The sequence below is a fragment of the Maylandia zebra genome, linkage group LG10 (genome assembly GCF_041146795.1).
Source record: "Maylandia zebra isolate NMK-2024a linkage group LG10, Mzebra_GT3a, whole genome shotgun sequence".
Lineage (NCBI taxonomy): Eukaryota > Metazoa > Chordata > Actinopteri > Cichliformes > Cichlidae > Maylandia > Maylandia zebra.
In genome coordinates this window covers 11,027,301-11,171,479 of record NC_135176.1, presented here as the reverse complement: position 1 = coordinate 11,171,479, position 144,179 = coordinate 11,027,301, and the positions used below count along the sequence as shown (strand labels likewise).

The 144,179-nt window shown below is 40.5% G+C and overlaps 6 protein-coding genes across 10 annotated transcripts in view; 5 read left to right on the top strand and 1 right to left on the bottom strand.

The window, feature by feature from the left end:
* The window catches only part of lhfpl7 (LHFPL tetraspan subfamily member 7), a 121,974-nt gene extending 107,684 nt beyond the window's left edge, over positions 1 to 14,290 (top strand). Inside the window, exon 3 of the mRNA XM_004557288.5 lies at positions 13,720 to 14,290. Coding sequence (XP_004557345.1) covers positions 13,720 to 13,946 — 227 coding nt within the window. The 3' untranslated portion in view covers positions 13,947 to 14,290. The remainder of the gene's footprint in view (positions 1 to 13,719) is intronic.
* Positions 14,291 to 16,275: 1,985 nt separating this feature from the next.
* On the bottom strand, positions 16,276 to 19,769 carry spata22 (spermatogenesis associated 22). 2 transcript variants are annotated; one of them, XM_023152792.2, is made up of 8 exons: positions 19,700 to 19,769; positions 19,323 to 19,400; positions 18,924 to 19,061; positions 18,518 to 18,707; positions 17,848 to 18,217; positions 17,617 to 17,737; positions 17,420 to 17,517; positions 16,276 to 16,733 (listed from the first exon to the last, which is right to left on the bottom strand). In XM_023152792.2, exons 2-8 carry the CDS (start codon positions 19,360 to 19,362, stop codon positions 16,542 to 16,544), a joined length of 1,149 nt encoding a protein of 382 aa, XP_023008560.1. In that variant the 5' UTR covers positions 19,363 to 19,400; positions 19,700 to 19,769; the 3' UTR covers positions 16,276 to 16,541. The 2 variants fall into 2 exon arrangements, with proteins under 2 accessions (XP_023008560.1, XP_023008559.1); XM_023152791.2 differs by having other exon boundaries at positions 19,597 to 19,762.
* Positions 19,770 to 22,890: 3,121 nt separating this feature from the next.
* stip1 (stress-induced phosphoprotein 1) lies at positions 22,891 to 30,918 on the top strand. Its single transcript, XM_004557289.6, has 14 exons — positions 22,891 to 23,038; positions 25,624 to 25,833; positions 25,931 to 26,072; positions 26,391 to 26,532; positions 26,730 to 26,895; positions 27,013 to 27,139; positions 27,424 to 27,526; positions 27,890 to 28,010; positions 28,218 to 28,314; positions 28,409 to 28,533; positions 28,646 to 28,682; positions 28,796 to 28,899; positions 29,203 to 29,375; positions 29,463 to 30,918. The coding sequence occupies exons 1-14, from the start codon at positions 23,030 to 23,032 to the stop codon at positions 29,533 to 29,535; spliced, it is 1,629 nt and encodes a 542-aa protein (XP_004557346.1). The 5' UTR covers positions 22,891 to 23,029; the 3' UTR covers positions 29,536 to 30,918.
* A 295-nt stretch (positions 30,919 to 31,213) lies between these two features.
* rps6ka4 (ribosomal protein S6 kinase, polypeptide 4) lies at positions 31,214 to 45,231 on the top strand. Its single transcript, XM_004557292.4, has 18 exons — positions 31,214 to 32,297; positions 33,588 to 33,659; positions 34,158 to 34,225; positions 34,634 to 34,784; positions 35,003 to 35,118; positions 36,333 to 36,440; positions 36,574 to 36,654; positions 36,990 to 37,093; positions 38,117 to 38,267; positions 38,367 to 38,528; positions 38,707 to 38,832; positions 40,465 to 40,598; positions 40,735 to 40,828; positions 40,936 to 41,106; positions 42,207 to 42,398; positions 42,479 to 42,638; positions 42,738 to 42,901; positions 42,997 to 45,231. The coding sequence occupies exons 1-18, from the start codon at positions 32,210 to 32,212 to the stop codon at positions 43,207 to 43,209; spliced, it is 2,355 nt and encodes a 784-aa protein (XP_004557349.1). The 5' UTR covers positions 31,214 to 32,209; the 3' UTR covers positions 43,210 to 45,231.
* Positions 45,232 to 76,438: 31,207 nt separating this feature from the next.
* On the top strand, positions 76,439 to 122,321 carry flrt1a (fibronectin leucine rich transmembrane protein 1a). 3 transcript variants are annotated; one of them, XM_004557293.3, is made up of 3 exons: positions 76,439 to 76,983; positions 104,861 to 105,120; positions 116,468 to 122,321. In XM_004557293.3, exon 3 carries the CDS (start codon positions 116,545 to 116,547, stop codon positions 118,597 to 118,599), a length of 2,055 nt encoding a protein of 684 aa, XP_004557350.1. In that variant the 5' UTR covers positions 76,439 to 76,983; positions 104,861 to 105,120; positions 116,468 to 116,544; the 3' UTR covers positions 118,600 to 122,321. The 3 variants fall into 3 exon arrangements, with proteins under 3 accessions (XP_004557350.1, XP_004557352.1, XP_004557351.1); XM_004557294.3 differs by lacking the exon at positions 76,439 to 76,983 and adding an exon at positions 101,367 to 101,476; XM_004557295.3 differs by lacking the exon at positions 104,861 to 105,120.
* A 14,017-nt stretch (positions 122,322 to 136,338) lies between these two features.
* Positions 136,339 to 141,196, top strand: zfpl1 (zinc finger protein-like 1). 2 transcript variants are annotated; one of them, XM_004557297.6, is made up of 8 exons: positions 136,339 to 136,507; positions 137,733 to 137,850; positions 137,942 to 138,053; positions 138,219 to 138,412; positions 138,578 to 138,656; positions 138,776 to 138,961; positions 139,735 to 139,858; positions 139,949 to 141,196. In XM_004557297.6, the coding sequence occupies exons 2-8, from the start codon at positions 137,749 to 137,751 to the stop codon at positions 140,133 to 140,135; spliced, it is 984 nt and encodes a 327-aa protein (XP_004557354.3). In that variant the 5' UTR covers positions 136,339 to 136,507; positions 137,733 to 137,748; the 3' UTR covers positions 140,136 to 141,196. The 2 variants fall into 2 exon arrangements, with proteins under 2 accessions (XP_004557354.3, XP_004557353.3); XM_004557296.6 differs by having other exon boundaries at positions 136,340 to 136,507; positions 137,736 to 137,850.
* The last annotated feature ends 2,983 nt before the right edge of the window (positions 141,197 to 144,179 follow it).

The following is a 144,179-nucleotide window of genomic DNA, read 5'->3' as shown; positions in this document are numbered from 1 at the left end:
TCCAATGACTGTTTGTAACTTTGCTAACAATAGATATACATCCTTTTTTTTAAAATATGTGGTTGTTTTTAAATCTCTTTGTGGTGATTTTTGTCGATATATGATGGTTTTGCATCTCTTATATTATTTTACCTTTCTATGCATGTATTTATCTCGTTGCTCTATGAGGTTGTTTTGCATCACTCCGACACTTCCTGTGCCTTTGCTTTCTCTTTCTTTTTCTTGGTTTTGCATCACTTTATATCAAGCTGTTTTGTTTTTTAACTTTTGACCCTCTTTTGGTTGTTTTGCATCTCTCTGTTGTCATTTTCTGTCTTTGTAGTTTTGTTTCTTTGTAGTCATTTTGTCTTCATCAGTTTGTTTTACTTCTCTTTGTTGTTGTTTTGTCTCTCTGTGAGCGTTTTCTTCTCTCTGATGTTTTCTCTGTCTTTTTAGTTGTCTTCCTTTTTGTTTTTTTGCATCACTTTTAGGGCTGCCACGATTAGTCGGCTAGTCACGATTACGTCGACTATCAAAATCGTCGACGACTAATTTATTAGTCGACGCGTCGTTTGAAGCTTTGTAAGATCACAAAAGACGCAGCAATAAGTAGTAGGATTTAAGAGTGTAATAACGGACTGAAACAGAAGATGGCAGCACTGCATGTACAAGGATGCCAGCTGCCGTTAAACCCCGAAGAAGAAGAAGCTATGTCCCAGACACCGCTATGTGTCATAGCGGGGCCCAGCTCATTTTCTAACAATGGGGGCAGCTAGTTAGTTTTACTCTTATTATTCTTTCTGGGTCACAAAATAAACGTTTAACATATTTTCAGGCGAGAATGTAGCTGTGTAAACCTCAAATATCTGCTCAGTTTATCAAGACACCACATATTTTCAAAAGCGCTCCGACGTTTTCGGAGACGTCTGTTACCCACCAGCTCGATAGCTAGCCGGGGGCAAGGCTCACTAGAGCCGGTGAGAACACCGGACTCCCGGCAAATCATTTTCAAACCCACCGCTGTCTTTCGCTACTCAGGTTAAACATGATATATAAGTCACTTAGATAACTTAAAAATTTTATTGTTTGGCTTTTTGTTTTAGTATTTTATTTGTTACTGAGTAAATCGGTTTGGCTGAGATTAAAGTTATAGTTTTTACACAGCTGAATAAACGTCAAGCAGACAGCTGATTATCAGAAGTGTGAGATGCTCGAGAATTTACTCCGGTGTCCTGTTATATTTTAGATAGCAAGCAGCAGACGGCTGAGTTTATTAAACTTCACCGAAACAATCTGCAGATTTCATTAAAATTTAATAAACTATCATCTTGTCTTTATTTTTAGTTAGCACAGACCTTAAACATACGCCTGTAGAAGTTAACAGTTATGGAAAAGCATCCTTTTCTTTGGTTTTAACTTTTCAATAGTTTGTCAAATTTTCAGCTGTATTTTTATGAATCCTGTCTGATGTGGATCCCCTGTTGTGTCTCGTCTATGCCTTAGCTGTTTGTTATTCCTGACCGACAAACATGCACGAATACACAGACACATCTAAGCCTGCTCCAGGTCCTCCCACTTGGTACACTGTGGTGAAGGCTGAAGGTAATGGTTTCCATTTTTCCTTAATGCCAGTGTGTCAGGGAGGGATGGCAGGCCAGCGCTTCATTACAGCAGCACAGCAGGGCCCCCGTGTCTCCTGTAGGGATTCATTATGTTGCTGCCGCCCCATCAAACACACCCAGCTGTATCCTGCACTCTTCATAAAGGTTTCTATATATCGTCAGATAATGATCACCCAGGACGGTGCCCTGTTATATTTTAGATAGCAAGCAGCAGACGGCTGAGTTTATTAAACTTCACCGAAACAATCTGCAGATTTCATTAAAATTTAATAAACTATCATCTTGTCTTTATTTTTAGTTAGCACAGACCTTAAACACTTAAAGCTGTAAGCTAATGATAGTTATATAAGAGCAGATGCTGCTGGTGCAATAAGCTGTACGTTTTACGTCCAATGGATGATGATCTGATTAGTCGACTAATCGCAAAAAAAAAATCGTTGAACCCCTCAACCCCTCCCTGAACCTGGTTCTGTCAGAGGTTTCTTCCTGTTAAAAGAGAGTTTTCCCTCCCCACTGTTGCCAAATGCTTACTCATAGGGAGATTGCTGGGGTTTTCTCTGTATGGTTGTAGGGTCTTTATCTTACAGTATAAACTGCTTTGAGGCCACTGTTGTTGTGATTTGGTGAGATATAAAATTCTATTGAATTTTCTGTCTGCATCTGCTTGCTTTACCTCTCTTTCTAGTTGTTTTGTCTATCTGTGAGTCTTTCGCATATCTGATAGTTTTCTGTGTCTTTTGTCTTTCTTTTTGTTGTTTTGCATCTTTACATTTAGCTGTTTTGGATGTTTTGCTTCTCTCTGTTCTCATGTTGTGTCTCTTTATAACTAATTTGTTTCCATGTGTTTGTTGAGTCTCTCTATGTGATTGTTTTGCATCTCTCTGCTGACATTTTCTATGTCTTTGTAGTTCTTCTCTGTGCATCTAGCTGTTTAGTTTCTTTGTTATTTTGTCTCTGTGGTTGTTTTGTGTGTCTCATCTGTTTTGTTCTTTTGCGGTCATGTAAAGTTGACCCGGTTTCACAGTTAGTAACCGAAAACTTTATTTTTACAAATGGCATTCAAGTCATTGTGGTGTGTTGTGTTCAACCTTTCATTTTATCACCGTGGCCCACAGACGTGAACTGTGGCTTGACAGCTGAGCTGGCTATGCAGTGTACCTCCTAATGTCACAGGGTCATTCTAGCATTCACCGCTGACATTCACTGTTGAACCTGAGGCAGTTACTGAGCCCAGGAGACGTCTCGCTTAGGGCTTAGAGACTGTCAACACAATCACTGGGCTAATGTCAGACACACAGGCATATACATACGCGCGCACACATACAGACATCACCTTTAACAGCCTAGCGCAGGGACATAGCTTCAGGTTTCGTTAGATAGTCCATTGTTTCTTAAATGACTTATTCCTCCTGTTAAACACAACCTTTCATAGTTGATTAATGTCTTCAATCCAATCACCACTTTATCTCTTGCATTATTATTATTTATTTTCCCCACCACACTCTTGAGGTACTTTGTCTCCTGTGCATACCCAATCTGCAAGGTGGCATGGATGGATTGAGCGACGGATTACGTTTGGTTAGCTCATCCGCTGACATGGCCCCATGTGCGCCATGGGTTGCCACATAACTGATAAGCAAGTCAAGGACAAGCAATTTGTCTGACGTATAAATTCATTTGCCACATAAAAAAATAGATGGCAATATGGAAATGGAAGTAATTAAGATGATAGATTGGGTGCAGTGTGTGAGATTCGTGTGTCATCGCTACAGTGCTCCCAGGATGAAGATTTGCAGTCATAAGCATGAGTTCAAATGGTTCGGCATGCACTGGGAGCTCAGAGACACATGCTGGAAATGGTCTTTGTTTGGAGGCTGTGGAAGAAATTGCTGCCCGGCTGTCAGGTTTTTTTTTTGTTCGTATGTTTGTTTGTTTGTGGGTTTTTTTTTTAAGCATTTGATTCTTTCTTTCTTGGCTTTAATTTACTTTATCTTTGTTTTGCAAAACTTAACAGTAATGGTGCTTTTTCCCTCCAGTTATTCGGCCACTAATATGTTTTTAGCAGATATTTGATTCATCTTTACTACTAAGACGTTGATTCGTCTTAGTAGTAAAGATGTGTGTCAAAAAAATTGTTCTTTGTTTTCAGAAGTATGTCTATTTGCTTTCTCAAGGAACAGATAATTATAGTTCTGTCCTGAATACCATTTACCGGGCTCAGGGGGGTTTGGTGGTAATCAACAGCAAATTTTCTAACCACCAGATTGGCTGACAAATGCTTTATTTTGAATGTTCGCTCAGAGAGAAAGATGTAAGACACATATATCCTCCTTTTTGTCTCACTGCTGGTTCAGAGGAAGAAATAAAAACCACAACAATGTTTTTTGACAAGTTTGTACACAAACAAGGAAATTGTGTGAGATGTCCTTTTGAGAGTTCAGTTGTAAAGCAGCACTGTCCAGATTTTTTTTTTTTTTTTTTTTGCTATTCTTCTTTTAATAAAAATACAAATGGCTAAGTGGCTATGAAATTTATCATACTTGTGACAAAGTTGGCAACAGTGAGGTGATTACTGCTGTGAGTGAGAGGAATGTGAGACACCCACACTGAATTATATTTTCACATTCAAAACAACAACAACAAATTTCTACAGCAATCCCAAAATTGAAAACAAAATACAACAAAAAGAAAAAATACCTGAAAAGATGCAATATTTGACACTACCCCCATAAATGCACGTGTGTACAACTAACCCTCCTGATCTAAAAGCTCAGACTTCAGATCACTCTCACTTGATTTCAGACAGCTTTGTCCTACTATTGGCCTGTAGGATGTCAGCAAGACGGGGCCTCGTGTGCTTATCTCAGGCACACACCTGCTGTTTAGACCTTCTGTTTGTGATGGGCAACCAATCACAAACAGAGGAGGGGTTCTAAAGTAGCTTTCAGAGGATTAACTGAAGGGCTGCACCAAGGCCCAGTATAAGATAAGAAATGTTAATACAGATTATGAATAACAGTTCATGGGGTTAGGTTAAGTTGTGATTCTGAATTGACCATAGGTGTGAATGTGAGTCTGAATGGTTGCCTGTCTTTCTATGTTAGCTCTGACAGACTGGCGGCCTGTTCAGGGTGTACCCCGACTCTTGCCCTATCACAGCTGCGATAGGTTCCAGCCCCTTTGCAACCCTGAATTAGATAAGTGAAGAAAGTAGATGGATGGATGGAAATACACATAATGCCCACCTTTAAGCCAGAGTGAGCAGATGGAGCAACCCGTGACCCTAAGTTAGGTAACCTCTTAAGAAAATGGATGGATAGAATGTAGTATCAGTACAAAGCAGTGATGTCTTATATTTAATGCGATGCACAGTATCCCACAGATATTGAAAGCGTCACCTAATCATCTAACATTATCTCCAAGTTGCATAATGCTTGAACATGTCAGAATCTTTAAGTCTCTATGAGTTCCAACAAAATATTTACATGCCCAGATACATTGCGGTTAGAGGGCTTGAACCACCTCTGCAGTCTCGAGCTCGCAGCAGAGACTGAATGGCTCAGTGATAAAGAGCCCCATTACCAGTACACAGGCAGGCCTGCTCACTCTAAAGATAGCAGAAGCTATTTTATTGCCCAGCTAATCTCTCCCAACTCCCTGTATTTTATTTCCTCGTCTGCTTTCTCTGCCTTTGCGCTCCCACTGTTTTTTCTTTTTGTGCAGCTCTCAAGGTCAACAGGTTTTTGCCTCCAGTGACAATTGTAGACAATTTCCAGTAAAAATGGTTTAGTTTGCTCTTTAAAAACTCTCTTTCACACGTACTCTGACAGGTATATCTCCTCAAGACATTCAAAGAGAGATTTGTCTCACCTCTGTGTGGCAACTAAAAATCAAGCTGTACCAAGCGAACCGATTCCCTTCCCTTACTTATGTTTTAATCATTTTTTGTGAAAAGTGGCAGCTTTTGGTTTTAAAGGTACCATTTGCTTTCTTCTTGCTTCACTTTGTTCTGGGTGTTGCCTCTGAGTAAATCACAGGTCTAGCTGAAAATGTCCTTTCCACCACTGCATCCCTTTATTTCTTCCCCTTCTTTGTGAACTATAATTCTTTTCTGCTTAAACAAAATAAAGTCTTAAACAAAATGGCAACCGCTCATCTCATCTTCTGTCACTGCCCTCTTTTCCTCTCTGTCTCAACCTGTTTCAGAAACATTTATTAGAGAGTTGCGTTTTTTTTACTCGCCGCTCTGATCACCTTAAGCCAAACATTTCAAGATATGTAGGTAGTTGGAGGAACATCATTAGCATAATTTCCCAGAGGCTCACTGAGCTTAATTATCAACGTGGCTGTGTTCAGACTAGAGCACAGCTCATCACATTAGGATGGAGTCCCTGCTGTTTATGCCCACGCTTCGCCAGGTCCCAGCTGACTACCTGGAGATTCATTGCTGGCACAGTTCGACTTCCAACAACTCCCAAACTTTCATCTTCCTCGCTACAATTCGTCACCTTGAGCTCACCGAGGGGGCAAAATAATGGAGAAGACTTCATGCACGTTTAGATAGTGTACGTAACGCTGTGGTGGAGCATCTGTGTTAGTCTGTATACGCTTCCAAATATCAACTCAAAGTGCAATGAGACAAAAGACCCAAGTGCAGATAAAATGGAAATTGATTGGCAGAGAGGTTAAGTGGGGAAAAGGGTACTTTATTTACTCACAGAAAGAAAATAAAGACAATTTCTCAAAGAGTATTTGTACATTCCCCCACTATTATTGTACAATACTAAATTATTCATATAGTTTAGGCAATCATCTTCCAGGAATGAGTCCATTTAGAAGTCCCCATATTGATACTATGGTTATTATTCTGAATATTGAGGTAATAAAGTGTATAATTCTCTCACGGATAAATGAATAAACTGTGGAAATGCACAGGAAGAATCTGCATTACTGCAAACAGACCAATCAGTTGCAGCCTGCGTCAACAACACATGTAGTTACAGTTCTAGGAAGGCGCACATGTTATGTCGTAGGCCTTCAGAGGGTTTGTGGCTATGTTGTAGATTTCCCAGCTGAGAAAAAGAATCTTGTGCTGATTGGTAGCAGATTATGTTGCGAGTTTTGGTTTAAAATTGTTTGGAAGAGCCACATTTTCACAGATTCTTTTATTAACAGCAGAGTTTAAGTGTGATAAAGATCCTGTGCTAGGGGAATATGTTTTATATGTGCAGGCTGTTATGCTGTACCTTACTAGAACTGCATTGTCAGGGGAATGCGTGTGTATTAATCTAGTGATTTAGGAAATGTATCAAATGTTGTTATACTTGATTCTAATCTGCTGCTAAATATCTTTTACACTGCTGGAATTGCAGTTACTAGAAAACAGAGCACATGTAAAGAATACCCATTTAATAAATCTAATTAATTTCACTTTGAGCTGCTGACAAATTAAACCGTTTTCCACGTCTCCTTTATTGATGAAATAGGAGATGCGGGCTATGGCTGTGGGACAGTTACATGTTACAATGTATCCAGTGTAAAGTTTCAGATCTGTAACGTGCACGCCACCTTAGAAAGAAGCAGCAGCACTGAGAGCACACTCAGTGATAAAACAGTTTACTTGAAATCTTAATTTTACCGCTCTGTGCCATTTTCTGCAGCATTGATCTCTCATCGTTTTTGCTACAGTGTTGCATTTCAAATTTGTTTTTGATGTTCTTTATACCTTTTTATCATCATCATCATCATCAGCCAATAACATCTCTGATTGGAGCCAGCGTCACTTATGGGGATCAATGCATGCAAAAGAGGAGCAAAGCACCCATTTTTATGTCAGCGCGCACACGACCTGAAGCAGAAATCGCAGCTTAACAGAGAAAGTTGTTAACTGTCGCTGTAAGACCAGCTAATGCCAGCTAATGCAATGAAAGCCTCACTGTGGTGAACTTGTTTGGTAGTACAGCTCTAAGAAGTAAGGATTACAATAAACACAGATCAACAGGAAGGCCATGACACACCACACACTCGACTCTCTGTGGTTTCTCTTTAATGCACAGTCACATCCATGTGTTCGACAGCCTTCTACTTCCTTTTGGGAGAGGAAAAGTGTGTCCTCTGTGTGTGAGAGAGAATAGAAATTATCTATCTCCATCTCTATTCTCTGTAAATAGGAGGGGAAATGGAAATACTCCTTGTGTGCAGCTAGTGAAAAGGCAATTTCCTAGAGATGCGCAACACTTCTGCACTGCCCTTTGTTAAGCTTTTATTGTGGGCCACACATTTCCAGCCAATACAAACTGTGCCTACATTATCCCGCTTAAACTAATATTTTCGTACATGCTAACATCTATACATAATAGTATATACTCTGCGTAAGGGTGTGTATGTGGGTCACAGTGTTTACTGGTCTGGGCTGTTGCTTGTATATCAGTACGGTATTTCATTTACATCGGTATGCCTGATCACATCTGGGCTGCTGTTTCTACATGGGACCAGACAGAGATCAGCTCATTCTTTCTAATGATGGAAAACTGTGTAAGAAGAAAAGAGGGAGAAATACGATGACCACCACAGCAGGGGAAGTTACTACAGCAACAGTTCTAATCTTTTTCTGCCACTAGGCAAACAAATGAGCCGTGTGTCAGCAAATCAAGATTCTTTTTCCCGCAACTTTACTTGGAAAAAAAATTCAGAACATGACAAAAATGAAAAATGTCTCCTTTTCACCCTCTTTTCTCCTCTTTTCTTGCAAGTTAATGTGACATCAAACAGGCCTGTGGGCATGCGAGGCCACACTCTTAATGTGTGACTTCTTTCATGTGTCTTTTGAAGTGAACGGTAGCGCCAGATAACGTCCCGGTTTGGACAGCAGCTAGATAAGAAGTTTCTTTAGGGAAGCGGGAGAGGAAGAGGAAGCAGCGGGTGCTGGTGACACCCAAAGGTGCCTGCGTGACTCTGTGCTGCCTCTGTTAATGCTTTTGTATTTACACGTCTGACTGCCCTCGTCCCGCTGGAGCGGGTGGTCTCCACCTGACTGCCTGTCCCGCTTGTAGGTCAGAGAAGATAAGGAGGACATTAGTCTATTCTAATGTATTCCATTTCCTCTTTACTGGCTGAGAGGCTTGAATCCACATTGCATAGCCTGGCCTAGCCTTCTTTTTTAACTGTGTCTTGTTCTTCCTCATTTCTTTTTAGAAAACAATTTAAAGCGCCTGACTTCTGGAGAAGTGCACGCTAAGACAGCATGTTAATGAACTAAGCTGATGACTGCACATATCCCCTTTGATCTTAAGGTAATTGCAACAATTCCATGTATATAGACAGTGAATCACAGCTTCAGTACAATGCTACTGCTGACCAGGTTTTACTGGACTCCTACTGTAGACAGACGTCTCTCCGCCTGGGCCCGGGTGAAAACAATCACTGCACTTAATATATTCTATTTTATGTCGTTTTTTGCCAGAGGGAACACGCACGTGACACCACAGCAAAGCTTGAGCGCTCCATCCACAGTAGAGCCACCCATTTCCTGTTGTGTTTAATTCAGCCCTTCCCATTGCTAATAAAGTTATGAAAGTAAGCAAACAGTGGCAATGCAGTTTGATCCAAAGCACAGACCTTTTGTATTGTAATGAAAAGGAGTTTGAAGTCACAGAGCTGGATTTTTATTAGCTGTATCTTGGGAAGAATAAAATTGAATAATGCTACATTAGATGCAGTGTGTATGAATGTCTGGGACTACGGCATATTGGATTTTTCTGACATTTTCTGACAATAGTAGATTTCGTATTTCATCTGCTGAACTCAGGCATCCACGCGTAAATATGGCATATGAACTAAGCCAGTGATTTCTGTGTTAGGGGTCTGTGATGAAACTGATTCAGTGTCACGCTTGGGTGCCAGGTTATCACACACCTTCCTGCCCCACAATCCCATTCAATCTCTTTCTCTCATTCGCACCGCTGTGAACCTGTTTCACCGTCCCTGGGAGCAGCTTTCCATTTCTCGCTACACCACTGAGAAAGAGATTCAAGGTTAATTTAGTTCATTTAGTTGGTAGAAGCTATACCGAATCTTTGTATGGCAGTACAATACGTTCTGATCTGTTTTATTTAATTTTGTTTCCCTCATCTACAGCTACCTTTGCTGTAGACACACACACACAAACCTTCATAGGGAAAAAAAGAAGAATGCACATAAAGGTATTTGCTGTTTATTAGTCTACACAAAGGCCTCCGCAGCCTTGTAGCTACCTGTGAAACCAGGCCAGATTTCAGGAACAATGAAGTGTAGTGCTCTGCGATGCTTCTGGCTGCTTTGGCTTCTCCTAATCGTTATTTTACTCCCTCTGTCTGAATTCTGCACCCACTTCAAAGCTAATGAAGTGAAGAGTCAGGCAAGTTGGCAGTCATGAGAAACAGAACGCACGGAGTTTTCCAAGGACACTTTTTCCTTTCGTTCTTCTTCTTCTTCTTTTTTTTTTTTTTTAAAGAAAAGACAAATATGAGTGCAAGTATTCTGAAGGGCAGCATTATGAATGGGACAATAATAAGCACTGGTTTGTTGCGAAGTACCTGCTTCTAACCAAATATCAGATTTGAGTGTTTGGGGTTTTTTTTCGTTACTTTGAAATAAGACAAAGGTCTAATTGGTTAAAGTGAATGCAGCGAGTGGGAGTTTTGCCATCTTACCCTTTAAAGTTTGTCGTGGTCTTCTTTTGAGTCTCTCTGGAACGTTTGCAATGAAACTGGGACACATTAGTGACTTGAAGCCCTTCCACGATTCACTGTCTCATCATCTCTGAGTTATTATGATAGCCTCGCATACTCAGCAGCACTCATCTGATTGGGACTGACACACTCTCTCTACGCCTCTTCACTCTTATTCCTCTCCCTGGGAAAGAAGGCCTGGCTAAGCCGGTCTTTCCATGCCATCTTCTGCTCCGACAAATGCTGACTATGGGTTGATTGTAAACAGTCTGCTACTTGGGGGTACAAGGAGGTGAATGAAGTTGGCCTTTTACAGCTCAAGGGCAACATTGCACAGCTCATTAAAATCCCTGTATCTGAGCTAAATAACAAGAGAGTTTTCAGTTTTCTGCTTTTATGCGATTGCTTTTTGTTACTTCATTATACCAGCAGCTCAGATGTGTTCAGTTTGCCACGTTAAGGAGGCTTCCTAGTTGTGCATGCAATGAAAATGTTCAGCCTCTTTGCAAGCCATCATGGTGTCATGTCAGGTTCTTATATCACACTGTCCATTCCTCATAGGATTAGACCACTGAGGCGTGTAAGACCCCTTTGAAATTAAGCTCTTCCACGCTGCAGTGCAATCTAAAAGATTGTGTAATTTTTCTTACACAGACATGATTAGTCCACATTATTCACCCTGCAGAGAGTTCAGTCTGTGCAGTTGGGTTAGAAATGAATTAAAACAAAGAATTAAACAGTGACGCTGCTTTCAATGCATCCCATTCTTCTTCACTGACAAAAACCTGCTGCCTTTAATACCCACAATGCAACTGGTGGGGTGAGAGATTTTGGTGTGTGTTGGCAGCAAATTTGGCTCTAAGCCTCTAGAGCTCTAAGAAGCTCACTTATGTCCAAGGTACGAGTTGAGGAGGCTTTGTATCCTCTCAGTTTCCAGCTTTTCCCAGCTCTTGTTTTTACATATGGAGTCGTAAAGTTGTACACAGACTTTGATGTGTAAAATTGCTGGAAGCCCTTCTTAAGATGTTCTCTTTGCTTTAGATTTAAAAGACAAATTGATTCATTTTTAGTTATTCTCTGAATTAAGTTGCTTTTTTCTTTTGGCAGATTTTTTCCTCATCCCTCATTAAAAACTTGCAGAGATGGAGTCAGCCCAGGCTGCAGCTTATCTGATCCAGACACTTAGCCGCATTCTGTCCTGGTCTTATTGATAAAATCCAGCCCTCATTCTGCTCACCTGATACTTACTCGACGCTGCTTCCTGGATTTCATTCCTTTGAAATGCAGGCAGTGCTGTAGTTCGCGTACCCACCCTGGCTTTGTGTCCAGGTTTGCTCTGAATGCCATCATTTTCAGCGCTGTAGAGAAGCAGCCTTGGGTTGCAAACACACACGTGTGTGTCTTTGTGTTTCTTCCACAAAAGCTGAGAATACTTTGATAAAGAAGGTCATTAAAGTGTCATTAGCTTTGAGGTGTCGAGCCCCCACAGATAACACATGGGGAGCTGGGACGGCTGAGCTCCGAGAGAGAGGGACAACGGGATGCTTGACAAACCACACTCAGGAGATAGCTCGCCTTGACCTGTTCATGCTCCCTTCTTTGTGATTCCTTCTCATCGTTCTGATGTTTTTTTTCCCCTCCACAACAGTCATTCCCAGAGTCCCCAGTGTGCAACTAAAGCATCACTGCAAGCTTCCTCCCTCCTCATCCTTGTTGATGGCAACTGTTTGCTGCCCACACAAAGCATCGATTTGATACTCATACAGCTCCTGCATTGTAGCTCTCGTATGAGCATTGTTTCCCGCTGACCATGAAACTGCTGCCCTTGAAAGCAGAAAAACTGACATCTCCTAAAATCAATTTGGCGTAATAAAAGAAATGTTTGCTGTAGCTTTCTAGAAAGCTACCCACTTTGAGAAATCCAAGCTTTTCCTGTAACCCAGTGCTCCAAACCTGAAACAACTATGACACCTGGAATTGTAATGGAAATGCAGTGGGCACTCAGAATGACTAAGAGCAGCAGTGATAGCCCATAGCACAGTCGATAACTGCTTGGCAGCACGAGCTAGGAGACTTGACTCAATTTGTAAAAGTGAGCCACTCTCTGGCTGCATTGCTGCCGAGGATAGTGTCGCCGGAAAGCTGACCATCACAAAAGTGCAGAAGGGGACAGTTTTGTTTATTAAGGAGCGCCACAGCTTTACAGCGAGGAGTGCAAACTGATCTAAGGACACATGAATCATTTCTCACTGGAAGGTTTGGTCAATTACAGGTCATCTGTGCTTTTGTTGTTCAATACATTAAAAGCTCTGTTCTGCCACTGTTGGACTTTTAAAGCTGTCCAAGCTCATGATTCAGTTTTATATATGCAGCATATGGCAACAAATCAAAAATCTTACTGCAAATGGAGGCACTTCAGCACTGATGAAGTAGCTAAATTGCACACTTGAATCACAGAGAGACTGTTTCTGTAAAATCTCTACTGCCACCAAGTGGTTCCCATTTGGCATACAAGTGCACAAACAATACAATGCCATGTGCAGCCATCGGGATGTCAGAAACAAACAGCTATTCTCTCCATCCATTTTAACCAGTTTAGGGTTGAACAGAGCCATAGAGTGAAAGGTGTTGTACACCCTGGACAGGTTGCCAGTCTGTTGCAGGGCTACATCTTTTTCTTAGTGAGATTTTATATATAAAATATTTCCTACATTTTTATACTTTTGAGTCTGTAGTTTTGCATGACTAACAGTTCAAAATCATCCTCAATGTTAAAATAATCAAAATAATCTGACTAAGAGGGACTGTAGTTAGTCTGAGTCGGACCGCAGTTGAAGACCGGTTGCCTCCTAACAGGTGAAATATACAGTCGCTTGCAATCAAAAGTGATCATCACCCAGAGGTTGAGGGTGTTGTGGCATCTGGACACTTAATAAACTCCAATTTTACATAGTTGCAAGGACGATTCTGGTGTGTCTGAGCCAAAAGTGGGCCATGCAGTAAAACGTTTGCAAATCGCTGCTCTGAACTGAAGGTTTGAACAGCAGGTGGGTGGGGCTTCTGCGTGCACCTGAACCGACCATGTTGGCGACATGCATACTTGCCGACTCCACACAAAGCCAAGAGTGGGAAAACCATCTGAAACAAAGAGTTTAGAGCAGTCTGAAGCCTGAGCTTTCAGCTAACAGAGATTAAATGTACATATGCTGACCTCATTATTTGAATCTGCATTTACCAACAGTGTGTGCATGACAGAAAATAAGGAAAAGCACAGCAGGTCCCCTTTAAAATTGAAAACATTCATAAATCGGCATGCTTTTCATATGCATTTGTGTTAAATCTTTGCTCCACAAGTCTTCATAAGGCAGTGTACACCGTCTCACGCGTTTTGTCCTGTATCTTCTTTGCAGTGTTCATCATGGCGACCGGACTGCTGGTGTACCCTTTCGGCCTGAACTCCACACTGGTCCGGTCCTTCTGCGGAGACTCTGACATCTACTACGCTGGCGAGTGCCAGATCGGCTGGGGCTACATGCTGGCTATAGTGGGAGTCATGCTCACCGTCTTCTTGCCCTTTTTTGCTAAATATGCACCGAAGGAGCAGCTGTCCCCTACCCCGCTGCCCACGCTCTTATAGTTATGTCTTGTTTTTCTTCTCCTCTTCCTGACGATCCTCTCTAATCTGGGCTTAATGTCACACGAAGACACCTGCATCGTGTTTTTTTGTTGTTGTTTTTTTTGTTTTAAAGACGATGCTGCTTGGGAAGCCCCCTCTGAGCAAGAACTAAAGCTGACGGCAGAAACAAGAAAACAAACCGTCTTCCTGCATCTCTTCGTTATTAATCCAGTCAATTTAAACGGGAAGTTTTCTGCTGTAACAATACTCTGCGGTTACGATTAGTGTTTTCCACTTCGACACATCTGTTTTCTTCCCGGCAGGTTTGGAGATGAAGCAGTCAGAAGATGCAAAGACTGATGAAACTGAGAAAATGACTGCAAACATAACAAATATGAAAAATATTAGGATTTCCTTTCCTTTCTTTTTTTTATGGTAAGAAACAAGTCAGCGTACAGTATGTAACATTCCAATGCAGACTGGAAGCATGAAAATAAGGGGCGGTATAACTCAAGCAATCGAATAATATTTCACTAAGAGGTTTTCAGAAACATTACATTTTGAAAACAGAGCCAACATGATCAATCAAGTGAAAAAAATCCACACGTCAGGACCTGCGTGTCTGGGTGTTTAGACTGTAAATACGTTGTGGATTTAACCGAGCTGATGTTTGAGCTTTCAGAACAACACTTTAATGAGAGAACGCTGAGGCTTTGAAGGATTTTTTTTTCTCCTCAGACTTTTTCTGCCTCCCGGTTTTTATGACCAGGCTAGCGAACCAGTGGGTGACGAGGAGACGTCACAGCTTTCGAAGACATCGCTTTTTAGTAGCTGCTGCAAAGAACAGGACAAAACACACAGCACCAGACCTGCTGTGAGGACGAATGGAAAACTGTCTCTTCAAAGAGGCGACTCGTGATGACTAACGAGTAGCTGTTTCAGAATGGTGTTGTGATTAAAAAAAAAAAAGATAAGATACTGCATCCCTTTTTGTTAATGTTTTTCCCCTCAGATCTATTTCGTGTAATGTAACTCGCTCGTTTTGTTCCGTCTTACAACACACAAAAACGAAAACATTTTAATTCAGGAACAAAATTATTGCAAAAGGCAAGGCCGTGCAGGAATTGTCTCTAAAGATGCATGATAAGATGGGCTTCGTCAACGGTGGGACTGATCTAGATTTTAAACATGATCTGACCAACTTGTGCCTTTTAACATAACCAAGACAAGTGTTTAATACGATTATCAGGTAATCATCTTTTTTCTGCTGAAAAATGTTGGATCCTGTTGTCTGATGTTATTTCTTATTCTAATTTTTTCCCCCCTCACAGCGTTACTCCTGTACTTGATGCAGTATGATCTCATTAACTTGAGAAAATGTTCTGGTGGAAAAAAAAGATGTCACTGAATCCTTGGAGATAATAAGAGAGAGAAGAGGGAGGGGAGGAAAAAAAAGGAAAAGCAGTGTACTTATGCCCTGAGACGTTTTTGCCAATTATCTGGAAGCGATAAATCACTTGAATTGCTGTATTAAGAGGTTGTGACATGCAGCTAACAGATTAATTCCTGGCATCCTTGTATTATGTGATTTAAAATAAATTTTGAGTGGTGGAGGAGGGAGCTGTACAAACTGAACTTTGGTTATCTCTGCAGAGCTCATGTGAAAACGTGGCTTAAAATAATTCCCTCCCTTAAATAAGCTAATGTGTTGGTGTGTTTTTATCAATCCATTCCTCCTTTTAAGCGTTGGCACCATTTCTGTCATGTTGCAAGGACAACATTTCTCCGCATCCTGTCCCCGTACACTGCCAGCTTCATCAAGCTAGACTCCCTTTTCTAGTGGGTGTTTGTGCGTATTCGTGTTTAATATTGGGTTGGAGTTTGATAATGGATTCAACTTTTGAAATAATTCCCAAATTTGGGTTCCCGTAAAGACATGAAGAAAATTACTGTGATTTTGTTGCCATATTCAAAAGATCAGGAGCCATCTGTTGGTATTGTATTGGACCTTATACTGTGCTCGACTGTGTGGGAATGACTGGCGTGACTGCACTGGACTTATTCCCCTCTTTGTTGAACCGTTGTGTGTAAAGTCTCGGCACTGGTGAAACTGTTTTTGCTAGAGTAGAATTTCTTGTTTTTTTCCATTGTGATGTTTGACTGTAAATAAACTAACTGTACTTGATATCACATGTTATTCCTAACTGCCCCGTTTTTCAAAGATATATTTTGAGATATTACCTCATCATGTCTGCTTTTACCTGAATTAACCTCTAAACAATGTTCTGCTGTTTTGTGAATTTTCTTTGTAATAAAAATATTTCGTAAGTTATAAAAAAAAAAATAAGAGAGGTTTTACTTTCCGGTTAGGTTTTGGTTAAATTATTATTTTTTTATTTAGGGATAAACGCAAAACAACATGAACACAAGCATGAGCTCAGCTGTTATAAAATACAAGTGAATGGAAACAGCACCCTCTACAGGTCAAAAACTTCAACAGTTTAAGTGTTAAAACTACTTGGGCTTGCAGCTAAAACCAATTAGAGAACACAGCACTGAGCTTGGCTCCTGCGTACACCCGAACACTGGTATGCTCTGCAGCTGCTGCTTTTCTGCTCAGACTTCACTGAGTGATTTGACCAGCGCCCGCATTTCTGCATCACAGGTTTTGACAGCTTCCTGAGCATTTCTCAGCTCTGAAGGCAGAGCCGGCCTCACAGACACACACATCAGGACATCTTTACTGCGGTCATAGTTACCCACACACCGATGGACCTGACCTCGGATCAGGCGGGGCAGTACCTGCTCCTGTTGGACCAGAGTCAAAAATGAGTCAGTGCTGTTTCATTTTTGGCAACAGTTTAAACATTTCAAACTGGTTTCAGCACATGTAAAAGCCTTTGTAAAGATTATGTACTTGTATGCACTTTTTTGAAAAAGAAAGTACAACCTCTTTCATTTCTAAGATTTTTATATATATCTGATCTCTATTAGATCCTAAAATCAGATAAATCCAACCCCAGATAAAAAGTAACACTTGACATATTACACTTTTTGATGAAGACTAAGATAAAATGCAGGAGTAGTTTGTGGAAAGTGCACCAATACTGTTTCAAAGGAATTAAGAGTGCAAGTAGCAGCCAGTGCTGATAATCAAATGGATTTGATCAATGGATCATCAGTATGTGAGAGCAGACGTTTTGGCAGTTTGCAGGTTTGTCCATTCAGATGTGTGTTGCCACACAGCAGTGATTTTAGAGAAACAATTGTTGCTGCCCATCAATCTGTGGAGGGTCATAAGGTCATTTCCAGACAGTCCACCATCACATAGTGAGAAAGACTCAGTTAGTATGTTAAATTTTAAAGTTGCAGTAAGTTGCAACTGACCATGAAAGAGGCTTTACTTTCCTTTTCTGTATTGTGAACCATACTGTCCCTGTAAAACTCATTTTACATTCAAGCCACATTTGTTTGAATTTTTTTCCCCGACTCACATTTTCATAAAAGACACACTGCACAACCTCCTTCCCATCTCTCAGGAGGAAGTTCTTTGCTCCGTAGCGACCAACTGTGACCGCAGAGTCTAGAGTAGCTGAGGGGGAAGTGAAGCCTGTCAGATTAATGGTGTTTTTCTTCAAAAAAATAAAAATAAAACCAGTGAGAGCACAGCTGGGATAACAAATCAGCTCACCGAATATCTCAAATAAATAAGGCACTTTGTCTTTAAACTGACTCCAGTGCCTCATGCCATCAATAACTGCAGTCAGGATCCTCAGTGAGTGCTCGGTGGCTGGTTTCACTGGAAATGCTGCCTGCTCAACACACACAAATGTTGCATGGTTCAGCAAAAGTGCATTAAACATTAATTGAAACTTGTGGCTACCTGTCATAAACATATCATTTTTTTTGTATAAATTTCTACCTGAGTTGGAGTTGGTCGCAGAGTGTTTTGTGGATTTGAGCTCATTTTAACCTCAAAAGGGGATCTCAGTGGCTCAAAGCTGTTTGTAAATTTCCAGGCGTTCTTCTGTGGCTCCGGAGCATTAGCAGACTGCCTCCTGGGTGGTGGAACTGGAGGAGGAAGAGCTCTAGACTGCTGGGAATACTGATGCGTGAAACTGGGTGTTCCATAAGATGACTTCCGGCCCATCTGAGATAACCCTGTATGGGGCACTGGCTGGCTTTGTCCACTCTCGCTACTGCGAGGGCCCTGATATGTGCTCTGTCTGAAATTGATGACAGAGCTGGAATCCTGCTGTCCCAGTGCGTTGCTGGATTGTCCCATCACTGAGCTGAAATGAAAGCCCAGCATTCAACAAACAGTAGTCCCGTGACATGCTTTAAACTTTTAAAAAGATAACATTTGAATTTCTTTGGTCTCTGTCATCTAGGCACTAATTTAAGTGCCTATAAAATCACAGCTTAAACAAGAACCTTGAAGTGCAATGATAATATCCATGGTTCTGAAAACTTTTCCACATGTCATTATCACAGACCAATTCATCCAGTTAAATACCATGTGGGTATATTTTAGCAGTCTACATACATGAGCTATAAGAAAAGAGAGACGCTACATGATCAGTTAACGACACCTTTTCTCTTTAGCTTTGTATGGATGAGGTATGGGTCCATAGGCTCTAGTTGAAGGGGCAGGTCCAGGGGCAGGTCTGTTGCTGCCATACTGCTGGGCTGGAGCAGACTGTGAGTTGCTTTGTCTGTTCCACTGTTGGCTTTGAGAGACACCAGAAGGGGAACCTGAGACCTGGTAACACCCAAAGGCACCTAAACAAAAGGTCAATTCTCATAGGTAAACTATCACAACAAACAACAGCTTCTGTCTGTAGATGTGAAGGGTTATATAAATGACTTTACAATGCTAACCAATGTTCTAAAAACATGTAAACTCAAGCATACCTAAAAGCATGTTTAATTTTTCTGTGGATACACTGACATCTAGTGTCAGAAATAAAGCAGAAGCTTAGAGAATGAACAGTTCACCTGCTGGATTGTGAGATATGGCTGAGCTGGTGTTTGGTGTGTACTCGCTGTGGGAAAAGAATTCATTCTCAGAGGGAAGAGCTGTCAAAGGAACCCTGTTTCGTTTCTTCTGGTTAAAGAGCGGCACAGAGAGGCAGCCTGGAGAAAACGGCAGAGGAAAGACAAGTGAACGAACCACAGCGAATCATGATGCTTAATGACACCACATACTCACTGACTGTTCATTATTTAACCTATTTAACTGTGTACAGATAAACTCCACAGCTTGCTACACTTATCCATACACAAACGCTCTATCACACAACCTGGCTGGAGTCAAAGAAATCAATGACTATGAGGTGGAGGTGAATACACTGGTGTGCAGACTGTGAAGTTATTATTTATTTATTTTTTACCAACCTGATGTAGGCCTGGCCGCCTGGTTTTCCTGTCTCTTCATTGTACTTGCTTAGATTGAAGTTTATTTAACTGGCAGGACTTTTTAAGCAGGGAAAACAAAGGTAAAAGAAAAAGACCTTAAGCTTGGTTTTCTGTGTAGCGCTGGAGGTTAACTAACTTGGAAAGTAGTAAGCTAAGCTAATTTATCTTGCTCTGGCTCACTAGCTAATAAGCTAAGCTAGTCATACAGTTACTGCCTGAAAGTTCAAAGTGTCGTGCTTTTACAGAACCAAACCGTTTTCTGTGAAGATTCTACATAAATGACCAGGTCTTTGTTGGCGAAAACTTGACAAAGTATTACAAAAAAAAGGAAGACAACAGAAGTGAAAATTCAGCACCTCTGAAAGCGCCAAAACTCTACGGTGACAGGTGATGCCTTCACGGTCTATACGCAAGCTTGGACTTTGTAAACAGCCTGAAATAACGGAAAACACAGCTGGTCAAAAATAATTACCGTGACATCTATATTATTTGTGAGCTATTACCTTTTGTTTGTGATGTTTTTTGATCATCTGCTTTTGGCTGTTCTCTTATACACAAGAGGTCGCCACAGTGGATGGATCCACATATTTCATATCAGATATTTTTATTTTACACCGAATGTCATTTCCGATGCAACCCTCCCAGGGGGTTTGTATTCCTCCTTAAACCGGGAATCTTTCTTGTGTTAAGCACTGTAGCCCTTTTTTGGTAATATTGTATTCAAAATGATTATACATGTATTAGCTGTGGTCAGAATTTTAGATGCAATCAGGAAAGGTCATGAATGTCATGGTAATTTGTGGTTTTTAATCCTTTCTTTGAACTGTTCTTTTTCCAGCATCCCTTTTTTAATGACTTTAAAAAGTTTTAAGTTCTAATTTTTTGGGGGATTTTTTTCTAATACACACTGGTTCAAATGTGTACATACAGGCTCAAATACAAGAATACACCCACCCTGATATGGGTGAAAGGTTTGATAGCTGTCATCAACCATCTGTCATAATTCTGACTGAATTTTTAACCATAATTCTTGGCAAAATTGGTAGAATTTGTTAAATTAATTAAATTTAAAGTCATTAAAGATGTATGTAGTGGAATAATTCCACTCTGGAAAAACAGTTCTAAGAAATCATTAAACGTGCAAAGCTATTATCACATTCATGAGTGTATCTTCTGACCACAACTGCACGTGACATAATTTTTAAATTCCAGGTTAAAAATAATTCTAATAAAAACAGGTGATATTTTAATAGTTATTTGGCCGTCACCTGGTGCACATGTTATGTGTTATTATACCCATAATGATAAATAATAATATAATGATAAATTAGAATATTTGCAGCAATGATTAAAAAGCAAAGTTTTTCTGTTATGTTTTGCTTCAGAAGCTTCAAACGTTCACATTTATGCACTATAATTGTTGTCAATCATTAACAATAAATAGGAATCAAAGTTTAATTTGACCTAGATAAAAACTGACCTTTAGGCTGTCAGGCTGGCCTTTATTTAACCAACTTGTATTACCTCTACAGACATAAATTACATTACTGCACATTCATTAGGAAACTATAACAGCAATATGATGACTGCAGGTGTTTTGTCCTTTAAGCAAAGTGAAATTTTACATTCATGTTGTTAAGATCACAATAGTTGCAACATTATTATCCTCACAACAAAAGATGAATATGACTGAATTCTGGATGTGCAGAACATGACTGCAGTGGAATATAAAGCAAGTCACGACTCAGTGAAGGGAAATAAACATGCAGATTATAACATGATTAGCATTTCACACAAGCGGAGACAGAAACAGTAGGATGTGTGTGTATTTGTGTGATAACAGCAATCTGTTTACCCCTGTCTTCCAGTAGATGGGGGAGTGAGACAAAGAGCAAACTAACAGCCAGCGGGCTTCCTGTGTTACTTTTTAAACCTACTTCCACACACAGCTGTCATTCATTTCTCTTAGTGTGCTGTTTACCACAGGAAAACATGGATTTCTCATCCTTACCCAAATCCAAAGAACTGGAATGTAAAATTTGCGTTATAAGCTTCGCCTCATTTGCTAAAGTCTTTGTCATGGTGAAATGTGGATGCTATCAGTCCTGGTGGTGTTTCAGGAGATGAAAATCAAATGAAAATGAGGCCATCTTGGGGTGAGTGCAGAAGAAAAGACGCGGGCAAAGGTTTAAAGCAGTGCCATCTCTGCTCTTGGTTTTGTGTAGTGCCTGAGGCTCAATGTGCTGTGAGTTCGAAGACCACCTTTTGATCTTGGCTTCTATGTTTTGACTTTTCTGGCTTTGTGAATCCATAGCAACAGCAGCACCGATGGTCTATTCAGAATGTCTTCCACGTCCTCTTGATCCATTGAGAAACTCTTTGATCAACAGATAATTTGTGAAGTTGAGACTTTATTCCAGGTGAGAAAAAAAAATCCTAATCATTTCAGCAGAGCTGAAATGATTTTTTCTGGGATTCCATAGAGACAGTGACAGTGCAAATGTTTAAAAGCAATTGGAAATGAAATATTTACTGGGATTTGTTCATACATGTTTACTAGGATAATATAATACTGTTGCTGATGAATTCAGAATCCCACAGTTTATAATGAATAAGGGCAAAAAACCTCTATCTAGTTCCCTATTGTAAAATCCTGTTTCTAAAAGGTTATCGATTAAAAAAAAACACAGAGCAACAAATTAAACAAGAAAGAAAGAAATAGGTTTTGGCCTCTTTATGGAAGAGCTTACAACTAGTCTTTCTGAATAAAAATGGGGATGGTTTATTACCCTGCAAAAGTCCACTGGTCCAAATAGTTAAACGATTTAAGAGTAAAATGGCAAAAGAGATTTCATCAGTAGCAGGAATGTCAAACATAAAGCCAAGGTGACCAGTTTTGGCCCAGCAATGGGTGTGCCATAAATTTTGAGCTTTTAAAACTGTGTGTTTCAAAAATGTTACACCTTGTCCAGCTGATAAAGAGCTCCCCCACACAGACCTGTCAGGCACTGAAAACATAGGGCGGAGGGGAGCAGGCCCCAAAGTGTAAAGATAAAGATCCCAAATAGAATGTTAAAAGAAGAGGCAATTACAACATAACAAATCCCAGCTTCACTGTAGTCATGTTGATTGCATGCACATTTTTTCTTGACCTTTTCCATAGCACCCCAGCTTTTTTTTCTTTCTTGGAAACAGGGATCTCACACAGTCCAACCTAATCACTAAACAGCAGACTCATTAACTCGTAGCCTAGTGCAACTGTGGGTCAGTAACCCTGAGATTTTGTCTTGGACATTGTCTGCATGTGGTGTTTATCTGTTTTAGTGTGCCAAAGATAAATAGATACAAACATCACAGGCTTTAAATAAGTTGCTGGTCTAAATAATATTTTTGAATGAATGTTAATTCATGTTAATATGTTTATGCCCTCACTTCCAACCACTTCCTCATCTCTGTGCTGCACAGAGAGCCAGTAACACATCTTGTGTAACGTAGCACCGGGTTTTCGCTCATCTTCTGGAAGTTTCAGCTACGGTGCTATATATGTTCCTCAGATTCCCCTCACGGGTACACTCATCTGGAAGCTGATTACGGATTTTCTACCTCCCAAACTGGCAACCTGCATGTTGTTGAGGGGGAGGCGCTAGTTCACAGTAGTTTCTGGAAAGGAACCTCATGCTTACACCATGGAGAAAGTGAGTGTCCTGCTACTTATTTAATAACTATGACTTTCTAATTGGCATATGTAAGACATATTTGTGTATTCATTTGAGTTGCTTTAGGCTAACATTTCTTTACAATAATTTGGAGGTCGGAGAGGTTAGTCAGCTCTTTACACTGACCGTTCACTGTTTGCTAGTTAGCTTAGCGTAATCTCTTTAGTAAGGTGTTGTAGTCATTTGGGCTTGCCGTTTTCACCCGTCACGGAACATTTTGACGGTACTAAACTGTAGTGTTGCTTAACTTAACTTGAATTTATTGAGAAATTAACTTGAATGTTTATTTGCGCAAGGTTGTGTCTCACTTGTGATAGCACACGACAAGGTTAGCTAACTGTTAAGCTAACGTGCGGCAACTTAATTTGTCACACTTGCTTTTTACGTAAAATTATCCCTGTAAGGTTTGCCTGCCGCTGTTGCCAATGGATAGTGTAGGCTCGGTCTTGTAAACCAGCCTTCTAGCCTTCTGCAAACATGGGCAAAATACAACTTACCAAATCTCAGTCAAACGGCTATCTTTGGCTCACAACATGAACATTATCAGTATGTCAGGATAAGAAAAAACAGAGAGCCTTTATTTTATTAAGAAACAAACAAACCAATCCTCTGTAACCCATTTATAAAACGAAAGCAGACGACTGTTAGCTTAAATTGCAGCATTCGGTCTGTAAGCACATGCTGCAGGAGTATTTTTGGATTAGCTTCAGTGGTGCCATCGGCAGTCTGCACTCACACCGGAGGATCATTCTAGATGCACACACAGGCGAAGCTGTCATGGCTACAGCCGCATGTTGTCGTCAGCTGCCGCGTCCTCTCGAACGTTCTGCATAACAGCTCAGATATGAAATCCATTCATATCTGAGCTGTTTTATTACTTAAAAACTACTGTTGCGCTCAGACTCGGTAACCTATTTGTCCAGCATAAAATCAATAAGTGTGGTGCACGTTAGAAGTCAAAAGAGGGCACTGCCTAGTTAGAAATGTGCTGATGTTGCGAGGAATTCGTCCATGAGTTTAATTATTTTATTATTATTTTTTTTTAATTTAACCTTTTTGTATTTTCTGGATAACGCTAAAATAAGAATTATTACATTAAGGATTTGACACATTGTGAAAGTAAGACTTGATGCATGCCTCAAGTTTCTTGATCAGCATTCACCATGGTGCAACACATCTACAGGTTTCATTTTCATTTTGGACCGACTTAGTAAAGATTATATGTGGATTCTTACAACTATATGCACATTGTTTACACCCTAACTAAAATGACTAGACTGTGATTACTTGATGCTTCACACGATGTATCCAAGTGAAGTGTTTGGTCAACAACTGGACCTTGGTGATATAATCAGCTGTCCCTTGCTTAAAGCTCCATAATATTTACTGATTATTCACCTTTTTTAATTTTTTGACAAAACCAAACCCTACAGCACTGCAGGGGATTGTGGTGTAGCTATGTTATTTCAGACTGGATTAGGTCTAATGACTGCTAGGGAGAAAGTTGTGCCACATAACACTTGAAAGTTGTTTTTTTTTTTTCATTTTTTTTTTTACCGTGGCTAGTTGTTAGTGGACTTGAGTTTTATCAGACAGTTTTCAAGAGGAGCCAGCAGGGAGTGAGAAAACCTTTTTGGAGTAGCGTGGTGCTCCTTTCTTCTTGGCATGTCATTGATTCTGTTAGATTCAGAGGAGGTGCAGCGGGGTTACTTCTCAAACTGTAACAAGCAGCTTTAATTGACAAAGGGTGTACAGTATATTGACAACCTTTTTTTCTTTAGCATTGTCAGTAGGGCTGTGCAATATGACCAAAATCTCATATCCCGATATAAGAATTCTATCGTCCCGATAACGATATAAATCACACAAATGTAACATATTCTGTGAATCTCGGGCAGCTCGACTTGCGGGAAGTGTTTCCAGCTGCGCCTCATGTAGCTGGAGTCGAGTGTTTTAGCAGATGCATGAAACTATACATTTTTAGACATAAGTTGTAACTGCCGCCGTTTTCTTTGTATTTATTACACGGCGTGCTGCGGGGAAAAGCCTGTTCTAACGTTTGAGCCACTACAGTGACCATCAAAACGATGAAAAAATATTGCCATAAACAGTTTATTTTGTGACACCACGAAACAAACGATAGCATAAAATGAAACGATCGTCATCTGATATATCGTTATATGAACAGCCCTAATTGTCAGTATGCTTTGCTTTTGTATTCACTCTGGCTTCCTGCAGAGAAAACTTTTAGAATAATATACTTCTAGCTATCTAACCTCTGTTTTAGTTTTAAAAGAAAAAAAAATCATTATTTGTAACTGAAACAAAAGTGGGTTTACACCTGCTTGCTGTGAGGCAGGCCTCATTTTCAGGTTAATGTGGTAACAAAATAAAAACACATTTTCTCTCTGCAAGACTTCTGCACCTGTTTGACCCGAACAGCTGAATGATTGTCAATTCCTTTTTCACTTCTGCCAGTAGCAGCTGTGAAGGATTTATTCTTGGAGCAGCAGAGCTGCAAAACAGAGGTTTTGTAAACATGTCTGTCTGTCTGTACTTCATAGGCTTCAGCATTGAAAGACCAGGGAAACAAGGCGCTGAGTGCTGGAAATGTCGATGAGGCCATACGTTGCTACACCGAAGCCTTGAGTCTTGACCCATCCAACCATGTCCTGTTCAGTAACCGCTCAGCTGCCTATGCCAAGAAAGGCAACTATGAGAATGCTCTCCAGGATGCCTGTCAGACTATCAAGATCAAGCCTGATTGGGGGAAGGTGAGATGTCCTTTTTTATGCCGTTGATTTGTTGACAGAATATATAGTTATTAAAATTGAGGAGACAGTCTAAAATATTTGAAATGTGATCAACCAGGGCTACTCCCGTAAAGCTGCTGCATTGGAATTTCTTGGCCGATTGGATGATGCTAGAGTAACTTACCAAGAGGGACTCAGACAGGAGCCAAGCAATCAGCAACTAAAGGATGGGCTGCAGAACATTGAGGCCAAGCTTGCAGGTAAAGACTGGATTGTGTTTTTGTTTAGAGCTACACAGAAATGAGGCATGTGAGTCACTTTTTGTTTCTGTGTGGGTAGAGGATTTTGTGATGGCTGCTGACAGCATCACTGAAGTGAAAATGCATTTTTTGAGCTTAGGTTTTCAAAATGAAGGAGACAGTCCACTTGCGTTTGGAGTGTTTTTAATCAGACTGTGGGTAAATACTACAAGTTACAGAAAGATAAAAGCTAGTGAATTTAATCCCATAACAGTTTGAATATTTGTGAAAAAAAAAATCTTTGTGACCACCAATCAACACAGACTTTTTCTTCACCAGAGAAAACAATGATGAATCCCTTTGCCATGCCCAACTTGTATCAGAAGCTGGAGAGTGATCCTCGGACTCGTGAGCTGCTGGCAGATCCCAGCTACAGAGCACTGCTAGAGCAGCTCAAGAGCAAACCATCTGAGCTTGGAACGTATGTGCATTTTCAAAAACAATCTGCAGATTTAACTCAAGTTTTAAGTAATCTGGGTTACTTTTATTATATTTAGAATTTGTCAAAAGTTCTGGAATAGTAATGAAAAGTGTATAATGGGAGCACAAAGTTATGAAGGTTATTTAAGATTTATTTCCAAAATGTGAATCGGCTCTTATTCCTCTTGTCATCGTCAGGAAGCTGCAGGATCCCAGAGTGATGACTACTCTCTCTGTGCTTCTTGGACTAAACCTCTCTGAGATGGAGGAGGATGAAGAGCCAACTCCTCCTCCTCCCGCAAAACCCAAAGAGACTCAGCCGCCACCTCCCAAAGAGGAAGACCTCCCTGAAAACAAGAGAAAGGTAAATAATCTAATGTTGTTGCATTTTGTTTTTGTTTGTTTTTTAAAACATCCAACCTTCTGATTAGTCCATAGTCTGAGTTTTGTTCATCCTTAATTTCATATTTTTTTTAAACAGGCCTTAAAGGAAAAGGAGCTTGGGAATGCTGCATATAAGAATAAAGACTTTGAAACGGCACTGAAACATTATGAAGAAGCGATTAAACACGACCCAACAAACATGACTTACATATCTAATCAAGCAGGTATATTTTCTCAGATATTAAACATTTACTAACCTCATACAAACTTTTCATCTATATTTTACAGTCCCTGCATTATCAGGGGCTGTAACATCTAGCCCTTTTAACTGAATCTGGGAATATCCTCCAGAATGTGGCTGTGTGACTGTAACATAAACAGTTATGATATAAACTATAAATGAATACACAGTAATATAAATACAGTTTTTAGTTTATCTAACATGACGTAAAATGGTTAATGTATTCTATTTGTGTTTAACATGTGCTTGTATTTGTTGTCATTTCAGCTGTGTACTTTGAGAAGGGAGATTTTGACAAGTGCAGAGAGCTGTGTGAGAAAGCCATTGATGTTGGCAGAGAGAACAGAGAAGACTACAGACAAATTGCTAAGTGAGTTCTTTTATTTTACTGGTGATACATTTCTGGTGGAACAAAGATAGCCTTTTACATTTTCACGATTGTTTTGAGATCTTACGGAAATTATGAAACAGGTTTTAGCCTACAGAAAATGTTTAGTCTGATAGGAATGAAAACCACATACATCTGTGTGGGTGTACTTCCCACATCAGAAATCAAAAACAACACTGAATGGGGCCACTTAGTGACCAGTAGAGAAACACTGTGAATTGTAGTGTCAAGGAAGCAGTGTTGTACTGACTAACTTTCCACCTGAGTGGCTTTTATTAAAGTTGCGTAAACAAATGATCTTGACTATCTGTAATAACATGCTTGCTATAATCTGTCTCCTCATAGGGCCCTGGCTCGAATTGGCAACTCGTACTTCAAGCAGGAAAAGTACAAAGAAGCAATTCAGTATTTCAACAAGAGTTTGACAGAGCACCGAACTCCTGACGTGTTGAAGAAGTGTCAACAGGTGCAGTAGTCCAGATAGTTAATAAATGGATTAGCTAATGTTGTCAAGAGTTGGCACAGTAAAAAATAATAATACCACATTAGCAAAATGATTTTTAATGTCTATAATTAACTGAAATTTTGAATGTAAAGAAAAACATAGCGTATACTTGGTATACAGTACCTGAACTGAAGTTCACTTACCATGACTTTGTAATTGGTTTTGCAGGCAGAGAAGATTTTGAAGGAACAGGAGAAACTAGCCTATATCAACCCAGAGTTGGCCCTGGAAGAGAAGAGCAAGGGCAACGATGCCTTCCAGAAAGGTTTGTAATAGTTGCAGTGCTTTCTGCTCGACTGCCATTTCTTCTTTTTTCTTCGAACTTGCACAAAGATGAGCTTGTCTTTTCTTTTTCACAGGAGACTACCCCTTAGCCATGAAACATTACACTGAGGCCATCAAGAGAAACCCTAATGATGCCAAACTCTTCAGTAACAGAGCTGCCTGCTACACAAAGCTGCTGGAGTTTCAGCTTGCCCTGAAGGTATAGCACATCCTTTCCAAGTAGGAGTTCATGTGAATCTAATGTAATTTATGCATACCTCTGCATTTATTGTGCATTTAAGACTAACCATGAGAATCTTTTATCTTGTCAGGATTGTGAAGAGTGCATCAAACTAGAGCCCACCTTCAGTGAGTAATAACTTTTATATTAATTACATTTTTGCCTTTTGCCTGAACTGTATCATCTAGAATTATGTCAGTTTATTGTAATTTTACAAATAGTTTATGACATTTGTTCACAGTAAAGGGCTACACACGTAAAGGAGCTGCTCTGGAGGCCATGAAAGACTATTCCAAAGCTATGGATGCATACCAGAAGGCTCTAGAGCTTGACTCTTCCTCAAAGGTATTTTACAGGATATTATACGCTTCAAAAAATGTGGACTTGAGTAGAAAAGATATCTCAGAAAAGAGAATTTTTTTTTCTCTATACTTCTGCTACATGTTTGCTGGTTGACACAGTAGTTAGTTGTCCAATCACTTTTGAATCAAAAAGAATTGATTACATTTTTAACTAAACAGATTTGTGTGTTGGAAATGTGAAGAGAGCAGACTGATGAATGAAATGTGGTAATGTCAGATATAACTGTATTTCTAATGCGTGAACAGTGAGCGACAAAAGACTGAATTGAATTCTTTCCACTTTCAGGAAGCCTCAGAAGGCATTCAGCGCTGCATGGTAAGTCAGGCCATGAGGAATGACAGCCCTGAGGAAGTGAAGAAAAGGGCCATGGCTGATCCAGAGGTGCAGCAAATTATGTCTGACCCAGCCATGCGTATGATCCTTGAGCAGATGCAGAAGGACCCACAGGCCCTTAGCGAGTAAGTTTGACAGCTTTACCTCCAATGCAGTTTGCATTTTAACTGTATAGTACAGATTTGTAGTAATTTTGTTTGTTTGTTTTTCAGCCACTTAAAGAATCCAGTTATTGCTCAGAAGATACAGAAACTCATCGATGTTGGACTGATAGCCATTCGTTAATGGGAGACATGAGCCACAGCTGTTAAACCCTCCAAAATGAAACTTCTTTTACTTATTCATTCTTTCTTTTTTTTTTTTTTTTTTTTTTTTTCTCTTTCTTTTTCTTTGCCTTCAAATCCAACATATTATCTTCCTGTTCTCACTAAGACTGTATGTGTTTGGTTTATTATTATTTTTTTATATATATATTTTTTTTTATAAAGTTTCACAAGTTTAAAATTGTTTTGATCAAAGCAAGTTTCATCTGGAAAGCTTCAGACTCCAGATAACTTTAAGAAAAGAAATTGGATTCATGTGTACGGGTGTTTTTAATACATCTAAAAATAATAATAAAACGATGCAGTACACCGTCATGTTCGGTGTTTAAAGGGCAAATCCATCCTCAGGCTTTTCTCATTTTCCTAGTGGTTCATGATTTAAAGACAGCAGAAAAGAGAAGAGTAAAAATCACTCCAAATAATGATTATAATGTGCAGCACATCTCAAATTGAAGTTGTCCCTGACCTTTGTATTGTCAACTTTAAGGTTTAATTAAATACGGTGCTTTTATGTTGAAACGCCGAATTCGCATTCCTTGGCGCTTCCTCTTCTGGTCATTTCCTACACCTCAAGTGCAAAGTTTAATCCAATCCCTTTTAACACCTAAATGCACGTGTGAGACTCTTAAAAACATATTAAACGTTATTATGATTTGGACGCGTATCATCTACAGCTGTCTCTAAGCAACAGCACAATTTAGTCATTAGATTGGAACAGATGGTGATTAAGTGTAAATGGATTTTAAAGATGGTCTGAATGTGATAGTTAAAGGGTGGATTTACCTTTCAGTGCTAGCACATGCTGGATGAGTGTGTTGACTTGTGCGTTAACTTAGATTAACCCCATTGCACCCTGTCACAACTTGCTAATGTGCATCACACCCAGCAAAGTCGTTTTGCTTTATCTTTGCACATACTGCTGTTACATGTCCTCTCTGTGACAGCTCAGCTTTTTTTTTTTTTTTTTTTTTTTTTTTTTTTTTTTCTTGTCTTTCCTCTGAAAAGAAAAGTTATACTTCTAACTAACATTCTGCCACAATTTTGCCAATTTGTGGCTTCAGATACCTCAAAGTTACAACATTGTCATAGTATCTTTGTGCTACGGTTTCCAAGAGGGACTCAAATATTCTATTGTAATGCCTTTTGTTTCCACACATACACAGTAGAATAATAAAATGTAGTTATTTGTGCAGCACAGCAACGAAATAGGGCATTTCTATCATTCAAGTCCCCATTGTAATCATAAAGTACACACATCTCACATGATGTAAACAGAATTGTCCATGGAAGTGTAATGTACTAATGGAAACCAGTTGTACTGTGAAATATACAGTATCTGAATGTATCTTGAAAGGAAGTGGTGGCCTTTTTTCATGACGCTGAGTCGGCAGATGGGTAGACCTACAGTTTCAATACCTTGCACTACTTGCATACCAGTGATAGATAAAATGACTGATCTAGACCCCTGTGAATTTAGGTATAAAATAAGATTTAAACGTACAGAGACATAGGCATTAGTAGCATGCTGGAAAATGTTAGTTTATTTTTTTTTCTAAAGGAAGACACAGTGTGGCAGAACAAATGAAAAGCATAAACATTAGTAGATTTTTTTTTTTTAATTAATGGAGAGAAAACATTTGACATTTGTTGTAACTACTGGGCAAAACTTGAGCTAGTGTTTGTGGCACAGAATTGCCAGATTTCGTTGAGCTCTTGAGCAATCTCGCTCCGCCCACTCCAGTAGTTCACGTGACTGACCGTCGCCCAGGTTGTGTCGGAAGCATCCTGGTGTTAGCAGTTTGCTAGGCGCTGACAAAAATTATAAAGTGAGATGTAAAAATTTTTATAATGGACGAATATATTAGTTTGTGACTACTGGTGACAAAGAAGACAAGGAACTACACAAACTGGCCTTTTCCAACATGGTCAGTTCGCTGGTAGTTGAAGAGGCCAGTTAACACTGCTAACAAAACACCAGCGGTTAGCTAACGTTCAAACTTTGACGGACAAATGCAGTCATTTGCTAGTTAGCTGCTACCGCTACCCTGCCAATTTACTACCACACCAGCTGGCTAGGTAACACGTCTTGTTATTATACGGTAGTTAGCGTTGAAGCTGTTTACACACCGACTATAACGCGTTGTTTTGACCAGTCGCTTATATAACCGAAGGTTTAACGTTATTACCAATTAACGTCAGCTAACTTATGAATAATGACTAGTTATTTAGCTAATGCTAACATTAGCAACTTAAACTGTTAGTTAAATTTCAACTGCAGATAACACATACAGTTACTCAGACTACGTAATTAATACCGACGATCATTGACACAGTAACGGGAAAAAACATCTTCTAAGTAGCAGGAATATGAATCTTCTTTCTGATTGATTTCGACCAATCACATGAGATAAATAATGCCAAACACCAGGATGCCAAACGAGTGGGGATTAAGGTTTGGGCAACAGCATTGTCTGGAATACAGCTGTCCGCTCATTTTGATAATCCTTGTCTCCTTCACAATGCAGCCACAGTAGATTGTTTTAACTGCTGAGTGTAAAACGCAAAATCTCGTAAATAAGAAAACACCAGACAAACCAATTTCATCGCAAAGTCTGTAGTCCACTTTTCTTTAAAATATGTCTGGGGACGCATCTGATAGTAGTGAAGACTCTGATGGAAAAACAAATGAAAGGGCCTGTACTGTCAAGCACCAAATCACCAATGGTAAGTCAGTCATATTGTCTGTTATCACTGTATGTAATCATAATAATAACCATAGCCACAAAGGAAACATCTGTGTACTGTAATTCATCTCATCATTTAAATAACACCGCACGAATGCAGTTTGTTCCTTTTTTGATGTGCTGATTCAACCCCACAGCTAACATCACCACATCAGTTTTTTTTTCTGTAAAACGTTTATCCGATTTTAAAATACTTTTCCTTTTCCATATATATGTGTATATATATGTGGGCTGTACAGTATATTCACACACTGGAGTTCCATTATATTAAAGTTATAAAGCAGCGAAATATAATGTAACCAAAAAATGTTTCTCTAAACATACTCCATTTAAATGGGAAAAAAAATCAGTTTTCTTTGATATTACTTTGTTACATTTCTTTCAGATTTTTCTTTGATTTGTGTAACATTGCTTTGTGATCTGGTTTAGCTATTTGCTAAGCTTTTGTGTGAATGTGTGTTTGTTTTGAGGCTGAGGGGCATGTGAAAAGTCTATAGTGTACAGAAACAATAAAATCATCTTAGACTTTAATAAACTTAAAATAGATTGTTTGGGGGGCATTAGAAATTAACGAGCCAATATTTTTCAAGATTGTAATGGATTATCAGTATTTTTGCTTTAATATGAAAAATATTTTTTGTTCTGTAAAGACTCTGTCGTGTTACTTGCTTTTAATCAATCTAGGTCACCTAGCTTGCATTAGAGACTAAAGAACAGAATTTGTCATAAGTTTTTAATGGACAATGCATCTGTCATTGAATTGATTTTAGAGTGTAAATTTACAAAGAAAAATCCTCACAGATAAAATCAAGTAAATCAGAGAATTGCTGTTGTACTCTCCCTCCAAGAGTAGTAAAGTCAAGCTGTAAATGTGGCTGTAGTGTAATAAACAGTGTGAGTGGATGTTTTTCACCAGCTGTCACAGGTGAAGTGAAGTGATCTGCTTAGTGGCTCACTGGATAGATTGTAGATTTTAAGTAGAGCAACCTTTTAATCTATAGAGAGGGTACATCAAAGTGCATTCATGGATTATAACACAAGAAAAGGCACATTGGTAAAGCATTTGCTAATATCAAGACATATGGTATGTCTTTTTGTATTTTAATATACTCGGGAAAAACCAGCCAGAAAAGTACACCACTTTATTTGTGTAGAAAGCTTCCCTTAAAAGATAGAGCTCAGTGTGGCTTGTCTTTTTTAAAACAAAAACTTGAACAGAAATAGAAATGTAAACACTGTTCTTGTCTTTTATTTTTCTTTCTACTACTAGCTAACTTCACAGGTCACACTGAAAGAGTCGGCATGGAGAACTTTGAGCTGCTGAAGGTCTTGGGCACTGGAGGTAAGGATCTGCATGTAGCACTGAATAGAATGAAATGAAGATGAAGCTGTTGTCAAAGGTCAAGTACTGGTATGAGATATACTTAAAGCAGACTTGGTTGATTCCCCTGGCTTGGATAGTATTTTGAAGGCAAAGTGTTTATAATTGATATTTGTAGTTTGTAAGTTAAAATGTTTCATGTCATTTATATTCTCATTTAAATGTTACAGCATGAAAAATATCTGATGATTAACAGAGAATCCATATGCTGTTGATGTTACTGATTAGCTACAGGAGATCCTGGTGGCTATTTCCATCAACAATTGAACACCTAATTAAATTTAATGAGTGAGAATGATTCAGATTTCTGCAGATTTGATTAATCTTGCTGCCTGTTCACCGAGTATTTATGTCTTGAAGTGGAAACCATCTCTTTTAGGCACAATCCGATGGTGTATCTGTGTTTGCTCTGTTTGCTTGTTTACCATCAGCAGTAATTTTCAATATTTGTTTGTCTAGCTTACGGGAAAGTGTTTTTGGTCAGGAAGAACAGCGGCCATGATGTGAGCCAGCTCTATGCTATGAAGGTAATTTTATTAGTGTTGTAATTCAATGAATGTACATTTTAAAGCAGGTTTTTTAGCTAAAAATGTAAATTACTAGTCTGTGCTTTAAAATAAGTCATTAATTATGATTTTATTAACATTTTATAACCATTTTGTGTAAAATGTAAATGAGTTGGCTAATTATCTAAAGCCAATATTAGATTAAACATGGTACAGTGACAGCACATCAGATGTTAAAACCAAGAAATGATCTTTTTTTTTTCCATTTTATTTGCTCGTTTTGGATTTGATGCAAGCCGTTGGGTTGTATAATGTCCTTCTCTTGGACATGATTGCAGCATGTTGCAACATACCCCAAAGCGAAGTGCCATTCACTGAAAGTTCACGGAAGGAATGGAGAAGTTTAATTTATTTTGGTCACTGCCCTAGGTGTTAAAGAAAGCAGCTATCGTTCAGAAGGCAAAGACAACAGAACATACTCGCACTGAGAGACAAGTCCTGGAGCACATCCGCCAGTCTCCCTTCCTGGTTACTCTTCACTATGCCTTTCAGACTCAGAGCAAACTACATCTCATCCTGGGTGAGACACCGGGGTGGGACACTGGGAAAAATGTACCAAATATAGAGAACTCTTCTCTCTTGAAACACTGAAGGTCTTCTTTATGTTTCTGTCTTATACTGTATGTGTTTTTGTTGGCATTTCTTTTTTTTTCTTTTTTGGACAATGTGTGTTTGTGTAGTTCTTTGTATTATGTCTATTCAAGCTCCCTGTGTATTTGTTTGTGTGTGTGAGTACAGACTATGTGAGCGGTGGGGAGATGTTCACTCATTTGTACCAGCGGGATCACTTTCCAGAAGAGGCAGTACAGATTTATATTGGAGAAATAATTCTGGCTCTAGAACACTTGCACAAGGTGAGGATTATTGTTTCCAGTTTTTACACATGCTAGAGTTATTTCTTTAATTTTGGCTAGAGCCTGCTGCTTACACAAACTAAGCATTTTAGCGATATGATACTTTTCATAGAATTGGGGTTGTGAGGCCAGAGACGCAACCCCAACTTACTCCTATTTTAAGCTCTAGGTTGTGGTCTTTTAGCTCTGGTTTCATCAAAACAAGCTGATGGTTAAAGAAGTAAGCCTTTCTGTTAAGCATTTAACTTTATTCACCAGATTAATGTTACGTTAGCTCCATAAACACTAGGTTGCGTTCACATTGTTGTATACAGATTGATAAAGTCAGCAGTATTGTGTTTCTGTGTATACATGACACATGCTGCTTTCTCTGCTCAGATAATACTGCTTTTAAAGTGAATGACATCAGTAAATTTTCATTGTGTAAACGGTCTGTTGAAGCCAGCAATATTATGCACCCCATGTCTGAAAAGAGCTTTTGTCATTTAGTGTTGAACAGGAAGTCTGAGTTTCTTTATTGTGAGAAATACTCTGAAGCTCATAGAAGTGGTTTCCTAATGATGTTTCACAGCTACTTTAGTTTTAGATTTATCTTTAAAGTAGGTGTGCACCAGTGGCCTTAAATGATACTCATGACTTCTTTGAGTAGTTACACAAACCACTACATGGAGGGTGATTGGGTGCATTTTCAAGGTCCTTTTTAAAACATAACGAGTGTGTTCTTGAGGGTTTTATTTGGAAGCATTTCAGCCATCTCTTTGTAAATTATGACCTTCACTAGGTATCCTAAGATCACATTGCAGCACTTAAGTTATGAGATAGTCGATTTGTGTTTAAATTAGTGTCCAAAGAAATTGTCCAGCCACATTGGCTGAAAATCCTGCAGACTTTCATGAGTCGTTCCTTTTATAAATAATATCAAATAAAAGCATTTTAACAACAGCAACTTTGGGGACTAGTATTTCCTGCATTATAGGCTTGCTGTTGTTTGGACAGTTATTTGTTTTGACACATTTTGGGATTAGGACCCCTAGCTGGGATTAGAAAATGCTGTGATTACTAAAAAATAACAGATACATACCGTAAGTGGCCACTTTTTCCTTTTTGGTTGTAAAAATGTTTTTAGGGTTTCTCTGTTTGCACTGCCTGCTGTCTCTGTTCACAAATTACAGCTTTTAACATGAATGCCACTGGTAAATTTTCATTGTGTACAGCTTGGGATTGTGTACCGAGACATCAAATTGGAAAACATTCTTCTAGACAGTGATGGCCATGTGGTATTGACAGATTTTGGGCTCAGCAAAGAGTTTCTGGAAGAAGATGTAAGTAAATCTAAAACTACAGTGTGAGCATAGCAATGTGTACATGTAAATAATACCTGGGGTGTTTAATTGTTACCACAATCCAAACTGAAATACATTTTTTTTAAGTATGCTTGTTTTCTGATCATCACAGAAGGGGAGGACCTACTCTTTCTGTGGCACCATTGAGTACATGGCTCCTGAAATCATCAGAGGGAAATCAGGACATGGCAAGGTAAAAAAAAAAAAGAATAACAAGGGAGCAAATGCAGGTTTTGGTGTTAAGATCATCGGTTATTTGAAAGATTTTGAATGGTCACATATTGTGCACAAAATAATATTTAAATTAATGTTTATATTTACATGTATCAGTGTACGGGGAAGGCTTAAACATTTAACACTACAGATGCTTTAAGACTCATGACTTTGGGCCAGTGTGGTGAATCAAAGATGACTTTAATATCTTTGTTATGGAAGGCAGTACCGCCTCAAAAAACCCACCTTTAAATAATTCACAGTGAAAATTCCTTGTCCTCTTTATTGTGCTTTTCAAGCTGTATTCTGCTTCAGTCAGTAGATTGGTGGAGTCTTGGGATCCTGATGTTTGAGTTGCTGACAGGTGCGTCTCCTTTTACCCTGGAGGGAGAGAGGAACTCCCAAAGCGAGGTGTCAAAGTGAGTACTGTGCAATCCCATCTCCATAAATCATCTGCCTGGCCCTTCTTAACTCATTCAAATTGTCTCTGTTATTAGCTGTGTTTTACTAATAAATGAACCTATCGGCTGATGCTGATTTTTATGGGAGTGAAAAAGAATTAATGAACCTAAAAAACTGAGAAAATGTACCATTTTAAGAAAAATTTGAATTTAGTGTAGTTGCACATCTTAAAAAGTTGAACAGGGGCAACAAAAGACACTGAAAAGAGACAGTTAGAGCAGGGGTCCCCAACTCCAGGCCTCCTCCAGGTGTCCTGCAGGTTTTAGATCTCACCCTGGGTCAACACACCTGAATCAAATGATTAGTTCATTACCAGGCCTCTGGAGAACTGCCAGACATGTTGAGGAGATAATTTAACCATTTGAATTAGCTGTGTTGGATCACGGACACATCTAAAAACTGCAGGACACCGGCCCACGAGGCCTGGAGTTGGGGACCCCTGAGTTAGAGGAACATAGGATCCTATATCAGATAAGAATGGGATAATATTCATCTCTTCTATGTGCTATTGTGAATAAAATATGGGTTTATGAAATTCAGCATTTATATTTAGCTCATCCCAAGTTTTTCTAAATTTGCGTTGTGTATTATTGACTGACATTCTTTACATTGTAAAGAATGTATATAGAAAAGGAAAACATGAAGGTCATTGCTGATGAAGTTTCCACAACAGCAGTTCAGAAACTAGTTGGCTCAGAAACTAGTTGCTCAAACTGTGATGTGTTTTCTGTTTGCGACACTTTCAGTGCTGCTGAAACAGTACTGAGAGTGTTGTAAACAATAGAGTTAGTGGCAGCTTTGCTGGGCAAAGTATGTGATGCCACAATTTCTGCATGATCCCAAGAATAATTTTGTGCCTCATGTTGTGTAAAAAATCTTATCGGCCATTATTGGAGGAGCATGAATGTTGACACAGTTGTATTCTTGTCCATTGTTTCTGTATGTTAGCAAAATGTTTATATCTTCCCTTTGCCCTTCAGACGTATTTTGCGCTGTGACCCGCCGTTTCCCTCTATGATTGGACCCATTGCTCAGGATCTGCTGAAAAAGTTGTTGGTGAAAGATCCCCACAAGAGGCTGGGATCTGGACCGCGGGGGGCTGAAGATATCAAGGCACATCCTTTCTTCAAGGTCCGATGTCCCTTAACTGTCTATCACTTAAACATCTTTTCCCCTGTAACCTCAGTTCATTCATCTGTAACTCTTTCATTCTCCTTTTCTGCCTCACAGGGACTGAACTGGGATGACTTAGCACAAAAGAAGGTTGCAAGTCCATTCAAGCCAGAGCTGAAGAGCGAACTCGATGTGGGGAACTTTGCAGAGGAATTCACTGGGATGGATCCTGTTTATTCTCCAGCCAGCACACCCCCGAGCACAGATCGTCTGTTCCAGGTCAGTCATCATCACCTCCACACTGATTCTATCAAATGTTTCTACAAACATGACCTGTAAGCATTATTTAACTTTACAATCTGAAAAGTGCAACAAGTGCTTGTTAATAAGTAAAGGCTGTAATAATTCTTCAGTGAGCTACATCATAGTTACACCTAACACATCTCCTCTGTTTTAGGGCTATTCTTTCATTGCACCCTCCATCTTGTTCAATAAGAACGCAGTCATGGGAGACTTTGTTGAAACCCAAATTGGTGCTGACCGACCAGCTTCTGCTTCTGTCCAACGCAGCGCAATGTTACAGGTATGATCTGTATGGGTGTTTTCAAATAATTCTGTGATATGTTTGGTTTCAGGACTGTTTGTTAACAGAAAAGAAGGAAAAGAGCAGGAGAAGCTAAATTATTAACTGAAGTTGGTTTGTTTTATCTGACAGGATGCTTTGTATTATTAAATAATATTCAAGACACTTTGTACTGATCTCGGTAAACAGCACAAAAATCTATTTGGAACAGAAAAAGTTTGTCAGGCTGTCTAGTTGACATTTATCACCTGCGTGTGAAAGGTGTCAGACTCAACTCAGCAATATTTTTAGCTCGTCTTTTAAAAAAATGTTCCAAAATCTTCCAGAAGTCAAAGAAATTCGCAGCTATTACTTTATGTTATTAGATTTATAAAAGATGTAAGCTGGAATTTTAAAATACTGTTGTCATCCAGATTCTAATTACAGTGATAAACAATAAATTATGTTTATATGCAAAAGTAAAATTTCTGTGTAGGTTCTCAGTATTCCGGGTCATGGTAGTCTGTGAAGCTGGGAAAGAGAGTGAATTTAAATAGGTCGAGTCGCTTTCTTTCCAAGCTCCTTAGGCAAATGTGAAATGTATTTTTAGATCAATCCAGAATTGTTACTTCATAGTAATTCCTTCCCTGATAATAGCAGTGTAAGATATAAGGTTTATTTTTTTGTAAAGCACTACATATAAAATACTAATTAAAGCAAAACTATTATCCAAGTTATATAGTTGGGGAATTAAAAATAAAAGTATCTCTTTATATAGAGAGTGTACCCAGCTAGTGATAAATTTATACATATTACTTATTAATATATTCATGTAAGAGGCACAATTTAAAGTGGATCTACTGTGCTCCTGCTCAATGATCGGACTCTCAGACTGTACTAGAGTAGCTTTGCATATTCATATTTCGAAATAATCCTGTGTAACCTTATACTGAGCCAAGATGAGGCCCCTGAGTTTACCCACAATCTGAATAAAGCCCTTCAGTCATCTGATTGGGTTCCCGTCATAAACAGGAAGTTTGAACAGCAGATTGGTGAGCGTTCTGTGCTCACAGTCAGAGTCATGTGTTTGTCTAAGATGATGATATAAGAGATAATCTACGGATGACAATGAGTGAGCAGAAAATGCTGCCTGAAACTGAAAATTTGGAGCTATCTGAAGGCTGAGCTTTGTTCTCAAAGAAATTACTTGCACAAACGCTGACTTCATGATTTATTTAAAATTTTTGTTCTGTTTAAAATAGAATACAGTGTTGTAAAGGTTTATATACAGATATGACAGAAAATTGGCAAAAACATATTATGTGGACTTTGAGGAAAGCTTACAAACAGTGCTTAACAAGCATTCCTGTTTTAGGCCAAAATGTCTTAACCAGTTTGACCTGTCTTAGGACGCAGAGTTTGATGACATGTTGTACTTTGTAAAACTTTGTGTTTTACAAAGTACAACATGTTTTATCTTTCCAAATTACTTTTTCAGTTTTAAGGTATTTCTCTTTACAAATGTGGGAGCTGAATTTCAAGGTTGCTTCATGTAAAGGTCAAAATATCCCTTTAGCTTTGCTGGGGCCATGTCTATTGCCTGAAGTATAATAATCTCCTTTGATGGCTCAATGCTATGTTTTTTTTGTTCAGGAATCCCAGTTTTTTCAGCACTATGAGCTGTGTTTTCAAGGACCACCTCTAGGCGAGGGTAGTTTCTCTGTGTGCAGGAAATGCAAACACAAGCAAACTGGCCATGAGTACGCCGTCAAGATCGTCAGCCGTAGGTGAGCAGAGATGAAATACTTCTTAGTACAGTGCTCTTTAACAGATCTGTGTCCATGTGTCAATACTTTACTGTATCACAGTACCGCTGGAACGTAAAGGTGACTGAATGCCCTTAATGTTGTCTTTCTTTGTTAGAATGGAGGCAAACACTCATAGAGAGATTGCTGCCTTGAGGCAGTGTGAGTCTCACCCCAACATCGTCAAGTTGTATGACATCTTTACTGATCAGGTAGAATGGACAATACATAGGATAAAGATAAAAATGATGTATTGGTCAATATTAAGCTACACATAAAAACATCAGCCCTCATGGCCTTCTCTGCATGTCTCTGTCAGTATCACACATATTTAGTGATGGAGCTTCTGCGAGGTGGGGAGTTGTTGGAAAGGATCAAGAGGAAGAAACTGTTTGGCGAGGCAGAGGCCAGTCAGCTGTTACAGAGCCTGGTCTCAGCTGTCAGCTTCATGCACGAGGCTGGAGTCGTACACAGAGACCTCAAACCAGAGGTGGGTGGAGATTTGATAACTTTATCATTCCTGACAATATATATATATATAACACGCATGTTTAAAAAGGTAGAAAAAAAGAGTCTTGTAACTGGGGATCTGCTGTCTCATATGTGAGAGATGTGTGTGACGTTATTATTTTTTCAGCATGACTTTTACATGATGTAATCCGGGTTAAAAAGGGTTTTTTTTAAAAAGAGAGAGCGACAATCACTGATTGTCCAAAACATGGACGTTGCCATCATGATGTCACTCACTGGTTTTTGGACTGCATTTTGAAGCTTCTCCATAAATTTAATGTTTTCAAATGACAGACTGGTGTATCAACTACCAAACGTGAGCAATGAACAGACACAGATATCTGCTAATTAGCCTTACGTACGAGAGGTAACACACTAAAAACAAATGAATTCACCAAAACTGAAGCACAAATATTATTTGTCTAATAATTCTATTTAAAATGCTCTTGAAGGCCCCAGCAGCACACACATGTAGGAGGGAGCAAGTTCAGTGACTTTAAGTGGTGCACGTGAAGCCTAGCAGACACTGATTGGCTGCTCCTTTTGTTGGACCCAAAGCAGCTGTGCCAGTAACTTCAACATTTAAATGAATAAGTTTGAAAAAAATTACAAAAATAAAATTGGAAACTGTCCACAGACGTCAAAACCACTTTTGTACCAGGCTATAAACATGTTTTCATTTAATGCTGTTTAGTTGTTTTTTTTAATGGAAGTCTGTCAAGGCTGAATTGTTTTAGGAGCCAGCCTCAAATTTCCGATTTAGGAACAGCAGTTTTTGGCACTTCTATGTTGGCTTAATTTTTCACCTCTGCAGGCTACTGCTCGACAACAGCACATGATGTGACTTTTGTGGTGCTTTTCAAAATGAAAGCAGAAGATTTCACACACACACACACACACACACACACACACACACACACACACACACACACACACACACACACACACACACACACACAACCGGTGGTGGCTGTCATACTCGTATTTACTAATAGTCTTTACTCTGTCAGGAAAATTGAATCTTAATGTGTAAGTAAAATAAGAGCTGATCCTCATGGCTTTTGTTTGTTTACCTTACAGAACGTGCTGTTTGCAGATGAGGGGGAGGACTCTGTGCTGAAAGTAATAGATTTTGGATTTGCTCGCCTGTGCCCTGCAGGCAGTGCCCCCCTGCAGACTCCCTGCTTCACGCTGCAGTATGCAGCACCAGAGCTTTTCGAGAGTGCAGGATATGATAAAGCCTGTGACCTCTGGAGTCTCGGGGTCATCCTGGTAATTGAATCTGAATATGTTGATTTTTATCATAGCTCGGCTGACTGAATACTAATGACCCTTGTGTGCGTCTTTCTCAGTACACCATGCTCTCAGGCCAGGTGCCATTTCAGAGTGAGCAGCGTGGAATGACCTCATCATATGCTGCTGACATCATGCAAAAAATAAAAGAGGGGGATTTCTCATTGGATGGGGAGCCCTGGAAGGGTGTGTCAGAGGATGCCAAAGAGCTTGTTAAAGGTACTGAATATGTTTGTTCTTAGTTTGCTTTAGTTGAGATAAATGCCTGTTGAATTTCCTCTATTGCTTGCTTGTTTGTGTCTCTTTTCCTGTTTTAAGGCCTGCTAACAGTGGATCCAGAGAGCCGTCTCAAACTCTCTGATCTGAAAGAGAACAGCTGGCTTCAGGGTGGAGCATCCATGTCCACCACTCCTTTGTGCACGCCAGATGTGCTCGAGTCCAGTGGGCCCACTGTCCGCACTTATGTCAATGCTACCTACAAGGTAATAGATTGGTGTGAAAAACTTCTAAAAGGTCTCAGAAAGAATCTTAAATAAATGTATTTTATCTCACTTTTGTCGCCTTCCACTCTCACCAGGCTTTCAACCGAGGTAAGCGAGAAGGCTTCTTTCTGAAAAGTGTCGACAATGCTCCCCTTGCGAAACGACGAAAGATGAAGATGACCAGCACAGGAGTAGAGACCCGATGGAGTTCATCCTCTTCTTCTTCGTCTTCTTCCACTTCATCCACTGCCTCTGCAACAGCATCCAAAACACAGCCAAAGCAAGCCGTGATCCCAAAGCAGAGCTAGCCTGGCAACAGAACAGGGAGAAAGTGTTATGTGCTTGTACAGTAGCACAACGTCCTCCAGCAGTCAGTTAAAAAAGCAAAAGCATACTGACAAATGAGAACACTGTCTTCACTTCATGTAAAATATAATTCCACTTTAACAGCTGCAGGTTTTCATTCCTAACGCTGTATTCTTTAAAAAACAAAACATGTATTTTCTGTGGTGGAAGAGGAGGCCTGACTGTCAGAAACTTTTAATACTTATTCAGTATTCACTCACTTTATTTTGGTGAGATCGCACACTAAAAGTTAAAAATGAGACATTTACCTGGTTTCACTGTGGGTAAGAAACAGTGCCTGGCTACATAGGGAAAAGGGAAAAAAGGAGCCATAAATAAGCAGAAGCCATATACAAAGCAAAAGAAGTGAATACATCCATTAAGTCATTGTGAAGAGGCACACATTTGTACACGGCAAATGAACAGTCCTTCCAGTAATTTGCAGGTTTAATTCTTTGATTGTACTGCTGAGTTTTTTGCCACAAATATAATGATTAACACAAAAACTGCAGAAGTCGACACTGTGCTCTGTTAAGAGCGAGCAAGATTCAGGTGTTTGCAGAGAATGTCAAATGATCAAATGGTTTAAAAAAAAAAAAAAAAAAAAAGCAGCAAATTTCTGGAAGGATGGAGCACAGAGAGAGATTACTGTGGGGTGCAAAACCTTAAGGATTCTATAGGATGATTAATGCTGTCGGTCTTTGCAAAGAAGCTGCACCTGCAGTACACTACTCACTGTACGGATCCCACTGAACACTTTGAGGAGCTGGGATTATGTGGCTCTGAAGAAGTGTTTTGATTGTGTGTCAAGATGTGTCCAACAGTAGCAGCTGTTTAAAACAAAAAAAAGACATGGAGACACAGAAGCAGACATGCAGTGGAGTGCGATTTTCATCATACTTGCTGTATATTACTCGCGCTATTGTGCCTGTCTGAAAATTTCTAGCATGCTAATCTGTTGTGATGATGGACTGTAAGAACTTTTTCTATTTTTGGTATCTTTGAGTCATTGAAAAAAAAGTTACTTGGAGTATTTTCTGTTTTTCTACGCTACCAAGTGCAGCTCAAGTGTTTGCACGTAGATGGAAGCCGAATGTGGCTGGTGATTTTGAACGCACATCGCCTTTGTGAACTTTGAATGATTATTACAGTTTTTATTCCTGATGGTATCAAATGCGGGCGGTAGTCTGATTGCAAGGTTGATGCTCAACGATTAAGCTCATCCAGGCTGGCTTTCGTCTTTATTTTTCCACAGAAGTGATTTTAAAACATTTGATGGCTTTGAACTTCAAATTACGTTTCAGAATGAGACACCTAATTGTGACTTTTTTGGTTGTTTTTTTAAGGATGGGGCCACCATCCTATGAGAGCTTTGTATATAATCATCATGCTTTAGAGAAAAAATAATGTATGTAATGATTTGAAATTGATCAGCTGTTTGGGTGGTATATTGTAATGTTTTTTAATGGACTTGCCTCTTTTTTTTCTTTTTTACATGTTGCACAGTCAGTTGATCAGTTAACACACATTTCAGCTTTAAAGGTGCTTTCACTGATATTTATTACATGTAATTGATTTTAATGCTGTGGTAATGGGATTATCATAATTTGGCTCTTGTTGTGTACCAGCCCGGCGTGAATGTTGCTGTATGATAACTGAGTGGCGATGGGAGATTGGTTGTATTGATATTTCTGAACCAGATGAAGCATAATTGCAAGTTACTGTAATATTTTCCTGTTGTTGTTTGAAGCCGTTGTCTGTTTGAAGGTAACCGGTTGTTTGTTTGGTATTTTTACTTAAGAAACTGCTTTTATTGATATTGGTATTATTTGGTTGCCATAGATATTCTCTCTTCTCTTTTCCCGAGCATTATTTTACTGAGTTGCACTGTCTCTGGTGTTGTTGCTGGGATTTGTCTTTTTGCACCGCAATGTTTTTATTTTATTTTTTTGGCTGGTGCAAAATAAACATTACTTTTCAATAGATTACTGTGTGGTTTGTCTTCTCGGTGTTGTAATTGTGCTGTAATGCTTGAAATCGCAGTGCTCAGAGGGTTGGAGACCCCAAATGAGAATTTGTTCAAACATACTTCATTGTGCACGAGCCCTGATAGCACTTCTATTTGATTAAGGCTATTTTATGAATGTACCTTTTTTTTTGACAGAGGGAGGGAAGTGGCCAACATTCCCTCATACATCTGTGATTTAACCTCCTAGGACCTGGCGTCCACATATGTGGACATCACATTTTGGGTTATTTAGACTAAAATACTCAATTTTGCTCTACAAGGGCCTGATATCCACTTACGAGGACATTATACTGCTACTGTTCTATCAAAATTTTAAACGAATATCCTCATATGTGGATCTCATTTTTCTTAAAAACAAAAATAAGGTTAAAAGAATCTGGTAATTCTTTGTTTTTACATTCATTGGGCCCCAATATGCCCAAATATCAAAGAGAAATTAAAAATGCATGCTGTGGAAGAGTTCGGGTCTTAGGAAGTTAAAATAGTTTCTTGTGTAGAATTTCTTTTGATACACATTTTTAGTTTTTGCAAAACAAGAGCTTGCATGTATTTAAGATACAGAGCACTGATTCTTCTAGGGTGAAATGACATTTCACACGCTTAAATCGTATTGCTGATATCCTGTTATAGAAGTAATTAAGTAAAGATAGTCACAAATTGAATTAGGACAGTCACAAAGTGCTGAACACAGTCCACAGAGTCAACTATCCATAGTTGTAGTGGTGGACTTTTCTGCAGCCTTGGTGCCACAAACTGAAAGGCTCTGTACACCACTAGTCTTTAGACGTGTACAGTGAACGCCTCGCAAATTCTTGTCACAGCGAGCAGTAATGTATTTTGTAAGAAGCTGGGATATATAATCTGCAGCTTGGCTGCTTAGTTCTCTGTGTGTTAGCACAAGAATTTAAAATGAATCCTAAAATCTACTGGGAGCTGATATAAAGAATATAAAATAGGAGTGATGTGAGGGTACTCACTGTGGTGTTAATAGTCGCAGCATTTTGTAAAGCTTGGAGGTGTGAAAGAGATGATTTGTCCAAGTTGGTTAGCAGAACATTAAAATAATCTAAATGCAGTGACACAAATACATGAATACTTTGTGTCATCCAATTAAAAGGAAAGTTATATTTAAGCATTAGCTTGTATTGCACTCTATAATACACGTTTCACAGTTTATTTTCATTATATTCATTGTGCGTTGCACATAGCAATGAAAGGATGCCACATCGCTCAGTGCGAATTAAAGTCATCAACCTACAGAAGGGCTAAACTCAAAGACACCATAAAAATCAATGTGAAAAAATGATAAGGCAGGCTAGTCCATTTTTGTTGAAATTTCATTGCAGCAACCCAAAATGGTACTCGAGAGTTTCTATGGTCTCCATGTACTTGTATGATCTTATCTGTGAAAAGCACACGGCAGCAGTGGGGGACCTGGCAGTGCTTATCCTGCTCTTCCTTGCACAAAGGAGCAGATTCACCTCCTGTTGATGTTAAACACCTTCTACGGCCATGATTAACAACCCCCTCTACTACTTTACTAACAAGGTCAATATCAATGTAGTTTTACTCACCTGATGCTACACTTTGATTAAAAAGTGTTTGTTTAATTTCTTTTTAGCAATACATGTTTAAAAAAACAGAATTCTTAATAAAAGAAAGAAAAATGGAAAAACTCAGTTTTCTGTGTCTCTTAACAGAGTCTCAAATGTGTGGAGGAGATACCAGGAGACAGGTAGTTACTCTACGAGAGCTGCACAGGGCTTTAGAGAGCCATCGACTCAGCAGCAGGATTGGTACCTGCTCCTGTCAGAGCGTTATGATGTGACCTCCAGTCAGCTACTCTTGCAGTTTCTGACAAAACTATCAGAAATGGACTGCATGAGGGTGGCATGTAAGCCTGATGTGTCTTAGTGGGCTCACAGTCTTGCAATGTGCAATTTAATTATGGTTCACCAGAGAATACTAGAACTTTCAGATCTGCCACTAGCACCCCATTCTCTTCACAGATGAGAGCAGGTTACAACATGAAAGAATCTGGAGACGATGTGCGATGCTGCCTGGAACATCATCTGGTAAGACAGGTTTGGAAGTTAGTCAGTGACGGTCTGGAGAAGTAAGGCTTTTGAGGATCGTACAGACCCCTATGTGCTGACTGCTGTTGGATACCAGAGTGTGAAGGCAGTTCTTGGATGATAAAGATGAATCTATCACTGATGTGAGAATAATGTGTGATTTCAGTATTCCCTTGTTTTTCTGAGCAGTGTATATTCTCTACAATCAATTTCACCTTCATATAAAATTCTGGGAAACATACAACATGCCTATTATATTGTTAAGGCAATAATTACTTACTGTATGAGAAGTGCATTTGTTAAACTAGAATACCTGTTTTTGCGTGCAAACAAATGAAAATGTGCTATCTGGATTTGGATTGTGTGGGCAGCAGTCTAAGGAGAGAAGCCAAGACTCCCCTGGCCACCTCCTCCAGCTCATCCGGGGGGTTGGGAGGTGGGGATGAGTCCTGGGTCTGCCCCGGGGCTTCCGAACATTAGGACATGCCTGGAACACCTCACCTAGGTGATTTCCAAACAAACTCAACTGGGTCATATCAATGTGGAGGAGCAGCGGCTCTCAAATGACTGAGCTCCTCACCCTGTCTCTAAGGGAGAGGCCAGCCACCCTTTCATTTCTGTTGCTTGTATCCAAGACCTCCCATAGCTCGTGACCACGAGTGTAGACTGACTTTTAAATCGACATCACCTTTCCAGCTGAGAATCATGGTCTCGGACTTGGAGCTGCTTATTCTTTGCTTCACACTTTTTAATTCCACATATTTTTTTTATTCCACTGCTTCACACTTGGCCGCACATATTAAAATTGCGGTTTAATGTTATGTGCCTCATTATTCATTATTTTCATTATTCTCCATTTGCTCTTTTATGCCGTACCACAACAGTAAATCCTCCTCCAAGGTTAAATATTCCATACAAATGTGGGCTAGATGTTCAGAATCTCCTCTGCCGCTGCTTCTTAGTGAATCAAAACATGTTGACAACGGATGTTTGGCCGCGTGATTGCGTCTGCACGTGTGCTTCCTATAGTCTACGAGCTGATCTGAACACAGAATTGGTCTTTTAATGACTGCATATTTATTCCTGTACTTGGTCTTGATCTTGGTGTCCTGGAACTGTTCACATCTACTGCTGAACCTGTGAACATTAGCTCTATTTTTAGTATGGGTGTGTTAAGTGGCAGTAAGAAGAAAGGCAGCAGTGGGAATTGAGCCTCTGTAAATATTGGCGGGCTGTTCCCTTTCACTCAAACTATCCCTCAAAGCCTTTTACTTCTGTTCCTACTGAGCCTCCAGTACAGCTGAGCTGCTTAACAGTGCTGATCCCTGCATGAGGACACTTCTGATTGCCATATACTTCACTGTACTGCTGGTGTAACAAAGCAAAAAATAATTTTCTTTATATCCAATTTCCTGTCTGAACATTTATTATTCTCTCTCTTTGTTCCCAGTTTCCATGTCTATGTAATGAGTTTACTGTACCATTAGGTGGCTGCTGTGTGCTGCCCAGTGTCCTTTGTGTTCAGTTTTTTTCTGCCGTGTCAGCTCTAACATTTGGCTCCTGCCATGAAACATATTAATTTGTCCCTGTGCTTAAAAGAATCAGCTGTTAGATACTTAAAAATGCCTGACCTCATATTAATTTGACCCTTGCATCATTCATCTGCATCATTTGATGCTTGATGGGGAGCAGCACCGGGTTTAGAGCGTTTATGTGCTACATATGGCCATTAGGCTACGTGGATGTTTGAAACAATGCTCAGGACAAAGCAGCAATTAGCAGCAGAGGACGTGAGGATCAGGATAATAAAGGACACAATGTCCACTGATTGATGCAAGGCCTTAATTACTTAGGGCAAGGCACTAAAAGACACCTTGTGCCATGTACCAACAATCCTGTGAAAAAACACTGCAGTAAAGCGTTTGTAGCACTCACAGAAGCACTGATGAAAGGAGAAGCAAACAGCTGTTTAGTGGGTGTAGAGTTTACCTCTTAATTTAGCACTACACACAAATGTAAAATAGAGCAAAACTGAAGTAATTAGTTATCAGGTATCATCATATGAGATTAATTGCATTTTTTGTTACCTCATGGTGGATAAAGCATACATTTATTATAACAAGATAAGATATTTGAATAAAATAAGTAACTTTTTGTTTTCAGGGGTCCCACAGGATATCAAGAGGAAGCCAGACAATGTCCATCAAACAATGTACAATGATGTACATTTGACATCTTCTACTGACAACTACTTATTAATGTAAATTTCAGTGCAAATGGAAGCAAATGCTTACAATTAGGCAAGGAGACATGGTCAAGACAACCTGGTGCCAGACAGACTGGTCAGAGTATTTCAGAAACTGCTGCTGTGCTGGGACTCTCTCTATACAAAGAAAAAGAGAAAACTCCAGTGAGCAGCAGTTGATGCCAGAGGTCAGGGAGAATGGCCAGACTGGTTCGAGCTGATAGGAAGGCAACAGTAACCCAAATAACAGCTTGTAACATCCAAAGTATGTCGAAGAGCATCTCTGAATGTAGAACATTTTGAATTGTGTAGCAGATGGTCTAGAGCAGCAGAAGACTGCACTGGGTGCTACGGTTAGCTACAGAGAGCTTAGACAAGCTGAAGCTAGAGCTGATTTAACAGGAGACAGTCAGGTGGACCGGTCAGTGTCCTCTGGGAATCATGCACATCTGTACAAAACTTCATTGTAATCCATCCAGTAGTTTCAGATATTTCTTCTGCTCTGGATCAGATCTGTAGACTCTCACACAGGGGAATATCATATTGGCGGCAGTGATGCATGTGGTAACACAAAAGCAAGGAGAAACCAATAAAACTGATTGGCATGCTTTGCAGCCCCCTTATTGATCGCTGGCAGCAGATGAATCCCCTGCTGAGCCTCGGGGCTAATCAAACTCACCGTTTCACATATTCTACTGACTGTGTGCCGCAGCAAAGGCTGCTTTTATTGGCAAAGCATGTCCTGCAAGCAGCTCCACAATCGGAAGGGCAAGACTTTTGTATCTGCAGGAAGAAATGTGTGTTTCCTCATAAACATCGCACTTTCGCACAGACAAGCCATGAATTAAACACCAGTTACTGGGTTTTTTGGGTGTTTTTTTTATGTTTTTTTGTCAGCTTAGGCATATCAACAGCCGTACAGACGCCTGTGAAGATGCCATCAAAGCTGCTATTAACTTCGCTTTAACAATTTGTGGCATACCAAAAATTAAAAGTCCTTTTCAAGGTGTATTGTTTGTTCAGATTTTTCTTCATGCTGCTGTGTGAAACCTCACAGCTTTAATGAGTGAAGTGTGCTGCTGCACTAAAACTTAAAACTCCTCCGTGCTGCAGCTGGTTTATGCTCCACGGCTCAGTTTAAGCTTCGTTTTGTTCATCAAGCTATTTAACTGATCAGAGAGCTTAATGAAATATTTAACAGCCTATTAAAATATGTGGTTCATGATAATATATATGTCAGAAATATTGCCCATCAAGGAGCCATGACGCTCTATTAGTTCACCGTTAAGTTTCATAAACTCTGACACTGTCCATGGTCCTGAACGCTGCAGCATAAACTCCTCACCACCGGGGGTCACTAGGATGCTTGGCACTGAGAACACAAAGGCCACAATGAGCGTCTCAGAAACGATGGATACCGTGAAAATAATGTGCCATTGAGCCATTAATCAAATCAGTCCCTGGGCGGATGATTTGCACAGAATAAATGTAATATATTGAGCAACGACAAAGACAGATCTGAATGGAACACTTGCTCGAAATCATCAATTACGCTCCGCATGACTTGGACAAGGCCCAAGAACAAAGTGCACTTCCTTTAGTCAGCAGCACAAAAGGAGAAAACATTTAAGGAGTGGCACCGTCATGCTGCAAGAAATCGCTTATTGATATGTTTTCAGAACAGAACGCAGATACAGACATGAGCCCAGTTTCTTCTATTGAACACCAGCGGTGTGTTATGAGATCACTGTGAGACCCAATGAAATGCTTCCAATACAAAATTTGTGTGAGAAGTGAGCTGACACCACACCACTAATATAACATGTAAAAGCCTGTTTACACAGCCAGTGGTGTTTGTCTTTGGTAAAGGAGCAAAACACAATAAAGGGGGCTTTGTCTGGGGTTTCTTTCCTTGTAATATACGCATGTATCTATGCATGGAAATAAATGTTATAAAACTATACACATTATTATAATGATTCATTTTAAAGAAGTGCATTGATCCAGAGTTTGAGTCAAACCCGTGGCCCTTTGCTGCATCTCTTCCCCTTCTTTCTCCCTACTTTCCTGTCCACCTTCACTGGTCCACTTTCAAATAATAAATAAAATAATTGTGGTCATCTCATTCACACTCGTCTGGCCTCCCCTCAAACCTGCTGTCTACAGGGAGCCAATTATAAAAACACTGGCCTAAAGGGAGGAGAAGAGAATTAGAGTGGTTTCTTTCAGACTGTCAGTGATCAGCGAGCTGCACCGAGGCTCAGGATTATTCTGAACTGCATGACATGCAAATGTTCTCCTGCAAAGCCCAATAATAATATTAATAATGAAAATATGGGTCTGGAAATGAGTATATTAACTCGTTTCCAGATATTGGATATTTGTGCTTTAAACTTCACTTTACAAAGTTAGTTAAAAGACTATTTTTTTTAATTTTTAATGTTTGGAAGTTTTAACTTCCATCTTGAGACTTTTCTTATACATGATGGTTCTTATTGTCCATAATGTATCTGGATAGTGAAGTGCTTGTTGTTGAGACAGGTCACACTTAAGATCTAAACCAAACATTTAGAAAACATTGCTATCATTCCCCTGTCAACACTGAAGACGTGCAATCTTGGCAAAAAAACCAAAACCTTTGGCAGATCTTTTTACAGACGGACTCTGTCCTGGCATTGAAATTCATATTATTACTAATAATGGTGCCTAGATACTTGTAGGTATCAATCTTCTGATCTTTAATGATGGTTTGAGGATATAAGAGGAAATTGCACCACTGCTAAAAGGAAGGAAACTCAGAACAACTGCATCATCTGAATACTTTGAAATATCTTTATCTCTGCACTGACTTCTACATCCGTTCATATACAAAATGAAATGCAGCAGAGACAGATTGCAGCTCCTAGGAGAGAGCCACAGTTCAGCAATCTAACCAATAATAATATGATCACGGTGAAAAGAGTTTAAATGCAAAAAAAAAATGACAGATAGTTGTTACTGAAAGCAGGTGAGAAGTCAACAAATAAGATTCACACATGTGTTTTAGGACCTTCTAGATGTAGCAGTTGCATCCTCTGCACCTGCACCAGTGTCAGAGAGGTTCCTCTTACTGGGCTGAAGTCATTTAACCCCTTTCAGTGTTAGGTAGCACCGAGTGAAAGACTGACTAATGTGTTATATAGCAGCAACTGTACAGTCCAGAGCTTTTGAAACCTGAGCTACACTTATGATCGTAAGGTCTGCATTCCCTCTCTTTTTTTCCTACCGTCACCTCTTTGCTTTACTTAAACATTTCGTAACAGTTTGCTTTTTTAAAGATACATCAATGCTCTCAGAAAAACCGAACCATGTTCCACGACACCACTTTTATTTAAAGATTATTTCGAACTGAGCTCCAAAATGTCAGCAGCTAAGTTTTGAACTATGCGGACCTTGATTATTTTTACTGGAGTTTGTGTCATTTGTATAGAAGAAACTTCATTAACCCGAGGGTCAACATATTTTAACCGCTTACAGAATCTTGTAATTGACATTGGAAATTAAAAATTGCACGTTAAGAGCTTTTGTCGAGGAGCGACAGTTTGTTAAATTAACAGCAGTATGTGTGGATGAACACTTTTCGGCTAATGAGCCAGCGCTTCCTTTCCTCTGGATTGCAGGTGAAAGAGCCACGGCACCTTTTGAAATAGATGCTTTTCTCTTTTTTTGTTGCATAAATCTGCAGGACTTCCTCCCTCTTTGCTTTGTCCTCCTCTGACTCAGTGACATTTACACGAGCTACTTTAATTTTGGAGTAGCTGCATCTGTGAATGGCTGATAGAAAACTGATTCAAGTGCCGAGCACAAAGGTGCTGTCACTTAATGAAACAGGTCAACGCAATATTGTAAGGATAAAGACTTCCGTTCTTTTTTTGTTAGGAATTACATTACCGAGGAACTTGAAATGCCTGTCGATACAATGGTATGTCTGTTATGGGCGTATAAGACACACAGAGCTGATGGGAAGATCTTTACCTCGCGTTTCTTCTTGCCCTATACCCTTTCACCTCTGTTGTAAAAGAGCCTTTACTAGCTGACAACTTCTCGGAACAGAATAACTTTGTATTGATTCAGCAGCTAAAGAGGCATTTTCAATTCGCCAACCATTCAAACAGCCTTCCCTTCACTTTTTACTCCACCAATTCCATTAACCTCACCCACCCCTCAGCCCTCTCACTCGCTGTTAACCCTGCCCGGCTTTATTCTCATCTCATCATTTCTGGTTCAGATGAGATACTATCATTACCTCCCTGTACATGTCCATCTTTAGGCACGATTGTGCTGCCACACGCCTGCCCGCCACAATATTAAGCTCGCTGTAAAAACCTAACATCACAAGATATCTTCCCTCCTCAGTGATACCCTTTAACAAGCCCGCTCAGGTTGTTAACAGATTCAGCTGGCAGCAGGGATGCCATGTACAAACAAATAATCCAAGTCTGTAAAAGAAAAAAGAAAGAAAGAAAGTGAAAGGTAAACATTACTGCGATGTATTAAAAAAAAAATCACACTGGAGCTTCAGCGGGGGCAAACCTGAAAGGATGACGAGGCAGCTTTTAAACATGTTGAATACCTCCAGCTGAAAGCACGCGGAGTGAAAAGAGGTTTCACAAAGAGGAGGAAGGAAGAGAACAAAACCAACAGGGGAGGAATCGTTGATGTTGCGCTGGTATGATTTCTTCAGCTTTTGTGTAATATAAATTATGAGGCATATCTATCTCCCCGGCATTGTTAAGTGCACCTCCTCGGTATTTGATCTGCGGGGCTGTGAGCAGTTTATTTAAAATGGAAGTCATTCTAAATGAGCCAGTAATGCTCAACCCTTTCAGGAAAATCTTAATGGATCCCAGCCTATCTCTGACAAGGTTAAATGCTCGCGGAGACAGCCAGAAACGTTAACGGTCGAGATTATGGAGAGATGAATACCAACAAGCGTGCACTGTGGATTCAACTGGATCATTGGGAAGCGTCATAGATTCACCCACTGAGTGCAGCACACATGTGGAACCCTCACATAGACCTCATATATCTGTAGCCTCCATACTATTGATTTTTCATTGTGTTTTATCTGCTGCACACTGCAGATAATTCTACATGATATCCGAATCATGAAATCAGACTCACAGAAGCTTCACTGAAGTGAACTCCACCTCTCATCGTCTGCACAGCTTGCATTGTGTCTGTGTATTCTGTGCTTTTCCACATTTGCATGCACGTCCTATCTGCAGCTTGTTTCTGTATTTTGATGTGTTGTTTCTGTTTGGTTGGGCTGTCTGCTTTTTTCTCTATTTCCTGGGGTTTTCTTCACCTTGCAGTATTTTTTTCCCCCTAAATGCTGAGTGTGCGCTGTCATACTGATAAAGATGTTTTCTTGATTTCCGTGTGTTTTTTCTCTGTTTGCATGCCTATATTTATGCAGTAGTCTCAGGGCCACCGTGCCGCCGAGCTCCAGGAAGCAGGGGAGCTGCGTTTGAAATAACTCGAATTTAGCGGAACGCTTCTTCCTCTGCTCGCTGTAGCTGTAGAGAAGTTGAGAAGCAGTCCGCTGATGTTTCACCGTCACAAAAGCCCAACGTTAAGCACAGGAAATGAAGAGAAATAAATGCCTGTTGACTAATGTTTAAAAGGGAAGCCAAACCGTTGAGCGGCTGTTCACAAGGTCACATATGTGAACCATAAAATGTAAATGTTTTACCAGGATGATGTGCCTCTCCACATGAAGTATGTCCTTGTGCTGACACCACTCAGAGGATAAATTCAGCCTCATTAACTCGGAATAGCTGAAAGCAGAGGAATTTTTGTTACAGTTTGATGACACGAGATTGTCTGAATAAAACATTATCTGTGTTTGTTTGGCGAGGAGTGCCTTTAAAGTCTTTGGAATAGGCTGTTCGTATGCATCTTTAATGTTGTGCTCACACGTCCCCATTTATAATGAATAAATATAATCTGAATATGCTCACAGATGCCATGGAAACTGTGCTTAAGTTGACATCCTGGTGTGTGTTAGCACATCCTCGGAGTATTTTTAGAGCTTCTCTTTTAGAGCTAAGATCTTAGCTGGGCTTTTTGTTAATATAATATATTATGTTAAAGCCACAAGACAAACTCTCAATATGAGGTCAATTCCTTTTGTTTAATGTATTCACTATGCCATAAAAGCCTAACAGAAAGCTTTGTTGAGGCTGGCTGCTTTTCTGCTTTTTTTTTGGTCCAGTCCTTGCTAAGCCACTTAACACTGACCTGTGAGTCATTCAAGCCTAAGAAAGGCTAACTCAAGGAATGAACCGGTGTTGTGTCTACACACGACAGACAACTTTGCAGAGAACCATTTTTAAATTGTATCTTCAGACACAAAAACTATCTACAGCTGATAAAATCTGTCTGAAAGTCCAGCAAAGACCTGGCACAGAGATGCCTCTGACCCCTCTACTGTTCACTGAAGCCGCATCAGAGGTGGTCTCAGTGGAAGGGAACAGCAAGACGAGGCTGAGCAAATTACAGAAGAATTGGACTAAAAATCAGTGGCAACGGGTCTCAATGAAGTGATGAATCCAAATTTGACATTTTTGGTTCAAATCCTCACCAGTATGTAGGGAGGAGGTCAGGAGAGAGGTGCAGCAGTGAGTGTGTACAGCCATCTGTGAAAGACAGTGGAGGCTGTGCAATGGTTTGAGGCTCCACTTCAGTTGCACTGGGGATCTTTAAAACTGATTGAGTTATGAACACATAAAAGTACAGTTTAAACTACCATGAAATACTGCAAAACTGGAAATCATTTCATTATTAACATGATTTTCATGATTTTATGTTACTTTACTATGTTACTTGTTACCATATGTTACTTGTTACCATACACAAAGAAATGCATAACAGTCATATCTTGTTGTATAAGGACTGCATTGCTTCAGTCAAATCTGTGTACTATTCTCGTTTAATCAGTTCTTGTGAAGGTAACTCCAGGCCTCTCTTTTCATTGTTTAGTAAAGTTACAAAACCTCTGGACTCGTTCTCCTCTCATATGGACTCTGATGACTTTTGCAGCTGTGAAGCAGACTTTCTGTTTTCCTCACAGACATTTTCGTGTTTTACTCTTCCCTCCATAGCTGATGTATCAAAAATCATCCACTTGTCAGCTCAACCCTCTTCCCACTGGGTTAGTTAAAGCTTGTCTTCCTTCATTGGCTCCTCTCATAACTAGTATCCACTCTTCCCTTAACACTGGAATTATTCCTCCATCCCTGAATACTGCGTCTGTCACTCCAAATCTCAAAAAGCCTGGTGCAGATCCCAATAATTTTGATAATCTCCGCCCCATATCAAACCTCCCCTTTATTTTGAAAATCCTTGAGAAAGTTGTTGCCTCCCAGCTTCACTCATACCTCAATGACCATAATCTCTATGAACAATTTCAGTCTGGTTTCCAGACTGAAATTGTGTCTGGTTTGAAATGGGAACTATGCAAGTTGTAAACAGTTGTAGGGTTAAAAATTATCGTATGTACAGAACGATTATTTACAGAGCTATACAGTAGTGCAGTTAAGATAAGTGAGGGTGTAGATAGTTTCTACAGAGGCTATATAAAGTGCTAGTGGTTGTGAGTGGTGGTTCAGTCCATGTTATTATTGTGTGTTTGAGGGTACAGTTGTCCATTGTGGGTGTGTGTCCATGTTTTAACGTGGGTCAGATGTCAGGAGGCAGAGTTCAGGAGTCTGACAGCTGTGGGGAAGAAGCTGTTCCGGTACCTGGTGGTCTTAGTCCGGAGGCTCCTGTAGCGCCTCCAAGAGGGAAGGAGGGTGAAGAGTCCGTGTGATGGGTGACTGGGGTCTTTGATGATTTTCCCAGCCCTTTTCAGACACCGCTTCCTGTAGATGTCTTTCATGGCAGGAAGTGGTGCTCCGGCGATGCGCTGGGCAGTTTTCACGACCCTCTGCAACGCCTTCCGGTCCGAGGCAGAGCAGTTCCCGTACCAGACTGTTATACAGTTGGTCAGGATGCTCTCGATGGTGCAACGATAGAAGTTCACCAGGATGTCTCAGGACAGGTGGTTCTTCCTCAGAGTCCTCAAGAAGAAGAGGCGCTGGTGAGCCTTCTTGACCAGCTTGGAACAGTTGGTCGTCCAGGTGAGATCCTCGGAGATGGGACAGTCTTAATAGAGAACATCCAAAGAAGACTTTGTCTTTCAAGAAGCCTGAAAAATGAATCCCGAAGATTATTTCAAGAAAAGCTTGGCAAGAGAGTTCAGGCTGCGTGGAAGAATAAAGGTTGTCATACCAAACATTGACTTTCAAGCTGGTTATAATTATACAAACACTGTTTTTTCCCTTTCTGTCTCTTTTCTGTGTCATGCTCCAACACCTATTTTGATTTTTCTTTGCAAAATATATAGAAATGAAGGCTGACTTGAGACTTTTGCACAGTATGTGTACGAGAAAAGACACAATAAAAACAAGCTGAATTTTAAAGGGAAGCTCAGCAGTTCATGGTAGTCTGTTCCTTTAGTATCAGACATGAAGGCTGTGAATGGCCAGTCTGCCTTTCAGGACACGTGGCTTTTTTTTTTTTTTTTTTTTTTTTTTTTTAATAAATAGGACAGGGGGAATGAATGAGAGAAAGAGGGGGAGAGAAAGAAAGAAAACCAAAGGGGAGAAGAGACGGTGAGAAGGGGGGGGAAGAGAGAGAAAAAAAAAAAAAGAACTCCTGGGTCACCTGTATGGAGAAAAAAAAAACAAACAAACAAAAAAAACAAACAGAGGAGACAGCAAACAACAAAGAGCAACATAATAATAGAGAAAACAAAGCACCATCACAATAAACTAGCTAGTCATAGATATCAATATTTACTAAATAATACACGATATTGTGCAGCACGCAAGATAGACAGCGCACAGTGTGCTTTGAGGCAGCAGCCAAGAAAGCTTTAGTCCGCGTCTGTGAATACCCATGTGTGCATACCTGTGTGGATCAGCATGCTTGCATTCCAAAGGTTTCTCCATGTAATGATCTGCTAGGGAGTGTGGGGGGGCCACAGCCCCGTCCTCCAGGGCATGAAGCAGGTATGGAGGAGATCAAAACTCCAGACATCCAGAGGCCCCCAGAACACAAGAGACCATGGAAGACCAACAGAGGGGCAGCCGCGCCACTGTCCCAGAAAGAGCTGAGGAGAGTCCCAGATGAGGGCTCGCCCAGCAGCCGCGGAGCAGAAGTCAGGGGGAGTTGCAGTGACGCGCCCGTGAGCTCCGCCGGCCCCCAGCTGTGCCTGAGTGACCGAGCCCCAGGCCGAGAGGCCGGGGGCACCCCACCTCCAAAGGGGCCCGAGCGAGCCCCAGGCTCCAGGCCCCGACAAGCGGCCGCCAAGGAGTGAGCCGGTGTGTACCCGGATGCCCACCCCCAGATACAAAGAACCACCAACACACCGACACCTGAGGGAGTCCGCCACCGGCAGGGGAAGTGGTGGTGGGTGGAGATAGGCCTCCAAACCTTGGAGGGCCTGAGGTGTCCCCAGAGAGGTGGCGTCTGATACCCAACCTGACATATAGACACAGAAATACAGGCACACACAGACACAAACATCCATTCCCACCCTCATGCTCTCATATGCACTCACTCCACACTCAACCAACGTGGAGACAGACATGAAGAGACGCTGTACACACAATCACACTCCCCAAGCGTACTCTACAAACCGGGTCTAGGTACCCTTGCCCCTGGAGGGGGGAATTGCACCCAGACCCAGGTGGTGTTACCCTTTTCCCTGCGGTGGGGAGAGGCAGACCACCCCGACTCCGCAGCAGCAGGGAGGCCCCACACCCCAGACCGCAGTCGGACGGCCAACTCCTCCTCCTAGCCCCCCCCCCCCCGCTCCAGCAGGCCGCAGAGAATGGGGGTGGGAGAAGACTCCAAACCTCCCTCCACCCGCTCATTGTAGTGTTGATGCATGTGTGTTCTAAGGTGCAATTAAAACCCAGGAGGGCATGGAGCTACCTGCCAAGGAGCAGCAGGTAAGCGCATAGTCCCTCCTGCTAGCCCTCAATGACTAAGTGTATTTAAAATTGAGAGGTGGGCAACGACGTCAGGGGTGAGGTATACACCCTGATGGTAATTTGGACTCCGTGATTGTGCCCACCCCCAAGATCCTATATGTATGTGTAATGAGAGTGTGAATAATGTGAATGTCTAAGTTGTGGGATAAAATTGAGGCAGAGGCAGCCAGAAGGGGACGGGGGACGGGGGACGGGGGGGGGGGGGGGGGGGGGGGGGGGGTAGCCTCCTCTGCACCCTGGTGACATACCCCCACTCCAAGGCCCTGCATGTGTGAGTGGTTGTGGAGGAGCGGGAAGAGGGAGGCAGCTGGAGATGGGGAGGGAAGGAAGGGAGGGGCAGGTAACCCCTCCCTGGGGCCAGCTCCCCCGCTGACCCCAGTAGGCACTCCCACCCTTCGCGACCCGCCAGGGAAGGGGGGCCCAGGCCCATCAGACCGGGGCCCAGTGCAGTAGCGCCCTCCGGCTCCACAGAGCCCTGGACAGTCCACCCAACCCCACCACAGAGAAAACTTAATAGAGACAGTCTTAATAGAGAACATCCAAAGAAGACTTTGTCTTTCAAGAAGCCTGAAAAATGAATCCCGAAGATTATTTCAAGAAAAGCTTGGCAAGAGAGTTCAGGCTGCGTGGAAGAATAAAGGTTGTCATACCAAACATTGACTTTCAAGCTGGTTATAATTATACAAACACTGTTTTTTCCCTTTCTGTCTCTTTTCTGTGTCATGCTCCAACACCTATTTTGATTTTTCTTTGCAAAATATATAGAAATGAAGGCTGACTCGAGACTTTTGCACAGTATGTGTACGAGAAAAGACACAATAAAAACAAGCTGAATTTTAAAGGGAAGCTCAGCAGTTCATGGTAGTCTGTTCCTTTAGTATCAGACATGAAGGCTGTGAATGGCCAGTCTGCCTTTCAGGACACGTGGCTTTCAAAAGGACAACCTGTCATGCATTATTATGTCTGTCTGTGATCTGGGTCAAGCCCTTGTAATGCATGAGTGCTTTTATAGGCACACACAAGGCCAACATGCAGCACGCAGGACCCACCGTTTCGCATGAAACACAGCCCAGTCTTTTGTGGAATCTTCCCTGCTCTTATTAACTGACTCCAAATTGCTCTTAGTTGATGCATATGTGTGCAGCTGCTCTCAGAAGCGCCTGCAGCTATCAGTCAAGCCTCGCAGCAGTAACACATCCAGGAACCCCATATTTGCTGAAAGTGGCACAAGCTGCGGAAGGAGACATGAAATGCATTCCTGCCCTTGTGCACAAACAACGAAGCATAATAATTACCCTTGTGATGCTTCCTCTGCTGCATACAGGAGAATTGTGGTTGCCAGTGTGTATGTGTGCATCTGTGTGTATGTGTTGTGAGCGACTGAGGTGGAAGAGGGGTTGACGGCACAATAAACGAAGAAATCTCTGTTGTGGTAGCTTCATTATTAATTTATCTCTTCCTCATGGATTGCTTAACTTGTGGAATGCATCATTCTTAGCCTTGCCTGCACAGAGGGCAGGCTCTTTGTGTGCACTGACTTTTCTAAATTAAGGAACAATGATATGTTTAGTATTCAGTAGGGGGAAAAAAACACACACATGCTCTATGGCTGTGTGCAATGTGGCACCCTTACACAAGCCGTGCTGCTGCACTCAGTTGCACATGTTGCTTGTTTGCAATGACTCAGGCACAGTCAGAGTCTTTTCCACAAGCATCATTCTGCTCCCAGAAATACAAAAAGTAATGTATGTATATCAAAAATAAAATTTGAGGCGCAAAACGTGCATTAGGCAAATCCACGTGTACCTGTTTGAGTGATATCGGCTGTTTTAGAGCATCTGTGACCTGTTTTAAAGAAATAACTTAAGGGAACACATACGGGCTCTGGTGTCAGTAAACACAAGCTAATAAATCACTGGAACTAAGAGAAGTGTCTTATCAGACATGCGTTGTGTTCCAGCAACAGTACTACAACCTTATATACAATGTTCAAACCAAGAATATCTATTATTTAGTGAGAAATATATTCTCATTTAGCATTAAAGTCCCGCAGGACATTTCAGCAAACTTGGGGCCGTAGCTTGTTTACCACTAAGTTGCATCACCCCTTCTTTTAACATCACTACAAGCTTTGGGGAACTGAGGAGTTCAGCTGCTGTAGTTTTGAAAGGATTTCAGCAGCTCAACAGTTTGGAGGCCTCTTTAGTCATATTTTTTGTTCTCTAAACGGTTTCAGTGGGTGACAGGTCTGGTGCTGCTAGAGGCCGTTTTTGGCCCCTGGACTCTTCTACTGCAGAGCTGCTGGAATGTGAGCAAAATTTTATTGGTGAAATAAACAAAATGTTGTCTGCACGGCTGCATATGTTGCTCCAAAACCTGTTTATATTGTTCTGTGTTAAGTTACTGACAAATAACTGGTGCCGTGTCCACTAATGTGCTTTGCGCTTCTAACAAACTAGACGATCTTTGCGTTCCTGAGCCCATACAAGAATTTCCTCATCTCACACATGTAAGCCTCTTTTTGAGATGTGACATCATGCGTGAGGAACAGAATCAAATCTTTCATATTCAGCGTGAATGTAAATAGAAATATAAACCAGAATACAAGCCAGACATTTGTTGGTTTATATTCAGGTGCGGCTCATGTTCACACTGACTTTGTGCAAACAAATCATGTCTGTGTAACATCAGACCACTGTTTGGACTGTTTCAGTGATCTCATCCTGTGTCATCAGGACACATCATTGTAAGTAATCCCTGTGACTTACTGTAGGTCCGTCTGCATTTTAATGCTTCTTATGTGCATATTCACATTCTCTGGTGGCACGACGAGCTCAATGATTTGTAGGTTACTAAAATAGGCTGCTGGTGGGCCGTATGTTATGAATTATAGGTGGAGACAGGATAAAAAGCAGGCTTCCTAAGGAAACATATGCTCTGTCTTTTAATGGAATTAATGAATTGACAAAGCACATAATGGATTCAAAACAACAGGCTATGGTTTAAATAATAAGAGCACTACGGCAGGTTGATTTATTTCATAGTTTAACTGTTATTCTAAAACAGCATATAAATCTACACAGTACACTGAGGTCGGCACATTTGCCTTTAGGTCATTTTCCCAAACCAATGAGGTGCAATGTGAATGCATCTAAACACACTGCTGGCTTTGGTCTTTGCATGGGTTTCAGTGATAATACAAGAGAAAACCAAATAGAGCAGCCCTTATCTTAAACTCTGCAGGAACAGTGGCCAGCCTCTCTGGCTTAAACTGAGTCACGCTTAATTGAATTTAAAAAGTCCAGTTAGTTAAGCCAACACTGAGGTCATTTACTGTAAACATTCAGGTATAAAAGGCTGGACGGCGTTCCCCGATGACCTTTTTGAAGCTGTTAAAGTTCTGGCAAATGTTGCACTGGGCAGGACCGATGAGAAAGGTGTGACAGAAAATCAACAACGGCAACATCCAGAGCTGTGCTCACAGCTTGGCATGAAGCCATTTACTGCACCAGGGAGCTGAACGCAGCGCTGACCTCCTTGCTAACTCCAAGGCCTTTCTGCCTCCTTCTGCCATAAAACTGTTTCATGTAGGTTAGTGGAAATAAAGGACTGCATTGCACTCATGACTCCTTGCCCACATGCAGAGGAGATGACTGGATCAATAGCTACGCTTAGTTTCTCTCACTGCTGGTTCTTGCTGTAGTACTGAAACTGTTTCTTCACATAAAAGACTTTTAAAGGCGTCTCACATTACTGTCTCCCGCTACCCAAGAAGAATTTTTCCGCTGTTAACTTAGAGCTTAGCACCTTGCTGTACCCGATCCTTTTGTTTGTTAACTCAATAAGTAGTCACTATCTGCTGTTCAGTTAGCGTCATCCACTTTGTTTAAGGCTGGGCCAGTTTCATGATTTATCAGCCTCAACGTCATTTATTAAGTCTTCTGCAAATAGCCCGGATAGTTCTCCTCTGCTTCTTATTATTTAAGGCTGCAGATTAATGAGGAAAAGTAGAGCACTTAGCTTAAAGAGATGGGACGCAAAAAGGACAACAAAGTTAAAGATGTAAAAATGGGAACTAATCTGTCTGCTGCTAAAAAGTCAGGAAGAAAGGAAAGCATTTTTTTTAGTTTTTAGTGTAAAACATCAATGCTTGTGCTTATTAATTAGACAGTTTCTCAGAACCCAGCAATGAAAGGGTGACCACAAGCCAGTGTACTCCTAGTGCTGGTCCAGAGTCTGCACACATGGGAAGGTTTGTGTCAGGGAGAGCATCTGGCATAATATTTTTGCCAAATCAAACAGGCAGATAATTAAGAATGAGATTTTTTTACTGGATTGGTCAGGATCTAGGTCAACAATGACAACCTCTGGTACCTGAAAGGAAGGAGAAGGGATGCTTAGATGTAGCGAGAGAGAAGGAAAGGAGGTGAGAGTAGGGTCTCTAAATGTGGGAGAGAGATGCATTCTGTGTGCAGGAGACCAGGTGGAAGGGAAACAAGGCCATGAGCACTGGAGGTGGATCCAAACTGCTTCACTACGATGTAGATGGGAAGAAAAACGGAGTAGAGGTAATCTTGGAGAAGTAGCATGTAAATGGTGTTGTGGGGGTGGAGAGAGTGTCCAACAGGATCATGAGTTCAAAGCTGAGATGATGTTGAATGTTGTCAGTGTGAATGCCCACAATAGGAAGGGAAAGAGGAACTCTTGAGGAAAGCTGGATGATGGTAGAGAGTGTCCCCGAGGGGGAGAGAGTGGTGATTGGACTTTAATACACATGCAGGTGAAAGAAAAAGAGGTGAGAAGAACATGTGGGGTAGGTACGGTGTTAAGGAGAGAAATACAGAAGGACAGATAATAGCGGATTTTGCAAAAAGGATGGAAATGGCTGTGGTGAAGACATTTTTCAAAGAAGAGGGAGGAACATAGGTTCAATTAAGGGAGGGTGCCTTTGGAAATAAAGAAAAGGATGTGAATAGAAGTAGAGGTGAGGATTAAATGGTGGAAGATGAAGATGGAAGAATGACTGAAAGTTCAGGGAGGAGCTGAGACAGGCTCTGGATGGTAGGGAAGAGCCTCTAGATGACTGAGGGAGACTGCCAAAACAATGTTTGGTGAATACTCTGGAGAGAGGAAAGAGGACAAGGAGACTTGGGGGTGGAATAAACAAGTACAAAAAGCATACAAGAAGTTAGCAAAGAAAAAGCGGGACAGTCAGGAGGATGAAGAAAGTAGACGGGAGTACTCGGAAGTTAGGCATACAGCAAAGAGAGAGGTGGCAAAGGAAAAGGAAATGACGACCCTAAGGAAGGAGAAAAAGACTTGCATCAATTGGACAGGCAGAGAGATCGCCTGATCTACGCTGATCAAGAGATTGAAATGTGCTAATGAGTGAAGAGAGCGTGTTGAGAAGGTGAAAGGAGTATTCTGAGGAGCTCATGAATGAAGGAGATGAGAGCGAGGAGGAGGAGGGATGGAAGAAAGTTAGTAACTCAAGAAGTGCTGATTAGTAAGGAGGAATTAAGGACAGCTATGAAGAGAATGAAGAACAGAAGGGAGATCAGTCCAGCATGGAGATGTTTAGGAGAGAGGACAGTGGACTTCTTGGCTATGCAATTTAAAATGATGAGTGAGAGGATGCCTGAGGAATGGAGAAGTGTACTGGCGCTCATTTTTGGGAACAAGGCTGATGTGCAGCACTGTAGCAACTACAGAGGGGTAAAGTTGATGAGGCACACCATGAAGCTATGGGAAAGAGTTACTGAAGCTAGGCTAATAAGAGAGGTGACGATCAGTGAGCAGCAGTATAGTTTCATGCCAAGACAGAGCACTAGAGACGTGATGTTTGCTTTGAAAGTGCACAGTGTGGATCTAGACAAAGCATATGAAAGAGTGCCAAGAGAGGAAATGTGACATTACATGAGCGAGTCAGGAGTCATTGAGAAACTAGTGCAGGACATGCATGGGTACAACAAGGTGGAGGTGGGATTAGATCAGGGATGGTTTCTTGTTTTCAGTGGTGGTCGGGTTGACAGATGAGGTCAGGCTTCATGGACTAATCTGTAGTGAGAGTAAGGCACACATGGAGAGATGAAGGTATCCACTCTAGAGACGAGGAATGAAAATCAGCAGAAGCACGTATACATTTGTGTGAATGAGAGGGAGACGGGTGTAACAGTGTAGTAGTAGTTTAATACTTGGGGTCAACCCGAATTTTCTCAGAGTGACATCATATCAGAAACAAGGACCTTTTCCTGAACACGTGTTTATATTTATGCAGCATGTGTAGCTAGTGAGACAGTGACTGAAGAAGTGCTGATGAGTATCCCCTCTTTCACATGGTTTATTGGACCATTTATGGCAGGAATTTTAACAAATGCTCATCACAGGTTAAAAAAGGTATAGAAAGAGACTTCGACCTGTCCTACTCAACCGCTAAGACCAAACACTGAGACAGGTCGAAGCAATTTTCAATGACAGAAAACAAAAAAGCGTGAAATTCTTGGCATGCACGAAGCAATAACTTCCTGATGATAAGGCTAATATTAAGTAACTCTTAAAAATGGCTTAAGTTCATCAGTATTGGATCAATTACATTTTTATTCAAACAGATGAATGTGGTAGCAATCGATTAGGCTGGTGAACTCTATAGGTTGTATCCCCCCTTTTACCTCGTGACTCCTGGGATAAGCTCCACAATCCCAGTGAGCCTGAACCGGACAAGCAGTTAGGAAAACTGACAGATGGATGATAGAATCAGATCTGGGAGTGGTGGGCAACATTTTTGACACTTCTAGTGTAGTGAGGATGTCTTAACTTAAATTTCACTTTCTATTCAAAGTTAATTTCTTAAATTATTATTATTATTGTTCAGACTACAGGCAGCTAAATCGAATCCTGAAAGCTTCTGGCACAAATCTGCATGTTTATAGAGATTACTTATCAACTAATAGAGTCCTGGTTTCAGCACTAACACCAAATTTTCTTCTACTGAACACATAAACCAGAGACTCAAAGAACTGGTTTTAACTGAACTGAACTCAAGCTAACATCCTAGTCTTTGAATAATTATTCAGGCTATGTTGTGTTTGTATGTGTACTGTAGGCTATGTGAGTGGGCTGCAGCTAGTGTGTAATGAGAGAGGATTTCCCGTTGACGCTGGCGCACACCCTGTCAAAATACTTGTGAGGTAAATCTCCCTTCCCTGCCTCCAGTATTTCTGTCCCGTATGCTGTGGGACAGGGTAAGTCGGCCCAGCGGTGTGGAAAATTAGCTCATTAATTGGAAATCATCAACAAGGAATCTTTGATAAGTAATTTAGCTTGAAAACCAACATTGATTATAGTTTTTGTGGGGAATGAGATTTAGGCTGAGAATAACTCCCCCTCTATTTACTATTAAAGGATGTATTTAAGATTTTAATTATTGTAAGAACATTGCATTAAAAATAAAACAAATCCAGCCTGGGTCACTCTGTCCCTGGATGCATGATGATGTCTGCGTCACTTCTAAAAAAGCTAAATGATTTCCTTAAACAGCTGGACATAGTGGGAGAGGTAGGCAGATCGATGCAAACATTGATAGTATCGCTGGTATTGGTATCGCTTCCACTTGGATTTAGTTGGTATCGGATCAATGCCAAAACATGCAGCATCTCTATTTCTGGGTGAATATTTACAGGAGCTGATTAATACACAGTTGGCACACCGGTGAGCTTGATTGTCTTCAAGTGTGGGATGTGTTTGAGAATAAGAGCGCCCAGTGCAACAGTTCCTCTGATGCATTTTTAACAAGTTCACATGACAATGTAGCTTTATAGCATAGCGACTGGATACTATCAAACAGTATATTAAAATCATAGTCGCCGACCCATTAACCCATGGCTGTTATCAGTAAAATACACAACCCCAATAGGTGGCCTCTTGGGGCATCTTGTGGGTAGTTTTCAAATAATAATAATAATAATAATTTTGCTCTTTTAAATGGAGATATCGGGCTGAGGGTTTCCAGTTAAAACAGCAACGAAACTGAGAGAGAGGGGGATTGGCAAGCAAAGCCTGAATATATTTGAATCATGAGTTTGAGACCTGCCTATTAAACTTTTGTTGCAACTCGGTACATCTGTGAGATGACAATGAATCATTTTTTGTCTCTAATGGTTAAAAATAAAACTTGGAATTACTGAAAATAATAATATACATGATATCAGCGGGCTTCTTGCTGTCCACTGGCCCTCCAGCATGTGTGGAAGCTCTGCCTAAACCTTGAATATTTCTCACCCATCTTCTCACTTTATCTCAAGCTCGCTATTCCTGCTGTGCCAACCTCGATTGTGCCCAGAATGTTTCACATCTGCCTCTGCGGGGTACAAATGATAACTACAATGTGGATTTAAGAATGCGCGCCTCTGTAAATAGGTGGCGCTTAGGTGAGTCCCGGGGGAGAAAATGCCGCGCTCTACGGCAAAATAAGAGTAGCGCAGAGTGTTGACAGTAACCCCCCCACTGCAGTCTAAAGGAGTGTGGTGCGACTGTAATTCCTCTCTCTCGGCAAGCCCGGCAGGAAGGAGCATTTAGGGAAGTAGGGGAAACAAGGACAGGCGTAATAGATGAGGCCGACACAAGTTTTATAAATATAATTAAATTGCCCCCAAGGACAAACAAAATATAGGAAGCAGTTAGGATTTGCATTTGTTAGTTGGCAGTTCGTGTCATTTGAGTTGAATTTGACAGCTGCTTTGTGTTTAGTTGAGTGGTCTGACTCAACTCATCCAGTCAGAATGACTGTTATCATGTAGTAATGGATCACTACCCTTTGTAGCACAGTGAGGTGGCTTGTTGATTGCATATATAGAAAAAAGACAAATTAAAGTCTAAATTGAACATTAAAACGAACATTTTAACACTTTCCTTCCCTACATGCCTGCTTATCACATTTCCCATCCACAATATATCTTTTCCATCCTGTTTAAGTAACGACATGCTTCGCCCATCCATTGCTTGTTTTACACGTCTCTGAAGAGAAACTGAAGCCAGATGAGTGATTTCAGTGGAGAATGAACAGTGAAATGTAAATGACAAAGAGGAGAGGGTGATAGTTTTTATAGTCTGAGGCCCCATAAAGAAGTGATATGGTTGAAAAGCTGACATTGTTATGGTTCTCACAAACCTATTTACTTTCAAATGAATGAGACTCTTGACTGTTACATACTTTCCCCAGTTTTATCTTGCTGTTTAAAACTGGATGATGTGACAGGTAGGAAAATTGCACCTTTAGTTCTTTAATCTTTGTGCTGTAGCAATTCTGAATATGTAAATGTGTTTAAGACGAGGAAGGCTTTGAGCCATTTATAGTAAAACTGGCTGTGAAATGGCCCACTGTTTCAAGCTTCACAGGCTGTACACTAAATGTATTATCCACAAATTATTCTGTGATTGTGTTTTATGAGGAAGTGTTATTGGGTCTTCGGGTTTTTTGTGCAACTAAATGATTTACACCTTTTTTTTTTTTTTAAATTTACCCGAAGGGGGTAAATAAGAAGAAACGCAGCATTTAAAAACTTATCACGTGTTGTGTTTCACATAATACACACCCAGCCTAACTCCTGGACACCACGAACCCAATCTCACATCTTCTCTACAGAAAGTGGACCATTTGATGCATGCTCACAAAACACTGACTTTAGTCAAGCAATTCTTCATCAGATGAGCCCCATTACACAAAATGTTTGCAGGTTATTTATAGGCTTGGAAACTGAATTTACCGCACTGTGCTAAAGTCTTCAGCCACTGCTCATTTCTTTATATGCTTCTAGGGAAACATGTAATAGGTGCAGGAATTGAATAAAACAAGAAACGGCATCACACAAAAACAGAGTTTGTGCAATTCTCACGAGCCTGAAAGTCATTATTTGGTATGACCGCCTTTGTTCTTTAACACATTCTGAACTCTCTTGTGCAAGCTTTCCTGTAATTTCTTGAAGTAGTCTTTGTGAATAGTTCTCCAGGCTTCTTGAAGGACATTCAGTCTTTTTAGATGTTGGCTGCTTTTTTTCTCACACTGCTTCAGTAATGTTGAGGTCCGGGCTCTGGAGAGGCCAATCCATGATTGATAGCGTTCCACTTGGGATTTCTCTATCCAGGTATGCTTTTACTGTGTGTCTTCCAGATGGCTGTAGGCACCGACAGTGATATGAATCAAAACATCACTCCATCAGACCTGTTGCCACTGACTTTCAGTCCAGTTCTAGTGTAATTTGGTATAACTCTGAGGCTTTGGTGAACAGCAGATGGATCACCTGCACGGTCAGGTGCATCTCCCAGGTCCCGTGTCAGGTCTTTGTCAGATTTTCTTCTATTTCTTAAGCTCCCTCAAATGTTTTAAAGACATACTGCACACCATGCTGAGATATGCCAGGTGTCTGGCTAATATCTCTTTGGGAATCATCTTTGTGGTGCAAAAATATTATTTTATGCCTTTCAATCAGTTTTATCTTTGGCATTTTTCATGACTTTAACTAAAGAAATGGGAACAACTTGTGTTTTGTGACAGGCTGGTAGTAAAATGCCTGAAGATACAGTTTAAAATAGGTTCTTGCTAAGTTTTCCTATATGTGTAGACACAACACTGGTTCATTCCTTCTGCTAGGTGCTTTTTTTAGACTTGAAGGATTCATAGGTCAGTTTTAAATGGCTAGGAAAACAAACTAACATTTATCTGAAAATGATCAGGTACAAGTATTGGACGGAAAATGAGTGAAAAAGCAGCTAATGTCCAAAGAAAAGTTGTGGAAAAACCTTCACAAGTCCCAGAGAAATACTTCTCCAGGTCACTTTAAAAAATGACATGAAAGTCTGTCTCCTTAGAAATGAAATATAAACTAATAAGGGGTGACGTGAACACTACCATAGAACTGTACTGAAAGGACTGTATAAGTGACAATGGTAAGTGGGGGTGGGCTATGAGTTTTTTTCTGTGTAATGGGAGGTTGGATAAAGCAGGGAAGCCTCTTCAAATTTTGTTGCATTTTAATTTTTGCATTCTCTTCTGCACCCAGTTCATGAGCCCAGATTTCACTTTTGCTTCACAAAAGTGGCCACAATATTGTTCCACTAGATTGTCTCGTTTAGTTTGGCTCAATTACTCAGCAGCTGAAGTGGTGAAAGCAATATGTGAAATTGCTGACACTTGACACTTGTACAAATCAGAAAGAGCATTTCTCTTCTTCTATTAGAATTTGAAAATGTTCTAACACATTTAGGCAAATGCTGTGTTTACAATCTGAACTGGTACTGATTTATAAGTCTTTGTGGTATAAATCAGATGAATAGTTTTACTCTCCATATATGCTTGAACCATTTCACTGTGCAGTTCATCATATGCATAAGAGTGCTTCTAATTGTGAGAATCTCCCAAGCCTATAGATATAAGTCGTACAAGTATTGTAAAGCATTTTTACAGAGCTTGAGCCCTGTAAAGCAACAGTTACAAACCTGGAGGAGCCCGCTCAAATAAACATTTCATGGGGGCAACAGTCTTCCCCACCGACGTGGAAGCGGAGCAAGCATCTGTAGCAAAGAGAAGAAAAGGAAAAATAGGTAAGCGTGCAGCATCAATGGTTCCCCATCAGCTGTGATGTTGTTGAGAATCTAGTCCACCGATTCCAAGCTCTGTTTTGCAAGTGTTTGCTATACATTTTATTTCTACTTATTTATTTTTTCTACCATACTGTAACTATAGTTTACTTTGCTGTGTGATCTTTGGAGAAAATGTTTTTCTCTCCCTTAAAATGTCCCTTCTGAAAAACGCATCCAAACATTTTATAAACACGGTTTCACATGGTGTCAAAAGAACTTGCTGTTACGGTGGCAAAAAAATCTTCACGGCCCACAAATCTTGATAAAAATTGGTTTTAAGTGGTGAGTGGAGCTGCTTTGCAGTTTCTCTAGCGTTTTGCTGTGTGACATTCTTTTGGGAAACGCATCTTCAGAGCTGAGAACTTCAAAAATGTTGCGCAGAACGTGCCGAAGCAATGCCGAAGCGAGAAAAAGTGTAAAAAGGGAATGCCTCTGATTTTGAACATCAAAGCCTGTTTTCAGTTTGTTGGAAAGTACTACTGTGAGAAAACAAAATTGTATAAAGCCCTTCATGGCTCCAGAAGGTGCTGCTCAAGATCTGAGGAAACAGTCGAGTCAGTGTTGCTGAAAACTACAACTGCGAAAATGAAAAACATCTGGGAGTGTCAAGTTAAAAACAGGTGGGATTAGTCTGAGATTCTTCATATGTTCTCTTTTATACTAGTTAATTACGAACTATTTATTTTGCCACTGTGATTGTTTTCTGTTGGTAGCTAAGCCTTTGAAAGGGTTCCAAACATTTTACCCATACAGAAGCTTCCTCAAAGATTCCTCATGAACAGTTCCAAGCTGTGTGCTGACTACTGACTCATCAGGACGCCCCAGTAACATCATCGACTCTGGCATGATTATTTTGCAGCCCGTCCCGACAAGCCAACTCTTTGCCATACTCATGTGGTTTTGTTGCTGACATGTGTGACTCGTGACAGATGCAGCGTATTTGCTGAAGTGTGCATGATCTTTTTTTTCCCTTGCTGAACTCAGCGTGCTTGTGTGTATATCCGCTCTGTAGCTGATTCGTTTTTCCTTGTGGTGACAGAACAGTGGCTCCACCCAGCACCACATCAACTCCTCATTGGTGGTTCATCACTAGAGAAGTCAGCCACATGTAACCGGTCAGCACAGCAGTCAGTATCTCTGTTTTCACCAAAAATCTGCACAAAAAAGAACCATGTTTCTGCCTTCATTTGCCATTGTTTCCTTAATGTGTTTTTCTCTGTTAGAAATAAAATCAATTACATTCATCATCAGCCCCCTGTGGCTTTGACTCTGACGCTCCTATTAATAGCTTTATTATTTAAGCTTTATTTTGGCTATCCAGAAAGTTAAGTATATTCTAGAATTATATTAGCCCATGTGTGAGGATTTAAGCACAAAACCAGGCTGTCCAGTTTGTAGAAGCCAGGGTTTTCTCAGTGTTTTCCCCCTGCATGGTAACAGAACATATGAAAGCGGAGGAGAGCAAAGCGTCCAGGAAGCAAGGCTTCTCTTAGAGTCTGCATCAATGTAAAGGCTCTTTAAGCAGCCTCAATCTACCTACATGATTTGCTGCAAGTTTTAAAGATTTCACAACTTCAAATATGTTTTTAAGCCTTGACGGTGGCTTTGAGATTCGAGAAAGGTTTAGTTCATGCTTTCTTGTTTCTCTCCAACTTGTTCCTTTTCCTTTCTACTTGTTTAAATTGCACTCAACTACCACATCAATACCGCACTTTCATGCTGAGGATGGAGAGCCGTGTTTCCGCGCCACTTGCTACAGTTCAGCAGGCTGTTTTTCTTGGGTATCTTGACATAAGTCTTTTGGTGCGGTCATTAAGGTTTTGTACCTTGCCTCACATACTTTCCAAAAAGTCAATAAGAGCCATTGTAGCTGTTGTGAGGCGGCAGTATGAATGTAATCAATGCCAGTTTTCTAACCGCCTTCAGAGCTTTAGACGGGGGGTTACGTTAAGAAAACACACTAAAATACTCGTCTGATCTGAAAAGAGCCCATGTTCACGGGAACGCGTGTCTGAAACAAGCTGCAAATCTGCTTACAAGAAGAGAAACGTGACACACTGGTAATACTAAATTGTTACTCACTCACGGTGTGAAATAAATGACAGTCAAGACAAACTAAACCAAGTTTCCCTCCATGTTTTACAAGCTGTATAGACAGAACTGACAAGAATAGCAGTTTGCCGTCCGCTTAAGCTTAATGCATAATGGTTGCAAACAGTAACACTGCAAACAGCTTGCAGCTACCAGTAACACAACCATGAAAATCTTTTGTTTGCATTCCCTCCACTGTGACAGCAATCTAAGCCCCGGCGCAGATTGGAAAAAGCACAACCTAAATGTGCAGTAAAATCGCCAGTGATGGCTTTTATGTGTGCGCGCGCCTTGTAGAAGTTGTAGCCGACTGTATTCTGTAATATAACGTCCATATGCTCCGTCTCTCTCCCCCTCGTTCTCACTATCTGCTTCTCTCGTTTTCCCACTGGGTGGAGGAGCTATAAATTAAACTAGGGAATTACTGCTAACTGTTGGAATAAATTAAGGCGCTTTTGCGTCTGTAAACACCGTCTGACTGCGTAATTACACTCCCACTCCCACTGAGACGCCATGGAGAGGGAGGATAAAGGAAGAAACGCGGCGTTGATGCAGGGAAACGGCGGTGGGAGAGGAGGAACAAAAAAAGATGAAGTGAATGTCACAAGGGGGTCAGACATTAGATTCACTCCTTTGCTGAATCCTGGATGCTGGCTGGGCACTCCTACAGATTAGGGGGAAAGGTGACTTTGAGGATTATGATCTCAATCACCATATTTTTCATCACATCTTAATGATACAAAGCAGAATGCTGCAACCAACTAGAATAATAAAAGCTAATGCAAACTGCTCTACGTTTCAGTGGTGTTTAAGGTGACTTGTTATTCCTTACATTTTTTTCTGTCAAATATACTGTTGTATATACTTTTACAAGAGTGGATAATCATATTAAACACAGAGTACCTGCAGCTATTTCCTGTGAGCCAAAAAGGTTCAGACTCTTCGATCAGTGTGGAATCAGCGAGAGTGGATACTTCTAATATGATCATCGCTGGCACACAGCTCTGGCTGTGAGCACAGAAGTCCTGCCCACCTGCTGTTCAAACCTTCTGTTTACCAGGGACAGCCAATGAGAAGAGAGTTGGCATAAAGGGAGTGTCAGACCCAATATGAACTGATGTATAGCAGAAAATGAATAAAGATTATTTTGAACTGTGAATCCTGCAGAGCCCCAGAACAAAATCACTGAGCTTTAAATGAGCAATATAAGGTCCTTATTAAGATTCACCAAAAGAGCATTACATAACACCCGAGCTCTCACTAAATCTGCAGTATGATTACAATGTAGCCCTCTTAATAGAAAGTCACATTTAGCTATTCAGCAGTTCATTAGAAAAACTGAAACTGAAAAGCTAGCAATGATGAGAAGCAAATAAACACTGTCTTCAAGGACAGCAACACTATCAACCTAAACACATAAGAAACTATGGAGCTGTACTATGACAACTAAGCATATTTAATGCACATAATTAAATGTAGCCTGGCAGCCAAAACACATTTAAAAAGTGCTAACTACGGCACACCAACATCACTAAAACAAGACAGCTGACATTACAGTGAAACATCACTGTTGTGGTAGAGCTATGAGCGCCTCAGCGTGCAGCACAGACAACCACATAATTGAAGAACATAGTCCATAAAGCTTTACTCGTCTTACCAATTGACTGTACAGTAGGTGTGTAAAAAAAAGAAAAAAAGAAATCAAGTGCAGAGCTACTTTCTGGACCTGCCAGAGCAGCCACAGCAGTGACTGCACCCATCGATGACTTACATGCACATAATCTCAGATAGCTCAGTTGATGATGGGGTAATGTTTCTTGTGACACATGTCTAAGGGCAGCGAGCGCATTCAGCTCAGCACTGACACTGTTTGCCAGGGGCATGCGCCTTTGATAAACAACTCTGACAGCTACAAACAAGCTTTCTTACTCAAAGCACATGTCACAGCATTTTTATGAAAGCGTGGCAGCTTCGGTTGGAGCTCTGTGACTCCACCGTGGGCATCATTCAGATTAGGATTATTAAGCGGCGCATTTCCAAACACAGCAGATATGCATCAAGTGAAGTGATGAGGAATGGCACGGAGCTGAGGAACGACACGACTCAAACAGTTTTTGTTTAGGTTGCGGCTCTCGTTGCCTTTCTGTCAGGCTTTATTTGCCACTCGGATGTTACAGTAATTGTTTCCCCGAGAAGCACTGACATAAATTTGATGCGCTGTGAGCACAGGAGTGTGTGATGGCATTGAAAACTATGAAGAGCTGAATTTTTCATTTCTCAAGGTCCTGCTGAATCATTACAGTAATGCAACAGACTGCTGCTCTGCTCTTATGAGAGCCACTGATTTTTGCATACAGGTTTGCCTTTTACGTATAAAAATCTGCCTCCCACAGAATATAAATTAGGGGCGTGAAACAATATTAAAGCTGTGGAAACAGCATACTTTATGTACGTATAATGAAAGGGAAGGTGAGGGCATGCCAAACCTAAACACGCCAGCTGATTCGTGGACAGCTCTGTAGCTGTATTGGTTTTAGACTGAGATGCAAGCAGCTGCTCTGATTTCAGCCTTGCCAGCGAGCTCCACACTACACAGTGCTCACGCAACTCAGTTCCTCCCACAGAGAGCTGTGGTCCACATCACTCTGGGGACTGGAACAGATTTGAGGGCCACTTTAAAAATGTTCTTTGTCAAGGGTTGGACTAACAGTGCCTGGTTGGACAGAATCATTAACTGGCAAACATGCTTTCCAGATCAGAGTGGAGCTCTAATTACAGTATGATCATCTAATCATAGAGAACAAGGAAAGACAAAAAAGGGACCCCCATTAGTTAAAGAGAGAAAGGGAGAATGACTCAGAGCTGCAAGATAGATAGATTTGTGAAATATGCACGGTATGATTCAGTCTCATTCTAATGGCAAATAGAGGAAAAGCGTTCACAAATGTTTCAGCTTGCTCCTCCTTCTCCTTTAATCCTATCCATCCTTTTACGCCTCAGTCTTTCTCTCCTCTGCTCCTCTTCTTCAGTCTCAGTCGGCACATTGGAGTGGATTTCTTTTTTTCTCTCCCTCTTTCAGGAAAAAAATAAAAAAATAAAACAGCGTCTCGGGGGCAATTTATTGAGTGCAAATAGCAGATACAGCTGAGAGCCAGGGTATTTTGGAAAGATGCACGGGTGAGCGGGCACAGACCGGTCCGGTGACTAATTACCATAATAACGCGCACAAGTTCGCCGGCGAGTCAGGCACGTTTTATTTCTCCGTATTTCCATGTAGCCAGTGCCGCAGCGGGGAGATAATCGGGCGGAGGGAGCAGTTACAGAGAGTAGACAGAGGGAGAGAGAGAGAGAGAGGGGAGCTGGCAGCACATGATCACACTGGGTATCCAGTCACTGATCAACTGGAGCGTTCATAATTACGCTGGCGACAACATATGGGAATACAACAAGGCGAGATTGTGGTCACACCTGGTTCTGGAGGACACCGGAGGACCCGTGCGGGGACAGAGGCGGCCAAATCTCGGGGACTTTGCATCAAACAGTCGAGAGAAAAGCGTGGCATCCGAAAGCAGCATCATCCGGTAGGTGAGCCTTGATTGATGTGCACGGACTGCCAATATGCTTGTCATCATCCGATCTGGAAAAGAGAAAAAGAAATCTGTTTTATGGCGCGTTATAGCCCAACAAGTACCTGACACACACACACACACACACACACACACACACACACACACACACACACACACACACACACACACACACACACACACATTTATTTATTTATTTATTTTATTTATTTATTTTTTACTATGCATATATTGGTTTTGTGTTTGTGCCACGGTTCAAGAAGCAATTAGGTCTGTCTGGGAAACAATGCAATCGGCTCTTTGCAAATGCCAAACCACTTGATTGAGGATGCAGGTTTCAGTGGATAGCTGGCAGTTATACACACACATATATATCTAAGCAGTGGTTTTCGATTCGGAGGCCCCGCTTGGATATATATTCAAACAAAAGGGAAGGCACACCATAAAATCTACGGGGATTAGGTGGTGATTGGCGCACATCTACATGCAAAGAAAAACCAGCTTAGTGAAGCAGACAGGCACATCAGGTACATAGCTGAGCTATTTCATATTTACATGTGTAATGTGGATGTGGAGGAACTGTGTGCTTTTTAAATGTGCAACTGAGTCTTGCTGCAAAACAGTCAGTTTACTGAAATCCTGTATACTCCTCAACCCAGCTCCTTGGATGAATCAAGACTGTAAAGTTGGTCAGGTGAGTTGTAAAAGCCCCACCCATTTGCTAAATTTTGACTGACTTGTGTGATAAAGGCTTGTGGACAGAATTGGTGCACATATTCCAAACGCAGCAGCCACTCTCAGGCCATGTATGCCGGTTAAAATGTCATTAAGTTGGGGGAAAGAGATGGAATCAGCACAAGATGTAACAAACTGAAGCCAACAAGAAGAGAAACAGTTGCTTGTGCATTAATAGCTTTTTTCAACTTACTGATTTGATGAACAAAAAAGTGGACAGAATGGGAGAGATTCTAATTTTGCAGGGTCTTTCTGCACCATCAGAATATAAATGTCCTGTATTTGCACAGGTTCCAGTCGTCAATAGATTTTTACACATGAATATGCAGAACCTGTGACAAGTCTTTGGGCTCTGAGGCTCACGTGTTTGAGGAACAGTGCTACTGACTGACTCAGTTTCGGACTCTCTCAAAAGAGGGCCGGCATTCCCCTCCCCCAAATGTATCAGATAAACATTTGCTATGCCAGCTTCATGTTTTAAAAATGTTTCTGTATTTGTAAATGGAAATGGAGAGCCGGATATCCACTGGCTCCTGCAAAAAACACTGCCTATCTGTCTGTTGGATTCTCAGATTGCGTTGCGCCAAACTGTGTCTTTAGCAACTCTGAGGAAAACCATTTTCAAGTATTAGTCTCTCTCCATGGAAGGATTTGATGAGGTTGAGCAACCCCATCTTACTTTGACCAAATTTCGCCTGCAGCTTATTGAATAGCCTAGTGAACTTTACAAGCAACCTTTGACAAAAGTCCACAGAGGGGCACTTGATGAGCAGAAATAGAAAAAAAAGGACACACACGAAAAAGGAACTGCACAGGCCTGAGACATGCCTGCTGCAATAACTTAATCTAACCTGTGCACATGGCACTCGAGCGATAGACAAACAGATGGCATCTCCAAAGGAATTCATCTCGTGAAAGTTGGAAGAGGTATTCCTGGATAGGTTACCCTCTGACTTGCTGGTACCGAAGCTTGCGACTGGCAGTGATGATGGCAGGCATGTTGAATGGCCTCACTGATTACATCGCTCACTCTTGTGACTTCTCCACACCTTTTTTTTGGTAATTTTTTTAAAGCCTTAAGAATCCACGGTGGTTGCTCCGTAGCTGTGATGCTGATGCTGCACAGCGTTGCTGAATTGATTTGCATTTCCTCATCATACATCAATAGAGGCAAGCAATTGAGATTTGCAATTGCACGATGAGCTCGGGCACAATGCGGCCTTTTCCTGTGCTATTAGATGCCCGGTCATTAACATGGTTATTGAATAGTGCGGCTTTCTAATTCATTCTTTTGTGGACGGTGGAGGAGGCACGATATATTGTAGTACGACTGCTTTGTAGCATGAGAGTCTTTGTGTGATGTTTCCAGTGTGTTATTTGGCGAAGTGATCCTCTGCTACTACAAAACCCAGAGTGGAGCGCAAGGATACAAAAGTTTATTTGGAAGGCACAATACCTTTTATAGCCAGGAGTGTCCAAAGAGTGGCCCACTGTCGCCTGTTGTAACACTGTGAAAACAGTGTATACAGACATTTGTCGGAGCTGCTGTGTTAATTACTTCACTGCATTAAAAGGAAAAAAGATATTTAAGAACAGAATACATTGTAGGATGATTAATGCCTTTGGTGAGATATGTAATAATGTATGGGAGGCCATTCATTATTCCATTTGGCCTCAGGGCTTACTTTCCGTAATGATCAGCTTGCTGTAAGAGTGCCTTACTTGGCAACCTGTGGCAGATCACAAAGTCGTGCTGCTGCTGCCAGTGATAAGCCGGTCCCGAATCATTAGGGCTCATTTCAATTGGCTGTAAATGGAAGGTAACATTACCCGCTGACATATGGCTTATTGATGCTATTGAAGTGTGACTGAGCACGCAATCATTTTGTCCTGGTTCCTTACAGGATTTGTTTGACACCAAAATCGTGCAAAAAAAGGCAAGAAAATAGTACATAGAAGACTTCAGGTAAAGGGCAGCTGGCCACACGTCTGCAACATCGCAGCTTTAACTGAGACCTTGCTTCTTCTTCTTATATTTGTATTTTGTTTTTACCGTCAGAGACAACTCAGTCTCGCTGCAAAGCAACAAAATCACACAGGAGAGATGCAATTCCAGCACATCCTAGCTAGCTGGCCTCAGCTACAGTGCTTCCTGCTCACAGTGGGAATGCACGAACTTCCCGTCCATAAAACATAACAGCACAGCCATTATATTCATGACAGCACAGTCATTATAGGAATGACAGCCTTCCCGCTACCCATTGTTGCCATTAGAGCTGAAAAATTGATGGTTTGCAGTGTATTGGGCAGTAGGTGGAAACCTGTCAGAACACACTGGAGGTGGACTGAAAACCAGGATTAAAACAGCTCATCAAAATAAGTTCAAATTGATTTTGACGGAAAGCACCTATACTCGCTATTGACTCGTGCTGCTAATTGCAAGGTAAGTCATTCCGAGAATCTCACTGTGTTATTTTCAGTGTCATAGTGGTAAAAGAACGCTGATTAGGGACATGCTCGAGTACTAATCGTTATTATTTTTGATGAAACTGAGCGCACTTCAGTTTCTTGCGAGGCCTTAACACGACAAAGCAGTGAGTGTTTGTCATCTGTAGTGTTACAGGCATTGTGGCATCCTTTGTGCTTTCATGCATGCTCTCTTTCAGTAATCAGCGCATTGTTAAAAAACTAGTTTTTCAGCTCCTTTGTAAAGACTTAAAATATCCATAAGGACATGGTGGTTTAGGGATCCGTCATAGTTAAAATGCATTTTTGCCCCCCCCCCCCGCTCTAATGAAAGCCGTTGGTGAACCACATGCCATTTGCAGCAGCACGAGCACAAACACAGTCCCTCTCTTCTTCAGGGAACACATTTAGAGGGGAGGAAGGGAAGTAAAGGAGGTGTAGGCAGAGCTTTCTGGAACCAGCGTGGCTTTCAGTGTCAGTACCCTTGCCACAGGCCTGCGCTGAGCTGGACATCCTCTATCTTTGGCCATGACCACAAATTAATTAGTTGTACATTTGCAGGGTAAACAGCACGTTGAACTACTGCTGACAAAACTGAGGTTCATTGGATTAGTGTTAGTCAGCTGGCTGAGAGACAAGAGAAGGACAGCTTCTGACAGGATGTGCCTCTTTCTGCCTCCAGTTTGTGACATCTCCATGTTACAGTTTTAAACATTCATCTATGTTGCATTCATGTCTTAAATTCTTTCACTCAAATGATAAACACCCATTATCTTAATAATTTTCATGTAAATGAAGGCGTTACCTCACCGTCTTTGTGTGACTTTTTGAGCAGCCATTAGCGTATTTCATTGGAGAAGAGTTGGCAACACCGTCTTTTGTGGATTTACCCAGACATTTATTGTAAACTTCCTGCCATCCTGTGCAGCAGACGCCTGAGTTTTATGAGTGCTATTTATTTGGCAGAGCGCGAACGGCGATATCAGCACATGCACTGCAAACCGAATTCCTTCCAAGGCAAATAAAATATAAAAGGACAGAAAAACATTTCAGATTGTTCACTAATTGCCGTCGATTGTTGTAATGTTGATTGCAAAACAGCTAGCTATACGATATTCTAATGACTCTGTATTAGCCAGCAGAAAATTATAAATGCTTTATTAACAGCTTGCAGTCTTTACTTCTGAAAAAAAGAACAGAAAAGAGATTTTTGTTCAACATCAAGCCTCGCACAATTATGCACAGCAGCTGACGACACCAGCTCTCTATATTGACTCTTTCTGCAAACTGGCATGTAATTGAAATGCCAGCTGAGACGAAATAATTCTTTTCAGGTGCTGTGAAAAAACATTCAAATGTGACATTTTTAAAAAATATTTTGGCTCCAAGAATCAAAGTGGAACAACCACAAATGATTACATTCATGACATAATTCATGGTGGTCTATCCTCACACGAGGGGAACCAGAAATCTCTCCTGTCAAAAAAGGAGTGAAGCCTGCGAGCCAGTTCAGCCAGGTTAACACGCCTCGCTCTCATCACATCAGATTTTGAGCTGCAGAGTTTGCCATCTCTCCATCTGACGTGTCATTGTCAATGCTGCATGCCCTGCACCTCCAACTCCTGTTTCAACCCCTTCACCACCCCAACATCCACCTGCAGGCTCTGAGGGATATTTACTCATAACCTCCCGTTTTCCACGTGATTCACATATTTGCAGGGAGCAGTGAGCTGGGAGCCTTTATTCTGCTGCTCTAATCAATCCTTCATTTAAACGTGAGTTGTCTGACTGAAGTGAGAAAAACCCAACGTTTATTTAGGCACACTGAACTAGGGCAAAATGGATTCTCCCAGCTAAACAATGAGAGGAAGATTGCTGTGCTGAACTTCTAAATGGGGACGGAGCTGTCAGGAACGCAACCAAAGTGCTTGTTTTCTTCTTTTTGTCTTAAACCGTCACTAATAGTCCCCCCCCCCCCCTTTGAAGTGGTCAGCCTTTCGTGGAGAGTGATGGTGACGTTGAGGAGTTGGGGAGGCTCAATCTCAATACACATTTGAAAAACAAACTAATGAAGACACTTGGAACATGACGGGTGGTGCAGATTGGGTGGGGGACTTGGGGGGGTGGCGTAATCCACCACTGCTGTTACTCTTAACGACCAGTCCTTTTGCTAAATGTGGAAAAGGCTTCAGCTCGTCTTCTAAAATGGATTCTAGGTGCAAAAATGAGAAATTGGCAATTTAATGATATCATTAGAAAAGACCAGACAGGAACTGTTCTTCCTCTCCTGCTATGCCTCAGTCTAGTCTTACTGCGTGTGCACTGCATATCTTTTTCTGATTGCATCAGCTGTGTTGGTGATATAACCATTTACTGTGGTTGGAGGCTACACGAACAAAGCTTCCTGCATTAATTTTGTCCATTTCAGTTGTTTGTACATCTACCATTTTCACAGGGAAAAAAAGCCTCTTGATGTTTCGGTCTTTGAAAAAACAGGAAGCAGGTTTAACACGGTGACGTTCAGAACAGTGCTACTTTGGCCGCGCATGCAGAGCGACCAGTTCACGGACAGATGAAAGCTCGGCGCAGATGAAAGCTGCGCGAGGATGTGGGGTCATCACCGCGCTGTCACCGCCCAATAGCTGGCTTTACTTTCGGAATAAGCGATATTCTAGAGTCTCCTGAATTGAATGTCGAATAACAATAGTTGTGGGAACAGACATCAATGGCTTGAAGCTGCTCGTGTGAGCGTACTGAGCTGGAATAAAATCACAATTTGTCGGTCTCAAAAGAGCCTGTGTTGCTCATCCACAGGCAATATTATTTCCTCCTTCATACATTGTATTGCCATGTTGAGAGAGTGAAAAAGCAAATTCTTTCAATTTTCATTCATTCTTCATTTTAGTAACAGGCTCAGGGTACACATGATGAAGGAGATCTAGTGTAGATAAAGTCTGGAAGAAGTAATGAAAAAAAATCCAAACTTCTGCCTGGAAGAAACGCTAGTGAAATAGAAGAAAGGCACACTGATACTGATATCTTATGAACAATATGTAGCTCATAACTGCTGTTATACAACACAGAGCGCCACTGCTGCACAGGAAAACACTGCTTATGTTAGGATGATGGTGCAGTTTTGTACATGTTCATGCTATCCTAGATTTTTTATAGTGTATCTCAGGCAAAATTGTTGGGATTTGAGGTCTAAGGTGAAGCTCGCATACTGATAATTATTATCTGAGTGAGTGATTTTCAAAGTCGATTTAAAAAGGCTAAGACCTTTCGAGTCTAAAATGCAAAAACAGCAGCCGTTAATGGTGTTTTTCTCAAATACGCTGCGGTGCTAAATGAGACATGAAGTAGGCTTTCTGAGGCCCCAAAGTATTGACACCGCTGAATCCAACGCTAGTCTCTGAATGTATCTTTTAAACCTTCTTGTTTGCTTTAAATCAAAGAAACAAGTATCTTATGAAAAGCCTAAGCTTGTGGGCTTAGTTTTGTTTGTCAGTAATCAAGCTTGATCCCACATCTCCTGACAAAATATACACAAAAAAAGAAATGGCAGAGCCACCCAAGCTTCAAAAGGCTGCTCAGATGTGAACTATAGAATGAGCAAAAATGAATTAAATATTAAACGTTTCCCATGAGATGAAACGTGATTGGCGGGTGAAGCCGCATGTGTCTTGTCCACTCGTGTAACATGAAAGGTTTAAAGAACTCTACTAATCTGTAAATCTGCCGCAGCTGAGCAAAGAATATATGGAACAACTTCACATCAAATCCAGTGTGCTGAGATACAGTGTTTTCCAAAATAACAGCAGACATGCTGCTGACCTTTTTTTTTTTCCCTTATAGTAATTTACTCTGTGGCTGTTGATTGATGGCCTCCAAGTCAGAGAGAGCAATCATGACATCAGATTTTATACAGTATTTTTTAGTGCAGCGGTGCTCCTTTAAGGCTTCACAACAATCTTCATTCATCACACGCAAGTGGAAAACAAGCTTTTGCTAAAAACAAAAAACGCACATACACACACACAAAAAAACGGATGCGTCATTTTCCTGCTGTTTACTAGTCGTTGTAGTTTGAGGGAACAACCCATTGCACCCCTCCCTCCACCATTTACTTCCTGTGCTCATGAAGATGAGGCCATCAAGATGAGACCTTTTGCATCCCATTTTTCACTCGCATTGATGAATTTGTATTTCCATCATATTTTGGAACCTGTTTGTCATTGCGCCTGCTTAATTAGAGGAGGAAAAGTGAATCCGAACCCAAAGGGATGACTGTTTTTGTTCTGGCTAAAATGAGCCTTTTTTCCCCTCCCAAGGAGCTTCTCTTTCTACAGTGGAGCTTTATTTTTCCCCAGTCTGTGCTAATTAGTCGGAGGAGCACTGTAATGAATACTGCAACAGGCGATGGGTAAATGTGTAGTCCTCTGCAAACAAAGCAATTCAAAGTATGCATAAAATACCACATTGCTGTATACGCTTAATGTCACGGGAAACCCTAGGGTGCACTCATTTGGACTAATGTATTAGGAATCACTGTGTTGTGGCCTGCATATTTAGCAACTTTGCCATCAACATGAAAAATGGTTAGTCATATTTCCCTTCCACATCACGCTCGCCTTCTCGCTCCTTTTTCCTTCAGTGTCGTTTTCTCCTTTTCTCTGTGATGTCGACCCCTCTTCTTTTGAGCTGCTGTATTTTTTTTTTGTTATCATCAGAGAGACAAATGAGAAACAAGAAAGAAAGAGAGCCTCGGGGCTCGTGTCCTCACATCATCGCCACCCCCTTTATCTCTCCCCGCACTCCTTCTCCTTCTCTATCCTCCATCTTTCCGTCTTCCTGAGTGACAGCTGGCAGCCAGTAGGGTACAGTGGGCATGCCAAACCAAGTGCAGATATTTGCCAAGTGACTTGAGAAAATACACATTTGAACGTGACTGACTCATGCATGCTGTGGATCCTCCTTTTGCTGCTCTTTTATTTCTTTTCGGATAGCTCAAACAGCGTGTGCGGCGCGCATTACACTCCTCGGCTGCCCACGGATCTTTGTGGTCATTAAAACATGTACGTCTGCAGAAGGCTTGTAAATGAATCCGTTGGGACGGTCTTGAAGCAGAGGCCGCGAAGGCAGCTGCCATAAAATTGAGCTTTGAAAGCGCAGCATGTGGACAAGAAATGATTAAAAAAAAAACAGTTGCACGTGTATTGATTTTAAAATTTTGAATTTTGTTGGAAACACATTCATTCGTGATGGAGGAAGACTACTCGCTTAGAATTTGACTCAAATTAAAGAGTAATTGACCTCTAATGCTGTGACTCCTGCACATTTACAGAGCTTCACACTCCAAACAGCACAGCTTCAGCTTAGCCGAGTCTTATATCTTATCACTCAGCATGCCATATGTGACATGCTGAGTTGTAAGTGGTGTTGAAAAACACGAGGAGCTGCCATGAAAAAGGAGGATTATTCTTTAATAATTTTCACAGAATTCCCTAACGGCAGGCTGCTTTCTTTTCATTCCTTTGCCCTAAATGGGAATTGACATTTGGGTCAGGTTCTCTGGGTGATGAAGAGCGAACAGAGGTTCTGAAAATCCAAGATTAGTGTTGCATGGAGGCCTGATTGATGAATTTTACAGCAGTTTATGGAGGTGCACAGGTCAGTGATTGCAAACAGGGAATTACAGGAAAAAAACGATTGCCTACATAGAGAGTACAAGAAAATCAAAGCATACAAGAGAAAGGGAAACACACACGCGGACACTCACACACACACACACACACACACACACACACACACACACACACACACACACACACACACACACACACACACACACACATCACATGCCCACGGCGAATATCAATCTGTAATCTGGGATTATTCTAGTACAGAAGGAGGGCATTTCCAGCACTTTATACTATGTGGGAATACACAAAATGCACAAAAAAGACAAAAAAAAGACAAAACACAAATCTGAACCTTGAGGGATAAAGCAAGACAGACGGTAATGAAAAATCAGTGATACAGAGATTTGTTGTTTTGCTTTGATGGGCGAGACAGACAGATAGAGGGAGAGGGAGAATCCAATTCTGAGCCCCCGAAACAACAGCAACAATAATCCGCTGGAGGCAAGAGACACTTCACAGACGTTTCAGTATACATCTGATTTCTGCACGAACGTTCTATTGGTGCCATTAGCACGAGTTCAACATCCAGCATCATAACACTGATTGCTCCAATAACAGTTGGGACATTTGTATAATTATCCAAACAGACAGGAAGCCTTTACACTACATGGCACTATGTGGCTTTGCAGCGCAGTGAAAGCTGGTGGAAAAGAGGCTGCTTTATGACATATAAAAGAGAGGCTGGTGGCGAATGGTGGAGCAGAACAGGGAGAGACTGCTGCTCTTTATGGTGGAGACATCTTGGTAATTAATCAGCATCAATTTTGATAATGGAGAAAGAGCGTAGATCTAATAAAAAAAAAAATACACACAGGAACATTTTCTTCCCATTTTGTAAATAACTAAAATGAAAAACTTTGGGGTTTAGCTCAATGGGCAGCCAAAACAAGACTAATTAATCTCATCTAACAGAGAAGAATACATGTTTGCGAGTTCCAGCCTTGATCCTTATTCTCTTCACTTAAATTATATGTTTGAGATCCCTTCCCAGACGCCTTAACGCCCACTCACATCCTGGGCCATCTGATCTCAGGAATTCGCATGGTAAGGTGGGGCCAGGTTTCACAATGAACTCACCCGAAACTCTGGCTGATTGGGACCCACACCCAGTTTCACACCTTGGGTCAGGCGATTAGAGGATCATCAGGGGGCCCTTTTGTCCCTCTGTGGGGGGTCACTCCCACTAGGTTTATATCTGGGACTCTCCACCATTTGACCTTAGAACTGAGGAAGCTTCTCGGATGAGAGGTGAAACGTCTTCAAGTAACTTAAAGAAGTCCAGACGCTTTTCTTTGCAAGCTCCTTTGACTACGATGACCTGGATAACTGAGAACCTTCACAGATAAATTATATGTAGTTTTTTTGGTCAGTTGTGGTGTGCACTAAAAGCAGAGAGGCTATACTGGTGTAGCATGGTGGCCTGCTAATGCTGCTCCACACTCAAATCATTTAAGTCACACTTGGGTTTCAGTGGTCATTGGGATTCCTTTTTACAAGCCCACTGATCAATCAGTCTCGTAATTCAATCTCCCCCCGGTCAATCGTGTTTATATGAATAATTCACAAACCATCACAGAAAGCTCAGTGAACTGGCTCACAAGTAGGACGCTGCCCTTTAATAGCGGGGAGACGTGAATGCAATAAGTCCAAAGGAAAACCAGATAACATGAAAATGCCCGTCTAGCTGGGTGCTGCTGTGGGTTTGAACTTTCACCTCTGTGAATTTTATGGATGAAAAGCTGTTTCCTCTCAGCTTTCTAAACTTTCAAGCGTAAATGCTCACAGAGCCCGAGTGTTGCCCACACTCCGCCGCTGTATCTCTGCTGTGGAGTTTCAAAATAAAGGCAACCTTTTGATTACAGTCTGTGAAATCGAACTATTAAAGTTCTCAAATTGTTCCTGAGTTTTTACCTGTAAAAATCATTATCAAATTTTTTTTATTTATATATTGATAGTTGTTTGTATTTGTTTTTTTCTTCTTCACCATTTTTGATTCATTGATGTGCAAAATTATAACAGATTCTGTGCACCGCGACATGGACACGTTTGAGATTTGAGTCGCTCATGCAACTCTAAAGTGACGCTCACGATTTAGATGAATCATCTGCATTCTCGAGTTCCTATAAATATTAAATATAACCTCTTAAAAAGTGCTCGTTGTCATTTTTAGTATTCAGTTTTAGTGTATGGAGAAATTAAGCCAGATTTTCAGGGGCTTTGTGTTAAACACACAAAATTAGGGCAGGAAGATAATTAAAAGAGGAGGAGGATTAGTTGGATAAAATTATATTTAAATATAGAATAATAAGCCTCTGTAATGGTGCTGTAACTTGATTGTACAACAGTAGTACGAGTTGGCGCAGTGCATTTAGCGGTTTAATATATCACATTGCATGTAATTACTGGGACTGGTGTATTATAAAAGTCAGAGTTTCACAATTTCATCTCTTTAACATGACAAATGACAAATGCATTACATCACTGGGCTGTATTACGTATATTTTTTACATGATAAACTACCACATTTGCAAGTGCAAATTTATGCCAATAGCTTTGTTTCCCCCCAGTTTCCTGTTTCAGATTAATGCCTCTCATTTAGCTCTTGCATGCAGCCAGCCTATGCCAGTCACATGCAGCATCCGTCTGTTCTATACTTTGCGGCACAAATGCAGAATCAGAGCCTGTTGCACCGCCCACACTAGGTCAGATTACAGCGACACATCAGTCGCTCGCGGTGTGGACGCACTGTCAGAGTGCAATAACTGCCAGCCCACACAGACGGTGCCCAGATGGACAGGTTTACTGTTTCTGATTTCCTTCTCTCCTCCTGCCACTGAACAGTCCTCTCCCTCTGCTTCAGGCTTTGTGCTTTGTGAAATGAAGTGCGATGATCAATTGCGCTGAAAATTTCTCAGAAGGTTTAAAATGGAGTTCCGTGGCCCCGGCCTGCCTGCTGAATTTTTTAACTTGTGCACTGTGCACAAAGACAAATGACTACCCTTTATGGAACTGCCTTAAGCAGTCTGATTATTATACTGTAGGAGTTTAATATTAAAGAGGAGAGTTGTTAAATATACAAAAACATAACATTTTGTGATTTATGATCTTTGTGGTAAATTTGATCATATCTTTTTTATGAAACTATCTGGTTTCTCTGGGTTTTTTTTTAAACTAATAAAACAGAAGTCCTATGCATGTATTTTAACAGCGTCACAGTTGGTCATGTGGCCATGGATTTCTTCCAGTACACACACTTTCTGAGAATAAAGGAATTGGATTGGAGATTAAAAAATACCAGGAAAACATAAACTTTCTTGACATTTAGGTTATTGGTTTTGTGACTGCAGAGAAGGTTTATGGCAGGGAGCTTTCTCAGAGGCCAAAAGAAGACAAAGAAAGCTAATCTCACTTAGAAGGGTAAAATCAGCTTTAAACCTAATGAAGTATTATACTGGGGTCAATGAGGTAGAGGCACTGCAGTGAGCACACACAGCGTGCATGCATGTGTGTATGCACAGTTTGTGTGAGTGCACTTTGTTATATGAGTGGGGGTTTGTTTGTCAGGGGGTTGCAGTGATAATGTTGGCATCATCAAGACGTGAAGTCTTTCAAGGGAGATTGAGCAACGTTAGGGTGTAAGGGCAAGAGAGAGTAACGTCTACTTCCAGGACTTTCCACACAGTAGAACTAACAGCAGCTCTGGGAGGCTGTATTTATGCACTTGGAGCTAACAAAGCTGGACTTTTAATCAAAGTTATTACAATTTCTCCTCAGGGAAACAGGAATACATGTATGCGAAAAAAAATTGTTAGGGGGTTCTTTTTGCTCACTTTTGCTTGAGTTGTGACAATAAACGCTTTGCACTTTACCCCGCCACGTTCTCGTCCTTTCACGTGGTGTGCTTATCTTTACTGCTCAAATGTTGTGGACCGCTCTGCCAGTTTTTGTATTATCGCAAACCACACAAACAGAATTTGGGTAAACGTTGTGCGATCGTGTGTGAAAATGAACATTTAATCTTTTTCCACCCCCCAATCTGGCCCTCTGCTGACATTTTAAATACTTATGCAATGCAAGTAACATAAATTATATGATGACAGTATTTGAAAACTGCAATGATATTTATACTATATATATAGTGAGCAACATACAAATGTAGACTAATCTTATATAGTAATGTGTTCATGTGTTTTTTACCTCAAGAGTTAGTGGAGACCAAAAAGGAGGTAGGGTACATATTGGGCTTTAAATAGGATCCTAGATAAATAATTGAGTTGAACTGCAACTTGCATGTTTTTGCTATATCAGCTTTCAGGTGATAATATATTATGTTGGGTTTACAGCGTGTTTGTGCCTGAAGTGAAGAGAAAGAGGCCCGAGTGCAGTTTTTAGCTCGTCAGGTTGAAGGACACATGGGCTCATGTCACAGCAAAGGCATCCACTGATTGTCCGTCCTTCTACAATTCAAAAGGATTGCTACAGGACTGGTCCGAGTTTAATCAAACTTCATCAATGATTACCTAATGGGTCCTAACCCAAACTGTTCTCAAGGCTTTACAGGCACTTTTCCATTTTCTCTGCGTAGCCTTCATGCTCATTACTTCCATTTTCTCCAATTCCTCCTCCTCATGTACTGAACAGTATTCAATTTAGATCATTTAGAAAAGCTAACACAAGATTCTCAATGCGTAAGACCAACCTGCACAAAAACATAAAGAACTTCCAAATGATGTGATACCTTGAAATACCTTGTAACCTATTAGATCAATCAGGATTTTAATTTTCATGATAATGGAGGGAGTGGCTCCTACATTAGAAAGGTGTGCCATAATCACCATTATGGTAACATCAGTAATACTGTTGAAGTGTTTATTCTCTTTAATGCTTTTTTGGAGCCATTGTTACCACTGACCATGTAGTCATAATCCTCCTGAACTCAAACAAGATTCATTTGTCCTGGATATGACTGTTTTTAAGTCTCATTAGCCTGTGCAACACAGCCGACCAATGACAAGAGAGATCATCACTTTTTCTGTACTTCACATATTACCATAACCTGAGAACAATGAGCAAACTGTAATTTTCATAACAAAAACCAGGTTAATACAAACCACTTCATAGAAAATGAACATCAACATAGTGAATTCATTGAACTATAGTCTGATTTTCAATTACTTCTATTAACAGTCAGAGTTGCAGACTTGTTTGGAGAGTTCAGGTTATGCAGAACATCAGTATAAAACATTAAGCATGAATTAGATGGGTGTGTTTTCTATTTGGTATACTGTACCTGTTCTTAGACTGATGGCTTAAATTTCAGCCTGCTGTAATCTATAGTTTAACAGTACAGTCATATTTGAATTGTTCACATTAAATTTATTTGCTTTAAGCAAAAGAAAAGTGAATGTTTTATAACTATTACTGTAAACGAGCACGATTAGCAGTTCAGTAATTTAAAAACGTATTGCTCAAGTAAGATGTCTTGATGAGGACGTGTGTAATTAGTTCTGTAAAATGTGGTCAGTGTAATGTCCAGATACAAGTCAAGGTTGAGCTGCTCTATGGGCCCAAGTCAAGGGCGTGTGGTTTGAGAGATGACAGCTATATTTTCCCCACCAGGACAATAAATGTCATCAGTCCTAAAAATATGGCAGCAGCAGTGCTGTGGTCAAAGGTCAAAATGGACAGAGTTCAAAAATAGAGTTTTTCCCGAAATTTTATGATAGCCATGGATGCCAGCAGGTTCACTGACAGAGATAAAAACCTGGTTGACCTCCCAAAAGCCACATGGAGAAATATGAAATTTTGTGGCTTCAGTCACCGCCACAGCTGCTGCTGATGTCATTCAAATCTGAATTCATTGAGTTTCAATACACTGCAGATTATGCCATCAGAGTTTCGGTCTCCCCTCAGTCAAAGATTGTCCCAGGTAACTAGTAGATGTAAGTTCAGTCAGTTAGTTAGTCAGCTATTGCATGTTTATCGTATTCATTTAATCTTAGAAAATGTATTCTTTGGTGCTGGACTTTGAGTCTTTGACTGAGAGAGAATGCGTGAAGAGAAATTGTTAAACTCAATAAAAATTTGTAATCGCTAAATATAATATAAGAGGTTATTTTAAAAAATAAATATGAAAGTGCACACATGTAGCAAGACAGCTGCTAATGACAACAACTAAAGCAGCCTTGATTGTAAATTAGGGGGAAAATACCAGTTCTGACAGTAACACTGTTTCTGTGTCAGGAGTGAATAAATAATGTTGTGAATAATTATGTAAACAACTGTCCTCTTTATACAGGTTTCCACACTCCATCCACCTTCTTATATGCCTGTTTGGGGTGCAGTAAAGAAACAAAACACAGTAAATGAAGTTAAAGATGATTTAGTCTCATGAGCCGGCGAGACGATTTCCTATCTAACGCTAGAATGAGCAGTCATGCTAACAGGAGGCTCCTTACATGTTTCAAATAATAAGCCATGTTTGAGGCTAACAAATGCTAATTGAGTGTTTGCCTGTTTGTCTCTCAAAATGATCCCACACTTGGATTTTCCTGCCTGGCATACATTATTATTACACTGCCAGGACCAGCTGTGTGAATAATAATATCTTCCTGTGACTCACTGACCGAGGAAAACATTTCTAAGATGTTTCTGATCAACCGATGCCTAGATGACTGTGACAGTTAAGCAAACAATTATAAAAACGTCCAATATAATAAATGGGTATTTCGAATTTTACAAAATAGTTTAGTTTTTTTTGGCTCCTAACAATCTGGGTATCTGGGACCATGTGAGGATACAATAGAGGCTTTTTTCCCATTAAGAACAGAGGAAGCCTCACGAAAGAGGAGGAAACTATGCCTTCTGCCTCTCACCATGTACTGCCAAGTCCTTCTGTATCATTTTATGCTTGATTTTCTTTTCCTATTACCTCATGAACAGACAGTATGGCGGCCCATGGGATATGTCAACATGCAGAGCCATTAAAATATTAGACCTCGTTTATTATTAACTCTGTAGCGTACACAACTGGCAGCAACCTTTTAATATTCATACAGCTTGACTGTTCCCTAATGATGCTAAGAGGACCGAGCGGGATCAGATTAATGCAGGCACACACACACATGCATGCACACATGCAGGCGGACTATGACAATCGGGTACATAATTGGACATATAGCTTTTAATAATCAGTTCACTTATCTAGGTGTAACTAATGGAAATGCACACATGAAGGATCTTTAGAGCTGAAGATGTTCGGTGCAGCACTGTGGTCAGATTGACATGGCCCGTTAGATTAGATCAGCTTGAGCTATTTCTGTCTTTTTTTGGGTCCAAACTCGCTGCAGGGAGGAGAGGTTGGAACACTGTCCGCTCGGCTGAGTGGTCGAGTGAAGGCGACCCGTCACGCACATAGAAAAGACTTTTTAGAACAAACATTTTTTTTAGTTGGGGGGAGTTAAAGCTTTCAGTGAACTGCACCTCATCTGAGCTGCAGGCCTCCAAACAGAGAGAATAAGCTGGTATATTGGTCAATGCTACAAGGACCGAGAAACGTTAATAATGCAGTTTGGACAGCGATATCGCGATCTCTTGCTTTCTCGGGGAGTTGTAAATTTGTCGTTAAAAAGCAAGAACAACAAAACCAGAATTATCCAGACGTGAGTCATCTGCAAGATTGGTCTATGTTTTCTGGATGCCCTTTGTCCCTCTCTATTCTTATCCTGCCTAATTTCCTCTCTGTCTCACACGTTCTTTTTTTTTGTCCCCCAGCATGTTGACCTTGTCCCCTATTCCACCTTATTCGATCGGGAGATACTCCACAAAGTAGTGTGTGTGACTGTGTGTGTGAGTGTCTGTGTGAGAGGAGGGCCAAAGAAGAAACACAGTGGTGAGAGAGAGAGCAGTGAAGAGAGAAGGAGGAAGAGAGAGAGCAGTGAGGTGTCCAGCACTTAAATTGCCTGTTTATTTCCAGTCATTGCATCAATTACACTGATACAGCTTAAAAATGGGCCCCTGTGTTTGTGTGTATGTGGGAGATGGGGGATGGAATAGAAAAACAATTAGGAATGATAGATATGGAGATTTTTTTATGCTGTAGTATGCAGTTTTATGCTTTGTGCGAGTCACAGAAACACACAAGGGGACAGAGAAAAGAATTTATGTTTTGTTACCAGGCAGTAAAGGAGTGGAAACTACATTTCACTTGTGATCTTTTTGACATCTAATTGCATGCGCGTGAAGAGGGCTGCCTGGGTGTGTCTGCATGTGTGTGTTATGTGGGGTCAGCCTGTGGCTGCCCTGAGATCGGGTGCGTGATCGTCTGCTCTCTGGAGAAGAGGGGCGTGCCTGTGACAGGCTGCAGTGATTAGTGGAGCTCAGCGGGCAGAATATGTCAGACTCAGCCGACTCCATGAACCATTTCGGCCTGCAACTCTGCAATTTGTCTCCCACTTTGCATCATATAACAGCCTCAATGTGGCTGCTGCATGCGCGTTTGAAACGCTCCCGATTGTCTCGCCTTGCATTTCTTTTTGGGCCTCCTGTGGCGAGGTCGATTTGAAGCACTGATTGGTGAGATGCTACCAAATTACGTTTGCACGATAAGGCTTTTTTTCACAGGAAGGAAACATAATGATTTGAATACACTACAATTACAGCTTACTTTAGCTAATGTGAGAGTAAATATTGTTTGAAGTCAACGCTTGTTAAGGAAAAAAATTTCTCAGGTTTGGCTCCTCCAGCAAAGATATTATGAAGAACAAAAATTAATTCAATTAGTGAAACTGAGCAAAATTACAAACTACACTTTAACTGTTTATGCCTTTGACTAAAGTACTTACAGCACCCACTTGTTCTGTCTTAGGCCAAAGATCACTCAGACAGACACGTGCGGTTATACAAGATTCGCACTCTGAAAGCAACCCACATTAACTCTTATATTTCTTATGCTTTGGTTTTCCTCTCAATCTAATTTTCATACGTGAACATGATTTACTGCATTTGAACTTGTTGACTGCTGCAGCACATTATTGTGTAAATATCCCTGAAATGTTGCCTCAGTCTGTTTAGCTGCTGGTTTGTCCCTCTCTGTAAGTTACTATTTAAATATTACATATTGGAAAGTAATTTGATTCATTAGTAGCTCACTGGAAAACTTCTCAACACTTTTCTTTATTGCTCACATCAGATCTGTTAGCTGTCTTTAAAAATCTCAAGCCCTGCAGCCCTTGTACTTGTAGAGCTCTCGTGGCTCTCTTCCACAGCATGTCCTCCATCCTGTCTTCCTTCTCTCACCACAACCGGTCGCAGCAGATGGCCCCGCCCCTCCCTGAGCCTGGTTTTGCCGGAGGTGTCTTCCTGTTAAAAGGGAGTTTTTCCTTTCCACTGTCGCCAAAGCGCTTACTCATAGGAGGTCATTAGATTGTTGAGTTTTTTCAATATAAAGCGCTTTGAGGCGACTGTTGTTGTGATTTGGCGCTATATAAATAAAATTGAATTGAATTGAATTTTAGAGTAGTGTACAGTGTGGTTTATGAAGCTTACATGTGTTGCTACTGGACATTAACGTTGCAAAACAATGCTTATTTACAGATCCAGTAGTTAATGAGCAACATTAGCATTCATCTGCTGTGATGTTTTTATCTAAAAACTGAAAGTTCATTATTGCCTTTTTTTAAAATCATCATTATTTTTTAAACTCTATTTATAGTCTCTAACAACTCTTGAGGGAGTTGGTAGTTTGCAGCAATTACGACAGCATGTTTACCTGGCCATACTTAACTTCTGTTTGATGTTTAGCAGACAGTGTTTTTAGAGCTTTTTCTCAAGAAATACCTGATGCACCCACCAGCTGTTTAAACCTTTTTATTTGTGAGGGGCAGCCAGTCACAAGAGAGCTGCCTTTAATGGGATAGAGTACCTAAAACTACTTGTTTCAGATTGAGAGACTGCACCAATGCCCAGAATAGGATAAATAAGGACTATTTGAACTGCAAATCATGCAAAGCTACCCTACTAGAGTCCAAGAATAAAAACAGCAGGGAATGAGCTTAACAGGTCCTCTTTAAAGCTCTCTGAATCCAAGGGGATCTGCAGACTTGAGGTGCCAATTTTCTGCAGGTTCCTCACCCAGCCTATTTCTGTCACATTGTTTTCAGATTTTCATTTGAGAAGAATCAACAACTGCGCAATTATGCGCTAATGAAAATAATTATTACACTCACCACTGCTGAAGGAGCTATCAGATTTCCCGCATAGGAAATGTCAAAGTAAATCCATGTATTAGGAGGAACTACTTTTAATCAGCCTCTGAACAGCCAATCATACCGGCCTGGCTCATTACTGTCAAAAGCAGAGAGCATGAAAAACATGGATGGCAGATTTAGTGGCCTGCCCTCATCTCTCTGGGATGCATACACAGTTTTTATGGGAAGGGAAACAATTCATCACAGGGCAGTTCATCAGTGGATAACTTTTAATTAATGTTCAAACGCGCGGACCTTTAAAACGCCACCCTCAGCTCACTCCTCTCGAGTTGTCTGCTCCGTTTGTTTCCTTCCCCTTAAATCTACACCTGTTCTTCTTCTTTTTCCCTCCTTGCCCTCAAAGTGTGATTGGTCTATTTACTCATCCGCTTTCACTCCAACACTGCCCCACTCTATTTTCACAGCTTCTCTTTTCCTCTCCACTCTATATTCCCTCCATGTTTACATTAGTTTCACTGGCAAGTCCTCGCAGCTCGCTCCCTGCCAATGTTTGTGTTTCGGTGAATGCTGCCCCCTATTTCCAGCATTTTATCATCTTAATTTCCCTTCAAACCAGCTCATTTATTTCCTTATATCCGTTTTTCTCTTTTTTTTTTTCTTTTTGTCCTTGTCCACCCCCACTCTTCTGCCCTGAATTAGCAGCATCAAGGCTGAGAATTAAAAGAAATGGCCGATCAGAGAGTGCAGTGGAAGAGGAAGCTATTGGAAAGGCTCAAAATGGAACCCACACAAGCAAATTGGAGAGTCGTAGCGGGCCTTGATGTAGAAAAGTCCACATAATAAGGGGGAAGAAAAAGAAAAAAACAGTCCGACAGATTGATTCTGAATGAAATTAAAGAGGACGAGGGGGAGAATGAGATCGAGTAAATTGAGCATTACATACTGCATTACAGTGTCTCTTAATTAACCGTGTAAAAGCTTTCTTATTAGGACTGATGCACTCCTCAGTTAACGAGGAAAGAGAGAATGCTCTTTTAGTTGTCATTGAGAGCCTGCAGGGAAGAAGTGAAACAATGCCACACCAAATGAGCGAAAAACAACTTCAAGATAATGATAAAGAAATCTTGCTGTAGTATGTTTTGTCTCAATTATCTGTCATCTTCGTCATCCCGGTCCACGCTGCTCTCCACCCCCTTCCCCGTCAGTGAATACACATTATGTGCAGCCGCGTTAAAAGTCTGATCACATCGCAGGGTATCTGTGTGAGAGCGAAGTGTGTATGTGTGTGAGTGTGTCAAATCACTTCAGCTTCAGGTTCTGCACCTTTGCTGTCTATCACCACCGAACCACTGCGAGGCAGAAGCAATTTCAAACAAATACACGCGCTCATTTGAATCATTTATTTTTATCCCTGTGACAGGATGGACGCACTATAGCAACAGAGATAAAAAACAAACCCTAACTTCAACACAGGCACTGATTTGTAAGCAAATCTAGTGATAATAAGACTAGACGTCGGCTTCCAGAGCATGAAATGAGATTGCAACGTTTAATAATTTGTTCAATGTAGTTATTTGCTTTCTTTCTCTTGATGACAGTTGTAATAATCTCACATCTGTGTTTTAAAAAGAAAAAAATGAAGCTTTAATTTCTTTTTGAATTATGCTCTTAAATGAATATTTGAGCATGATGTGTGTTTCTTATCTTTTATAAGACAAGTCTAGAGAAACACCGTATGTTAACGCTTCACACATCAGAGCTGGACTAGCAGCCCGCTACAGTGTACGACGTGAATTATTGTGTTCTTTTTAGTAATGTTACATTTTAGTTTATGAAAGCATGTTTTGAAGCTTAAGTTGTAGCGCACTGCCTCTCACCATGCTATGCTTTTGGAGCCAGAAATGATCATACTTTGATTAGAGAAAGGAGAGCTCAATTATCAGCTAATGCCTACAAGCTACACCTAAAGACTTGGTGCAAGAAAACACGAGAACTTTGCTCATCAAAACTAGAGTTTAGGCTTCCTTGATGGTGTCTCAGTATATTTAACTTTTTTAGTGCTCAAAATTACACCAAAACCACAAACACAGTCGAGGTGTCGTGTTCTTTGACTTGACTTAGCCTAGCCTAGCCTAGCTGAGCAGATACTTTCTGGGCCGCATCCATGTGTCAGTTAGTGTGGCCCCACCCAGTCACGATAACCTTTAATAAAAATCTAAGAGAATATGAGAATGTATGATGTTTATTAAGCTACAGCTGGTAAAAAGTTAACTTAGCATAAAGCACAGAAATAGAACAATTTCTAACCTCGCTAGGCTAACGAAGCCTGTGCGCATAAACTTAAAACTATCCTTCAAACGTTTTATATTATATTATTATATATTATTGGCTAGCTTAACAATGGAAATCAGTGAGCTTTAGAAGTTCTGGTAGAACGACGTTGTTACCTTTGGAAAGAACCGTGAATCTTTCTTCATGTTGCTTCTATTCAATATGTTGATGGTCACATGTAGCACTAAGTCATAAGGGGTTTTGAGCTACAGTACGATTTAGAAACCAAGCAAAAAATAGTTTCCTAAAATGTTGGAATATTGCTTTATTTAATTTCATTAGCATAATTTGTTTGGATTAAATCAAATAGAACAAACTACAATGGAATCAGTAGAAAAGTTAAACTATACATTTTAATCATGTTTTATGTTCACTGTTTGATTCCTCTGGCTCCTTATTTGAGAATGGTCCAAAAGTAGTTCTTTGAGATAAGTAGAGGTGAGCAATATAAAATAAATAGGAAGACCCAAGGACTGCAATTCCAAACGGTGCAACCTGCAAACAGTATATTACAGATTTTTATTACAGTAATGAAAAACAAGCCCAAGTATATGTTGGATTTTACTTTGACATCTATGGTGCAGTTCTTTTCAGATTGCTCAGCCAGATCGAAGCTGCAGCAGTCCAGATGGGAGACAAAGAGTGTTTGTACAAGCAATTGGGCCTGAGTCAGCAAATTTTACACTGGGCAAATCTGCAATAGCAGCTGTAGCAGTTGGTTGTCTAAGATCAAACTGAACATTGGTCTGGGATGGAGCAACTGCACCGGTGTCATCGTGATTGACGGCTCTTGTTAAGAGCAGGATTTCTGAGGGGGGAACAGCAGCTCAGGCTTGCTCAAGGTCAATCGGGAGGTGTCTGGCAGGAATCCAATTGGATATTTCAGCTTGAAAATTGGAGATATGCAACCCAACCTGTGTGTCAGAGCTGGGACTCAAAAGGTCAGTTAAGTGTCATACCAATGATAGGAGGAATGACAAGATGTGGTGACAGTGCCAAGAGGTTTAGTGCAGGAGGATGGTTTATCTGTGTCAGGCCTCCTTGGAGAGCAGGATGCACACTCTTATGGGATACCTGTAACAGTGTTTGCTAAAAGCTTAGGAAAAAATGGATATAAACCTGGCCTTCCCCGTTTTGAACAATAAATCTTGCTTTCCGTAAATTTGATAAAAGCTTTAAAGACTCGACTAAGACCTGTCTCAATTTTCCTTTTCTTAAAAAAAAAAAGACTTCTAAATTGAACAAATTAACTTTATTGTCTGTGCTGCTGCACAATTTCTGCTGGAGTCGTGTCTCCCAGCAATAAATCACAACAGTTATTATGATTAAACGATTGCTGTCCTCATGAGTTCATTTGTAGCTGTCAAATGTTGGTTACGTTCTGTGATGTAAGCTGAACAAGCCTCTGCGTGTCCGTTTGATTTGACTCTGTAGGCACCGGTGCCACCTGGCATGGAAGGTTGTTAGTTTTCAGCCAAACCATATAATAATGATATACTGGAATTAAGTCATCCTTGTGTCCTTGTCTTGTCTCGTGTGTATTACTTTCCCTGGAACACTCTCTCACAGTCTGTTCTCTAAACCTAAAACAGAATTATGGATTTGATCAACTGGTCTCTGAATGCTATTGACCCCTTTTCTCAACGAGAGAGCCCGAGTGCCCTGGAGGGACTTTCCCTGCCAGATACATGATGGACGGGTGGCAGAAATGGAGGGTCTTGTGCCTGGCAGAACTGTCGATCGAGGACGCTGCAGACATCTACCTATTCGGAACAATGATAACAGGGTTCCTGCTGATTGGAGCTGGCTTGGCCCTGGCTTATCGGAGAATTAAGAAAGCGGAACCGACTGTTCAAACCCCCCCAAGGCTGCCCGCTGGGATTGAAACGATGGGACGAGGCGTGACTTCTCAGAATGGGCTCACTGAGTGCAGCATGGTTAAGACCTTGGATGAGCTTACAGCTGCCGTGAATACTCAGAATAACACCTCCGAGCATATATTGGGTTACATCAAGGAGAGGTCTGCTCAGAATAACACCTCTGAGCGAAAGTTGGATTACATTGTGGAACAGCTCACTGCAGTCGTGAGTTCTCAGAATCGGCTCTCTGAGCACAAGAATGACAACACCACGGAGTGCAAGTTTGATAACATCATGGAGAAGCTCGCAGTTCTCCAACGGGAGATTGAGAGACCAGTGTCGGAGTGTTAAAGAACAGCTTTGAAATTCTCATGAGCTGCTTGCATAAAAGAAAAATCAACAACATCAACAACATCAACATCATAATGCGGATATCCCCTCGGCGCCAGCTGTGGGCTCAAGGCTGGAGCCGAACAAAAACTCCCTGATAACGACTGTGTGTTGACTGTTCTTCCCACTCTATGGAAGGCCACCTGGGTGGGCTGGTAGACTGTTTACTTAGCCTGATAGGGTGAAGGACACTGTCTCAGCTGAACTATGGACACGCACACACATACATTTACACTGATAAGCACTCACACATCCCCCTTCCCCTCCCTTCCAATGCCTTCGATGCTTGTTGCCTCCTGGGAACACGAGGCGGGTCTGGGCCCGTGCTGGAGAGTCGGCGCAGTGGCAGGATGGCTGCTGTGTTGCCTGGGATTACTCCTCACCCCCTACCCAACCCTGTTGCTGGTCACATGCTCTATAATGTTGTACTGTGGACGTTTATGTGCTTTCTGTGCAGAGGAGTTTTTTTTGCTTCCTGTTCTCATGCTGTCCTCCTATAGCCCAGCATGAGTAGAGGTCTCTTTTTTTCCTCTTGTACTTTCCCATTGTAGTGTACATTTCAGTGTTTTTTCTGTAATGCAACCGTTCTCTGACTTTTATCCCCATGTGATGTCTGTGTTGTGTGTGTAAGGTCGGGGGGCGGGTTCATTCCACTGCAGGGCAACCTGCCACTGCATGTGGCAAATAAAATTTGAACTTGTACTTGAACTTGAACTAGTTCAGGTATACTGTCTGCCCTGCATGTTAGATATCTGGCATCTAACAATCTGCCATCTGGTTTGTTTCTAGCTCAGCGGTAAGATTATATTTCTATACATTTAATTTGTGCCTCAGATCTGTGCGACATATTTATCTGTATCAGAGGTATTCAAACTGGGAGGGTGCAGCAGAGCCACAGAGAGAAGGAGAAGGAGGAGGGGAGGACTCGTGTAATTGTAAAATCTTCCTGTTTAGTCTTACTAATAGAGTTATTATAGTTTTATATTCTCAAATTATTTTTATTTTTTTTTTGTTTTGAATTATTTTCGTTTCCGTTAATTTCCTGAGTGGGTTTGCTAGTTTCAGTTTAGTTTTCATTGCTTGAAAATGTTTAGTTTTTGTTTAGTTTTTATTAGTTTCAGTGTTAGTTTAAGACTTCATGCTTTTGTAACGTCAAGACTAGATTACTGTAACTCACTCTATTCTGGTCTCCATGTTACCCTTCTACATAGATTACAGACAGTTCAGAATGCTGCGGCACGTATTCTAACTAAAACCAAGAAGTTTGACCATATTACTCCGGTTCTTGCTGAGCTGCATTGGCTGCCTATCAAATACCGTATTCAATTTAAAATTTTGCTGCTTACGTTTAAAATTATCAATAATACTGCACCAACCTATCTTAAGGAACTTTTAAACCCTTATGTCCCTGCCAGGGCTTTAAGGTCATCCTCGCAGTTATTGTTAGTTCAGCCCAGATCTCGGTTGAAATCTAGAGGCGATCGATCGTTTGCCTTTGCTGCACCTGAGTTATGGAACAGCCTCCCGATTGGCATTCGGGAGTCTGATTCTATTTTTTCTTTTAAAGCACGCCTTAAAACTTATCTTTTTGAACTTGCCTTTTCTACCCGTTAAATGCTGACTGTTAACTGCGACCTATTGCATTAACTTTTTACTATTCCTTTATTCTTGGTGTTCTCTATCATGCGGCACTGGGTCTGCTATAATCTATGTGCTGCAGTCCATTTTATTAGTGGCTTTCTACTGTGAACATTGTCTGCTGTTCTTATTATATTTGATATTAATGCTCTTAACTGTATTATTTTATTGTTTTTTTGTAAAGCACTTTGGTATGCCTAGGCTTTTAATGTGCTCTATAAATAAAGGTTGTTGTTGTTGTTGTTGTTTATAATTGCTATTGTATGAAGGGCATGTGTCAGAGGCAAGATTTAGGAAAATCAGCATGAATATTACAATATAAACACAACTCTTTGAAAGAGGTTGACTCACAGTTTTGTAGACATCCAAAGCCTCAATAAACACATCTCATCAGCCAGTTTGTGATAACAAATTTCACCAAATTAACAAATACCAAAAATAATTCCTCTATATGTTTTTCTCACAAAATCATTTCAGTTAGTTTAAATTTTCTAAAAAGTTCTAATTTTGATTTTTTTTTTATTAACTAAAGTGTTGTTGTTGTTGTTTTTTATATCTAGTTTAATTTTTTTAGTTTAGTTTTAGTTAACTATGTTAACCTTGGTTATTGACAGGTAAAATATTTTATTATGGTTGACCTGCTCTTGTTCTAATGTGCAAAATCATTAACATAATAGGAACCGCATAATTGGACAAATTAGCTGGGATACCGTTGTAGTGTCGATGCAGCACAGTTGTAACAGCTATTGTTATTTTTTCATGTGTTTTTCCTCATCTATTTTCCCTCTTCTTTACCAGCCAGAGAAAGACTGCTAACAGACTTAGAAGAATGCCCAGCTTTTAGTTTTTTGGCAAAAAGTGGGCAAAAAGTAGTTAGACAAACTAAAAATATTAGATTCATATTTTCACTTATCTTTAGAAAGATGGCAAAGATTTTAGTCCCTCTTTTGTTAACAGCACGAGCATGTCTGTGCTTAATGATACAAAAGATTAGGGTCTAATGATGATGCCACTTGTACAATTCTACCAGACACAACAAAACTGAGAATGTATAAGAAATGAAAGAGCATGTGGCATTGCAGTGTGGCCAAATTTAGCCTGGCATCACTATCAGTTGGGGTTGTAGCAGTGACTGTGACACACAGCTCACAGAACCAATTAAGACACTTGGAAGCTAAAACTCCCACTAGCTTTAATTATTGTCGAAATCAGTCTCTCATAAGTCACAACTTACTGAAATTCTAACACAAAGAGAAGAAACACATTTTCAGATCGTGTCACTCGGTTGACCGTTACAAATGAGCATGAATCTGCTTCAAAATCACAGAAATCGATCTTTCACATAACTCCGAAACACTTTAAGATTTTTATTCTCCAGTTTTGATCAAAGTTAGAACCCTCTGACTTACATAACAGTCATTTGCCGACTTGTAAACCCAATTACAAGCAGCAACTTCTAAATTCTACCACAAATCCCAACGCTTGGTTGATATTTATTGAAAAGTATCCATAAGACATCTGAAGCATTTCCTGGATAACAAATTCCTACTCTGTAGAGACATTTCTTTGTTTTATAAAATAGACACAGTTTGTTTGCTCTTGGCAGAGAAAGTGGGGCTCACTTTCAAAAACATATGCGTGTTATTGAAGGAGTTAAAGATGACACTCCTATTACAGTTTATGTTTTAGTATTTCTCTCAGCGTGATGAAGATTAGTGATTTGTAATTATTAATTATCAGAATTTAGTTGGATTATTTCAGGTGCTGATTCTGAGCTAAAGCATGTGCAAAACACTGAAGTTTAAATTTATTTGAAAACATCTGTGCTACTCTTAAGAGTTCACTGTGAAAGAGAGTAGCACAGAACTAATTTTAGTCGGCACATTCATTAAGAGGAAGAGCGAAGGAGCAGTGCTTCCCTTCTCGTTTTACAAGTCGGATCAGATTAGATTTGGTTTCACGACATGAGAAGTAAGCTGAAGTGAGATGGCGTGCTGTCTCGTGTCACAACGCAGCCGTGAGAAAGAGACACGATCAGCATCAATGCGACGCAAAGACGGAGAGACAACAGAGTGGAGCTTCAGAGGTGGCTGCTAGTTGGGAGCTTCAAATGCCATTTACTCCTTTACAAAAAGAAGGTGTGACAGAGCTTTAGGAGGGACAAGTAACAATTTAGTGAGGTTAGAAACAAAGATGTGGAACACGTCACACAATTCATCGAACAGTTTCTCTACAGTTTCTCATCCATCACCATACCGAGGCGATCATCCTTCCTAACTGAAAGAAGCAATCAGTTGGATGGAAAATCAAGTGAAAGGAAATGAGTCGCTTAAGATCACAGACTTTATATTTTTTATCAAATGCGATCAAAGTTGGGTAAATGAAGACCAGATAACTCACTCCGCTAACCTAGTGTAGATGAGGAAAAGTAATAACGGGATATGTAATGCAGCTCCAGTTTAATCAGAGATGTGACACTTGAATGACACTGATGGCCGAATGTGCTCCATTATGATTTTCCTCTCGCTCCCATTCTCCGCAGAGCATAGATTTGAAGTCAGAGGTGACAACTGATCCACGTCAAAGCCGAGCATAAAAACACGGCGGAAAGAGCTGTTCCTAAAAACAGTGAGAACACACTCCTACACGCCGACATCCTGCCTCAGCCTCCCAGAGTTTATGGACCACATGCCGACAGGAGCCCAAGGAGACTCAGCCTGGGGACTTTGAAGGAATCGTGTGGGGAAGAACGGTGCAAATGATACGGCTGCACCTCCTTCCCTGCCTGCCTCGCTTCAAAAAGTAAGCTTTATGGTGTGGACTTTCTTTTACCCTATCTTTAATCTAGATAATGCTTTTAGCTGTTTCTTGATGTACTCAAATGGAATTAAAGCATCGCCCTCTGTGTTTGAACTTGTCTGTCCTTCTGCTGTTTTATTTGATGATTATTTGTTATGCATGTATACCTTGCTAATGCCCTTAGAACTGCTTTAATTCTTAGATGCACAGATTCAGCGAGGTGCTGGAAACATTCCTCAGAGATTTTGGTCCACGCTAACATGACAGCATCATACAGTTGCTACAAATCTTTTGGCTGCAAATCCATGATGTGAATCTCCCATTCCACCACATCCCAAAGGTGCTTTATTTGACTGAGATCCGGTGACTGTGGAGGCCATGAGGTGTGCCTAGAAAATATCTCCCAGCATCCTGAACTGTTGATACAAGGCAGGCTAGAGCCATGTTTTCATGTTATTTATTCTAAATTCTGATCATACCATCCGAATGAATTTTGTGTTTAAAAATCCATGCAAATTGTAGCCTCAGCTTCATGTTGTCAGCTGACAGGAGTGTTACCCGGTGTGGTCTTCTGCTGCTGTAGTCCATCTTTTTCAAGACTCGATACGGTGTCTGTTCAGAGATGCTCCTTCGTTGGTTGTAAAGAGTGGTTATTTGAGTCACTGTTGCTTTTCTGCTCAGACCTCTGACCTCACGAAGTCCGTCTGGCACCAACATCTACAGATAGATAGATAGACACGTACGTAGATATATCCGTACATTACAGATGAGAAACAGGCACATTTTTCTTCTTTTATTAAACAGAACTTTTTTTATCCATGGTTAGAGGAGCTCTACCTTAAGCTAAGTGCTGTTCTAGGTTTTTTCTTTTTTCTCAGTGAAACTGAAGCTTGGCACTGAGGCTCAAACTTAATGTAATACATTTTAACCCCATCTAATGTGATTCTAACTCAATGGACCTTTGTATTGGAGCAACATTTTAAAAGCATTTGCCTACAACAGACTCACTTTTATAAATTGAACAGAATTACTTGCGACTGTCCCCGACTGTGATTTTCTTTCATCCTTTAGCACTTCCATGGAACCCCACCCCCCACTGTGGTTCAACTAAGTGTTGATATTTATTGAATTTAAAGCCACAGCAACAAACCGAGCAAGAGGAACACCTTTACTGCACTACCTCTTTCTCAAATGGTGGGAGTAATTAAATAAGACATAAATGCAGCCATTAAACAAACTAACACTTATCAACAGTTAAACAGTGAGCAATAAAGCTCGATTATCCCACTCATTTTCTCGTTTTGGGCATGAGGCCAAACAAAGCAATCAGTAAAAGTCTCTCTAAAAGCCAGCCCCCATTAGCAAAATATACTAACTTGCTACCTTTGGTCAATGCTCTGAAGTGAGCTGCCTCTCGTGAAAGTGGAACGCCAACATATAATTTTCATGGATATAGCTTCTAAATTAAGAATAACACAATACCCTTTGTGTTTCTAACTCAGTCTGACCGGATTTTGTGGGGGTGAAAACGAGGTCGCGTGGAGTCATAAAAGAGCGAAAAGTTTCGAAAAAACTGTGCAAGGCATCTTGGGATTCAAAGCAACTTTTGCTTAAGATCCGAACACTCCCACAGCTGATATTTCATGCAGCAGAAACCCACACACACACTGAGAAGTAAAAGCAAAGTGTACACTGCACAGGATCTTTTCCGGGCCCCGGAGGCGGCCTGTATCTATTTATCCACTCTAATTTCTCATATGGTGAAGGATAAACTCAAACTGCTTCAAGTGTGACAACACAAAATTGTATTTATTAAGAGAAGCCTGCTTACTTATACTAGTTGTTTTAATCCACCACTGCAATTTAGTCTCACAAGACAATGTTAGATGCATTTAATGGCTCTGTAATTAATTTACTGCGTAGCATGGCAGCTGTAATTTTCTTTGGATGAAGTTTTATTAGGCAAAAGTGGATTGGTATTTGCCAACATATATTACTTAAAGGAAAGGCAAGCATCTGTTTTGCTTCACATCCCAGTTTGGACGATATAAAGACTAATAGGCGAACCGTGCACTAACAGAAAGCGACGTGGAGAAAAAGAAAAAGAGAGCGAGAGAAAAAAAGCAAAAGCAAAGGAATTAACTGTGCAGAAAAAGAACAAAGTCACAGAAGGGAAGATGAAAGCATTATGAAATGTAGTTGATGTAGGCAATTTAGGACAAGGGATTTAATGACGTTTGTGAATGCGGCACAGACAGCCGACATGGCAGCCAAACGTGAAAGGACAACACAACTGTAAAGGCAGGCATGATGATGAAGCAAAAGAAAAGTGGGTCTCAGTCAGCCGCTTCATTGTTCCCACCAGAAAAATGCGACAGGGAGAGCAAGGACGAAAACGGCGCCTGTGTCTTCTAAGCGATACATACAGCTGTTCGGTTAAACCAGCGCAGCCTCTAATTGAGTCCTTATATTTTGAGGTCGTGCGTGTAAACAGGAGCGGCTTTATTTTTTTTAAGTATTGTATAGAGTCTGACGAATAGAATGTGAAATGTGTGGCAATGTGTAGGTGAGAATATAATGATTAAGCAAAGGAAAGGGAAATGAGTCATACAGTCAACAGGCAAGTAAGAAGATGAGATAATGGCAGCAACATGTTGGAAACTGACCTATGATCAACCCAGCCAAGGACTATAATAGATGAGTTATTCATCAGACTTTCTGACTCAGAGTTCCTATTTTGATAGATCTGAAGTAGGATGGCATTTTTATTTTGAAATGTTGAGAAGTCCAAGGACAAACTGTACTCAATGCACGAATGTTCTCAGGCTGTAAAACCATACACGCCTGGGTTTTCTCCTCTTTATTTCAACACCACAACACTAGAGTAATGTATTGTACTGAGGGCATATTGCACCTAATTTACATTTCCCAGAATCATTTCTTTGTGTTACACTACTATGACATGGCTAAATACAACATTCACGTCCACACAGGGCTGTAAAAATGCTGCTGAAAATCACCAGATTGCCAAGCATTTCTTCAGCTTTGCAACAACATAATCACAGTTCCTGCAAGATCATCATCATTTCTTCACCGACACCAGTGTAGTTACCGCTCTGGTGACCTTAGCCTCATACCAATATCACCGACGTTTGCTTGGTAGTTAAAAAAAAAAAAATCAGTTTTAAACCAATCTTGAGATCATTAAAAATGTAACGATTTACGCACACTAATTAACAATTGAATGTGATCTTGATACATAGTATGCAGGATGTGAAAGACTATAAGTGAAATAGTCTCTGAATTTAGCTAGCTCATGTTAGCTAAGATCATAACGGTGTTTAAAGTCATAATTTGGACACAGTTTTAAAAATCAGTCTGCACTTAGGCTTCAACCTGGTCTTGTGGAATTTCATATAAATTATTATGTTTATATTATTATTATATAAACAGAAAAAATATTCAGAATTGAAACAGAATTGAAGAATACGAAATAAAGAACGGTCATACATTTAGTTAATAAAGATAAAAATGTAAATATGTAGTTTTTGTTCTCTTTAATAATTACAGCATGACTATGCATCAGCTACAAGACAGAGTCGTGTAGACTCATGTAAAATAGTCAGTTTACACAGTATTTGTCACATTACTTTAGCAGTTTTTAGATGGCTGACTTTTATGTTTACAGGCATGTTCAGGTCTTGTTGGACCTCCACCATGGCCGCCAGGCACAACCTAACAGTCCTGTAAAGGTGTCAGGGATACAGAGAGGTTTTCAACTGATGTAATCGTTTTCTATTTCCTCTCTTATTTCTGAGGTTAATTTTCACCCGAAGGCACAATGTTGTTTTGTGGCTCAGCTGCCCGGGCCTCCCACCACAGCCCTGTATTTATATTGCAACTTATCAGGATTGAATTCAAATTTAACCAATTAAGCTAACCAATCTCACTGTCTCTCCACCTCTCACAAATAAAAAAATCCAATCAGAGTCCTAGCTGAAGCGTGACAAACACAGGCTGACTCCTTGACTCAAAGGCAGACGATAAATTTGCCTTTGTAAGTCCCGTTTGAAATGAGTGTTTTCTCAAAACGGAGACGCTGGCCCTTCTCGTGCTTAAAGACTTTCCTCTATTTTATGTAGCAGAAAGATTAAAATCAATGCAAATGATTTCAGAAGCCAGTGAGGCCTTGATCAAACACTGCATTATGCTCACTGACACAGACGTGACACATCTAAAGTTTATTTCCCAGATACTCTGCCAAGCCAACTCTGTCTCAGTGTCTCATACATCAGTGTGGCAGAACTGCATCTGCATTAAAATATAGATATATGAAGAGATTTATTTTAAATAAAACTGTAGATCAGATGTGTTTACTCTAGATTACTTTAGTAGATTTCATTTTTTTTTCACAAAAAAAACCCATGAAAATTTCTGTTTGAGAATATTTAAGTCATTTCACATCAGAAAGGAAATTTCTGTGAAAAACTATACTGTAAAAGGAGACTCAATAGACAAGCCAGCAGTTTTGTCCTTGGGTTAGAGACATTTTAAGACAGATAACTGCCACCTAAACAATCTGAATGAAAATCTATGGCCCTCCAAAAGTTAATAATTTACTTTATAACAGCCGAACCAAACCCATAACCCGGCCCCGTTGATGCATTGACTGAACCTCAGAGTGGAACGTCACCGCTTTTTCCCCCTTTTTTTCCCAGTGTCAGGCATATCTACGTGATGGGATGAGCCAGAGACATTGATCATATTGGCACGCTGGATTGAGCTGTAAATGAAGCCATGGTGTAAATCTTTGTGAAAGTGTATTAAAAGTATAAAATGCAGGCAAAAAAAAGCTGTTTGAACATTTTTTGGGGGGTGGGAGCAAAGACGTTTATTAAGTTTGACTAGTTATTTTATACTGAAGTTGTGTTATGGCTTTTTCCAATAGACTGCATATACAAGATGGATGTACCCACTTTAATATCACTAACTGGTTTCTGGTGCTCAGACTTTGAAGCCTCAATGTTAAAAGTTTTTACTGCTATTATGTTTGTTTTTTGAAGCCAGCTGTTGTCATATTTAGATCCAAGAAGTGCTGAGAAATGCTATTTTAGCATCATGGCAGCAATGCTGTCTCACAGCAAGAAGGTCCTGGGAGTCCAAAGACATGCACTTATTGGAGTTATGTTAATTAGTGACTCCGTGATAGACTGGGAAGCTGTCTGGGGTGTAGCACCTCTCACCCTGTGATAGTCAGGATAGTCTAGAACCACTTCTGTTTGACTGTGAGTTGGATAAGTAGAAGAGAATGGATGGAACACAAAGTTATCAGCCATAACCAGTAAGGTTGGTTAGCAAGTTGCATCCAAATACTTTATAGGTGCAAGGACACCCACAACAACAACTAATTAGCTCTAGGTATGTCATAGGATTGGTGACAAAGTCTGTCCTATAGCTTTGGTCCAGAGGGAGAGAAGTTTAGGTCTCAAGAGAATTCAAACTGGTGAACAGTTCTCATTAACTGGAATATTATCCAAAAACCATTGCTGCTTTTTGTAGCAGGCTGTACATGTGGTTTTAATTCTGTTCATTTGAGCTTTTGATGTTGATATTTTAACATCTTTAAAGTTAAAATTCTTACATTATCCTTATCTTAGTTCGGTCTAACATTTTTTCAAGTCTTTAAAATGTTAAATACTCAAGGATGCTAGCATGATAGCATAGGATTATGAACAAAGAAGGATTTGGCAGTTGACTGAAGCTTAAGATGTAAGCTTCAGTAGTGTAGTGGGAAACCTGAAAAAATGACTTGACTCAAAGTAACTCCGAAATTAATTTAACTGTGAAATCTAGCAGTAGATTTGTTTTTTGTGTGGACAGGATGTGATCAGCTGACCTCTGCTGCTGACTCCATTGCATTGTTGCTGCTCTCGAGCCCTGGGAAGTGTAAAGGTGCTATAAACACCTCAGTTTAGCAAACAGTGACCATGAACTTTACACCTTGCTCTTTAACATAGTCTGTTACTGTGAGTTTTACTACGCAGCACACTGCACACTGCACACTACCCAGCTGAGCCCACACTTTTATATTATTCTTACACAATAATGCAGCTGAATAACATAGTTAGTATTTTTCAGTTTGTACAATAAAAACATGTTATAATATGAAATAACAAGCAACACGTCCTGTACAGATCTAATATCAGATTAAAGATCTTTAATCTTATATTAGACTCAGGGCATCTCACTCAAGCTGAGCTGTTGGTAGATTTAAGCAATAATCTTGATCTTCTATCCTCACTTTAACATATCTCTCAAAATAAAACAAATGTACTTTTAGTAAGTGTTAGTTTGTGTTTGTTGATATTCATTGAGGTGTTTAAAAATCCGATTTTAATTAAATAAATCAATAAACTTAAAAATCAATGTAAAAAACAAACAAAACAACCCATAATTTATACTCACTGCCCATCTGTAGAACTAGCTAGATATTTTGAATCCTGGGTATTCCCCTGTTTATTAGACACCTCATTGACAAAGGAAATATTTTGATAATTTGTGGTCATGAACTACAGTTTTGCTAATTTAATTGTGACTTGAAAGCTGACCAGCACTGCTGTCCCTAGAGAGACACCAGTAGCATAGCTAAACATCTTAAGCTCTCTTGGATACAGCAATTCTTTTATAAAGTGCTTCAATTATTAAGTCAAGGATATTTTTTGCAACTGTTGTTGGTAAGGCTACGAAGTTCAATTCAGTTGACTCTATTACTGTAACACCCTTAAGAAGCTGGTTCATACCATTGATCAGGGTTAGCATGCATTACATTTGAACCAAAATCCCCCTGAAATCCTGTCAACATCACGGGAGATTTGGTGTTACCTTGTCACACAGCGCAAGAGCATATCGCTGCGAGGATCTGTGGCCCTTTTGTTAATGCTGAAAGGATATACCTGTAATCTGGCTGTCTTGAGGAAGAAACGCTGAGCCAAAATAATTCAGGGGAAGTAGCTACAGTGAAGAGGACAGAGAATTAAACTGGTGGCCCGACAGAACGTATTACAGTGCTGTAAAGATAAAACACGTTATAGTGCTGTGAAGCTATATATCAAATCTTTCTAGGGTCCCGTGAGCTGCATACCCACCCGCAAACAAAACCCTGGAGATGAATCCCAGGCTATGAATCAAGTGAAGCACTCTGTAGCTACCCTGCAGCTTGTATTATTTTGCAGCAGCATTTTCTCAAATATATATGGGGTAAAATACATGGTATTAATTATTTATTGACATGTATTTCATTATTCCTTTAAGATATTTAAGGGAATGAGATGCCAAATGCTGAGTTTGTGAAAGCGTCACAAACACAGAGCTGAGTAATGAAAGCACTGGACTTTTTGTTAGCGAAGTGTCCAGGTTTATTTAAGCATTTTTAACAGTTATTTATCTCTTTTACATGATGTAGTGTACAATATTAGTATAGCATCTATTTTCTAGTGGTCTTGGAAGAATCTGGAGCTCCTGAACATAAATCCAAATCAGGGTCATTACAAAGCTTAGACCCTCCTGCTGCGAGGCAATGGTGCTAACTGAGCCACCGTGTCGCTTAACATTTATATAGGTTATATACACTGGGCCTTTGTGTCAGCAGCTGAGATAAGAAATGGCTGCACGCAAATCCAATCCTTCCGTCATGCCAGGAAATCGGTAAACATAAACAAGGAAAGGGGAAAAAAGTATGTTGGTGTGGGGCGAATCCATTAATGCTGCCTTAGCCTTTAATGTGTTGCCCAACCTGCCTCTATGACATATTCAGAGAGGGGAGGTTGATAGAAATTTAACAGGATTGTAATGCATTGGTTTCATTAATTAATTTATAATGAAATTGTATTACAAGCTCCAAACACATTTGATTTAAAAAATATGCCAGGTGTATAGCTAAATTACATCTTGCATATGTTAAAGAAGCAGAACATGGAGTACAACAGAGATTTATTTTTTCTTTTAGCTTTGTATAATAGAACATAATAGAGTATAAGTGTATAATCCTCTAGCTCTATTTCTACGCAGAGTCATATAAACCTGCTGCAACCTTTAGGATTTGCCTAGCAGGCCATGTTTTTCTATCATGATATCAGATGTTTTGAGTTCCTTGTCATCGCCCTAAGCATCATGCTTTGTGTCATCTTTTCCTTTCCCCGTGTCCAATCTGCACATCTAAAATGTTCTCTATGTGAGATAAGCTGTGGACCACTATTATCGTTTCACCGCCATTAGTGAAGTGGGTTTCCTTATACGTCAGCAGCCACTTTGGTCATCTAAAATCCACTTTTGCAGATGTCTCAGTCCTATCCCTCTGTGAGGTCTTAATGGGGAGATGGGATTTAAAGGTCTTGCACACAGCTGCTTTCTGTCACTCCCCCTCACCCGCCCCCTCTGTCTCTGTTTTTCTATTTATTTATTTTTTATGTAAATCGATCTAGTCTTGGGTTCCAGTATTAGATTGGGGGGTTGTTGTGTGTACTGTACTGTGCCTGAGGCGGCTGGCTGTCTGGCTAACACATTACCCCACATCCCTGCTTTACTCCCCACTATAGATAACTGAAATTTAGACAACCATATAGATTGTCCACATGTGGGTTAATGTTTTTGCAATTTGATCCTGCTTGGATAGACAAACACACAGTAAGCATTCACACATGCACAAACACAAATAACAGTTGTGTGCTCTTTACGTTTTTATGCCATTTTCTAATAGGTGCAGACAAGTGAGCAACCACGAGGCAAAAAGAAAAAAAATGCTGAAATGTGTGTTTGCTATTCTTTGTGGCACCTGCTTAATCCAGAGAATCACAGCTCAATATGCTCTATTAATCCCTCTGGCTCTGTGCACCACTTCAATCCCACACCACATCTATCTTGTTTTTATAGGGCTGACCCAAATACTCCAGTGTTGAAGAGACTCACTGCTGAAGCTCTTGGGATTCAAAAGTCATCCATTCTTTAGCACTACTCTGCCTCTCGCTGTCTCGAACACACAACCTGCACGCGCTGGAAAACCCAACACCAGAATACATTATACTATAGTCATAAAAATGAATCAATATCAAAGTGCATAAAGTAAAAAAAATTCAGCTTTTTAAATGTTTTATTTCACTCTTCAGGTTCCACTTAAAGTGCACTGACACCACTTTGCTGTGTCAACAGGACTGAAGAGGAAATAGGCTCAAAAAGGGATTAGTGAGTAGCAGTTTAGCTTTGAATGTGAATATTTTGCGGAGCTCGGGACACAGAGCACAGATGTTAGTCTCATTTCATATCTGACAACGTGTCATGAGAGGAGATGCTAAAGGACAGTACAGTAGAATAAGTCCTAAATAATGCATGACAAATGCATTTTTTCCCTTCCGCTTCTGCAATAATCTGCCCTGATAAGGGCTATAAATGTAGAAATATTTGAACCACATTTGAGAGGGTTGGGAAAAACAGTCTAAATGTATTTCCAAGTTTCTATTCAACTCATGAAGACTGAACTAAGAGAAACTGTCCAGAAACTGTGTGCGGGTTTTTTTTTAAAATATCACCCTTCCCATCTATAGAAATTCAATTTTTTTTTGTGTGACACTTTCTGCTGCAGCCAAGATATAAATTGCTTTCAGCCTAGTTCAATCTCAGACATCCACTTTTTTTCTGCTTCACTCTATGTTTTTAGTGAAAGTATCAAATGGTTACAAACATAAAAGTGTCCAAATAGGCTGGATATCTAGACCTTGAAGTTCAACTGGAAATCTAACATAGTAGTGAATTATTAATGCACTCACCTGTTAACATCTGCCACTCTTAGAGGAGAATAAGTGCAATCTTCCCTTTGTGAGAAAACAAATATACAACATTTGGACTGAAAAGTGAAAGACATTCATTAATTCTCTACTAAAACGATCCCTGACCTGCCACAGCTGAACAACTGCAGAGGCATGTGCTTGTCCTTTTTTTTTTTTTTTCAAACAGTGGTTCATTACACTTGAAAATGAGTGAAATGTCAACGAAGTTTGTCCTTACAATTTTCACTGTTTTTGTAAGAAACATGCATGCATAAAGTTATCTTTGCAAATACATGTTTAACAAATTCAGCTTGCAGCAAATGTGTCATTTGTTTTGGTTCATTATGGTGCCGTCTAACCTACGCTCTGTATGAAAGCCGACTGGCTCTGGCAGATCACCTCGGATTTGTGAGGAAATCAATACTACAGCCTGGCTATATGCTGCTGCGTGGGCCTTAACATTCTGACTAATGGCTCTGGTTATTGAAGACTGTGATTGGCCCAAGTTGTCACTGATGGTGTTGCAATTTAGCGGTTTCCAAATCTCCATCGTCAATACTGTGCTTGACTGTTGTGGTGTGTCTTAGTTAGTCAGTAAAAACAACCCCCCCCCCCCCCCCCCCAAAAAAAAAAAAACAACAACAAAAACTGGGATGCCAGTCAAGGTCTGAGTACAGCTTCCCATTGCACAGTTATGGTGACTGCAAATAGTTAATTAGCTGTCACATCATCTGCATCCAGCTACAGAGTATATCTTTCCATTCCACCTATGATACATAACTCAATTAAGCAGACATGATTTTCAGAGAAGTTTTTATACAGTTCCTAGTGCCATCCTGACTTCTTCATGACGTTAGCTCAAGACTAAAACATGCCCTTCCTTCTAGATAATGAAAAGTATCTCCAGATCAGTCTAGCTAATACAGCCATCTGCTAGCAACTCCTAATGGAGTTGGAGTATGGAGCCTCTCAACAGCTCTTGAGAGGAGTCTCAAGATTTCATATTTACACTCAAGGTTTAATTCAAGGTTTAAGCTTGAATTTGTCACTTCTGTTGTTGCTTTTCCTGAGACAAAGTATTTACTCTCCATTGAACTTTCAAAACAGCGCACACAAAAGTGTAGTTTTATAACTGTCTGTAATCTTTGATTATTGTTGCTAATTCAACAAAATGATTGTTGGCTGTGCAGTTGTCGTTTTTTTTTTTGTAAATCTTGTTGGCTTTGGCTCCATGGCAGAATGTTGTGAGAGGCTCTGTTGGGAATCCTCACAGATCCATCCATGTGTGCACATCCCCCCTGATGATATGATTGTTAATTGTTGAAAAAAAACCCTAAGTGTTGTTACTGAGTGCAAGATGTCTCAGTTTAGACACAATAATTGTAGCATATTCCGAGATTCTATTAATGTTTAGACATTAGACGATTGAAGTACAGCATGAAGCTTTTTAATATTTCTGAGCTCATTAAAATTTTACCAGAACAATCTACCAGTTCATTTGTGCTAACAGTTAATTTCTCTTTGTCTTGCAGGATGGAGGTCACAGGATTCCAGCTCCCTGCAGTGATTTGAGGATTAACCACACCCTTGGGAAAGAGAGACAGTGCTTATGTTCACCATAATGGCACCTGTGTGTGCAGCCAAACTAAGGGCTTGGCTCTTCATGCTGTTCATTTGGTTGACACTACATACCAGCATGCTTCAGTTTGCTGCAGCCACGATACAAGGGTACCTTGGAGACACAGATATGACATGCCCGTCTGTATGCAGGTGCGATGAGGACTTTATTTACTGTAATGATCGTGGTCTGAACTCCATTCCATCGCTGCCTCCTTCTGCGTCCGTCCTGTACCTTCAAAACAACCACATAAACAACCCAGGCTTGCCCATATCCTTGGAGCACCATCTTGCTGTCCGTGTGGTCTACCTCTACGATAATGAACTGGATGAATTTCCCATGCACTTGCCACCATCTGTGCGTGAACTCCATTTGCAGGACAACAACATCCGCACTATTCCTCGTACCGCACTGGCTAGGATGCCGTTGTTAGAGAAGCTCCACTTGGATGACAACTCAATTTCTACTGTCTCTATTGAGGACCAAGCCTTTGCTGATAACCCGCGGCTGCGCTTGCTTTTCCTTTCACGCAACCACTTGTCCAGTATCCCCTCAGGCCTGCCTGCTTCTCTGGAAGAACTCCGTCTAGATGACAACCGGATCTCAACTATCCCAACCCATGCCTTCCGAGGCCTGAACTCACTTAGATGTCTTGTCCTGGATGGGAACCTTTTGGCAAACCAGCGCATTGCTGATGACACATTCTCTCGCCTTTCCAACTTGACCGAGTTATCTCTAGTCCGCAACTCCCTCCAGACCCCACCTGTCAACCTACCCAGTGCCCATCTGCAGAGACTGTCTTTACAGGATAATGCCTTGACTCATATGCCACGTGGTTCACTGGATGGCATGCGTAGGCTGCAGAGGCTGGATCTGTCAGGAAATAACCTGACCACACTGCCAAAAGGACTGTTCAAAGATCTAGACAACCTGAGTCAGCTGCTGGTGCGAGGAAATCCTTGGCACTGTGGCTGCAACCTGCGCTGGCTGTATGACTGGCTGCGTGCCCGTGGTAACTCCATCACTGTCAGAGGTCTAACTTGCCATGGGCCTGACAGGGCGAGAGACATGTCTTTGACAGACCTGACAAGTGAGATGGAAGAATGTGAGGTAGTCAGATCAGGGTCCAGAGAAAAAGGGGGCATAGGTGGAGCTGAGAGCTCGACCACCAACACTCCTCCACAGGGTTCTCTCTTCACCCTTCGTTCAAAGCGTCCAGGTTTGGGGTTTCCTGACTCCGGGCTAGACTACACTCTTAGCAGCAGTGGTGTCGGGAAGAGCCTGGCCCTGAACGTGAAGCCTCTGTCACACAATAGCATCCGGGTCACCTGGAGTGTGGCACAGCCCAGCTCTTCCTTTAGGTTAAGCTGGCTTCGACTTGGAACTGGGAACACCATGGGATCAATCACAGAGACCCTCGTCCGGGGTGACCATCGAGAGTATCTGCTTACCTCGTTGCAACCACGTTCTAACTACATCATCTGCATGGTGCCCCTACCTGCCAGTTCAGAAAGCAAAGGGATGATTCCTGGAGATGTTGACTCCGATGAAGCTCTGGTTTGTGCAAAAGCTGAAACGTCAGACATCAGCCCAATGGAGGAGGAGGAAGGTCAAGACTCACGGCAGATGACAACGCTACCCCTGGCAAGGATCATTGGTGGGGCTACTGCCATTGTATCTTTGGCTCTTATTTTTGGTGTCTTTTGTTGGTATGGACATAGGACTGGACATTTGTGCACCCGTGACCACTATACTCGCAGCAGCTCCAGAAAAAGTAAAACCTATGATGATTACATCGAGTCTGGCACAAAAAAGGACAATACCATCCTAGAAATCCGTGGCCCAGGGTTCCAGATGACGCCAATGGCTGCTTGCCAGCCAATGCAGCCAAAACCCTTACGAGAGGATTACATCATTCATACCATATTCCCCTCCAATGGCACTGGCTTGTATAAAGGTACCAACAATGTTTCTAATGCAGGACATGGCTCCAACCGTGGCTATAGAGAAGGAGGAATCCCAGATATAGACTACTGTTACACATGATGTACTGTACCTGATTCTCTTCACAGTGTTATTGGTAAACTGTATAGATGCACAATATCCCTTCGCATGGACACTGAAGCACCCCTCTGTGCCTTCTTCTTCTGGTCTCCCATTCCAAATGACCTGCTGTTTGCTCAACTGAGAGTAGTATATGTGATGAACTGGAACTGAAACTGTGCAGGAACAGTTCACTGCAGGAAGCAGCAGCCAATGCTCCAGGTGTAAATGCACAGCTGAGTGTTTTCTTCACCATCTTAGTAATGGCCTGTGTATGTTTCCTTTTCTGCTCTTTCCCTGTGACATGTAAGCAAAGAATGTATCCTCTGTGGAAAGGTCAAACTTAGCAAACTTAGCAGGTAGAGTTCCTCTTTCACACACAGGAGCCACACCAGTCAGCTCAAGGACCGGTGAGAAACAGACATTTTTGGTACTCATTTCCTGCTCACCGGTCATACACAGTATGTAGTCTTATCAACTCATTGTTCCAAATGCCTCAACTATATTGATGTGCCCTACCAGCTATCCAAGGAAAGGGCTTTGTAAAGCTGTGAATTGTTCGATTTCAAACAACCCAATAACCACTTGTCTTAAAATAGGCTTGTTATTACCTTATTAAGTAGTTGGCAGGGTGAAGATCTTATAAGGGCTGGTCAGCCTTGGTTATAGCTCTTGAGGTCATTCACCTGAGATCAGTATTGTAGTGCTGCACCGGATAAAATGCAGCACGAGTGTGTAGATAATTTCCTTTGGTACCGACTGGGCTGTGTTTGAAAAATGCTTTGCTATTTTTTATCAGTGGTTTGTTTAGTAATGAAATCCTGCACAGCTCTCTTTATTTATTTATTTTGTTCCCAATGTGATGGTTTTTGTCTCTGCTAAAACAGCTTTTTTTTCTTTTCGCCCCCGTGTTTTTCATTATTGATGAATCCCAGCTTCTGATGAAGACTGTGGCTTTGTTTCTTCTAAACAAGTGCAGAAAATATACCGATGGCTGTCTCCTGGTTCATGTTCTGTTAAAACCAGCAGAGTGAATTCTTGATTGTGACTATTCTTAACATTATGTCATTTTTAAAAATTAGACTCCGCCCAAAGACTAAGCATGTCAGCCTGCTGAGACAGTAATGATCAACCTCAGTCCTTCTTTTCCGATGTTGTGCCTGTGTGCGTCGCCTGTGTGCGTCACCTGTGACTTCAGTCGGTGGCTTTTGGTTGTAAAATGTTTCTCCACATTCTTAAAGTTAAGACAGCTTTTGGTTTGTTTTTTTCAAAGCACCCAGACTGAACAAAATACTAATGTGGAGTCTCTTTGGGGAGGCAGACTCTTGCGAGTGAACTTCAAAATTTGAGGGCAAGAACTGTGAGCGCAACTGAGAGTTTAAACCGCAACACTGTTGACCTACACTGTGGGGCGGCGGCCAAGCTGTGTGGGTGGGTGGATGGACAGGTTGGGCTGGCAGCAGGGTGACTCCTTGGCGATGGGAGATCATTGATGTTTGTTTTAGCAATGTTAAAAGGCCTCCACTCGATCCACCTCGTTTATTACTGAGCAGCACTAAAAATGTAAATGTATTAGCACTTAGCAGGGAACAGGGAAAAATGTAACGACAGGCACGGGGAGACGGAGGGTAAAGAAACATCTCCATGCGCTGACGAAGACGCAGGATTGATGGCTCTGGCACAGTGAGGATCACCCATGCATAAATCTTTTGGCATATTAGCTTCTACCCTTGGATTTAATATTGTCCATCAGTTGTTTACCACTGTGTTGCTCTCAAAGGGGACACCAATTGTGCTTCCTTGACTATTGTGTCTGGCAGAGTTTTACACTGTTGTCAGACAATATGTCAGTGGAATGTAATTATTATTTTGCACCCAGAATCACCGGCTTTAAACAAATAACATCTTACTGGCCTGGCTAAATTTTGTTTCGGGGAATGTTGATATAGTGTAATTGCTATTTTATATGTGGGTCTATTTAAGATGCATACTTCCTCATCATTTGTATAAATAAAACAAAACAAAACAAAACATGGCCACAGTCACATAAATATTTTTTCTGATGAAATAATAAAAAGTAATGGTGCCATTACTTTGCGTAAAGAAAAAATGAAAAAAAAAATCATGTGAACCTGAAAAATATGTGGACTTTTCTTTATAAATTCATCTTCAGAGGGGATCAATAAAAGTTTTATAATCTTGTTATTACTGCAACCTATCATTTACCTTATGCCAGGGGAGCCATTGGTGGGGAATAAAATTCTATTTGAGCAAGCTGGCTTTTATGCACGAATTAGACCTACATTTTTCTTGCATTGGATGAGGGCGCCGAGTACTCCTGGGATAATCAGCTACTACCTGAGTTTGAGACACTCGGAGAAAAGAAAAGCAGAGATAAAATGGAGCAGAGAGGAATCAACAAGCTGCTGCCCGCAGTGACTTTATGTTTGCATGCAGCCTGGAACGCCACAACACCGAATGTGCTCAACTCTAAATTAACAACTTCATCAAAACACTTCAGATGAAACAGAGTAATCAGTCTCTGCTGGGCTGACATTTTAGTCCAGTTGAAGGACTTTGAGCATCAGCTGGATGCCCTTCACTTACCTCTGGATTTCATCTGCCTGATCCAGCCTCTTGCTAATTTAGTCGAGAATAACAAAGATGTTGCATTTGCAATACAAATTACTAAGTCAGTCAATTAATGATTAAAAGATAACGACTTTAAAGAGCAACACTGGGGTGAAAAGGAGCCTTTGGTTGAAAGCATATTCAACAATACCCAGGATCACAAGAACCTGTGCCCTTACAGCACGAGGCAGTGGTGCCGTGGTGTACTAGCACACTTTGTTCACTTTCACATCTCTGCAGAAACTTGAGAAAATACACCACTGGACAGCAAAACCTCAGGAGGGATAAGTTGTTCTTAAAGCAAATCGCTAATTAAATTCAACTTTTTTTTACATAGCGCCATATCACAAAAGCAGTTGCCCCAGGGTGCTTTTATTGTAAGGCAAAGACCCTACAGTAGTACTGGGAAAAGCCAGAGTTAGGGGAGGGAGAAAAAAACATACAGTGTCAATCTTCCGTTAAAACAATCCCCACATCCACTCTGTGCTTGTGTGAATGACAGAAAGCACAGTGTTTGCTAGTTCTATTGTTTCAAGCTGCAGACCATGAAAAAACAGTGCACATTTACCTCGTTTGCAGGTAACCAGTCTCCACCGATTGAGTATAAATGGAGAAGCTATTAGCAGCCTTTGTATACCCGCAGTCATGTGGAGTTTGACTCTCAAAAGAAGGCTTACCTCTAATGTCTTTGGTGGACTAACAACACCCCACGAACCTGACATATGCAGATATTCCAAAAGAAGACACCCTCCTTTTGTTACTCTGCTGTCGCAGTTTGGGGATTTGCTTTCTTTGCCTTCTTCTATACTGCTTCAGTTTCTTGCTGACACACATTTGACTGCCACAGAACTGCAGTATGCTGCTATTTGTTAATGTTTATGCCCATGGGAGTGCAGAGGGTCTGCGAGAGATTTAATGAGTGTTTCCACAGATGAACAGAGTGACAGCTGTTGCAAAGCATTGTGAAGAGCAGTATCCTCCAAGCAGAATAACAGAAGTTGATTGGATTCACCTCTCCTTGACATGCTGTTGCTGTGAGTCAACCTAATAAAATATCATTAATGCTTAAAAATATACGTTTTATTCATACTGCATCTCTTAGATTCTGAATGACACTTTTGAACTTTACTTCTCCAGTTGTCTTTTCCCTTTGGACAGGTATAATTAAAGTAAAGCTTACATGTTTTATTAATCAAAAACAGCTAAATGCATTTGGAACACAAAGCAAGCCTGGTTTTAAAGGGAAACTCTATCAAGTTTTCAATGTCAGTTGGGTTTGGAAATAAGTGAGCCTTACCATACGTCCACCAAGGCTCACAGACTGAAGCTACATTGGCTGCTACTAGAGCAGTCTTGTTTTAAAGACTTATGTCGAGCATTTTAGCTGTCATCGTCATGTTTTTCTAAACCATGCATCTTTTTGCAGCTCCTTGTAAATCACAAGATAGCCAATGATATCCATGGCCCATTAGCTACCACTTGAATTAGCAACTGAGACCAGCTCATTAAACTCATTAGGAGAGGAAAGACTTCAGTACAGCTGGACTTCTACTTGCAAGTAGAGCAGTTTCCCCCTGCTGGCTATTAAAAAGAATGCCGTTTTAAAGCTAGGAATGCAATGCAATGCGTCACAGAAACTCAAGCAGGGGTAATTCTAAGGGTAAGGATTGATTTGGAAACTTGCATATAAAAGAATGCAAGAGAGAGAAAGAGGAGGCCTACTGAGCAAACTGGAGCTCTAACACATTAAGCTGTTTTAGAAATACCTTAACCTTTGCAGGCTTTAAAGGAGAGCCATCACTTCACCTTATATCACCCAGAAAGGCTTTACTGCCAACAGTACAGATGTCTATACTGCTGATCTCGGACTGTGCACTCCTTCTTTTGAACAGCTTTTGTGCTTCTGGAAATGAAAGAGTATCCTATTGTCATGGTCAGCCGGATCACAATTCAAATAACAGTGACCTGAAGGTTGGGCCGTAACCTATTTCTTGGCTCACTTCTAGACGATTTAAGACCAGTCTCTGTAAATCTCATTGTGTTCTTGCAAAAAAATGTGAGGGGAATGAAATATGAGAAATACAATATTGAAAATGAGGCCAAAGGGGGATATGGCAAGGGAATAGTGGAGATAGTGGAAATGTTGGCGCTGGGAGCTGTTGAAGAGTCTCAAAGCAGATGGGCTTGCTTGGTTTCTAATGCAGACGCTTTAATAATGTTTTCACAAGACTTCAAGAGTTAAGAGTTGATCAGTCTGATCATCGTAGATAGGCATTATATAATACTGCGGGATTTTGGAAGGAACGCCTTGTCTAAGCTCCTAAAATCCCGAGGCATGACCTTGTTGATTCGAACAGTGCAGACACAAATTGTACTGATGACTCTGCAGGTGAAACTTTTTCCTAAACTTTTCTAATTTTGTCTTCTTTTTCTTATTAAAAAAAAACAAACGTTCTAGACTTCAGTGCGGTGCTGTAGCTACAACTCTGCACTAAAGATGACACCCATATCCAGTCTTTGTCTTGTTTGCCCGTATTCACAAAATATAATCTAACACTAACACCGATGTGGCAGCCAGAAATCACAAACTGTCAACAAAATTCAGCGGTATGACAGTTTGACAGCCAAAATAACAGAGATTTGAAGTGCGTAGATTAAACTTTCCTCATCTTAGAGGCAAGTGATTTAAGTGACTATCAATTGGAGCAACGGACAGAGTTGACTGACAAGGAAGTGGTGTTAAAGACATTTGACAATGTCCACTGTCAGCTACAAATCTCAGCAGAACTCAATATAATAAACAGCTCTCACCCTGTGAGCTGGTGTAGAAATTTTACATAAGAGCAGCAAAGGAAGATGGAACATGTAGTACTATATGCATCAGCAGGGACCTAATTTTGATGGCCCAGAAGGAAGGACCATTGACAAGAATGTCGCAGGAAACCCTACAGTACTAACTCCTGGATTGCCAATTCCCTCTTGACACTGATGGTGCTCCAGCAGCCTTGGTGTCAGCAAACAAACAGACAACTGCAGATTGGGAGCCAGACATAATCCGTGTCCCAGAGGGACGTGGCTGAGCTTGTTAGCTAGGGCTTACTGGTATGAGTGTGGAATGAAGAGGATGTCAGTGCTTTATAGGAATTGCTCTATATCTTCTTGAACCTGTCTTGACTTTAGCTGAGCTCTAATGCTGGTTCATCATTGAAGCTGCATACTTATCCAAAGTTATGTAAAAAAGCACAAAAAAAGAAGGTTTCTGTTGTTGTTTTAAACATCTTACAGCATGCTCTTTTTTGCAGTTACCCTGTGACTTTAATTTATTTAGGTAATAATGCTTTAGATGCTTTATTACTGCACGATGATCTTACAGCAATATTACATTAACTCACTCATGTTGTTCTCATCTGGTTCAAGGTTTCAGAGGCAGTCGCTCAAGATGCTCAAACGTTCTGCATTATTTCCTTGCCTTGCTACTATTAAGCTTGCATTCTTTTTAATTAGCTAATGTGGGAGATAAATGGAGACATAATGTCTGTGCGTAGGTGTGAGAGATTTACTTCAGGAGTGGATTTAAGCGGAGCATTATCAAAGACAAATTTGCTGCTGAGCAAATCTACTGTAGCTAGCATAACATCTGTTTGAAGTGAGCTATTTATTCTGGAGTGGTAGTAATCACTGTGATGTGGCTCAAATTACTGAGGTGCTGCTCCAGAATGGAATAAAATTACATTTTGCCAACCAATTTAGCGTGGCTGTTTCACAATTAGAACAGGAGGATATCACTGACACAGTTGTTCTATATTGAGGTCGATAGTAAATACATTCTATAGCAGCCACTTAATAAAACTAATACAATTACAAAAACGTATATGTGCATACTGAAGAATTTGTGCAACTTGGAGAGATTAAGTTTTTGGCCTTTCTTTATGAAAAACATCCTGCTTAATAGGGACTGGACCTGATGTGGGCAGGTGCAGACAGGCAGTCAGACTATATTTGCCTCAGTGTGTGAGCCAGTGCACTGGATTTTGTTTTAAGTGCACTAATGAAGAAAATCTTTATATTTTTTCAATATTTCTAGGAAACTGGGGTTTTGCTTGTTTTGTTTTTTTGTAGCAAGGATGCTATTGTGTGATTAACTATAGATTAACTATAGAATAGAATTTATTCGATTCCTTTACAGGATGAGCTTTGTTCCCCCCAAAATGACGATTATTTCAAAAATGACACTTAAAACTCAGCAGTCAAAGGTCATTGTTGATGAAATTCAAGGTGAGTAAATGACACTTTCATTGTTTTAGCTTGTTTGATGGCCATTTTAGCATCTATTAGTTTTCAGTAATCTGTAGCATGTTAGCAGCAATACTCTGCTTTAGCAATGTCCCTTTCAGGATCATCAGGTCCAAATGTCAGTCTGTCCAATACGTCGGTTTAATTAAAACCTAAAATATTACAGAATCCTCAGTGGTTCTTTCTGTTCTAACATGCTAAACTAAGGTTGTAAGTAAGGGCTTGTATTGAGTTATGCTATACATCAGCATGCTAGCACTGTACTTATGCATGTTAGCATGCTGTTAGGATTTAGCCCAAAGGTTCCTGGCTGGTGACCACAAACTGGTAATTGTGGTCACGTCACTGTTTAATCTTAATGACAGCTGGGAAAGTGAAATTTTCTTAAAGTTGCAATGTAGCTGAACTGATGCTAACAAGCAGTGAATTTTTGACCTTTCAGACTCACCACCACCATCATCACAGTATAGCATTAGTCTTGTTAAAAGATAGCTGCTTTCCTCTTCTATATGTTCAGTCATTTATTGTTTTTTCATCTCTAATTTCTTTCACATTGTTTTACGTGATTTCTTCACATTGCTTGTTGGCTTCTATAGAATAATTAATTTCTCCGCTAATCTCATTAAGACATGTGACTTAAAATCTGCTTCATTAATGACCAATGAATGCCAGGGATGTAAGCACAGACAAAATTCCACAAAAAGGACATTGTGTAAAATGTAATTAAAAACAAACTATTTTTCAATTTTATAATTTAAATTATTTTTTATTTATTAGATGACAACTTTAAGAAGCACATTTTCTATTTGATCAATATATATCAAAGAAACCTGTGATGGAACCACGTAATATTCTCTTTTTCAACAACAATCTGTAAATGTCTGGAAACTCAGGAGAGCAGCTTCTGGACATTTCGGAGAGGAATGTTGTGCCATTCCTGTCTGATATAGGACTCTAGCTGCTCAACAGTCTGGGGTCTTCTTATGCCATATTTTTCATTTCATGATGTGATAAAACTTTTCGGTTGGTGAAAAGGTTGTGACTGCAGACATGCCAACCTCTGCCCATTATTCCAGCCCCAGACTCTTCTACTTAGTCTAAGCCGTGCTGTTGTAATAGGTGCAGTATGTGATTTCACATTGTCCTGCTGAAATATGCAAGCACTTGTCTGAAAAAGGCCTAATCTGAATGAGAGTATATATTGCTTGGAAACCTGTATACACCTTTCACACCTTCGTGTATCTTTAAACACTGATGGTGCCTTTCCAGCTGCCAGTACCACAGGCACTGATGCACCCCCATACCATCAAAGATGCTGGGTTTTCAGCTGAATGCTGATAACAAGCCAGATGGTCCCTCTCTTCTTTAGTCCAGAGCCGTATGGCTACAGAACAGTTTTCCACTGTGCCACAATCCATTTTAAACGAGCTTTGGCCCAGGGAAGACAACAGCCTTTCTGGATCACATACACATATGGCTTTTTCTTTGCATCACAGAGCTTTAACCTTCATTTGTGGATGGCACTGCGAGCTGTATTCACAGACAGGGATGCAGTGATTTCAGTGACAGAATCATTCCTGTTTTTAAAGCAGTACCACCGGAGGCCTGAAGATTGCAGGTGTCCATTATTGATCTTTGGCTCTGTCACTTGTGAATGTAGATTTCTCCATATTCTTTGAATCTTTTGATCATATTATGCACTGTAGATGATGAGATATCAAATTTCACAGTTTTACATTGAGGAACATTATTCTGAATCTCTTCCACAATTTGTAGACACATTTTTTTGCAGTTTGATGAACCCCTGCCTATCTTTACTTCTGGGATGCTCTTTTTATACCCAGTCGTATCACTGACCCCAAAAAAGTTGATTCTGTTCAACTGGATGTAGCGTTTTCAGTGGGAGAAACGTTTCATTGCGCATCCAAGTGACTTCTACAAAAGTGAGTTCAAAAAAGTCACTCTGAAGTTTATTTTCATGAAATAGGGAAATGTCTTATTTTAAACTTTTGATATGCTTTCTATTTTCTAAGGTGAATTTAAAAATTGGTTTAAGAGATTTGAATTCTGTTTCTATTTAAATTTCACACAGCATCCCAGCTTTATGGGAATTGCTGGACTCCAATTGTACGCCCCTAAAGAGCAGATGGTTTCTCTAAAATCCCCGGTCTGATCCCAGACCAGGACTGGGATATGAGATATTCTGAAGCTGAAAAGGGAGAAAGAGAGATCAAGATGCAGTTACCTCGTGGCTTTTACTGAAGGCCATAGAGGCACATCTGTCATACTGAATGAGTGACTTGTACCTTGGCTGAAACTGGTATTAATAATCTACTATTGTAATAAAGTTGATGTGTCGTGGTGTCTTCTAAGTACCTTAGTATTTGAACTCAAAGGCCATGTGATGCAGTTTGCTCAGTAGCTATCAATAGTTATTTTTCTTGACTTATGACATTCAGCTCATCCCTTAACACTTTTATAGCTCAAATAAAAGGCAAATGTTATTTTGATGCAACACATAGTGTCACACAAACAGGAAGTAACTCTTTTGCTAAATCAAATGTCAGTTTCTACAGTACAGCCTCCCAGTTGCTTTCAGTGTGATGGACATTTCCATGTCAGCCCAGCTCTTAACACCATTCTGTTCCCTTTAACCATCAAAGTCATCATTATACAACCACGTGTAAATATCTACTTTCTTTCTTGCTACATACATTTTCATACACTGAGATATAATTCATGTTTGGCTGTCACATTTATATTTAAAGATACAGCCGTAACAAAGAGTGTAGTGTGGGCTGAAACATTTTGGCAGTGGGTGTTTCTCTGCTGCGGTAAGAAGAAAGTATAATAGCCTCAGGAGCTGAAAAGCTTTATCTGGTTCTGTAGACGGCCTTACCAACATTTAGGAAGGTCCGTCTGTCAGTTTTATCTTTTGGCCATGAGTCAGAGAAACAGTTGTGACAAATTGACAGTGACTACTTACCTTTTTTATCATGAGTTATTATCAATCCATGACACATCCAGGGGAGTGTTCAGTTTTAATTATTTGAGACTTGAGTGGTGCTCTGATATTGTCAACAAAGCCATTCTGATCAAGCACCTCGAAGATGGGCGATACTGACACATCACTTTAATGATTCACCTAATTTTGCTCTGAATGAACATATCCATTATACTCATTAAATCACTGACACCAGCTGTGCAAAAAAAAAAAAAGAAAAAAAGAAAAACTCTCTCTTCTCAGGTTTGACTCGTATCCATTAGTCTTTATTTTTCTCATCAACAGAAGGTGTGGCTGGTGATTGTTAACTGTGCTTTCATATTGAACGGTTAAGTGCAATTTGATATTGATTACAGTAAGTCACAGATCCCTCATCGGCTCACAGACAGACACTGGTAACATGATGTATTAAAATCATGCAGCACTCTGCTCAACCAGGCAGATGCACAGGCCCGTCTTACGTTTGCCAGTGAACATCTAAATGATTCAGAGTAGGTTTGGGAGAAAGTGCTGTGGCCAGATGAAATCAAAATCGAGCTCTTTGTGAGTATGACCCAAAGAGCATCATCCCCACAGTCTAGCACAGAGGTGGAAACATTATGCTTTGGGACTGTTTTTCTGCCAAGGGTACAGGATGACTTCACCGCATTAAGGTGCCAAAGGACGGACATGGTACTGTAAAATCTTGGATGTACTTGAAGCTCTTTCCTTTGGGCAGAACACTGAAGATCGGTTGTTGATGGGTCTTCTAGTATAACAATGACACCAAATATACAGCCAAGACCACAAAGAAGTGGCTAAAGAAGAACCACATTAAGGTCATGGAGTGGTAGCCAGTCTTTAGACCTCAGTCTTATAGAAAATCTGTGAAGCTTCAAGCAGCAGCTAAGAAATGTGCTGGATTTAGAGAGTTTCTGTAAAGAGGAGTGGACCAAAATCTGTCCTGAGACGTGTGCAAACCAACATATAAAACATCTCCAGCCTGGGGATCAAATACTTCACTTAATGAAATGCAAATCAATTCATAAATTTTATGTATTGAGTTTTTCAAACGTTTTGGTTGATATTCTGTGTCTCCCTATTAGAACAAAACTACAATAAAACATTAGAGACTATTCATTTCTTTTTAAGAGAGAGAAAACTCTTCAGCAGAGGATCAGATAATGAATTCCTTCATTCATTTCCTCCACAGTATGTTTTTGGCACTTCTGTGTTGGCTTCATTTTTCAGGTCTGGAGGTTGATGCTAGGTCATAACATGAATCAAAATCCCGCATTCTCCTCCTATCTCAAAATATGATAAGTGTAACAACAACACTCTGCTTCTTCTCCAAGAATAAACAACATTTGTGGTGCAGGATTTGATAGACTGGGTTCAAACATTCAGCCCAGTGGTGAGCAGAGGATGCTAATAGCAGGTCAAGCACACAAGTTTCCAGAGAATGAGGCAGCACAGCCCTTAGGCAACAGTATAATCAGACATCACTGAGTAATTCTGTCTCAGTAAAAAGGACGGCCATCTGTCTGTCTCAGTGGAAAAGGAAAAAATGGCTGAACAAAGGATTTCAAAGCCAACTTTTAATGGCGTTCTTCAAAGATATATTCACTACATTTTATGGTGCAAAAAAATCTTTGGAAGAAGTGATGGACTTCTTAACCAGAGTTCTAGCAACATAAGATACTCTTTTCAACTTCAGTCGTCAACAGCTGGATACAGAGATATGATATGTAAGTCATCTGGCCTGGCGTAGGAACTCTGGTCCGTTTTTCTAAGCTTCTGTACACCCTGTGTTCTTTGTGGGCCTCAACTTGTATAACTCCAGTGTGAAAATACTAGAAATCAAGTACCTTACTGTCAATTCTTGCCAGGTAAGTCGCTTGATGTGTCACAGACATCGGTGTGGTGATGAGCTGCCAATTTATCATCATGCCATAATCAGGTCTTTGTGACATTTTGTGACATCCTGCTCAAGGTCTCTAGCATTTCTTGTCCATCACAAGTGCCTCAAGCTTTATCGCATGCTCACCAGGATCTCCCACCGAGGAGTGTCAATTTAATTTACTGTCTCATAAAGCTGAGCCCTTTGAGACTTTAATGGTGATTACAGGCTATTCAGAGAACCAATAACAGCTGAGAGCCGGGATGGGGAGGGTACCTTGGTCCTCTGCACACCTCCACTCCCCTTCAGCCAGGGCACTTAATCTTTACACGCTCTCTGTCTTCACGGCTGAAGCCAAACATCAGCCTTTACTTTGTCAGATCCAGGCTGCTTTCCTTGTGTCTTATCTTGATTTCACAGAGTTTCTCTGTATTTACCTGCAGAGCCAACATCTCTGCTTTTATCTGCTATTTAAAGAGATCTGCATAATGTGGTGCAATATGCCAATGTTGCACTCTGGATTTGCGTAGTGCTGGTGTTCCTTTAATTGGTTGAAGATGAGGTTTTTTTTTCTCCTAAACACTGCTGGTGATGGTGGGGGTAATAATAGTGCTGATGAGAGATTCCTTGGTGAAAAACATTGCTTTTTTAGCTGATACATGGAACTCTGAGGAATTTGCTGCTGCTCAGAGCAGTATAGAGAATGCAGCAGGCATCTGTCAAAAAAGATTACTCCTTGGAAAATGTCTTTTCTCTGTCAGCCTCTGTGTGTTTTCTTCACTGTGAGTGAGTGGGAGAGAATGTCGAGCAGCCAGGCAAAGAAAAAGAAAGAATCACACAATATTAAACCGTCCATTTTTATTTGTTCTTTGCAATGATTTTGCTCAATAAAGTGCTCTATTTGCTAAACTGCATTAAACACATGGGAAGGATTTGTGCAGTCTTAGTATATGCATTACACGCCTGGCCTGAGTCATTTTTGCAGCAGTGATGTTCTACATTTCCTACTTTCCTCACTCAGCTCAGTGATGAGAACAGTCTAAGTGCTCGGGACCTCTCCGTCTTTTATAAGATTACCGGGTCCAAAATTAAATAGAGGCATGTGCAAAGGTTAAAGGGCCGGGGAAGAGTCAGGCAGGGTTGAAGTAATGTCACTGTCGCTCTGCTGCTTTATTGAGAAGAGCACAGACAGAACCTCCATCCCCTCCCTCCAAACAGCACACACACATTCAAACACATGCATTTCCCTTTATTGATTAGTTTGGGGGAAAAAAAAGGTTTAAGGTCAGCAGGCATATGTCTAAATTTCTTTGTCTCTCACACTCCATTTGTCTCTGTCAGGTTCAATCCTCTCCTTCCCTCATCAGGGGCCCGTGCTTCATCCATATATCTGCGACTCCCCTCCCCCGACCCACTCCCTCACACTCTGCGGTTTCTTTGTGTCCATCTCTTTGCCCTTCACTTGACATACATAAATCAATCAGTCAGTCCAATTTCATTCAGAGCAAAGCCTGATGGATTTGCTTCTGAGCTGCCGTCCTGATAAAGTAACAGTATCCAGAGTGTAATTATGTTCTGAATTAGATGATGTGATTATGTGACCATGGATTCGATTTTGCGTCATTTTCACTAATCACGCGCACACAGAGAAAATACAAGCACATGCAAACAGATACATCGCATTGGGAAATGCAAACATATAGCTCAAACTCAGAAATGGGGTAAACAGGATTGTTTTTATTTTGGATTTGCTGGAATGCTTCAAGAGGAACAAAAACAACGGCGCATTGACACAAAATTGAATTCAATTCAGTAAAGTTAAATTTGCTCAGCCAATAATGTTTGCATTCTTTTTATTCACAAGCTTAAATCTATGTTTTCAAATGGATGGTAGTTTGCAGTGGTTTATATCATCTATTATACAACATATTCATATATTCACATGTACAAACATTTACCTTTAAATATCCTGAATGTCCAACTTCACATCACTGGAAGGATTTCATTTGCATGTCTTTCATAAACAGAGCATGTGGGAAATTGTTTCCTAATGGAAAAGGTTTTACATAAGATTACAGCATTGTGTTGAGTCACCTTTCATTTCTTTATAGTTTTTTTTCCTTCAGACATTCTTGTAATGTTTTATAGTGGCCTTTAGCAATAGTTCTACAGGTACAGCAGTTAGCACATCTCAGCGTGTTGTGTAATGTGTCCTTAACAAAATCTGAGGACAAAAGTGGGAGAGCCAGGTCTAAATAACTAATCTACAGCAGATCAATAGTATCTGAAAGTCATGCACATAAGAAACAAAATGACAAAGATCAAGCAAAGACCTGGAAGGTGCATGTGGGCCTCGACAGAAATGGTCCCAGTGGAAGGGTGTCTGTCAAGAAGTTTAAGTAGCCAAATTACACAAGAACTGGACTGTACAGGAAGACTGGATGTACAGCAGTGAGTGTGTACAGTCATCTGTAAAACGTGTTGGAGACTGTCTTGGTTTGTGGCTGCAGTTCAACCAGTGGAACTGGGAATCTTAACAAATTGATGGAATTATGAATGTAGGAAAGTGCCATTTTATTTTGATCCATCATGCAATGCCATCTGAAAAGTGTCTGTTTGCAAAGCCTGAATGGCTAATTTTCCAGCATGACAATGAACCCAAACACATACCTTAATAGAAAAACACACTTTGGAACACTATTAGTCATGGACTGACTTCCCCAGAGGTCTGACCTTAATTTTACTGAAGCAGCGTGGGATCATACTGACAGAGAACAGAACAAAAGGCAGCCAACATCCAAAGAAGAGCTTTGAATTCCCCTCAAGAAGCCTGGAAAAGTATTCCTGAAGCCTCGTATCCTGATGCATGCTCAATAATCATCCTGAAGCCTACTTAAAGAAATGACAAGAAAGCTGCCTAAGAGAGTTCAGACTGTGTTGAAGAGTGGTCATATTAAATATTGACTTTCAAGTTCATTAGAATTGTACAAATTCTGTTTTTATCATATATATTACATTTCCATATGTGCTTTTCACATGCTTTAATAAATAGCTGCATATTTTTCCATTTCTTTGCAAAATATAAAGAAATGAGGGGTGGCTCAAAACTTTTGCACAGAACTGTACTTGATTCTGCTCAATAAAGTGTTTTATACTCATAGTGTCTTTACTTTTGGTTCATTTTTATTTTTTAAATTACTTTTTAAAACTTATTCTTGGTTTTTATACTTATCAAATACAACTGAATGAAGAGAAATTAACATTGCAAACAACAAACAAAAATTGGCTTGGGTCTCAGCAGGATAGGGCAAGAGGTGGGGTACATCCTGGAAAGATCAAGATTTATGGGGCTAATACACAGAGACAGACAACCATTCACGCTCACACCTACAGACGGTGCAGAACCTGCAATTAACCTAACATGCAAGTCTTTGAGCAGTGGGAGGAAGTCGGAGCCATGCAGGCTCGGGATAAACATGAAAACTCTACACAGAGAGGCTCCAGCCCACCAGTGGATTTGAAGCCAAGCCCTTTTTGCTGTGAGGTGACAGTGCTAACCACTGCACCACTGTGCAATCGGCCACACAGTGTGTTATTCACAGTCTAAAAAAAACTCTGTGTTATCTGCAGGAACACACAGAGTTTATTTTTAATATGTGGATTTGTTTCTATTCCACAGTGCAGCTGCAAGACTTACAATTAAGGTTAGATTTATAGTTCAGTCATAATTTGGTGTACAGAAAATTGTTGTCTAGGGTCCAAGAAACTGTGACAAATCTCGAGCTCTGATGATTAAATCTTCTCTTCCATGTTACAGACCTGAACCTGCCATGCACGCTGCTGAAACAAAGCTATTTGTTCATTTAAATGGTGTTTGGATTTCTTAATTAGTATTTCTTTAGTAATGTAAATGTAGAAATATTTAAAATAACACAAAAACTTCACAGTGACACAGATAAATCAAAGAAGCTATGCCTGAGTCTTAACACTTTCCCTCAAAGATAGGGCTGATAACTGATCAATAACTGCCAGACTCGATCAATCAATGTCCCCCAGCCTCGCCCAACTAAACGCTCTTTCGCTGTTTCAGACCGAGCTGCATCAGCTCCAGGGGTGATTTGTCCTCCAGTGCCTCTGTCATTTGTCTTTAGATTTCCCTTCCATCTGATAGCTCCAATCTTTTCAAATGCCCTTTCCACATGCCCTCATACCCCCTGTCAGTGATTTATACTCGTCCCTGGTTGTCAGCAAGGGCACTACAAGTCCATACTCATTTGCACAAAGTCATTAAATCTCATTTTCATATTTTTATTTTGAAGGAATTATGCAGCTTGCCACTCGTGGTGATACAGTCCCACATGTATCCAAAGTTGTTTAATAATGCTGCTTCAGAAAACCACCCAGACACACAAGTGTGTGGATGAGAGTGAACTGCTCCACTTTTTTAATCTCCTTGTTGATGCAATTTCACTAAAATTAATTAGAAGAACTTAAGTTGTAAGTGAGAATTTAAAGAAAAAAGACATTTCAATTCTATGAGGAATAGCGGCTTGAGCCTTATACAGCACATGCCAGTCTCTTTCCTTGACATTTTTTACATTGTGTTTGTTTTGGGGGAGTTTTATTTTTGACTTTTCATTTTCTCATTTTACTCTCAACGCTTCCCTCTGCAGGCAATTCACGTGTGCAGTGAACTGTGAAGGAAACAATTTGTATCCTCATTCTCAAATACATCCATGCCCATTTACACACGCAAGCATACATGCATCTGTAAAGACAAAAAGTCATTATTATGCATGAGCAGGCAGCATCATGCCCGCAGGGATGTCATTACCATGCATTTAAAAGCTGCTTGTCAGGGCAGGATTGAGATCCGTCATGGTGGCCAATGTGGAAGATGTGAAGTCGCTTTACTTTTTAAAGCAGAAGCTCTGATTTTTCTTTTCTTTTATTGTTTTTTTTGTTCGCAACTGATGTCCATCTGAAATGATCAAGTATTCTACGCACGTTTGTTATTGCTGTATTTCTTTACTCCCATTTGCATTCATGATATATTACTAAACCAAACTGAAGCTCAAACCGCTGGGATCTACAAGAGTAAATGAGCACAGACAATCATTAATCAGCTATTCAAAAAATGCATGCACAAACATAGGGCGATAATCTATATTGTGCAGCCTGGTTTGATGATGAAAGGTTAATGTCTTTATCTGGCGTTATAGCTGATTTCTAATTGATAGAAAATGCAGGAAATCTATCTATCTATCTATCTATCTATCTATCTATCTATCTATCTATCTATCTATCTATCTATCTATCTATCTATCTATCTATCTATCTATCTATCTATCTATCTATCTATCGATTGATTGAATTATATAATTAGTTTAATTGTACAGTCAGTATTATGAAAATAGAAAGGGAAGACAAATTTATTTCATCAGTCAGACACAAGCCCCTGGAGAGCAGACTAGGAGAAAAGGGGAAAGAGAAACAAAAGGGAGGTGTGTGTGTGTGTGTGTGTGTGTGTGTGTGTGGGTGGGTGGGTGGTTGGGTGGGGGGTATAATGGTGTTATCGTTTCATGAAAAACGCTGCTTTTAATCTACATCTCAGATGCCATACTCCAAGTATTCTGTATCATGAGTAATTTTTGAAGTAGGAAAAAAACATGTCGGCTAGTGCCAACATTTGGCCCAGGGTCTGTAACTTATGTCTGTTTGGCATAAGCGCCAAAGAGGGTTGTGATTAGAAACAGATTTACAAAACAAAGCATGGCTCATGCTAAGGTTTATACTTATCACTTTAGTACATTTAATTACCGATATGACAACATTCAGCTTTTTACAAATCATTCTAACAGGGTAGTCCTGTGCGCTTCGACGCAGCAGATGGCAGTATACGCCAATCGGTTTGTTTACAAAAACACACGAAGAAGAAAGAGAAGCGGAAGAGACGTGGCACATAAACAGAAGGAGGAAGGAAACAGTTTTACTGATGACAACCTCTGGAGCCGCCTTCCATGTGAATTCAGCAAGGAAGCTTAAATGACAGGCGTACCACATCACCTAAAGCGAAAGCGACTCGATTAATGTCTGTCTGATAGGTAACGTCAGTAATTATTGTCTATATTTGAACTTCGTCAACTCAAACAGCTAGCTAGTTTAGCTCGCTAACGCTGCTTTACCCGGTAACTTCCAGTTGAGCTAGCAGCTAGCCGCTGTTAGCTCAGTTAAATGTTAGAATTAAGCTGTGGCCGGGTGTTACAGCTGTCAAGACGTGTTAGTTGATATCTAAAAAGACGTAGATGCTGAGCAGCTGGGTTTCCGAATTACTTATGGGAAGTTCCCACGTCCAAACACTGCGTGCAACTATTACAGATAAAGAAATGAAAAGTACTGACAGTAAATACAATGAGTAGCATCTGTTGCCGTGTTTGAGTGGTATATTGCTCATATATAAATTGTGGCACGTTGACAGAAGAACCCCAACCTTTAAACTGCGTTATAATATCCAAAGAGTGTTAGGTTTGTTTGGGACAGTTCATTTGCTGACTGTGATATGACAGCAGGATGACATCAGCGAAGTAGTTATGAAGACCACCCATGCTTCAACCTTTGTACTTACTATCACCTAGCTAGGGCAAAACACTCAGCAAACGTCACTTATATTTAATAGAATTCTAAATTCAGAAAAGCTGAAGTCAAGTTTACTTCAGCCCCTGCAATACTAACATCGTTTGTAACTCTGTATGGAACTATGTATGAAGTACTGTAACATATCAACATAAGATCTGTTCTTTGGAACTCCTGATCCCAGGAGGAAACAAAGATTCTTTAGGGAATATATTTGGTTCAAACCAAATATATATGTTTCTCTTTGTGACTGAGAGAGCAGACAAAGCTAGCTCTTTATAAATTAAATTTGTATTAAAACCATTACATATTTTTCATGCCAGATGTTGAATAGGTTTATTTTCTTGAGCACAACATAAGTTAAAACCCGACTTATTACTTTTTTTTTTTATTCAGGTGGATTTCTACACTCAATGTCAGGAATTTTGTCAAACATTTCCTGTCAGGAAAACATCAACAAATAAAGTTCTGTCATTTTTTGTCTAAGCTGTATTTAAAGTGCAGCTGACCTCAGGATAACTAGATTAAATGTGAGCCTTTAAAAGTCTCATGTTTTACAGGCATGCTTCATGTTTGTAGCTTCTGCTCATAGTAAAATGGAGTTTAGCCTTGAAGTTACAAAATGACAATTGTGATCCTCAGTCTGAGCTCATGCTTTTTTTTGGAGTCCAACACAAACTACTTGTTTGTCCTCAGCAGATTGCAGGTGGCCATGGGTCTCTGCAAGTGTCCAAAGAGAAAAGTGACCAATTTATTCTGCTTCGAACACCGTGTGAACGTGTGCGAGCATTGCCTTGTCTCCAATCACAACAAGGTTAGTGGGTGAACGCATGGTGTCACGCATATTTGTGCAAAACTTGTAGCATCACAGTAACCTTTTTTGTTTTTAACATTTTCTCCTTCAGTGTATTGTGCAATCATATTTGCAATGGCTTCAGGACAGTGATTACAACCCCAACTGTACTCTGTGCAATAATCCGCTCGCTGCACAGGACACTGTCAGACTAATCTGCTATGGTGAGATTCAAGTTTCTTTTCCTTCTTTTCCAGCAGTTCATTGTAAGCAGAACAGCAAAGATTAATGGAATATTTAAAAAATAAAAAAAAAATTGTGCTCATAGCTTAAATAAATACGATTCTGATCCTATCTCTGCAAAGTGAAACTTTATTTTTCCCTCACAGATGTGTTTCACTGGGCATGTCTTAATAACCTGGCATCTCGACTGCCCCTCCATACGGCCCCAGCAGGATACCAGTGTCCCACCTGCCAGGGTCCAGTTTTCCCCCCTACCAACATGGCCAGCCCAGTTGCTGATGTGCTGAAGGAACAGTTGTCATCTGTTAACTGGGCTAGAGCTGGTTTGGGGCTGCCACTGGTAAGTCGTTGTTGTGTAATCTCCCTTTCGTCGTTGTATCCTGAAAACCAATAAAGTAAAAAAGCATACACAGCCATTCTTAGCATTTTCTGGTTGTATTTAAATATCAAGTTTACACGTGTGATGCTCTGAGATAATGAAGCGAGTGATGTTTGACTATCTCAGATTGAGGAGCCTGTCCAGGTCCTTGATGAGACTGCATCTAATGATGTCACAGATTATGCAGACTGGTCAACATTTGATTGTAAGCCTTACTCCGTTTCCTTCTCCGTTCTATTTGAAGTGTTTTCATTTGTAATAAAAGTAGCAAACATCAGATCAGATCAGCTGTCTCTCTTTTTTTTTTTGTGTGTGTTTCTACAGCACAAGAACAAAGCAACATGTACCCCAGCCATTCTTACACCAGCAGCGCACCATCTAATTACATCTCACCTCCACAACAGGGAGACATTGGAGGTCCTCATAAGAATGGGGATCCAAACATGCAGGAGCACTCTATGATCAACTTTACTACTGGCACCGCCGGTGACACTATCACAATACACACAGGTACAGTGCTCAGAAAGCCCTCCCAATCTGCTCCCACTCTCTGCTTAGACCTTCCACCCTTTTTTGCCAAACAAAGCTAAACTTTTCATAAGCATTCTCATAAATGCCAAAATGCATTCAGGGTATGAAACATAAGTCCTTTTACCACCATCTGACTTCCATACCCAACCTCTTCAACCCCAAGTTTCCCCAAGTGCTGTCCTAAAATGTCTTTGTACAGACAATGATTAAGATTCTAGTGGTGACAGTCCACGATGCTGTGGAGCAGTGCGTCAACCTTGATACCTAAATTGGGCCAAGAAATTGAAATTTACAAAATTGGGCCAAGATGCCTGTCCGTTATTTCTCCCCCATTCGTCTCTGTGCTGCGTCCTCAGGGACAGCCATGATAGCAGCTGGAGGACGTGTCATAAATTTCTTCTGTCAAAACTCTATCCATCCATTTTCTTCCAGCTGTCCAATTCAGGGTTGCATGGGGGGAGCTGAAGCCTGTGTCGGTTGTCAGGGTGAAATGAGCAGGTACACCTTGAACAGGTCACTAGTCCATGGCAGCACTAAAGTAGAGAGACAGCCAACTATTCACACTCGCATTCCCACCTACAGCCGGTTTAGAATCACCAGTGTACCTGGAGAGAACCTGCACATTCCACATAAAAAGATCTTAGCTGGCTAATCGGTTTGAGCCCAGAACCTTATTGAACTCAGTAGCTCAAAATATAATATGAAAGCAGTTTTCCTTTCTTGATGAGACGTGATCCTTTTCTTTCCTCCAGCGTCATCACCGAGAAAGGTCTATGACACACGGGACGGTGGTCACAGCTCTGTGACACAGATCGACTTTGATGACGACAAGTATCGGCGGCGACCAGCGTTAAGTTGGTTTGCTCAAATACTCAAGTTAGTATTATATGACAGCATTTTGGGACAGAGACTTCTTTATTTGCTGTGACAGAAAATAATATGGGAATGTTCTTGTGATCTTTCCAGGAACCGCACTGGTGGAAAGCGGAGCTCTCTTTCCTGGAAACAGCGCGTCTTCATGCTTCTGCTGGTCGGAGTTCTGGGATTCTTTACGTTGATAATCATCATGGCTAAACTTGGACGCGCGTCGGCTGGCTCAGACCCAAATTTAGATCCTCTTCTTAACCCCAACATCCGTGTGGGGAAAAACTAATGACATGCAGTGACCCCTTCTTTTTCTCATGCGTTACACAACGTATGCCTGTGTAGAAAAAGAGCTGAAACTGGACTACTATTATAGGGTTAGCTCACCAGAGGGTGCTGTTTACCCACTGGGAAGAGGCTGTACTTTATAGTGGAGGCAATCCCTGATTTCTCTCTGTTACACAGGGCCATGGACCTGGGGACGTGACCAAGGCTTGGTGTGTTTTGGCAAAGGATTTGGTAACTGTTGCTTTGATAAAGAGGGGCAGTATTTGTATAATATTTGTCACTGATCTCTATAATTTGATTTTCTCTTTTTTGTTTTTCTTTTTCCTCAAGTTTACTAGAAACTAAACACTGTTGATGTTGAAAGAACATCTTAAGCTGGCAGAAATGCCAGAATGTAACAAAAAAAAGCCACCTTTACCCAGATGTAAACAGATTCCAGTTACAGGTTTGTTTTTGAGGGTTGTGAATCTCTCATTGAGAAAATGTTGCCCTCATAACTGGAGTTGTACCCCACACATAATACACAACTATTTACAAGTGTCTGCATTACTCCTGAAAACTGAATGCTTTGCTTTTAGATTTTCCATACATACCGTGTGTACATTTTTTCCTGATGTTTTTTTGACTGGCCATTAAATAGAAATGCTCCAGAAAGGCAGTATTTTTTATTTTATTTTATGGTGATGTATTCTTCTGCTGTGCGCAACAAAAATCATGCGTGAGCTATGTTTGAAATGCCACTTGTATAGCTTCAGCGGGGATGTTATATTGCACTTTATAGTGTCGTATATCAAACGTATTTATTATCTTATTGCCCAGTTTTAATGAACCTCCTGCTGACTGCTGGCGATGCAGACCAGTGATTTTAAGAGTAAATAAGATCCCACATAAATGACAACATTTCTGGATGATTTCTCCAGCCTTCAAAGAGCAGGAAGAAAGGAAAAAACAACTGCAGGCAGACAGCAGCCTGCAGGAGTGCGTCTTCTCTTCTACAGTATCTCACTGTGACAAAACACTACATATAGAGTACATCTGTTCTAATAAATGGTGACTTTGAAAGGTTTTGGAGTTTGTATCTTATTTCAGTAGGTTTTCATGTTTTTCAATCAGGATATATTTAAAATCATACTTTTTTTTTCTTCTTTTTTTTTTAATTCTTCCACAGGGAGTATGCATGGGCTTTAGAATTATGTTTTGAAGGAGCTGCATGCTTGGACTTGATACATTAGGAAAAAAATACAGGCAGGCCTACATGGTGTAGACAAAGCCTGATGAATACACGGTGCTAAACCATGTGACTGCAAGCAACTCTAACTCAACTCCCCCTGCTGGTTTAACTTTGCTCTTAAAGATCAGAGTTTGACCTCTGAACAGACTTCCAGTTCCCCTGTTTTAAAATGTATTATTATTAATTAAATACTTTATGCAGGGTTTTCCTGAATAGTTGTGTACATATGACAGTAGTCAGTGCTCAAAAGCATAATAGTTACAATTTGGGGCTTAAAGATCCAGAATCATATTAACTAAACCTTTTAGTCTCATCTCGTCACGCACTCACTGGCCACTTTGTTAGGAACACATTGCTAATACTACGTTCCTCTGGTTTTGTGATATTTGGCTCATATTTACTTCGTAGATCAGCAACAATGCAGCCATTAGGACATGGGGACACTGTGGTCATAAAGGACACTGACATGTCAGCAACAATACTCATGCAGGCTGTGACCTTTAAACAATCCATCACCCTGAACTGTTGATACAAGGCAGGATGGATCCATGCTTTCATTTTTCAAAATTCTCACCCTACCATGTAAATGTTGCAGAAGACATTAGAATAGGCAATGTTTTTATTATTGCTGTTATTATGTTTTTCCACTCTTCTATTATCCAATTTTGGTGAACTTGTGCAAATTGTAGCTTCAGTTTCTTCTTCTTAGCGGAAAGAAGTGTCACCTGATGTGGTCTTCTGTAGCCCATCTGCTACAAGGTTCAATGTGCTCTCCATTCAGAGATGCTGTTCTGCATACTTTGTAATGCATGGTTATCTGAGTTACTGTTGCCTTCCTATCAACTTAAAGCAGTCTGGGCATTTTGTTCTGGCAACAACATTGTCTCAACATTGCAACAACACTGAGAGCTGCCACTCACTGGATATTCTCCCTTTTTTTCAGAACATCCTCTGTAAACCCCGGAGACGGCTGGGTGGGGAAATGCCAATGTGGAAATGAATAACAATGAAATATTCATGTGAAAATGGCAATAGGATGCAGGAGCTTCAATTAACAGACCACAACTGGCCATTTATTAGAAACATACAAACATACAAAGAAATTATATGACCGCAAAAGTCATTGAATTCCTTGTATGGCAACAACTCCCGTGACTGGAGGCAACCACCAGCTGCAGTCCTAGAAGCAAACAAGGAATTAAAAATCTACACTAAATACAGCCGCTAGAATTACTAAACAAGTCAGTTCTGTGAATGGCGTCTAAAACAATCCTTAAATAAAAGGCAGCCAGTGCTCTGCTCATTTTCTGCCTACAATTAAAAGTAATGTATGAATTAATAAATACAAAACACACCAATACAGAAACAGTAAAGCTTTACAATTATTAAAACTACTCATAAAATATCTGTCATTTCATTTTATCTGGCAAAAGTATTAGTCAGATCTGGAAGTCAGGCAGGAAGCAGGCCCTACAGCTGGCAGCAATCACCTGTGTGACTCACTTGTGATTGGCCCTTCCCTTGCTTGGTGTTCCTAAGCTACACTCAGACCAGCACACCTGGCACCAGGAACTGTACCACATTTAAAGTCTCTTTATTACTTCTGTTTGTTTATTATTAAAATGATCTGAGATTCAGGAAGTGACCTTAAGGCATGCTTTGGATTGTTCATGTGATGTACCAAGTGAACCTGCATCACATGATAGGGCAAGATACCCATTCAACAGTCATATTTTCCCTGCATAAAAAGTTTACTTAAAAGCTATAATAATTAAATGTATTTGAAAAAGGACAGTCACAGTCTTTTAGCGTGGAGAGTACAGCATTCATTTCTGCCTGCAGTGACTTATTGCGTGATGTAACTTTGCCACATCCTGATTTATTGAGTCCTGTGCAGATATTAGTGTTATAAATATCCACCAATGCGCATGAGCATTATCTGACTCTCCCAGCTTTCCATTGTGCATGCTATTGATTTTCTGTGGTTCTGAGCCACGGTTACATTGATGAGGGGAGACCTGCCAGCAGTTATCAACATGCACATGTTGGAAAAATTACAAAGTGGATCACAGCTCTGTGGTATACACCAGAATATTTTGATTGTATTCTCTAACATGTTACTCGATACATGAAAATTTTCTTTGGTGGTTTAACATAACCGCTTGACTGCTTTGTGAAGTCTAATGGTTTTTGTCACTCTATCGGAGTTCAATGTATTTCTCAGTAACTCTGAGTTATTAGATTGTCCATTGCACTGACATAATAGGGACATCCTGATCAATACGTCCACACTTTCTTGTTAACACGCTGCACACTTTTCCTGCACTTCACTGCACTCCTGATGCCAATCGTAGGCAGTAAAAATATCTTTGTAATGAACTCTCACATCTGGAGTGAGTTTTATAGGCTAGCTTGGCCTTTTTAACAGAAGAATTTTCATTTCCCCATCTCTAACACATTAACAGACAAAAAAGAGCATTTTGTGAAATGTATGATACAAGAAGATAACATCTGATACCCACCCACCACCATGCCTTGCAGTCATACAGACTCGCTTCAAAAACAGTTTACCTCACATTTTGTTCCCTTTGCTGTTCCTATTTTTGATGAGCCCAGCTGTACGTGCCCCTGTGCACACTGAGCAATGAATGCTGGAAGCCATTGTGTTTTTTTGGCTGGCATAGCAGCTCACATCAGTGACATTAAGGCTTCATTCTATCGCTGTGTCTTCAGGCCATTTCCAAAATAAAGATAGATTCTTGTGATTTTTGAGACTTCTTTGGTGATATATTGAGACAGGAAGACAAAGTTCAA

Excerpts from the sequence above, each read along its gene's own strand:
- spata22 (XM_023152792.2), bottom strand. The coding sequence starts at position 19,362 with ATGAAGAGACAGGAAAACCAGGCGGCCAGGCCTACATCAG. Across the intron at positions 19,062-19,322 it reads GGCGGCCAGGCCTACATCAG|GCTGCCTCTCTGTGCCGCTC; the intron begins GTTGGTAAAAAA and ends CGTTTTCTCCAG. Across the intron at positions 18,708-18,923 it reads CATATCTCACAATCCAGCAG|GTGCCTTTGGGTGTTACCAG; the intron begins GTGAACTGTTCA and ends CCTTTTGTTTAG.
- stip1 (XM_004557289.6), top strand. Across the intron at positions 25,834-25,930 it reads TCAAGCCTGATTGGGGGAAG|GGCTACTCCCGTAAAGCTGC; the intron begins GTGAGATGTCCT and ends GTGATCAACCAG. Across the intron at positions 28,315-28,408 it reads CAACGATGCCTTCCAGAAAG|GAGACTACCCCTTAGCCATG; the intron begins GTTTGTAATAGT and ends TCTTTTTCACAG.
- rps6ka4 (XM_004557292.4), top strand. The coding sequence starts at position 32,210 with ATGTCTGGGGACGCATCTGATAGTAGTGAAGACTCTGATGGAAAAACA. Across the intron at positions 35,119-36,332 it reads CTCTAGAACACTTGCACAAG|CTTGGGATTGTGTACCGAGA; the intron begins GTGAGGATTATT and ends CATTGTGTACAG. Across the intron at positions 37,094-38,116 it reads TCCCAAAGCGAGGTGTCAAA|ACGTATTTTGCGCTGTGACC; the intron begins GTGAGTACTGTG and ends TTTGCCCTTCAG.
- flrt1a (XM_004557295.3), top strand. The coding sequence starts at position 116,545 with ATGTTCACCATAATGGCACCTGTGTGTGCAGCCAAACTAAGGGCTTGG.
- zfpl1 (XM_004557297.6), top strand. The coding sequence starts at position 137,749 with ATGGGTCTCTGCAAGTGTCCAAAGAGAAAAGTGACCAATTTATTCTGC. Across the intron at positions 138,413-138,577 it reads CTGGTTTGGGGCTGCCACTG|ATTGAGGAGCCTGTCCAGGT; the intron begins GTAAGTCGTTGT and ends TGACTATCTCAG. Across the intron at positions 138,962-139,734 it reads CACTATCACAATACACACAG|CGTCATCACCGAGAAAGGTC; the intron begins GTACAGTGCTCA and ends TCTTTCCTCCAG.